The sequence below is a fragment of the Brachionichthys hirsutus genome, chromosome 2, assembly GCF_040956055.1.
Source record: "Brachionichthys hirsutus isolate HB-005 chromosome 2, CSIRO-AGI_Bhir_v1, whole genome shotgun sequence".
Taxonomy (NCBI): Eukaryota; Metazoa; Chordata; class Actinopteri; order Lophiiformes; family Brachionichthyidae; genus Brachionichthys; species Brachionichthys hirsutus.
The window spans coordinates 9,549,378-9,671,273 of record NC_090898.1 but is presented as its reverse complement, the minus strand read 5'-3'; the positions used below and the strand labels follow the sequence as shown (position 1 = coordinate 9,671,273).

General features: G+C 42.5%; 11 protein-coding genes across 13 annotated transcripts; 6 read left to right on the top strand and 5 right to left on the bottom strand.

The window, feature by feature from the left end:
• Positions 1-1,740: 1,740 nt before the first annotated feature.
• Positions 1,741-6,232, top strand: gnat2 (guanine nucleotide binding protein (G protein), alpha transducing activity polypeptide 2). Its single transcript, XM_068745059.1, has 8 exons — positions 1,741-1,846; positions 4,214-4,256; positions 4,693-4,834; positions 4,943-5,100; positions 5,199-5,327; positions 5,441-5,570; positions 5,652-5,805; positions 6,042-6,232. The coding sequence occupies exons 1-8, from the start codon at positions 1,741-1,743 to the stop codon at positions 6,230-6,232; spliced, it is 1,053 nt and encodes a 350-aa protein (XP_068601160.1).
• A 1,891-nt stretch (positions 6,233-8,123) lies between these two features.
• Positions 8,124-20,988, bottom strand: LOC137903540 (guanine nucleotide-binding protein G(i) subunit alpha-3-like). 2 transcript variants are annotated; one of them, XM_068747692.1, is made up of 9 exons: positions 20,362-20,988; positions 14,921-14,963; positions 13,914-14,055; positions 13,283-13,440; positions 11,869-11,997; positions 11,008-11,137; positions 10,566-10,719; positions 10,095-10,302; positions 8,124-9,059 (listed from the first exon to the last, which is right to left on the bottom strand). In XM_068747692.1, the coding sequence occupies exons 1-8, from the start codon at positions 20,477-20,479 to the stop codon at positions 10,112-10,114; spliced, it is 1,065 nt and encodes a 354-aa protein (XP_068603793.1). In that variant the 5' UTR covers positions 20,480-20,988; the 3' UTR covers positions 8,124-9,059; positions 10,095-10,111. The 2 variants fall into 2 exon arrangements, with proteins under 2 accessions (XP_068603793.1, XP_068603802.1); XM_068747701.1 differs by lacking the exon at positions 20,362-20,988 and adding an exon at positions 15,033-15,073 and having other exon boundaries at positions 8,125-9,059.
• Positions 20,989-25,692: 4,704 nt separating this feature from the next.
• On the bottom strand, positions 25,693-27,108 carry gpr61 (G protein-coupled receptor 61). The gene has a single exon (XM_068747683.1). The coding sequence runs from the start codon at positions 27,106-27,108 to the stop codon at positions 25,693-25,695; it is 1,416 nt and encodes a 471-aa protein (XP_068603784.1).
• Positions 27,109-38,576: 11,468 nt separating this feature from the next.
• On the top strand, positions 38,577-40,013 carry amigo1 (adhesion molecule with Ig-like domain 1). The gene has a single exon (XM_068751907.1). It carries the CDS (start codon positions 38,577-38,579, stop codon positions 40,011-40,013), a length of 1,437 nt encoding a protein of 478 aa, XP_068608008.1.
• A 4,055-nt stretch (positions 40,014-44,068) lies between these two features.
• sypl2b (synaptophysin-like 2b) lies at positions 44,069-51,377 on the bottom strand. 2 transcript variants are annotated; one of them, XM_068752750.1, is made up of 6 exons: positions 51,366-51,377; positions 47,579-47,656; positions 45,916-46,034; positions 45,573-45,777; positions 44,649-44,834; positions 44,069-44,552 (listed from the first exon to the last, which is right to left on the bottom strand). In XM_068752750.1, exons 1-6 carry the CDS (start codon positions 51,375-51,377, stop codon positions 44,430-44,432), a joined length of 723 nt encoding a protein of 240 aa, XP_068608851.1. In that variant the 3' UTR covers positions 44,069-44,429. The 2 variants fall into 2 exon arrangements, with proteins under 2 accessions (XP_068608851.1, XP_068608843.1); XM_068752742.1 differs by lacking the exon at positions 51,366-51,377 and adding an exon at positions 47,796-47,813.
• sort1b (sortilin 1b) lies at positions 50,711-60,840 on the top strand. Its single transcript, XM_068752720.1, has 20 exons — positions 50,711-50,986; positions 52,555-52,614; positions 52,836-52,909; positions 52,985-53,087; positions 53,204-53,365; positions 54,112-54,185; positions 55,960-56,009; positions 56,493-56,620; positions 56,781-56,925; positions 57,053-57,208; positions 57,610-57,716; positions 57,961-58,063; positions 58,161-58,332; positions 58,576-58,766; positions 58,873-59,062; positions 59,158-59,274; positions 59,621-59,729; positions 59,840-59,949; positions 60,112-60,241; positions 60,702-60,840. The coding sequence occupies exons 1-20, from the start codon at positions 50,711-50,713 to the stop codon at positions 60,714-60,716; spliced, it is 2,472 nt and encodes an 823-aa protein (XP_068608821.1). The 3' UTR covers positions 60,717-60,840.
• Positions 60,841-62,677: 1,837 nt separating this feature from the next.
• ngrn (neugrin, neurite outgrowth associated) lies at positions 62,678-63,995 on the bottom strand. Its single transcript, XM_068752731.1, has 3 exons — positions 63,636-63,995; positions 63,447-63,557; positions 62,678-63,330 (listed from the first exon to the last, which is right to left on the bottom strand). The coding sequence occupies exons 1-3, from the start codon at positions 63,872-63,874 to the stop codon at positions 62,766-62,768; spliced, it is 915 nt and encodes a 304-aa protein (XP_068608832.1). The 5' UTR covers positions 63,875-63,995; the 3' UTR covers positions 62,678-62,765.
• Positions 63,996-65,539: 1,544 nt separating this feature from the next.
• Positions 65,540-71,067, top strand: nfyal (nuclear transcription factor Y, alpha, like). The gene is made up of 10 exons (XM_068747549.1): positions 65,540-65,573; positions 66,352-66,454; positions 66,645-66,722; positions 67,450-67,596; positions 67,853-67,984; positions 68,070-68,172; positions 68,292-68,443; positions 69,580-69,753; positions 69,912-70,022; positions 70,210-71,067. Exons 2-10 carry the CDS (start codon positions 66,374-66,376, stop codon positions 70,270-70,272), a joined length of 1,041 nt encoding a protein of 346 aa, XP_068603650.1. The 5' UTR covers positions 65,540-65,573; positions 66,352-66,373; the 3' UTR covers positions 70,273-71,067.
• Positions 71,068-71,936: 869 nt separating this feature from the next.
• ahcyl1 (adenosylhomocysteinase-like 1) lies at positions 71,937-85,194 on the top strand. The gene is made up of 17 exons (XM_068743722.1): positions 71,937-72,128; positions 78,809-78,923; positions 79,190-79,333; positions 79,891-79,991; positions 80,079-80,181; positions 80,410-80,504; positions 80,595-80,701; positions 81,338-81,454; positions 81,580-81,643; positions 81,737-81,825; positions 81,957-82,027; positions 82,108-82,202; positions 82,644-82,742; positions 83,080-83,148; positions 83,232-83,310; positions 83,418-83,538; positions 84,128-85,194. The coding sequence occupies exons 1-17, from the start codon at positions 71,937-71,939 to the stop codon at positions 84,132-84,134; spliced, it is 1,668 nt and encodes a 555-aa protein (XP_068599823.1). The 3' UTR covers positions 84,135-85,194.
• Positions 85,195-87,121: 1,927 nt separating this feature from the next.
• kcnc4 (potassium voltage-gated channel, Shaw-related subfamily, member 4) lies at positions 87,122-100,449 on the top strand. Its single transcript, XM_068744566.1, has 4 exons — positions 87,122-87,736; positions 94,693-95,629; positions 96,781-96,957; positions 100,382-100,449. Exons 1-4 carry the CDS (start codon positions 87,122-87,124, stop codon positions 100,447-100,449), a joined length of 1,797 nt encoding a protein of 598 aa, XP_068600667.1.
• Positions 100,450-108,984: 8,535 nt separating this feature from the next.
• Positions 108,985-119,081, bottom strand: slc6a17 (solute carrier family 6 member 17). The gene is made up of 11 exons (XM_068743306.1): positions 118,781-119,081; positions 117,079-117,236; positions 115,711-115,837; positions 113,740-113,921; positions 112,944-113,054; positions 111,773-112,014; positions 111,480-111,672; positions 110,621-110,813; positions 109,961-110,120; positions 109,489-109,651; positions 108,985-109,347 (listed from the first exon to the last, which is right to left on the bottom strand). The coding sequence occupies exons 1-11, from the start codon at positions 119,079-119,081 to the stop codon at positions 108,985-108,987; spliced, it is 2,193 nt and encodes a 730-aa protein (XP_068599407.1).
• Positions 119,082-121,896: the final 2,815 nt, after the last annotated feature.

Here is a 121,896-nt window from a genome sequence, read left to right as displayed (position 1 = left end):
AAACCTATGCTACAATTAAAATGTTGTTTCATTCATTCATTCATTCATTCATTTTCTTAACCGCTGTATCCGTTACTGGGTCGGGGGTCGTGCTGGAGCCTATCCCAGCGGTCTATGGGTGAGAGGCGGGGTTACACCCTGGACAAGCCACCAGTTCATGGCAGGGCAAACAATCAGTCACACATATTCACACCTACGGGCAATTTAGGGTAACCAATTCACCTAAGTTGCATGTTTTTGGAGGTGGGATGAAACTGGAGAACCCGGAGAGAACCCAAGCAGACACGGGTAGAACATGCAGACTCCTCCCAGAAAGGCCACAAGCTTGATATTCTAGCTGTGAGGCAACAGCGCTGCTAATTATAATTGACAAAAGGAGGAGGGTTAGGTCTTTAAAGCTGCCATGACACCTCCTTAAATCAGTTTTTTTTCCACGCTTTCTCCGTCACTCATGCCACACCTTTCTTTTTGAGAGATCCCCACCTGTGAGCCCATTAGATGCAGAGCTGAGCCTCTTTCACCCTGACGTCACTGAACTGCAACGCGAACTGTTTGTCTGGCTGAAGGACAGACGCAAGTTCTGCTCCTCCACCAAGAGACATGCAGAGATGGTTTTGATCATGAGGAAACAATATGTGCAAAGCTTCCAGTGATCTATTAAATATCCAATAGTTGCAACCTGGTTTAGGGAGGAGCAATCACAGCCATCATTACATGTTATTTAGTGAATGAATGAATTGTTAATCAAACTATTTATCTCGCAACCTCGACTGGTGAGCTTTGATATAGCATGATTAGGACGGCAGCATAAGAGTGATGGCTAAGAAGGTCCGCTGACCTCCAACCACACAGGATTGACCTGCTCAGGGATCAGCTGCAGCCCTGCCAGAACACAGTATCTGCGCATGAGTGTCTGGCAGCATTTCCTCTGGCTCATTGAAAACATTCATAGTTCTGAGTACTGATAATGTCATTTGATGAAAACATTTGGGTCACAAAAATCACTTTGAGAACTTTACCAAATGGCAAAGTGCAGTGGCCGTTGCTTTATTTAGAAGGCGCCGCACCACCTGGGATTTAAACATCTTATCTGTAAGAAGTTTACGAGAGACTAATGCCTCCCGTCTCGCACATGTGACCAACGCAGAAGTCAAGAGTTGAGGCAGGAAATAAAGCGTGGATGGCAAGAGCATATGCACTGTAATTTAAATGGACATTCCAACCGCAGTCATTTAGTCGATGTGTTGCAACGGCTGATGTGATGGCAAGGAAGTGCAATATATATAGTTTTATCGAGCCATGGCTTCAGGAGTGACTTGTGTTTCCTCTCTGTGTACATCAGACATCAGACTCTGTGTTTCCAATCAAATCAATTCATCCCCACACTTCAAAACTGATTCTCACTGTTTCTACATCATTCACTATAGCCAGCATTATACTAATTGGATTGGTTGGCCAATCAGGAAGCAGCACCTCCTAAGTCGGGGGTTTAAGCAGAGGGAATTAGCAGGTGGATCTCTGCCTAACAGAGCTGCTGAATTGATTTGATCTTTGAGAGGGTCGCATCTCAACGTCTACTGAAAGAGTCGGCCAGGAAGGACCAAGCACCTCCCTCTCGAGCTCCTTCTGCCAGGAAATTACCTTTCAACACGATTAGTGTTGCACCCAGTTCTCTGTAGCGACTCACACTGAACCGTCAAAATTTCCTTCCTTGAGGATCTTGAGTTAGCAGAGGAAGAAATGGGTGCTGGAGCAAGTGCAGAGGACAAAAAGTCTAAGGAGTTGGAGAAACAGCTCCAAGAAGATGCTGATAAGGACGCTAAAACAGTCAAGCTATTACTGCTTGGTAAGTGGACTCACGAATAGTCGGTCACGCTAAACTGGCGACGAGCTGCCCCGGACTGCAGGTGATGCAAATGTCTCTGACTGACAGGTTTCAAAAGCCTTCAACGAGATTCACTCCAAAATGTTAACGTTCTATGTCTGTGAGAGGAAAAACCAGTAGAGGTGCAAGGATTAGGACTATTATAACACGTAGATGCAACATTCTCAACATTCACAGAGGAAAATTTGTATGCTTAGAGAAAAGGTTCACTCAGCTGGCTCCGTGTTATAGAATAAGAGTTGATTTCATTGTATTCATAGCCTGAGCGCACACGATTTAATGATACTTGTGTCTCTAAGGTTACTAACTCATCATTTGCAGCATATTCTTCTAATCTTGGACACCAGCCGTCTGGAATGTGGTAAACTGCTCAGACACATCCGCTCGCTGCTTCTTAATGTTGAAGCTCTTACAGGGCTGAAGAGGGAAGGAGACGACCCATTTCATGAGAATATCCTTCATCAGTTTATTTCAAAAAAGGCAAAGGGACTGCTTAAGCTTCCGCTAAGCTGAGAGGGCATGAGGGAGTAATGAGAGATAGATGTACAGGATTCCAACTTAACATGGGGCTGAGAAGCTAAAAATGCTTCTACTTCAAATTAAAAAATATATATTTGCACTTATTTTAAAGTACAATAATCCCAAATGGTAATAATATTATGTATGTTTCCAATTAATGACATGATGCTAACATTTTTTGGCAGCATCTTCGAACAAGGATGACTTCTCATATCTAAGGAAGGACTTTGGTGCTTAAAATAATCATAGCCTTTGGGCTAAATAAATCTATATGTCAATCCGCTTAGCTAACTGGTTTAGCGCAGATCCACTTGGTCTTTGCTGATCCCTCAACTCACATCTAAGCATCGAAGAAACGTTTGCAGTGTCAAAACGCTGTTGAAGATCTTGTGACGATCTGAACACCAAACCAAAAGCATTCAAATATTTATCATGACAGTTTTGCTAAATCCAGACATTTCTAAATGAAAGTCGGGTAAAGAACGATGAGTGAATTATTGTAGCTATTCAATCTTTGCAGAGCACAGACCTCTAGGGATGTAATATCTACTCCCTCCTGCAGAGGAGCTGCTTTTCCTGCAGCGCAGCATCAACGATCAGACAATGAGCTTTGAATTGGTGCTGATGAGAAGAGTGTTGTCTGGTAGGCTTCAGGGGACGTCACCTAAAACTCTGCAAGCTTTTATTTCGCTTGTTTGTGATCGAGGTCACTCGGTAGCCTCTTGTGTGCAAATCCCGCTAAAATAATGACAATCAACATTAGTGAAAGGTCCTTGAAGTTCTGTACTACATAAAAGTAACGGTCAGGATGATATATTGTTCCAGAGAACTACAAAATAAATAAGTTATGATTAACAGCCTGCCCAGTTTGCTTGTTTAAGGCTTGATCAAATCAGAGCAGTTACCTGTTCCGATTAACTGAGGAGGTTCAGAGGACAGTTTCTCTACAGTTTGTTCGTCATTAAAAAAAAAAAAAGAAATAGAAAAAGTTATCAAATTTGTCACTTTTACAATCTCAAATTACAAATCTCAAATTGTTCTGACCCACTAATGACCACTAGCAGGGGAAAACCTACATCCTCTTCCTGACGCTGACATGGTAAATTACTTGAGGGTCAAGATCTAACAGCAAATTTCCATTTAAATAGTGACACTTAAATTGGATATACTGTACGTATGTGCAACACTCATACATAAAGGTTAGGTTTCATTCGTAAATCTGCTCCTCAAACTCCTCTTACGTCCGACTGTCCATATTATGAGTTTTAGTTTGGCGACGTCTGCCGACACTCTAGAGCTCAGGAGAAAGTTTTAAAGCAGGAGGTGCTAAAAAAAAATCAAATGTGAATGTTTACGAATGCAAAAAACACATTTTATGAATTACAATGCAACAAAAATATCCCAGTTGTTTTCTGTGTTTAGGTTCTGTTCCATGAAGTTTATGAGGCTGCAGAATGTTTAGTCAGTTTAGTGTCGCCTGTGAAACCATTATAACTGTCTGACGCTGTCAGGAATAACTTCAGACAGCCTTGTCTTGCAGGTTGTTTTTTTATATATATATCTACCATGCATCGCTTCTGCAACATTTCTTCTTTCTGTGCTCAAGAAGTGAAACATATGAAACCGATAGGAAGAACTTGAGGTCGAAAAAGAGCCGTATTTGTTTCTGTTTTGGCCGAACTGTTCCTTTAAAGTGATCCCATCATTTTAGCACATTCTTTGGCTGGCCCCACTCTGTGGTATGTCAAAGAGAAACACAGCAGCTTTACAGTGTTTGAGTTCTGACCATCACTGTTTGTTCTCTTCTAGGTGCTGGTGAGTCAGGAAAAAGCACCATCGTAAAACAAATGAAGTAAGTATTGGAATAAATGATTATTTTGCTGTCACCCTCAGCAGATCACTGGAAAGATGGGTGCTTTTTTTGTTTGAACGGTAATGCATGCAGTCAGCAGGTCAACATTTCCTCATCTCTGTCTCCTCCACTTGCAGTAAAGCCTTTTACAAAAGGTCAACAGGGAAGTCATTGGTTTAAGCTCATTTGTCAGCACGAGCATTGAGCAGTCAGTCTCAGAAAGACACCACAGGGTGGCGCTGTGAGCACGACTACCAGTAAATAACGCCACAGTATCTGAACTTGACCTCAAGCATGCGCGGAAATCTGAATACAGCATTTACTAGCAAGATTATTATATTTTTAATGTCATTAAATTGAACAAAGGGTAAAATATTAATATATATTTTTGCAAGCATTTCTCTCAACTAAACATTTTTCTTTTACTTGTGCACAGGATTCTTCATCAAGGCGGTTACACAAAAGAGGAACAATTGGAGTTTCGAACGATCATCTTTGGCAATATCCTGCAGTCTGCTCTGGCTATCATCAGAGGCATGGAAATGCTCTCCGTTGATTTTGGCTCACCGTCTGCACAGGTCTCATATGTCACTTGAATGCACACACATCAGACATGCTAAACTTGAGCTGTACTTCACTGACATAAAAAGCTAATGGGTGTTTGGGTTTTCTGAATGAAACCACAGGAGGATGCACAGAAACTGCAGAACTTGTCAGACTCCATTGAAGAAGGCACGATGCCTAACGAGCTGGCTGACGTCATCAAGAAGCTGTGGAAAGACTCTGGTGTGCAGGCTGGCTTTGATAGAGCTGCCGAATACCAACTGAATGACTCTGCTGGCTAGTGAGTCCATTTCCACAACTGGATAGCATGTAAAATAGTTGATAGGTAGTCTCATATCTAAAGCCTGATTATTGTACTATTTGTTCTGTCACCATCAGCTACCTCAATGAAATGGACAGAATCTGCAAACCAGACTACCTCCCTACTGAGCAGGATGTGCTGCGATCTCGAGTCAAGACAACCGGTATCATCGAAGAGCAATTCTCCTGCAAAGAGCTGCACTTCAGGTTTGTCATACAGGAACCACTGTGTGACAACAGCCAGAAAGAAGTATTACAGTTCAGGGTTAGGGTTCGGAGAAGTGACTCATCGCTGCTGTGACCTTCTCTGTGGCGGACAGGATGTTCGATGTGGGTGGCCAGAGGTCAGAGAGAAAGAAGTGGATCCATTGTTTCGAAGGTGTGACCTGCATCATCTTCTGTGGAGCTCTCAGTGCCTACGACATGGTGCTGGTAGAGGATGATGAAGTGGTGAGTTGCAATGCTAAGCATGAGTCAGAAATGGAAAAACTCTGTCCATTAATTAACAAAGTTGATGCCTGGCCCTTTCAGAACCGAATGCACGAGTCCCTCCACCTATTCAACAGCATCTGCAACCACAGGTTCTTTGCACTGACGTCCATCGTGCTTTTCCTCAACAAGAAGGATCTATTTGAAGAGAAGATCAAGAAGGTCCATCTGAGTATCTGCTTCCCAGACTATGATGGTGAGGCTGTCCCTTCTTAACTCTTTCATGACCTGAACCTGCAGCGCTCTATGTGCTACGACAGGAAGCGCGTGAGCGTGTGGACGGTGTTGCTTTGGGTGAATAGAAGGCACTAGAATACCGGTACCAGAAAACAGAGAAACATTTTTTTTTGATGCACGTGTGAATAAAAATAATGAGTTGAAAACGTAAGTTCAAAATCAAATCTCGTTCTAGTGAGTGTTTTTTCTTAACAGGGCCCAATACGTATGATGACGCCGGGGCCTACATCAAGTCACAGTTCTTGGAATTGAACATGAAGAAGGGCGTCAAAGAAATCTACTGCCATATGACTTGTGCCACAGACACCAGGAACGTCGAGATTGTGTTCAATGCTGTGACAGACATCATCATCAAAGAAAACCTTAAGCAGTGTGGTCTTTTCTAAGCAGCTCCAGCATAAAAAGAGGTGGGCGTCGACCTCATCGCATCTCTCAAGGATTGTGTTGATGCAGAGTGATAGGGTCCAGATGATAATTTTACCTCTATAGCAACAATCACCAGTAATGTTTTTATCAAGCTCAGATATGCCAAAACGTCAAAGTGAGTCAACGCAGGTTCAGCGACCATTTGATCTTATGCAACTACTCTCGCAGATGTGAGCCCTATAAATTCATTCTGGATCACTACATCTGGAATATATGATTTGGATCCTGGTTAGACTCTGATGTTTTCCATCCAAGAGCTATGGCCATTGTCCGCATATCCAAGTTAGAAACTTACATATGAATATGAAGTCCTAAAGGAAGAAAAGTGTCAGAAGACAGCAGCAAAAATAAGATGTTAAAATGTTTTTGTCTCTCTATTTTGCAGAACTTCCTTTCCAACCTAAGCCCCTCATTTATTGGCATTACCTGAGCTCTGAGTACTGATGGAGCTCAGAGGATTGTCTGATTGTCATGATCATGCCATTCGAACCCAACCAAATCCTTGTCCTCGACTGTTCCTCGCGCAACATCTTCTCCACCTGTACACCTCCGCAACACAGTGCAGGTGCTGCATGGTTCGAGCAACTATCAAGCCATCATGCTATTAATGTGGAAATACAGCTTTCTTCAGTTTTTCCCTATTGACAGTATTTGTTTAACACCAGAAGCTGCTTGTTTGAAAGAATGAAGCTGAAGTAGTTGCTTATTTGATTCTCGTTTCTTTGTCCTGACTTCTACTGTAAATTATATGAATTTGCAAAACCAAGCTTTTGCAAATAAAAAAAACAATTAAATCCTGGGAAAATATTACTATTTTGAATAGCAACGTTACAAAATTGTTTTTGAGTACAGTAGTCTTGATATTTAGTGTAAAAAAAAATTGCTGAACAAACATCTCTGATATTACCAGTGTATCCAGACGACAAACCAAATTGTACTTGTAACTAATCTATATAGTGTTAATGTATTCAATTTACTTAACATTTGAATGTGATGAAAACATTTCAGGAGGTCAAACTAGAGGAACTTTGTACATAAAAGTAGAATCTATGAAATATAAATCTATGAACATATATAAGAAAGGGCAACATTAGAGGGATGACGCTTTATTGTGAAAAGGGAACGAAAGTCTCCTGAGTAAGTACTTTCTTATGAAACGTAGAGGCATGAAATAAAGATGCATTAACTTTACTTGTGTACTTGTTTCTGAAACACCTTCCAATAACGGCGTAAGATTTGTTGAATTTGATCAAACGGGCTGTCGTCACTGCTTCAGGCTGAAAGCGCTTGTAAGTTCCTTCATTTGGTCAAATGGGAAGTGGTGGAATGTGAAAGTTCAATAATAATAAACCTGTTGAAAGAGCAAAGTAATCGAATCAATAACGTCAGGGGCCACACACACACACACAGCAGAGATGTGGTGGACACCAGCTCCAAGCATGACAAATGTTTTTGATCAAAAACTGGACTTGGCGCCAGTGTTGACATCAACAGCTAAATTTGTCTTGCTCCCTTTGGTAATCGGGGAGCGTTTGTGAAGAGTGGTCACTTTTGATGTCTTCTCTGAAGCCGAGGGAAAGAAGGGGCCTGTAAAAAGCCGTTATTGCAGTACTTGCTGTAACGTTGCTCATCTGAGCCCAGTCCCTGAGGCATGGCTTGAATATTTCTGGTGAGCAAAATATTCTTGAATTGTGATTATCGTAAATGTTTTGGGTTGGGCAGAGACATGCTAATACGGACTAATATTGATTTTGGTATTTGTGACAAATAACGTAGAATGATTTGGGAATAACTCTGCTATTTATAACTTTTCAGAGTGGAGAAACTGATTAGTATTGCCTGGTAAGACTTTAATGCTGGTATTTAAAATTGAAGAAATGAAAGAAACTTTGTGTCATCATTTAATAAAAGGACCAATACAGTTTCAGACATGCAAAGAAAGCAAAATGAATATTTTCATGTTTTCTAACGGAAACAACAAATTAAACTCATCCGTACCACATTATAGTTACTGCAACACATTTCCTCAGTTTTACGTGAGTGAATATTGGGCATATTCAAGCTCAATAAAAACACAAACAAGGAAATGAACCTCTCTTTCAGACAAATTGATCTGCAGTGGTATGTCTTGCATAGAAAAGTTATTTTTAGTTTTTATAATGTTGTCTAGTTAATAGGAATTAAAATAACTATAAAGACAATTGTGCTGCTATTGAACCCATTACTGCAGATAACTAATCCCAGATCCCAAAAGGTAACATAAATCCAAACTGCTCATACAAAACCCTCCATACATAACTTATGGCATTATTACATTCAAATGTAGGAATACGTTATCATTCATATTTGAAATCAAAATAATAGACTTTATAAATCAAGAGCAATAATATATATAAATTTAATATAAGTAATGTGATCCAAACTCAAGCAAAAGGAAGATGCAGCAACGTGAACAATTCACATGTCAGACATAAAACTATGAAATGCAGTGATGGATTCTTCTGTCTCGGTTCTATCGTACGTGCGTCAAACGATCAGTTTGACATTTGGAGGGACTTTACCCACCCACTCCTCGGTGATATAATCTTAAATAGATGAATTTATTTCACAAGCTACATCAAAGCTCTCCCTCCTAGCCTGACCTGATCATGAAATCCAGTAAGAAAATAGTAAGTCGAGCATCAAGTCCTCAAATAGTGGAATTTAGGTGCAGCATCGAGCCTGGCAGTCAGCTCAGTCCTGAGCGTCGCCTTCCTCACACACTCCCCTCCAGTAATCCCAACTCTCCTACGAAGAGATAATAGTCGTTACTACATGTAGATACAGGAAAGAGAAGAAGGAGAGAACAATAATAACTCTACTTTATCAATCCCTTTGGGGGGGGCTGCTTCAGAGAAATTGGAAACCTTACACACTGTAACAAATTTAGATTCACATTCAAGAAGGCATTCAAAGTGCCTTCTTCAATTTAACCATCCATATTATACAGGAGTCTTTGGATGCCACCCTTTATTTGGACGTTCCTAAACATTACAGCTTAGTGATTTGCATCAACTCATCTGAAATTCTCAATGATCTCCTCAATAAAGCTCACAGCATTGTGCCTTTCTTATGACCAGATGCCCTGCATTACTATTTGCTTGGCTAGTATATACTTAAGTTGTTTAACTCCCAGTGAAGCCAGCACTGACACCAGTCTTAACCAGATCTCAGCATTTTCTCTGAGTCATCTGATCACTACCGCACATCTCTACATCCAGAACGCACTCAACAACAACAACAGTAACTAGAAACGCACTCCGAGAGCGCAGACCTCCACCGAGCAGCTAATTCCCCCCCTAATTAGATTTACACCGTCCACATGTTGATCTGAATCAACCATGAAAAGTAAAAGTGAATCGGAGTTGGTGTGTATTTGCAACTGATTTTTTAAAACCATAAATGGGGTTTTAAATATTAAAATGTAATATGTTTTTTACTAACGTCATTCTGGATCTGATCCGGATGAAATTCCTTGATGAGATAGACGCCCTCACCCTACATGACTGTGTCAAATTCTATAAACATCAGTCAATAATCAACCGAGAAATTGAGGAACAAATTTTGAAGCTCCATTCACTGCAATGTTACTGGAAGTTTCAAACTGATCCAAGTGGGCTCGGCACGGATGTGCATGAGACTTTAATAAATAAATCTAATCAAAACTAACATTGAACAGTGACCACATGGCAGAAATCATAGAAGGAGGCATGGCTGTTGTGTCCATAGTGATGCTATTTATATCTGCTGGTTCCAGAGCAGCACTAAAGTCAATGTGCTGACCTGCAGGCCCGGCAGCTTTAGTAGAGCCCGATCTCTATCAGGTTGGTTTTGATGATGACGTCCGTGACGGCGTCAAACACAAACTGCACATTCTTGGTGTCCGTAGCACAAGTGAAGTGGGTGTAGATTTCCTTGGTGTCCTTGCGTTTATTCAAGTCCTCAAACTGGCACTGGATGTGAGCTGCAGTCTCCTCGTACGAGTTACCGCCTACAGTGAGTGAGGACAATTATAAAATAAAAAAAAGAACTTCATTTAGATGAAACAATTCTGAATGATCTGTGGATAAAATACACTAATCTCATCTTTAAACTCACTAAATAGAAACAAACAAACCTACAAAATACTCAGTATTATAACCCTAACCCTTGTTTAATTAAAAAAAATCAAGACACAAAACAAAACAAGGGGCATGACATGATCAAACAACATTCCTCTAAATCGTGAGTAAATGGCTCAGGCACTCTTCCCACCAGTGTATTCGGGGTAGCAGATGGTGAGTGGGCTCCTGCCGATCTTCTCTTCAAACAAGTCCTTCTTATTGAGGAAGAGGATGATGGACGTGAGCGTGAACCACTTGTTGTTGCAGATGGAGTCGAACAGCTTCATGCTCTCGTGCATTCGGTTCTGACGAAAGAACAGAAGTCAATTTCGCCAGAGGCAAATGACAGTTTGACATGTCGCAACAGGCGAAGCGCAGCAGTGAACCAGAAGGCACCCGAAGGGCGCATACCTCCACCGAGAAAATGTAAGCATCCCACTACGGCAACTTCATTCTCACCCCACTCGTTTCAGTGAAGTTGTGGATAATCTTAAAAATTTAATCCCTTTTCCACAAAGTCTGTACAAAACCTTATAATGCCATTTTTTTTGCTTAGAAAACAGCCTATTCCTCTTCATCCTTCCAGTACATACCATCTCCTCATCTTCAGCCAAGACGAGGTCGTAGTCGCTGAGCGCCACACAGAAAATGATGCTTGTGACTCCCTCGAAACAATGGATCCACTTCTTCCTCTCTGAACGCTGACCCCCCACATCAAACATCCTGCAAACACACATTAGCAGAAGAAACAAATGTTGAGAGAATTGTACTCATTCCAAATGAAATGCTTTTGAATTTTGGTGTTTAATGAGGATAATGAAACGAGTGTTTTCTTAAATTCGACGCACACACACACACACACACACATGTTTATGTGCGCAGCTTTTGAAGAAGAACCCCAGAGCCAGATTTTACACAGAGGCCGATCAGGGAAGCCATTACAGTGATTGAACTGCCAATATTTGGAAGTACACAAATAAAAAAAAATACACTGTCTAATATAAATGGGCTGAATAAATGTAATTCCATTCAGCTTACTGATACAAAACTGGGTCATAGGTTGAACACACATCAGCAAAATGTGTGTTATAAAATAGGGATTGTAAAATCCCATGGCAAAGCGCCACGAGGCAACCGGCACGAGATACGAAAGATCGAAAGTGATGCGTCAGTCGCAAATAATGCAGAGATATTCAGATTGATCGGATTGATTGTTATGTCATGAACACAGAGCACAGCCTGCATGTCCGTACCCATCTTTGTAATCAACATTTCCTCACATTTACCTTCTTTTACACGTTTTTATTGTAATTATCACTATGAAGACAACTCCAATGATTTCAAAATAAAACGCTTATGACACATTTTGATCTCGCGACCACTTCGCCAGTGGTAAATGTCCGCCAGTTCAAAGCACAAAAAGGCACAAACAGCTCAAAAGCAGCTATACTGACTTAAAGTAGAGATCTTTGAAGGTGAAATGAGTTTCCACAATCCCAGTGGTCTTCACCCGCGTTCGCAGGACATCCTGCTGAGTCGGAATGTAGTTCGGCTGACAGATCCTCTCAATGTCATTTAGGTAGCTGCGAAAGGGAAAAAACGACGGTGTGAAAAAAGTACCAAAGCTGACGCAGATCTGCCAAATCCCATCCTTTGCTATTTCTAATCAGTTTTGGTAAAACTAACTTGGGTTCTAATTACAAAACAATAACATAAAGTCAAACAATTAAGTGTTTTTTTTTTCATATACACGTATGTCTGTTAGAGAGGAGGGCTCGCTCTGCAGACAGCTGGGGGCTCCCCAGAATGATACTAAATATGGGCTCATATTTGGTGCATGATAAACACTGGCAAGTGCAGAGCAACAACAGACAAACTCGGCCAGTTCCTTTGTCGTGCAGTGTGGATAAAGTTTACTGAGAGCCAAGACGGTGTGCTGTTTTCATAACAAAAGACCTTGTCCTTCACACTTAGCTACTTTCTTTCAGGGTGAGATTAACATAAATGCTGCGGAAATAGGAAACCTTCGATTGGTAATACAAAATCTAGCTATATTTAGTTCAAACTGTTTGAATTTTCACCAGGAAGTCACAATCGGTGGTTGACCATCAAAATAAAGCAAACGTGCATCATCAAATGAAGGAGATGAACAGCTGTGGTTTGCCAGAAACGTTTTTTCGGTTGTCAGTTTCACCTTCGTTTTTTCTTCTTCCTCAGGAATGCGTTCGACTGCGCAACAAGCTGACACAAGACGATGAACAAGCAAGACGCATCACGCCTCTCTGCCGCTACAAAGTTATCAGTCGGAGGAGCAACACTGACTGAGTCAAAACGCTTCTACCAAAGACAGCAAAATCACAAGGAAAGCCTTTCTGGGAGAGCGGATGAAATCAGGATGATGCAATTTCAAACTTTGAAATAAACTGACACCGCAGTTTCACTTCAGTTCTGCTGATTTGTAATATTTGTCACCAGTTTATCACAGAGCCATGTAGAAAGACAAACGCACATGCACGCTCACAGTCACACTTACGGTCAATTTTGAGTGACCAATTCACATGTTGCATGTTTTTGGTGGAGGGAAGAAGCCGGAGAACCCGGAGAGAACCCACGCAGACACAGAGAACATGCAGCACAGAAAGGCCCCAGGTGGCATCAAACCAAGGCCCTTCTTCCTGTGGGGGCAATAGCGCTCACCACTGGGCCACCATGCTGCACCCCCCCCCCCCCAGAGTTCATGGATTTGTTATTAAAAAAGTTTTTTCTGTGTGGGGGCCAAATCACCGAGTTTAAGTCTGTCATAAATTGTTAATAGACTTAATAATCTCGTTGGTGCTCGGGGGGCCTCAATATACTCCGGGTTCTCACTATGAAGCCGAGTCGTTGAGCTGATATTCCCGCGATCGATCGCAACATGTCTGGACTCCACCATCATTCCACAGCCTGTGGATTACAGCGGTCAGCTCTGCTGGCATCTCCCCTTCCTCTGCTGCGCTCGCCAGGGCAAACAGCTGGCGGGCATCATCCTGGTAGGAGAGACAGACGTTAGGTTAGAAAGGAAACACCTAAAAAAAACATCCAATCCAAAAGAAGAAGATTCGTATACAATTTATGGGCAATTCTATTTGGAAAAGCATTCAACTTCAAGCTTATGCAGTGCAGGGCTAATGTGGACGGACAATTTTGCTTTCGCACAATTCATTGGCATTATGGCTTCTGTCATAGTGAAGGTTCACTGAATTCAGAAATGGATTTTATTATTAGCCAGAGTGGTCCAATTATTGAAATGCACCTTCATTATTATTAACCATTACTTAATTTCTGGCTTATTGGTTAATGTTACATTTCTTGAAAACGAGTTTGAGCCACAGGAAATGTCAATTTTCAACAATTGTCATCTTAGCGCCGTATACTAGGTTAAGCAGTGCCGGAAAAAAAAGGTTTGAACCTGGACGTGGCTCTTTGAATTTCATTGACACAAACAGAATGCAGCTCTCACCTCCCGTGCATCGTCCTTAAAGGCTATCTTTAAGCGGCCCATTGCCCTGACGATGGCCATGATGGACTGGATGGTGTTGCTGTACACCACCACTTTGTACTGCTCGCACTCCTCCTCTGTGTAGCCGTCCTCATGAATGATTCTAGAGCAGAAACAAAAGGCTTTTAGAGTCCAAACTGAAAGTGTGAACAGCAGATTTCGGCTATCTGGGACAAATTACCGATTTGAAGTTCATGCAACGCTGTCACTACTGCTGGGATTTGAGTTTCAGCGAGCATGCGGCTTGCCTAATGTGGGAACTTGGGGCATCTATTCAGGTCCTGCCAGGCTTTGGCTGGCCTTTGAGGCCATTGATCTAAGCATTATGGAAAAAGGCTGCTACCTCCTTTGCTCACAAAGATGAAGCCTGTTTGTAGCAGCAGTTCCCCACACGCTATAAACCTGTGGCATCAAGCTGAGAGTGGCGGTACAGAATATGTATGAGTTTGAGGGAAGTGCCAGTTCAGTTACAGTTGTGTTACCACTCAGGACTCTTTGGTTTGCAGATTTGTAGAGGTAGTGGCTGTAGCGGCCTTTGACATCTGATCTAGAATGCAATAGAACTACAGCAGATGGTCCTTTGCACAAACTACCAAAATATATATTTGAAAAACTTAACTGAAAAGTCTCTTTCCAGACATTTTGACATTAATTTGGCAAAGATAAATGTATTTTTCACAAGTTTCACGGATACGGATGAAATGGAGCAATACCACCAGAGATTGTCAGGAAATAAATATTCAGATGAAAATAAGGAGAAAGTATTAAAATAAAATAAAAAACACACACATTATGTTAAATGTCCTCAGAGACTTGTGAGCGCCACTTATCCTCTTTTTATTATTCTTGAACTTCTCAAAAAAATAAGAATATATTTTTAATTATAATATCACAACAAAAATAGCCTCCTGTTTGGGTGAGAAAAGTCCATTTAATATGTCATGAGTGTGAGTGTTATAAGGACTTACTTCATCTGCTTTACTATTGTGCTTTTCCCAGATTCCCCAGCACCTGAAAAAAGAACAATGGTGATAAGAAAAGTTATCTTCCCACTATCTGAAGATGAAACATCTTCCAAACCTAAACAGAAGTCCAGTTGTATCCGATTCGACCTTCGGGGACTACCATGACCTGATGAATGAGAATCTACACAGTAGCCCTGTGACTCATTACGATGAAGTAGCCTGACGCTACTTGTGCGTCTTATCGGCCACCACGGCCATGAGCTGAAAGCTGAAGCATATAGCCTGGCATAAGTTATATCGAAGCCTCGCTGAGCCTACTTTAAAGCACAGGCCACTGTAATAATGGCAGATAAGGATTTCACTTGAGGAACACAGTGTTTCAACAAGAAACCAACCAAACAGGAAGCAGCTGCCACTCCGCTGGCCGAGCCAGTGTTTTTCCACTGAAGAGGCAATCCCAGTAAGACGCTGCGCCGGTGAATGTGAGCAGCTTATTCTCGATACCCAAATTCAGCTCTTCAACATGAGACGGATTAGTTTAGATATTTAACTCTGATAGACAAATGTCAGGTTGTTGCCTTGATTAATTAAAATGTTCTTCTTTTTGTAATCTCTTATTTTTCTTAATTGACCTGATGAATTCAGTTCCTCATCACGCAATTCTTCCTGAGTGTGACAGTAATCGATCAGATTAGAGCACTTGTGGGAACAAATCCCAAAGTTATTTTAATTAAGTTTTATTGGTGTAGAATAGTTTCTCTGTTATTATTGAGCTGATAAAATGTCAAAACTTTATAGAATCCATCCAACTAAGAAGCCAGAACTTATGAATGCCCAAAATGTAATTTAATATCAGGTTTGGTGCTACATGGATGTATTATTGAATTTTTTTTTTTTTTGTGGTCAGTCTGCATGAAGATCTGACTCAATGAGGCAGGCTGCAAACACATACTTTGTTATTTGAATTTACAATATTTTTTTTAAAAATATGCATTTTTATATTTAAAAAAATATGTGGTCAGTCTGCATGTATTGATGCCCCACCACAGTTGGTTTCTGGAACAAATGTGCAGTGCGATATATTTGTTGTGTCATAGTTGGTGTCACTAATAAAGAGATGACATGTACATGCTGGTGGTGAGCCGGCACACTGCCTCTTGTGTTTCGTTCACAGAGGCAGTGCACATGTTCATACATGGAGATTAAAAACACGTGAAATGCGTGCACATGAAACATTCGACATCGAACTCATATACAATCAGAGAGAAAAACAAAAACATACGAGGTGAGCTTGTCCTGGGAAACGGGCCTTTCTTCTGCTTAATGCATCTGTAATAATTATTAGTAAATTTAGTTTTTCCAACTGTCTTAATATTATATATTATTATTATTGGTTCCTTACACATGACTGCCCCACCAAATTAGCAGATAAAGTTGAGTCATGCTTTAAAAATGAATCACCGATAGGAGATAATTCCACAAGTCCTTTGGCCCTAGAACTCTCCTTTCACTGAGAGGGAGTGCGAGACACTCTCTGAGAACTGAGTGTTTACCTTCAATGAGATTCTAGTGCTGCGTTGATTATTACATGCCGCCTGAAACTGTTCCTCACGGAGCAGTTAGCTGCCGCTACGAAGCTCGACAGAACTAACCCACAACGTCCACATCAAATTGGCTTGGTGTAAAATCCGTGCAGAGCACACCCAGGGTGAGACTTCCTAACATGGATTGTCTTTAGCATCACAAAGCAAAGCAATCAGCCCATAAACCATTAACAAGACAGTGGAAACACCATCTCACAGTTTGACTCGGACTGCACGGCTGTGAAACAGCAGGACATTTTACTGGCCGTTTCGTTCTTGACAGGTAGTCTAAATACAAGTACAAGAAAAGAAAATCCCTGCAAACACGCAACGCACTTATGGGAAAGCTGTCTTTGGAGAGTGAGAGACAGAGAGAGAGAGAAACCCACTGTGAGAGAGATGTGATCTACCAAGGAAAAAACTGCAAAAAATAATGAACAAATTAAGCAGACATGGAAAGCTACTGCAACTCCTATTATGGTGAGAGGTCTTGAAGTCACCAGAATCCAGGGAACCATTCTAGCTGGACTCGTTTGAATCTCGTGATGGAGTTACTTTATATAAATATTAAATATTTATAACTTCTGGTGCACATTCACTGTGGAGATGCCGTCTCCCTCAACATTCTTTTCCCTTTCTTCCTCAGTCTCTCTCATTCTTGTCTCAGCAACTGTAGTTTCACTCTCCCTGGTTTCTTCTCTTTCCATATTTTCATACTTTCATATTTTCCTATCATTTTGAGCTTTCTCTGTAAAAGATAAGCCTTTTGCATTACAACAACAGCAATAACAGCATCAGTGCATGAATGCTGACTGGCAGACTCGTACCGATCTACGTGGGCACTGGGACACGCCTCCTCCCCTCGGACACGCCTCCTCCAGGGGGTGTGGCTTTTGGCTGACCCACGTCTGTGTTAATATTTTGTGCTGTTTACGTCATGGAATCGTACTTGGGCTTTTTACAATACAATGTGGGTTTTAAACTTTTTACAGTGCTCTGACAAATCGAACCCAAAACGTACAGCCGGACCGAGTCTGTTCAGTGTTCACCTTCGCGCTTGCTTTCCGCTGCCCGCTCCCTCTGGAGCGTACAGAGTGCTAGAAAGGGGTCAAACCATTTTCTTCTAAGACAGGGGTAGATGAGCAAAAAGGGAAAACATTTATATTTACAAAAATAATGAGTTACATATATTACTTATATTTTGAGCATGAACCTCCTTGAGCGTATCACTTTCATGGATGATAATGATCTAACAGAGATATAAATCACTCAATAGGGGAACAGGTCAGGCCTCAAGTCCGGCCTTCAGGGGAAGGCCTGACTTGAGGACAAAGCAGGAAATGTCTTTATTCCGCCATGGGACAGCCACGAGCGCTATGGTGGAATCCAACGCTGATATCTGAACTAACTTGTACTGATCTGTTAATTATATAAAGATCTTAATCTTAACCCACATTCTCCTCATTGACTTCACACCCACTACGGAGAAGAAGAACTGGAAGAGGGTTTGGTAAAACCCTACACCGTGTTCGGAGGTTCGAGTCCCAGTGTGGGAGTGGACTGGTCCGGTCCACTCCACTCCGCCCGGGTCTGCCCCAGGTCTGCCCTGCTCTTCCTGCTCTATCTCACTCCAGGAGTGGGATTTGATACCAGTGCCTGTTTTGAACAAGCCAACAATGGTACCAACTATGCCGTTGGTGAGGACCCCCCCCAACTGTAGCAATAACAAAAAGGTTTGATCCTCCTTCCAGGAAGCATGTGTTCAGAATTGTTGAGAATGAGCGGTTCAGGGAATGTTTGGGGAAGTTGATGGCCTCAAGGACAACGACACAAGCATCCTCACATTCACAACACTTTTTGATTTTCATATGTTATGACCTTATTGGTTATGACAAGTTCATATTTATTGACTTTGTATAAAGTTATCAAAGATATTTAAACTTTAATTAAGATATTAAATAACACAATATAAAACAAAAATCCTTAAATTATATTATTGTAGTCTATGCTAGGTCATTGATCTGTCATTGGGTTGCTTGTAATGATTTCTAAGATGCAGTTTGGTGATGTGCCTGAGGCTTCAAAGTGCGTATCAAGGCTCGCTTCGCTTAGGGGAGGAGCCAAAGATAATGACGTCCGAAGCCTCGATGCCCGGCTGTAGCACGTGATTGCTTCGGGAAGTGGTTTAGATTTTGCTTTTGATACGTGTGTGTGTTGAAAGCAAGAATATGAAATCCAGGAAAGAGTAACCTGGCCCTGGCCAAACTCTTTTAAATACCGGTAAGTTAACAATCGGTATGATTACAGGGTCTATCTTCTCCCCATTTTCCAGAAGGAAACCTTTCACAGGTCACATTTGGCTCACTGGCTTGCCATTTCAGTATTCCTTGGAAAACCGGACATGAAAGAAAATGAGATCACATTTAGACTCAGAGGGAATTTCCTGTTAGTGGGAACAGAGCATGAAAATGTCGAGTGCTGCTGGGTCTGGGGGGGCATTTAATTCCCCTGGCTCATCGTTGCAGGCCACACCCACAGCGTTGGTGCCACTGAGAGACTAAAATCTATACCAGCAGGAGAGGAGCAGCACACAGCCGGTGCTCTACATGGCCATGAGAGGGTGTATACATGTTTAATGCAGTGGTAATGACACCAAACTTTATTATGAAGATTGTTTTTTTGTCTATGTCAATCTGATTCTTAATGAAAATGGTGACTCAACTCTCACCTAATGCCAGCTGAGACAGGCTCGAGCCTCTCAGTGACACTGCACAGCGTAAACAGTTAAAGGAAATGAATATTCAATCAGCTCGCAGAGGAAGTAATCATATGCAATCATCAACTCTAACCCTAAATATCAGGACAGCGAATCTTTTCTATTTTATGTTACCGTGGGACACATCTGATGCAAAAACTGCTTTTGGCATTGAATATGGGAACTTTTTTTGTCTAACTCAGAAGCAAATGAACCAAATGCTGGAGTGGAGCTTTCGATAATGTTTTCAGTCCTTTTTTTTCCTTCATTTCCTTGGCAACAACTCAAGCCTATTCTTAATAAGAGTGAGGTTCATTTTTGAGAAAAAGCGTGTTCTTCCTTCGACAAAATGAAATACCAATGCCAGGTCCATCGTTTGCTAATAATTACATGTTTTTTTTCTGTTTCTATGGCAACAATTTGGTGATGGACTTGACCTCAAAAGAGGGTTTGAGTTTATTTCCAGTGTCATTGATCCGTTCAGAAGCTTGTGTGTGGATCGCTCCGAGACAGCAGCAGGCCATGAAAGCCATCTGTGTGCTCTCAGACCCAAAACTACAGCGTCTTACTCGATTTGCGTCTTAATGTGTGATTTTTCAAGATTTCACTGATACTTGGAGCAGAGCTGTGTCTAAACTGATTAAAGTTAAAAGCTTCTATTTGTGCAGTTTTATGCACCGAAACAAGGCTGTAAAATTGAGTAACAAAAATGCATTTACTCCAGATTTCTCATATTTTCCTGCAGCTGTTAAGCCTGTATGTACTTAAACAGGCCTGTATGAGTTACAATGTGTTTTGGGACAAGTGTCAACAGATGTCAACAAACAGTCACATACCTTTCAGCGATTTAGAATCGGTGCAGGAGAGGACATGCACTATCCCCGTCACGACTAACATCTGGTTTACTTTCTACACTGTAGAAATGATATATGACCTAAACTAAAAAAAAATTACAATTAAAAAATACATTTAAAAAAAGGGGGGGGGGGGAGTATTTGGAGTCAGACTGATGAAAGGCAGAAATTAAAATGGGGAAATTGAAAAGCAGAGAAAGAACGATTGCTGTTCGAACTTATTTCATACATTAAAAAAGAGTCAGTTCATACCGAGCAGAAGCAGCTTCACTTCTCTGGAGGATTTCTCTCGGTCGTCCCGCAGGTTTCTATCAATCATTTTGCTTCTCTCCACGGCGGCTTTGTCCTCGGCGCTGATCGTGCAGCCCATTTTCTTTTTTCTTTTCTTTTTTTTTTTTTTTAACTTTCGCACAACTTCTTTGCTGTCGGACAGTGATTTCAGCAGCTCATGAGTCGAGGTGTTCAAACGCCGTCCAACAGCCCTCAGGGCGGTGAGTTTCCCTGCCGAGGAGGAGCGGAGCGGAGCGGCGCGGAGCGGAGCGGGAAGGGTGGGGGGAGGCGTTGGCACCACAGGCTCGTCTGTCCAAAACGCGCAGGGCAGAGCGCGCACGGCGTCAGTCCGTTCACTCCTTGACTGTCCAGGTGACTCAAGAAAACTCCTGGATTTTAAGCGGAAAATTCCCAAAATAAAAGTCTAAAAATACTATTCTACCCAATTTATCCTAGACTTGAACAGCAAACAAAAAATTGTAATGCAGACGCTTGGACGGAATATGAGGCGCAAAATCCAGTGATTTTAAAGACAAAAGTGCCAACAGTAGCAATGAAGATCATGAAATTCGAGATTAAAACTGATCGGTCCGCGCAGACGAGACGTCTTCCAGCTGACCCAGCTGCAAAGAAAAAAAAAAAAAAGCTCTGGAAAAAGGGAACATCTACGAGCCCCACGGGGGTTGTGGGAAATGTAGGCTCGACGTTTCTAAACTCAGCGACCAGATGTCTAAAATCATGCGTTTGCAGCAGCAACAGTATTGGGCAAATTCAAATACAATGCTGTAAGTAATTCTCACAAGCCTTCCTAAACTGGCATCGCAGTTTTATTTACAGTATATATATCCTGCATTTCATGGTAGTTTAAGAACGTTAATAATAATGCAAACATTCTGATTATACCCAACCAGGCAGCAACACACTCAAAAATAAATAAAAACCTTATAGAACAATCAATCAACAAACAGCAGCAGAGTGTAACTGCTGTAAACCAAATCTACCTTTGGGTACAAATAAAGTCACCTTTTCAACCTGCAGCCTAAAAGTTGATACCGATCTGTAAAATAAGAAAAGCTTAGTCGGTGGTTACCAGCTCTGGGCATCTGTGTCAAAAGGCTGAGTGCCGTAAGCCGTAAGGCGTCTGTTTCACTTTCACTTTTAAATCCCACACTTTTCTTTCACCTTCACATGAAGCTGTTTTGTTATGAAATGTTTCCATAATCCCTTCAATAGAGCGCTTCTGAACATTGTTGTGTGTAAATAAAGCCACCAAAACAGCTGGATAACATAATCTATCTTTGAGACAAGGGCACTGATGGGATTTGAATATCAATGCATTATATATGATAATGTATTGGCACACTAAAAGTACAGCGGTGTACATAGTTTGTAAATCTGTATAATATATTGTAACTGGAAACTGCAGAAGATCCTTAAACTGATACAAAGAGTGAGTAATAATTATTATAATGGCCTCACCTATATTTTCAATGCCATAATTTTTAAGAAAGGATGATATTATCATCACTGTTTATCTTTAGTTCCATCAAGGACAAAACGGCCTGACGAGAGCGTTTTATGGCATTAGAGCGCCCCCAGTGAATATATGACTGAACTGCATGTAATGACATTATTATTCTGTGCTTTCACTGCTGAAAACACAGGACAGAATGTTAATTATTAATGATTTAATATCTATTTTGTGATTTAAATACACCTGTAGAACTGCCAGTTGTTATTGCCACTTTTGTATGTAATCAATTTATGTAAACACTCCTCAATCTGGTGTTGAGGAGGACGATGGAAAGGACACGGTGAAGTGGAGAAAGATGAATTGCTGTGGCGACTCCTCATGGGACAAGCCGAAAGTACAGTAGTAGATTAGAATTATTATTATTATCAGACAAGAGGAATTGTTCTGCAATGTGATCTTTGCACATTTGACACAGTTTTTATTAGATGCATGACATTTGCAAACATGCATACCATGTCTTAAAATCAAATTGGTTACTTTCCACTTGTATGTATTTTATAAAGAGCTTCATTGTTTATAATGAATGACTTGATGAATGACTGATTATCAATAGTAAACAAATTATTTAACAAAGTTTAGAAATATTTTAAGAACATCTAGGACTTTCGTTCTTAGAAACATTTTTAGATCAGTGACTCCTTCCAGCATTTAACAAGCATTGACTTTAACAAGGATTTTTATATGTCCAGTACCATAAATTGGAGGAGATCATGTAATTAAGATCTTTTGTCAATGGACTATAATGATATTTGGCTTCAGGTTGCCTCTTCAAGAAAATGATGAATAAAGTATCTTAAATACAATAATAAAATGAATTGGACAATTGCCCCAAAAAAATATCCATGGACAACTCATGATGTTCCACTGTAATAGATTATTACATCATAATCCAGACGTGAGAGATTAAAATATAGAGGGTGCAATAGAGTCACAGCACAATAATGGAGGAGGGTAGAAACGTCACACTGCCACCAATATGAAGCCGAGATAATGCAGACACTCAGGAATGTTTCATTTATCATTGAAAGAATAGAAAGTGAAATGGAAAATATATACGGTTCATTATAAAATCATAAACTGCTGTTGATTAATTTCAAACACGATTATCAGGTGCCCACAGTTAAGGAATAGAGGACTTGATCTGGCATCGGGCAGGTATAGTAGTAGTGCCGTGTTTGTGGCATCCCAGATGGCTGCACCTTTCTATCTGGATGCTTTGTTTATTATAAGCACACCAGCCCAGCCTCTGAATAACTGCACCCACTGGTCCCAAAGCGACATGATGGTGGCGTCTGTCCTCGAGCACCTTCACATGGTGTGTTGTAAGCCTGCTGGAAATGTCAGGCTGTTTGAACTGTTTCTCTGTGCTGCATGAACTGCTCGCCACGGTTCAACATGAAAGCTATGAGTCACTCGGTACGATTGGGAACAACGGAGGAGCCGGTACCGGTAAATTAGAATAATCAAAAAATAGAGGATGAGCCTCAGAGGCCACATGGTTGATGAAAGAGGTCTGTTTTATTTCTGGTGTGAAGCAGCTAACAAAGATTGACACTTTCTATGTTAATTATAATGTAGAAATATTCATCATGAAATGATTAAGGAGATTTATTTTGCTATGAATTTTCATATGTCTCACTCAGCTTCATTTATATTTATTTTTGGTCATTATTGCTTTCATTACTTTAAATGATAAATGGACGGTGGTTTTGATTCCCCTCATCACTGCACTTATTGAAAATTTCAAATGTCCCCACATTTTTGTGTACTGTAGTTGGTTTTACGGTTTCTTTTATGTTGTGTTGAACCTGTAGAGATCATTGAAGGTCAAATAGGGTCAGCGTTGGGTTTTCAACCTCTTCACTGTCAATCAAAACACCCCCAAATGGCTAAGTGCCAGACTCCTCTTTTTATTCTGATTGGTGCCTCTGCACCCCTTGTCTGCTACACACACACACACATCCGTATGACACAAGAGACAATTAAATAAATAACTAAACATATGATTGATCTGAAAATGTCGGGAAAACAACCACAACACTGAAGTTAAACTTTCTGCTCGGTCTTTAATAATTTCAATTGATGGGTAATGAATACACAGGGAAATATCAACAAGGGGGGAAATAAACCCTAAAAATGAAGAATCCATACAGCTCAGGTACAAAAATGATTTGCAGAGAGGAAAATGAACACATGGATACTGATGATTTACAATGAACAGAACTGTTTATCTGAACGTCTTAATTCTAGTAATCTGCAGATTACAGAAATAGAGTTTAAAGGATTTAATCAGATTGGTAGGGGCAATATTTCTGCTACGGTAATATAAATCCAGCAGATTTAATGGCGGATTTATGTACTAATTCTGGACTGTGAAACATCTCTATGTCCAATCCACAACTTAGTACCATAAAGAGGAGCTAGTTTTCAGGCGATCAAATCCTCTGTGTTCCTGTATGCTGGTGTCATCAGTCAAAGCAATTTCTTTCTTCTTCTTTTGTTGCCTAATAATAATAATAAAAAGAAGAAAAGCATCATTTTCTGTTTTTGTTTGAATAAAACAAGTCTTTCAAAAGCTCAAACATATTCCAAGACACTCAGTAAGTTGGCAGTGATATTGTCTTGTGCTTCGATTCAAACGATTAAATCAATGATCGATTTACAATTTCTATTTATTTTTCTTAGAAACCCCAATTAAGTCACATTGCAAGGAATTTGAGAACATTCCATCCCTTAGGACAAAGCTTCCTCTTGTTCTGACGCCAGCAGCGTATTGCCCTTCCTGAATGTCTTGTGTTGCGTCTTGTGACCATGCTAAGAGTCCAGTACTTGGGAGTACAGCATAGACGGAGGCAGCAGGAGGAAAGCGAGTGTCAAGAGGGCCCACAATAATCCTTTGATCAAAGATCGGTGTCTTGTAAACTGATTGTGTTCCACCTGAGAGGAGCGAAAGCATCACCTGTTTTGTTTCTGAATGAGGCCAAAGGCGAGACCTGCCATGTGTAAGCACCGTCTCACCTGTGTGCTGTGTAGCCACAACAAGCTTAGCTGTTGAATGCACAAACACAAGCGCACTTACACTGCTCCTGTATTTATCTGTAAATAACACAGCAGACATCTCGGTGGTAATGGGAACAGGCCTGATCCGAAACCACACAGAGCTTATTCTAGTTTGTTTTTTTTTGGATATGCTGAAATCCTGAACGCCATCATTGTCCGACCAAATTTAACGGTCACAATGTTTTTCTTTGAATGTTGGATCACGAGCCTGACAATGTGAGATGATTTTGCTGGGTGCAACACAGAGGTTATGATCATGAGACTGGGAGCATGAAAAACATGATAGTGTTCCTGTAAAATGGTTCAAAACAGAGCGTTGTCTCAGCTTGTTTGTTCTAAATACCAGCTGTGAAATGTCTGATCAGGTTTGATGCGTGAATCTTTAGCAACTCTTTCCCATCATTATTCAGACATACCTTTTGTTGAGCACAGCAAGACTGACAGAAAACGTCCTGTCCATGTGTGGCGCTCAGAAATGTGACGATTCATAGACGTTACCGTGGCAGATCATTATTAATATGCAGCTACGTGTATTTCGTTCTTCAAAGAAGATACCGTGTTAACCGAAAAGCACTGCTGTAGCATTGACCGAGAGATGGAGTAACTCAACTCTAATCTTAGAAAATAAAGTAAATAAATAAAATACAACACAATACAATAAAGTATTCTGAAAATGTAGTACATTTATGCTTTAATAGATGGAAGAGGCAGTACTTTAGCTACAGCTCCTTCACAGTTTTGCCATTCTCTGGAAAATGCACCTCATTGTTCATCTGTTGCCGCTGAATGAACTCCGAGGTTTGCTCGAGGATCTGTCCTGGGACGCTGAAGTCAGCTGCCATGTTCTGCTCAACAGCTGATTCCTGAAGCGCCTCAGCCTCTGGCTCTTCTTGGCTGGCTCTGCTATAAGAGTTGCAGGGCTCAAGATTGCAGCCTGTGCCCTGAAGGAACTGCAAAAAGTTCTCCTCGATGGAGGCCTCGCGGCTGGGCAGCTGCTCCCCTCCACTGGGCCCAGCCCACTTGAAGAGGCAAGCCACGAAGCGCCCCAGCTCCTCACGAATCTGCCGGTTCAGGTAGCCATAGAAGAAGGGGTTGGAAGTGAAGCAGAAATAGCCAATCCATGTGACCACATTCTCCAGCTGGGCCAATGAAGCCGGGGAGGTAGAAACCACAGCCGAGTAGAGATGGAAGGAGAAATACGGCAGCCAGCAGCAAAAGAACTGACCTCCCAGTGCCACCAGTATCACTGCGGCCTTACCACCACTGAAGGTCCTCTGGGGAGTGCTGCGGGCGCCGGTTCCACCGAGGCTGGCTGCCATGGTGGAGTGGCTGCTGGCAGACTCGGATCGTTGTCTCAGTGTGTCCATCCACGTTGGGAGGGGGCCATGCTGCATGGCTGCTACGCGTGCCACCCTGAACATGCTGCAGTAGACCACCAGAATGATTAGCATGGGGCACAGGAAATAAGTGCATGTAAAGAAGACTATGAAGAGCAGCCGCAAGGTCCTGCCTCCCGTCCAGTGGAGTGAGCAGTGTCTTTGACTGGGAATGAGGGCCGAAGGGGCGCCCAGGCGCTGCTTCGCCTGGAAAAGCCACCCCAGTAGAGGCAGGATTGACATGGCAACAGCTTTGATCCAGATACCCAGCAGTGCCATGGCCACAACCCCAATTGTCATCTTGGCCTCATGGCGCATGGGGTAGATGATATAGTAATAGCGCTCCACGTTGATGGCACATATGGTGAGGATAGCGGCGCTCACCAGACACACACTCAAACAGAGGTAGCTCCGACACAGCGCCTCATCCAACACAATTCGATCTGACAGCATCCCCAGAGGCATCAACACCAACGCTGCCAGCAAGTCCACCAGACAGAGGTGGAACACAAACGCAAACTTACGCAGCTGGGGCGTTTTAGTGATGACAATCACTACAGCCAAGTTCCCCGCCACCGCCAGCACATCCATAATGATCATAGCACACAGCGCAAAGGACTGGCTCAGATCTACCCCACCTCCGGTGCTGGCAAAGGGTAGGGTCTCATTGGAGATATTGGGGTGTAGTACTGCAGGATAGGTGTGGAGAGAAGAGAAAGAACTGTTCCAGGTGGGGGCCGGTGTGATGGGATGCTCCATGAGAGGATGGGATAAGGAGGAGAGAGTCCACTTAAGTTCACAGACCCATCACCCATCTTCCTCTGTAGTAAGCTGCATTTGAGAAACTCAGGCAGCAGAGTCTGTCCGGACAGCTGGGATCAACCTCGGTAGACTTTAACCTGGAGCTCAGCAGGCGATCCCAGTCACTTAATATGTAGGCCTCTCTCCCCCCCCACCCCAGTATGGGATTCACCTGCATATATCTGGAACAGAATAAAAAACATACGTTTTTTTAAAATGTTGACACAAGTACAAATTTGAGTTGCTCATTTAATAATAATGTAATAAAAAAACGTAGCGCATTGGAAGGGGTGTAATATATCCAGGTCACTAACATGAAAACTTCACTTAAGATGATATATTTCACCGGATATTACATAATACCTGGATGATGAATAGTATAGCATATTCAAGTAGATTTGCCACCTCAAAACTCACATAAATCATCTTATTACTCAGTTTGGACTCGACGTATAGTCTGGAGATCAGTCCAGACGCCTGTTCAAATACAAACAGCGATAGTATAACACTCTTTTCAGTCCTTTCCGACCTCACAAGGCAAATCATAGCGTCTCAGAGAGAGGTTTTTCATCAGGCCTGGCATCATTTCTGTTGCTGTAACAGTGGCGCAACTTTTTTGTGGTGAAAAATAATTCGACTTAAATCACTCTGCAGTTTACAGCTTGACATCTGCATCCTCAGATGTCTGTTTTCTGCCTGTGCTCCCCCCCGAGGAGAAGCTAAAAGCACACTGTGGACCACATGTCCTGATTAACGGTGTCAAGGAACAGGATGAACTTCATGAAACACACACAGAGCTCCCAACACGTTTCACATCAATGAGACCATTACATGATACGTGGAAAATCCATTTCTTTTTTAAAGGCACTTTGAAAAGAAAAGCATGAAGATTGAGATTCTTAGGAATCAAAGAAAGCTGTGTTACTGAAGATCGTGACATAACGTTCCTGTCAGTAGCATCAGAGCACCTTCAGCGGTGAGCGCTAGAATTCCTGTCGGAAGTAGTGTAGAGGCTCTGTTTACTGTCATAACCTCACCTGGACACAACCCCACACAGTGTAAACGCCACGGAGCGAGCACGGGGCCTTTGGTACGTTTCCATACTATGCACACCTGGATGAGCAAGATTTTCCAGTTCAAGTGTGACCGGCTTCATCCCCCACAAGGTGGCAATTTTTTTCTTTCTCTCTCTCTCTGCAGCCGCATGACACAAGAAGATGGCCTTTGGTGATTACCGGTAGGTCAAAGAGTTACAGTCGCCTTCAGTCCAATGGAACAACCAATAAGCAACATCTCAACTGCAATGCAGAAACAATTCCCTCTGGAGATTGCTAGTTCAATCAGAGCATTGATTTGCTTCTTTTGCTGTCGAGGGGGGGGGGGGGGGGGGGGGGTCAAGGGCCCCTTTGCTGCTTTCAGGTCAACCTACATTGAAATTGCTGCAAAGGAAATTCATTTAATGTGATTTTACCACACACACACACAAAAAGAAATTTATGAAAAACTATCCAAACTGGGAAAAAATGTTTAGTCCTGTTTTAAAAATGGGCAAGTTTTTCAACAACAACAACAACAACAAAAACACAAAAAGCTATTTATGAAACTCACGGGTTAATGCAGCACCGTTTCCAATATAATTTGATTCAGTCAAACTGTGCCCTCAGAAGCACCGAACAAAAAGAAGAATACAAAACGAGCCTGTTGTCCATGTGTCTCCTTTATAGACAAACACGTTTACTCCTCAGCAGCAGCACGTATGAGAAATATCTCTTTCCAAAAATAAACCAATGCCCGTTTCCGTGATTACACGAATTCAATGTGATGCATGATCAGCTGAGGAAAACTAAAGCATCTGATTTGACCCTTCGCTCCGCTCCAGCATCATAAATTCCGCCTAAAAAAACAAACATCTGCAGGCTTGTGTAGAGATGCGTGTGTGGTAAGTCAGCGACATACCTCAGCGTGGAGACGGATGCTTCCTCCTGTGCAGGTTCAGTCTACTGAAGAGCAGCTGACCTCTTTCACTGTCCCTCCCACACCCACGGTAAAACACACGCTGATGCCCCACACACACACACACCACATCATAGAGAGAGAGAGCGAGAGAGAGAGAGAGAGAGGAGAGGCGGAGAGGCGTTCCTGTGTGCCCTCCTCACCTGGCCTTTTTCATAACGTCATCACCTCCCACCCTGCCCTCCCGCTTTCACACCCTGCCCTCTCCATCCTTTCAAACATGCACAACCTCCTCCTCTTCTCAGCTCCCCCTCTGAAACAGTTTTTCGATTTGGGAGGAGCGGGAGGGAGGGATGGAGCAAAAAAATCTTCCAGATTGCGATGGCACAAACACACACTTCTACCGCACACACACTTTCAAACACGCATAGACTCTGCGCGCCCAAGGCAACTGCAGATCCTGTCAGACAGACAGTCAGGCGAACGGGCAGGGAGGCAGCACCCAGCCTCCGCTGCTGTCTGCTGGGTCTTAGTGCCTCGCTCTACCTGTGGCCTTCAGGATTGAGGCATTTCACCCCCTTCGACACTAATCTCACCTCAGGTCAATTCAGCTCACGCCAACAGGTGCAGAAGTACCCAAACAAATTATGTAAAGAAGATCACCTTGATCAGAACGCCCACAATTCTACGTGTCATCACGCTCAAGATCTGCCTTCTTGCACAATCTGACCAAAGTTGGATTATTGATTCACAGAGAGGGAGAGAGTCCCAGTGGTTAATGGTAATGAGCTGAGATTAACACTTAGAAAGCCACTCAACATACATGTCACACTTATTGAACTCCTTCTAGCCCACAGGGCAGGGCTTGTGCACCATCAGAGACTGTCAGGCAGGGGATCAATGCAGTGTGGACCAACAATATTGATCTCTATTCAGTTTTCAGTATGTTGTGTAAACATTACATTTCAGTCATTATTATTCACCGAGGCTCGTTGTTGCCAACAGACCTGAGAGTCGGGAAATATTTACTGTAAAAACAACCAGTGCACAACATGAATCAACACGGCGTGTAACAAACAACAGGAAGGAACATTAGTTTAAAAGATGCTTTACACGCCAGGATAACTATTAAACGAGTTTAGAGCTGAAATAAATGTTAGTAGCAATAAAAAAAAATGTAAATAACCAATGGGACTGGAATAATCAAGCATAAGTTTTTGCTTCCTTTTAAATGCAGTCATATAAACATACTAATAATTCTGAAATGTTTATCATTCTATAACTAAAGATTTTGGGGAAGAACCCCCCCCCCAACAAAGCTGTATATAGAAAATACAGCAGCGGAATATATTTGCATTGCCATGCAGATGACACTCGTCATTTAATCGTCATTGCAAATACCTGGGCAAATTGTTAAATAATACTGCAGGATTCTATATTTATTTATACATTTAATTTAGTGATAAAGGGTAGTTTGAAAACAGAAAATGAGCACAGAAGAATCATTGTTTGTGATTCATATGTCAATTTTCAAGTTCTAATTTCTGTGGTCCTGTGCGCGTCTAAGTGTGTGTGAGCGCGCGCGTGCGTGTGTGTCCTGTGACTGCGTTCTTGTCTGAGGTGTTGAATAATGACAAAAAATAGCTCATTCTTGCTCACGCCAACCGTTCCATTCAATAAAAGAAATACAATGGTTTCCATGGCAGCCATGGCTTCAGATGCCCCCCCCCCCCCCCCCTCACGGTGTGTAAGAAAGGTGCACAAACACACAATCATGTGTCTGCGGTTGTGCACAATGTGTAAACCATTAATCTCGATTTCCTCTTTTCCCTGTTATCCTGAACCACAGCCGCTGTTGCGATGCTGTTTTTCACTGTAATCTTATATGCAGCAAGTAGGGGGAGCGCTTACATCTCAGTGCACGTTATTCTGCACAGTTGCGCTCAGTCATAGTAATGAAGCTGAACCTTTCATGACGTACTTATTTGTGATGGTTGTAACACTGTATTGCAGGCTCGAATGTGTGGCTAAATTCAAAGCATGTGCAGGCATGAGGTTTGAAATTAGTCAATCAATAATCAATCCATATTTAATACACATATGGGAGAGCAGGTAGAAAAGCAAAATGCCTGCACGTGCTTTGAATTTAGCCACACATCCGAGCCTGCAATACAGTGTTACAACCATCATAAATTAGGACAAATACTGGCGTCTATTTATTAAAGTGGTTTGACAAAGGACACAGTCGAGCAGATTGCACAGACATCCAGAGGGACAAACTTAATTCTAAAATCCTATTTTCATTGTTTTACACAAAAGTTGAATATTCAGGGCTTTGTTTTGTCGTGACTAATACACGTGTTATGTATACACACACTATTTCAAATTAAAATGAAAACTTTACATTGTCACATATGCTATTTTATTTTGACATACCCTTATTTACACTTCTTCATCATCCTATTTGATGTCTAGCTTTAGAATATTTATAGTGTGTGTATAGCCAGAGTCTGACCAGAAATAAATTAGCTTTGCTTTGGTTTTATCCTCCCACCCCACCCCAGAGAATAACATCCACCTGGAAGGTCACATCAGGCAGATTCCGAACACCCCATCATGCATCTCAGTAGATGGGGGGGGGGGATGCACACGACACTCTGAGCATCTGCCTATCGAGTGACGCATAAAAAAAACACTGAACCTTGAAAAAGAATCAGAACTGCGATGCATTTATACTCGTTGTTTTTCAGCATGCTCACATTTGCTCCGATGCTAGTATAGGATGTAACTTTTACGTTCCTGAAACAGACTGGAAGAAAACAATGCACCACCTCTAGCACACAGATGCTCAATGACTCTTTTCAGTATGACACATTTGATTGTGAGGACATCGTGACTCCTCCTGTGAATAGCTCATGTCATGAGACTGACTCGTTTATAACTTTCTGATTATCACAGAAATTAAGTTCTGGACTTCAGTACTTTCTTTCTTTCATTCATCTTCCTGAGCGCCTTTGTCCGTTACCGGGTCGCGGGTCGTGCTGGAGCCTATCCCAGTAGTCAACAGGCGAGGCGGGGTACACCATGGACATGCCGCCAGTTTATCACAGGGTTACTTCAGTACAATATGACCTTACTTTATGTAGTTTTCCATTTCAAACTTCTTTATATTTCCACTGATTTGCATTTCAAGCATAAACCAGAAAAGCACTCAGAGAGCGCAGACCTCCGCCGAGAAGCTCATTCTCCTCCCAATTGGCTTTACACCGTCCACATGGTGATCTGGATCATGATCATGATCATCATCATCAAAAGCTTCTAAATTGTTCCTGGTATCTTTATACACCAACCATGAAAAGTAAAAGTGAATTTGAGTTGATTTGTAGTTTTAACTGATTTTTGAATCCGTAAATGATGTTTTCAATGTTAAAATATATTTTTTTTACTGACTCCATTTCGGATCCAGTCCAGATAAAATTTGGTGGTAAGTTAGAGATCCCCACCCTACATGACTGTGTCAAATTCCATAAACATTGGTCAATAATAAACCAAGATTTTGAGGAATAAATCTTAAAAGCTCCATTGACTGCAATGTTAATGAAAATGTCAAAGTGATCCAGAATCCAGGATCTCTTCTGGATCATCACTGAATTTATATCACTGTTTACTGGTAACATTTCCTGAAAATTGCATTCAGATTCGTCCAGATCCTTTTCAGTTATCTTTCTACCGACCGGACTGACAGACAGACAAACGCCGGTGAATATACACAACCTCCGCCTCGCCTCGGCAGAGGTAAATATTAGTTAATTTATTGCACTACATGCAATTTCTATTTAAAGGGACAAAATATGTGACCAAGTCATTGAAAATTGTTCCATATGACTCCAAAAAAGAAATCCTATTTGATCCAGTGATATCATGTAAGCATCATCCTGGTAACATTTAGTCTTTGTCAACGTGCATTAATATTATTGACTGTATTACTGAGCTGCTGTTTGCTGAAAATCCTTCTGCTTGTTGTTTTTTTGGATACAAGATACAGGAAATTTCATTTGCGTGTTCCTCTGAGCCTCATTAGCGCACTGAATTCCAGAAAGTGAATGCAATCATTTAACTGGAGAGCTGCAGAAGACCTCCTCTTTGAGGCCGCCGATGAAGGCATTGAGGACTGGAAAGTGAGAGAGGGAGAACAAGATAAGTGCTTTGCAGATCAATGATTTTTACCCTTTCCACTCTTGCCTGGTGGGCTTTTAGCAAAGATAATGAAAGTTCCGGAATGTGCGCGGTCTCAGTCATTTGCAAGAGATGATAAGTCCTCTCCAACAAGTAAAGGGCTCTCTGGTGACGGCCTGTTGCACTGCTCTGACACACTCCCAGAATGACTCCAATAAAAGCAGTTAAAAGAATCACTGAGTCAAAAAAAAAAAAAAAAAGCAGCATGACAAACACAGAAGCCCAGCGGTGCTGAATAGACTATTTACTGTGGGCTCTGAAACCACTGCTGCAATTTGCAAGGAGCACCAGAGACTCTACATTTTCATCACAAGCCATAATTGAAGCAGCCTCTGCCAAACATGTTTGAGGCAATGAGTCACTGACTGTTTCCCACCTTCTCCAGGTGGGGGGGCTCATGTTATTGGCTGGTGCAAAGGTGCAGCTCTTATTGCTAACACAGAGGATTATCGTTGTTTAACCAAATCCTCCGTTGCCTTTGGAAACAGTCAGCAAGCATAAACGTCTTCACATAACAGATAAATAAAGAATTTGACCCACAAATATGCTATAACTCGCCCTATTCCATAATATATATAAAAAATAAATATATAGATTATTACACAAATATTCTGTATCCAGATTACGATCATAATCAAATCCAACATCTAATGGGTTGTTCCTTGGGCCATTGATAGAGGTCTGCAAATCTTTTCAGCATAATGTGTTCATTGCTCTTTAAATGCTAATGTACAAGACACACAAGCAAAAGAAATAAATAAGACCAGCAAAAGAAAACATAACCTGCCCAGTGCAGATCCACAATGCAGACTAGTATTGTCCACATGGCTAAATCTTGGCCTGTTGCTAAGCAATGGGAGAGAAAGATGGACTAAAAATCACTAAGAGCTTTGTTGAAGCACGTGCCGTCCATGTGGGCTTTCCTCGCTGAGATGTGATTGTACAGTGACCTTGTTTTATCCCTGCACTTATGATCAAGCTCAAAAATTGATCGTGTTGCCATGGAAACCATGAGAAGTCCAGACCAAGATTACATTTATTTATTCATCTCCTGCTCATCTTCCCTCTGTAGTCTATCCCAAGTTGAATGTCTCAGACTTAAGCCAAGGGAAGTGACACTGCAGGAAGGGCAACTTGACCCGTGGTGAGCGATACTGCTCACTTAGCTTCAGTTGTTGGCATCAGACTCACTACATTTTCACTGGTTTATTTAGATAAATGCATTATTTACATTGGATTTGGCTCAAGCTGCCGCGCTTACCTGCATGAGCAACACTCGATCAGTTACACTTCAGTTACACCTACAAGTGAGAGAAAATAATAAATAAAGATAAATTCACCTGGAAGCACAGCTATAGCGGGTTCTTAAAAATAACTATGTTTTGTTTCATTACTATTAAATTAAATATCTATCAATTGTATTATTATTTTACAATAAACATGTAACAAAGGTTGTACGAGATGGTGAGACTTATAATCTAGCTCAAAGACAACCACACAAGGGTAACGTTACTGCATTTCTCTTGCGTATCATGTTGCAGCTGCAAATCTACTGTGTTCAGACAGCATGCAGTCTGGATGCACCGGGTGGTGCATGTTGTATACACCTGCTCAGACAAAAGAGTGAGGCTTGATCAGATGAACAAAAAGCTTCTTCTTTTGTGTTTTCTTCTTTTTTTATTGGAGGGGGAAGGGGGGGGGGTATTTCTTTATTTTGCTTAGACATCTATCTGTTCCAGAAAGCACAGCTCAACAGGTACATGGAGAGAAAAACAAGAAGAGGCAAGGCCACCTCACATTTGCCAAGGAGCCGAAACAGTCAAGGCCACAGACAGTTGCCAGGCAACGCTATCCCTATCACAGCAGGAAGTTGACTCAAACAGAACATTAATCACTTTCAGCTCCATCTCACATGCTACAATGCTCTGGTTGGACAGAGGCTTCACACCATGTTCAAACGTGTAATTAGATAGGTCTAACGCTGATGTTTACATAATGGAATACATTTATTAGAATTCGTGTCATAATATTCCATTTTCCTTCCAAAGTCAACATGAGAATTTTACTGTGCATGTTTACCATCTAGGCAGTATTTATTTTCCAAGGATTTATCCTGTGCCTGGATAATGTATTATTCAGCACTGAATTTCCATGCAGGATATCAGTTTTCCTGAAAGTAAAATATTCCATAAGTCATGGAAACACAATGAGGTGAATGAAAAGATTATTCAAAGGATTAGTTAGGATTCCAGAAGTTAACCTGTTCCGAAGCAATGTCTTCTGAACAGGTTAAAGGCAAAATGACATTCAAAGCATCACCCCTCCATCCATTCACTCCTCCATCCATTCATCCATCCTTTTGTAGATGAAACAACTTCAATCGTCTCGTCGGGAGTCGCTTTATCCGCTTCACGGGTCACGGGAGTTGCTGTACCAGCTGACTTTGGGCGAGAGGTCGGGTACACCCTGGATACGTCGCCAGTGCATTGTGGGGCACATTCAAAATGCATAAGACCCAAAAGGTCACAGTAAATTATTACAGATGTGTTATTATCATATGGGTAATTTTAATCTTGGAAAATGTGTTTGCTCTTGGGATCATATTGACAACATGATGGAGATGCAATTCCAAATGACCCCAGTTCAAGAGTCTGACCGCTGCTGAAATAATTCCAAATGATATGTCACAGTGCAACTCACCAGAAGAGGGTGACAGCCCTTCGGTTGCATTTTGTAATGCCTTTAGTTACCCTCTGTCCTCTGTTGCTATCGTGCTCATATATTCATTGGTTTGTAGTGGTGTGAGGAGGAGGCTGTGTTAGTGCAGTTTATTTACAATGCACATGAGCTCACAGCTTTGCCAAAGCCAGCCTCGCTGCAGAAGATCTGTGAATAAAAAAAATAATCTTAAAAAAAACAAAAAACAAAACAGCATGTGGGTGGATTCACTTGAGTAAATAAAAAAAAACACGGTTTCCCCCGTTCAGCCAGCACTCATAAACAGATCTAGAAAAAAAAAACATTAATGGAAACACTATGGAGTCTGGTAAATGAGCAAGACGTGATGCATGGCTTTATGCATGGTGACGCTGCAGCCACCTTCTTCCAATCCCACCTGAGATTTTTAGTAAGATTCAATCAGGCTGTGATGGCCATTCTAGAACGATCCAGGCCTTCTCCTAAAACCAAACCCTGCCATGGTGGATTTTGAGATCTGCTTGGACCCGTTATCCTCTTGGATATAATCCAAACTTAAGTTTCCTCATGATATTTTCCTTTAAGCTTTTCTGATACTTTGTGGAATCAATTTGACCCGCTGTGCCTTGTAGGTTTACAGCACCTTGGGATGCAAAGCAGCCCCAGAGCATCGGCAAGCTTCCGTTCCTCGCTGCAGACTGTGCTATTTTCACTTCATGCTTTATCACACAACATCTGTGTCTAATCTACATGATTGTAGGGTACTGGAGCCAGTGTCTTTTTTCTTTTGTTTTGCTTTGGGATGAACAGTGATGTTCCACTTCGTGTTCAGGTTGGATTTATTTTTATTATTACATTTTAAAAAAAAAGTTTTAATGAGCCATTAAAAATGGCATTTCTTGTTTTCTCTTGATCTAGTATTAAATGTGGTTTGAATTGCTCGACTTTCAACTGCGTGTCTTTTTTCCGGATTATGTCGGTAACGTTTTACGCATTCTGGGGTTTGTGCGCACTGCCTGCCTCGTCAACCCCTGCAACAGAAGCAGCAGCTTCCCTTCCACAGTTCCGCACTACAGACAGTGACAGGCCTATGAGGAGCCAGGGGGAAGCTTCCCGGACAGACTGCTCACTGTCAATAGTCTCCCAGACTGCTGATCAATGGCACCCAGCCGGAGCTGAACCTGCTCAATCTGCGGCGCCCGCGTGGACACGCAGCAAGAAAAACATCCGTCTGTTGCTGGCGGTCTTTACGTAATCGTTTGTGCGTAATTTTGCGCCGGGTGTTGGATGCTGCATGGAGCAGGATTTTTTGGTTTAGCATACCCCCCCCACACGCACGCACGCACACACACAGTCCGAGGTTGTCCTCTGCAGCAGACCCAGCCTCATTCAGACTGGGGCAGCAACGCTGTCAGCGGAAGAGCTGTTGTTGGGTTTTTTTTTATTTCCCGCATCGCCGCGATCCGGATGATGGTAGGTGGCTCTCCGGTTTCCTTCCTCTATCTCTCGGCTCACGTTTCCACGCTGTGTTGGTTTGTTGTCGAACGGATTGGTGCGTGACGCGTAAAGAACGTTTTTGGAAATAACACCGTCACGATTTTAGATTTCATTCCTTCTATTTTTTGTTTCTGTTTTGTTTTGTTTCCTTATGTCATGGTGACGTACACCAGCCGTTTTATTCTTTCTCAAAGGGAGGACAGTGACTCGGGGCGGCGAGAGGGAAATGGAAGAAGAGAATCAAATGCAGGTGTGGATGGGCGTGCGTTCCGCGTGCGGGACTGGGTGTGTGCGTGTTATTATTGGATGTACAAGAAATATCAATATTAAAAAAGAAGATTGAGGACGAGGAGGAGGAGAAGAAGGCCCACAATGTGCAAAGCAGTGGCATAGCGGCTACTCATCATATTATTCTGTTCACTGAGGAAGTCTCTGATGACATTTAGTGGCGATGCAGAGGATGTGGTATAATTTCATTTGCTCATGTTCGTATTGTGAGACAAGGCATGGAAAGCTGCTAAAATACAGATAATATTTGGACAGATAAAATAATTCAACTGTTGCTCCTAAGTGTTTGTTTTAAAGGCTCCGTAAATGTATATGCATGTTTTATAACGCGTTACTGATGCAAACATTCTGTAGTGCTGTCCTGCAGATTCTATGGTGGATGGAGAGAACCATTTCTTTACATCTATCTATCTATCTATCTATCTATCTATCATCTATCTGTCTGTCTGTCTGTCTGTCTCTATGTCTGTCTGTCCGCCCAATAATAAAACAAAAAACAGTAATTCATTCTAAAAATAGTGTTGATTTATCGCCTGTGTTTCTCCTTTTTTCTTCTTCTCAGCCTTCTATCACCGACGCCCGGGAATCCTCCATGCGCCTCTCCATGCTGTCCTCTGAGAATGGGCCCATAATAAACCTCTTTGGGATCTAGATCAATTGCTAGCATGTTGCAACCCTTAACCAGAACAGGCGGCGGCCTGTTGGACGCGTTACCGCAGTGGAGCAAACGTCCAGGATGGGCTCTCACCCTCTGCATGGCTCTCCTTTGGATTCGAGGGGCAACGGGATCTACTCTAAACTGCCACAAGGAATGCATCTGTGCCTCAAACATAGTGAGTTGCTCCAAGGTGAACCTGACCACCGTCCCAACAGGCTTACCACCCTACACCGCTGTGCTGGATCTCAGCTACAATGAGATAATGCATCTGAGATCTGAGTGGACGCCAGCAAAGCTTCCTAAACTCCATAACCTCCTTCTAAGTCATAATAATCTCCACTTTCTGTCCTCAGAAGCATTCATATATGTGAAGCATCTGCGCTACTTGGACTTGTCCTCCAACAGCCTAATACAGCTGGATGAGTTTGTCTTCGAGCCTTTGGTCAACCTGGAGGTCCTTTTGCTGTACAATAACAAAATTTCCCAGATTGACCGCTCAGCCTTTGTCAACATGATTAACCTTCAGAAGCTCTACCTAAGCCAGAACCACATCTCACGCTTTCCAGTGGAACTGGTGAAGGAAAAGTCCCGCCTTGAGAATCTTAGCCTTCTGGATGTGTCCTCTAACAAGATAAAGACGCTACCCATTGGTGAGCTCAAAGTACTGCCTGCCTGGATTAAAAATGGCCTCTACTTCCACGATAACCCTCTCCCGTGTCACTGTGACCTCTACACGCTCTTGGCCCACTGGTGTATTCGAAAGCTCAATTCTGTTGTGGACTTCAAAGACGACTACACATGCATCTTGCCTGGTCCATCAAAAACCCAAATAGGTGTTTTTGATCTAAGCGGTGACCCTATGAACTGCAGCACTTTTGAGGAGACAAAAGAAGAGGCTTTTCTGGAGGAAACACTGACTCTTGCCTGTGACACGAAACGCAAGGACGCGTTAAAGACCTGGATGCTGCCTGGTAATGTGGCGTTGACACCAGGAAGCAACCAGACAGCCAAAGTCTTGCCTGCTGGAAGTCTGCAGATTAGTCCCGTTAGGTCTGAGGATTCTGGGACCTACACTTGCTTTGCAATGAGTGATGTTTTCAATGAAACCATATATGTGGTACTGAAGGTTCACAATTTCACCATGCATGCGGATGGGGAGACCCTGAACACAGCGTACACCACCTTGGTGGGCTGTCTGGCAAGTGTTGTGCTGGTGCTCATGTACCTTTACCTGACGCCATGTCGCTGCTTCTGCTGCCCCAGTAAGGCTAAAAATCGGGGTGAAGACAGCATCCACTCATCCATGCTCAGTGTGACACCCACCCATGCAGACCCAACACTCAAGGCAGAGCTCAACAGGCATGTGGCATTCATAGACTCCAAGGACTTGCAGGGCCAGAATGGAAAATTGAACCCGAGTGAGGATGAGGATGGTCCAGATGCAGAGGCTAGTTCTCTTATGAAGAGTAAAAGGAAGAAGTCAGTAGCAGAGTCCATCAGTTCCGTTTTCTCCGACACTCCCATGGTGGTCTGAGACTGCTACAAACAATGGGCGCCACGTGGCTGGATGTATGTGGTGCAATATGAGCCATGGAAATGGAGAAAGGATGTTCATTTGTGGTTGCTGGCAAGTGGAAACAAGGATATCCAAGGGAGTAAAAAATGAACTTGTGAACAAGACTTTTCCAGCATTTAAATCTGTAGCACTAAATATTCATACTGTGAAGGAATGGCAGTGTCGACGGACAGTGGAAAGGACTTGTGTCTTATGGGAAAACAATTAAATAATTGATGGTACATTGTTGATATCAGCACTCAGGAAGTGATCAATTATATGTGTGTGACAGAACGCACATTTTCAGAATAGAAGAAACAAATATACCGAAACCATGGCTGGTTCTTAATTATATTTATTAGCAGAACTAGAATATAAGACATATTGTGTGTACAACACACCAAATCCATTTGCCCCACTCCCATCAACACAGGAACAGACTGAGATCACAAGCTATGAATATGTTTTCCATTAGCTTTGAGTCATCCCAGAGAAATAGCACGTTATAAGGTCCCCGCACTGATCTGTAGGATCGAGAGGAAATGTGGATTCATGAGACGTTCAGTCATTTGCATTAACAGATCATTCCCATCACACTTCACAGCCACTTCTTAGTTGAACTCAGGAGTTCATCGGCCCAGTTGTAATTTGTATTCCGTCATATAGTGAGTCATGCAGCGATTAAAGAGATAAGAACTCAGTGTACATAGAGGGGTATGCTGTAAAACAGTTCAAAGCAATACTGTTCATATTTGAATCAAAAATAATTCCAGCTGCACAACCCCAAAAGGGTTTAAAGCCTGACTCAAGTAAATAACGTACGATACCTCCAGCACATTATTTACAGAAAAGTATTTTGTCTTGACTGATTATCAACATCGTGTCTCAATTGTGTAAACAGACAGTAATCTTGGCCTTATTAAGACAAATAGGAATCTTTTTGTTGTCCACCAGGAAGTGGGACAGTAAGATAATGGTGAAAGCTGCTAACCTGAGTTAGCTGGCCTGACTGTATTCATATTGTAGGTTGTGATCTTGCATTTTAGACATTAAGCATTATCATGCTCATTTTAAAATGTAGCTGTTTTTGCCTTGTAGTAGGTTAAAAATGCTGTATGGTGCAGTTTTAGTGTTTTTTTTATTTATTTATTTTTTGATGGGATGCAGCTTCCCACTGCTTTCCCATGTCTTTTTCTCTCCAAGCAGGAGGGGATCGGTGTGTTATCAAGAGTCACAGAAAAACAAAGCCATTATCTGTGACTCTTTACATTGACATCCCAAATGTGTTCGTTTTGATGTGCGGCTCTGTCATTATGAGGCTGCCCCTCAATCACTCTTGAGCAATCATTCAGCCTATGAATGCCGAATGAATGTGATGCCCTTATGTATTTATGCATTTATGAGGGAAATCCCTGGAGCTTTAATTAGATATTTACTTTCCCATTACGACTTTGGAAAGTATACATATATGATATATAATATAATATAATGCTGAGTGCTTTGTAGTATTCAACTTCAACACATTTTGGAACAAACAGTGAAATAATTTGCATATAAATATCAGTAGTTGTGCCTCTCAAATGTTCAGACTTGCTGTATGTATTTAGGGGTGTAATCTTTTTTTTTTTTTCTTTAACACAAAATTTATGTTGCACCGCAGCATCTCTCATGTGGGTGAGAAGTCACACTTATCAGTGAGGTTTTATGTGAATCATTTCATTCCTTGCAATAACAGGTGAAGAAATAGAAAGCCGAAAAAATACCACAAGTAACACTTAAATGAAGGCGCATTTAGCACTTCTGCAGAATGACTGTCGACGGTAAAGAGTCTGGATTGATGCACCGGATCTTAAATACACATGCTGTTTACTGCCTTTCTTATAATTAGAACAGTGTAACCCCCCCCCTAGATTTTAGGACTTGGTCACTCAGGGCAGCATGATAATGCCAGAATCTGCATTGAATTAAAAGTCGAGTTGCATGCATTGAAACTACCGCGCTGCAGCCATGACCAAGGAATAGCATGTGTTTGCCCTGAAGTAGCAATGGCATTCCGGTAAAATCTGCCCAGGCCAATGGGTGGTCCTCTCCTCTGGGTTGTCACTCAAAATACAAATTGCAGTTCTGTACAGAAAAAAAAACACTAAGTGCTACTGCCAAGGTCCTAATATAGAGGAGAGGAGTAGCTCTGCTTTCCCTGAAGCAAATCTGTCTTTCTATATATCTATATATACAATATATGTGTATTAAGACTCACTTTTCTGTGCTCAGTATTGATTCGTTGTGTACTTCTATGTTCTACCAGTGTACTGTATTCTTGTGTAATCTGATGTTGATCATTTTTGCATTTCGTCTGTGCTACTGTCAACATACAGGTCTTGACATAATTGTTTAAGAGGGATATGCTGTTGTTTTTTTATATATGTTATACAATATTGAAATCAATAATAATATGGGTCGTGGGTATCACACACTGCAACGGAGGAGTACAACCATTGAACATTGCTGTATCTTAATTGGACAGTGAGTATGTAGCCACATGTTATTTTAGTTAGTATTTTACTGTTCTCATGAAGCCATAACAAACAGAATGAAAAAGAACTATGCTGCATCAGATTGGTGGACATCATGGATATGGAGTTGTAGCAACAAAGTCTCTCTCTCAATAAGAAATGTCTAATCATATTTTCATAAATACCAGCGATGTCTCCACAAGCAAAAGCTAATACCTGAAACACAGTGGATTTTGAATGGATTCCGAGAGAGCGATAATAATCGAATAATTATCTTGTCAGGGACTACGCTGGTTTTAAGATCTAATGTCATATGTGATGTAAAAACATCATAATTGCAATCTAAGATTCAATTTTGGGTTTGAATTCTGGCCAGTCCACAGACTCAATGCTATTTGCGGTAATAGCTCATTTAGCTGTTCCCTTAATGATTAGTTATTCTCACAGAATGGGAAAGGGAGTGTTCTCTTACTGCCCAGTGTGCATCCGTCTCCTTTCATCCGACCATGTAATGGCAATTATGGGAGCAAAAGCATTTGAGATGTAGGATTTAGTTTGCTGCTTCTGCCATTGGGCTTTTAACAGCATGAAAGACACTCTCGGTTTTGACCACCGCCTTACAGATGAGCTGTTGAGATAAGACAATCATCTCATAGATCTACAAGAGGATGGATGAATGGACAGTCATAAAATCTGAAAAGGTCCCCTGCTAAAGACGAATGGCTTTGCATGGTTAGCTTCAGAGCTTCTCTGACTGCAGGATAGGAACCGAGTCTGCATTAAAGACAACAACACTGATATATCTTTATTTGACTTAATAAACTATTAAGCTTTATGCAGTATGCCTTCATTTTTACTTGGAAAACCTTGGAAGGGAATGGGTTTACTGAAATGATTTTCATCATATCTCATGGAGTGAGTCTCGGAAAGAGAAAGCAAGTCGGGAGATTCAGATAGATAGAACCGAACATTTGTTTCCAGTGCTTATACACAATATTGGAAATGGTTCAATGTTCAGCAAGACTCTGAGGAGCAACGCTGATGTCTTAACCCCACCTAGTGGTAAAGACAGGCGACAAACTGAGACGCTCAATTGTATACATGTTTAAACAGATTATTTTACTGCCGCTTTAGAAAAATATATTACTACTTTATTAAATGTAAAAGTTGATAGTTTTGCCTGAAACTACTTAAAAATCTAATCTAAAGACCAGAATCCTAACATAATTTGTAAAACAGCAGAGATGCCAGCGAGGTTAAGAAATTATTTTAATAACTCCGGCCAAATATACTCTTTTACAACTACATAATTATTTTTAACTATTTATTTTGACCTTTCAGAAAATTCTAAATTGAAAGATCAGTGAAAATACCAGCCGTGTCTCAATTTTCAAGGTAACATTGTCTAATTTTTGGTCAAAGCCCAAATATATTTTAAATCAAGAGTCAGTCATGAGGGATGATTTATATTAATAAATTGCTTAAATATTTTCACTTTGAATAATTTTATTGCAACCATTGAAAGCAATTAGTAAGACATTAGAAATCAGTCAGTTGTTTATGACAAAACAAACTCAGTCAACAACTCGAAGCTAAAGCAACTGATAGCATATGATTTTTGAAATATGATAGAAACGTTCTAGGTTTTTTATGGCAAAAAGAAAAATATGCCATGTCAATGAAAATACAAATTCTACAAAATAAATGTGTAAATAATAATAAACAGTGGAGACACAGCCTCTACACATAGCCAAAACGCACAACAGTCGGTCTTGGAAATGTATAACTTGCAGTTGACAACATTTGTCTTTGAGCATTTTAGGGCCAAAATGAAAAACTAAGACTTCATATTGAACAATTATGAAAGGAGGAAGCTGCACAATTAAGAGGGCCCGAGCCCCCCCTCCACAAGTGCAGGCTGGGTGGCTGATTTGTGGAACGTTGTCTCCTTGTAGATGAACCAGCAGTTGCCACCCCAGAGGATAAGATTAAGAAAACCAAAAATCTGCCAAAGAATAAGATATAATAAGTCATAAGTCACAAGTCCCAGTATGCACAACTTGTAGCATGTTGGGGGGGGGCAATATTGCACTAAACTCACCACAGATGCATTCAATCGGCCCATGTGAGGCATCGCTCCAGGGGTGCAAGCGACTTCCTTACAAACGGTAAGAAAGGCTACAATGCTTGAAGGGCTGGTGGCCCATTTGACATCACTCAAGCCTTTAGCCCAAGCAGAGGACGAGGTCAACCACAAGATGGCGAAGGATGCAGTTACCAGGAGGTCCTTGGAAAAGAAGAACACGTCAGTATACAGCCAATAAAACTACTGCAGTCCAAAATGTCCCTCATCGATCGTTCCTCGTTCCTGGGGAGTGCGTTCGTTAGCTGCTTGGGAACCACAACGCCCTCCACACTGTTTCATTCTGTCAAATGCACTTTGTCTGACCTTCAGCTGCATTCCAAGAGTACGCGATGAAGGAAAATGAGGTCAAGATGCATCAAATATATATATATATATATTGCCAATAAATAGATAAAACTACAGTCGTCCATTTAGATCAGTTCAATCAATTTAAATTCATTAGTGAAGAAGCATCTCAGAAGAAGCTTAAGGTCACAGTTCAGTTCTGTCCATTTTCTCCCGCTTTGCGGGTCACGGGAGTTGCTGGAGCCTATCCCAGCTTGCTATGGGAGAGAGGCAGGGTGCACTTCAGAAGCGTTGCCAGCGGGGGGCCACACAGAGAACAACATCCATTCACGCACACCTAAATTGCAAGCTTTTTGTAGGTGGGAGGAAACCCGGAGAGAACCCACGCGGACACGCGGAGAACATATAAACGCTGCACAGATAGGATCCGAACCCTGTACCTTCTTGCTTGCGAGGCAACAGCGCTAACCACAACGCCACCATGTTGCCCACAGCTCAGTTCAAACTAAACCATAAACCAGTTCCAACTAAACCATAAAACATAAGAGTGTCAAGAGAGCAAATGGCAAAGAGGGAGAATCTAAACAAACACACCACAATAGGGCCCCGATTAGATTCCCGATATTTGTGCTTGAAACCCAAGTAGAGCACAAGTGTGGCAGTGCAGTAGAGAAAGGCCAGCACTCCAACGCAGACGTAAAACTGTGCCGAGGATGTGTGATCTCCGGACAAGTAATAGACAGTGGAGGTTGTTTGGTTGATTTTGCAGTCGGGGACATGAAACGGATTCTGCATCAACCTGTGGAAACACAAACAGAATGTTACGATTACAGCAACCCTTCAACTCAACATGCATCTTCCAGTAAGCTGTTCAATGTAAGGGTGTGTGAGGCCGAGTTTGCACCGCACACACACACACACACACACACACACACACCTGAATGGATAGCTAAAGGTTGCCTGTACATCCTGGATGGCGCTCTTATTACACTGGACGTCGACATTGGTGGTGCCGCTGTAGCCTCCGGTCGTAGCAAAGGCAAATATGGCGAAGACCTGCAGCCACAGACAGAAGATGCGCCTCAGGTCTGTGGTACCTCCAGGACAGAGTGCTAAACCTGCATGCTTCCCTTTATTTTAGGCAAAACAAGCCGTTAGAAAGGAAGTATCTGTAATAATGATGCTAAAAAATCGTGTGCACAGGTCACAGCTGAGCCAAGCGAAATGTTCAAAGGCCTCTTTCTTTTTAAAAGCGGCTGCAAGGCAGGTTTTGTGAAACAAAACAACGTAAAAAAAAAAGTTTGGCCTCACATGGCTTATACTTTTTTAGTAGTCTGGAGTTTGAAAACACATTTTTCAGAGTTTTAGATAAAACACCTTTATAAAATTGAAACACTAATTACCACTTCCTCATTGCATTAACCCACCTCTCTGAAAAGGCTCGTTAGAATAAAGAGAAAATTGGATCGGCAAGAGCTTTCCTGTTTGGAATACTTGCAGGAGACCAAAAGCTGGATCCAATTCTGGACTGATCAAATGATGATTGAACAGCATCAATCTAAATCTGATGGGTTGGTTGGTTGGTTGATTGATTGACTGTGATGGGCGTGAACATCCTCCACAGAACTCAGCAGCAACTCCAGCAGCTCTGATGTTGGGTAACACATGCAGGATCTTCATCTGGAGGATGCGCCACTATAATCAATGCTGGGGGAGGAACGGATCGACTGATGACAGTGAAAAATATATGAGAAATATATGATGCTTATACGTTTAGTGTACTTTTTCTTACATCTCTCTTTTTTGCTACTTTTTGTAGCAAGGGGAAAACAAATATACGGGTTGTTTATTCTCCTGTGATATAAACTATCTGATTTACAATTTTGAATGTACACACAGCGGCGTGTTTAAATCCTATTCTTGTATAAAGGTGATAATATTTTTATTCAAACGGTGCACATTCCATATTTGAAGCAGCGAAACTGCTGAAAGAAATGATCTGCAGAACTTCTCTAGGCGTGAAAAGGGTCACAAACAACGTTCCCTTAGGGTGCGATCGTGCGTAATTACGCACAGCTGATACGGTTTCGCGCAGCGAAAATCTACGTTGCGCACAAAAAAAAAATCCAACCTAAATTTAACATAACATAAACACGTAAACATTCATTCCGTGCTATTTCCCACTGAGTGACCGGTGACTGGCTGCTCCGGCTAATGATGAGATTCACATGTTTTTACGCAGCTAATAGACGCCATTGTGATCGGAGTTCCAGGACTCTCTCAGGACCACAGTACACACATCCTTTGCTTGTTGATTTTATCTGTTTTATTTGTTGCTTTTTATCGCTTGTTTTTATGTTATTTATTTTTATACTATTGTGTACTTTGAGATTTGCTTTCAAATGTAAAGTGCGTTTAAAATAAAATGTATTATTATGATGTTGCTCAAAGTTGTCCGAGGGACTGCTCGGGGAGTTTTTGAGTTTGCTCAGACGCATGAACAATTAGAGGGAACATTGGTCACAAGACAAGCGCCACAGAGGACGTGAGGGAGAGGCTGCCACAAACCTTATGGCTGACAAGAAGAAGAAGAAACATACCCATTCCAGCAAGCGGATGAAAGCCAGCGGTTCTCTCAAAGGACCCAAGTCGAGGCTGAACCCCGACGTCAGCACTTTCTGAACACAAAATGCGGATGAGAGAAAGGAGTCCGTTATTATGTTGCGAAACACAAATGGCGATAAAAATGTTTTTTATCATCATCATCATTATCATCAATCTGTCTCCGGGTTTCACACTTCCCGTCTGCGCCGTTACCTGGGCGACTGATTCCATCGTTTATCTGGACCAGAAAAAAAAGCCTTAATTTCGATTATGTTGATCGTTTTATTTCTCTGTTGCGGCTCCTCCTCGGGGCTTGTCAAACTTCTGAACTTGAGCGAATTGTTAATAAACACGTGATCGCTGACGTCAGGGCGTCAAGCGGGGGCGCTGCAGAGAAGCGGAAGCGGAGCGCAGTTATTATTACAGATCACTTTCCATGCGTGACTTGTAAATAGTCGTTTTAGGGGATACACAATATAAGTATAAAAGTGTTTTTCTGTAGTGCCTGTATAAAAACGTGGTAAACAATGATGAACGACATAAAACAATAGTGATGATGATGATGATGAATTTATTTATTAGATAGAATGTAAGATTAGTAAGATTAAAAATATAGGCATCCTAAACAGCCTATGCAGGATAAATCATATAAAATATCTTAATATTTACAATTTACAAAAAAACAAACACGGATAATCATTTCAACCCTATTCAAAATGCTGTGAGTGTGAAAGCATAAGCATGCTTATTTTCACTAGAGGTCACCATTTCCACAGATCCTACATGAGCCTTGTTAACAAACACTACTTGTACTTCAAACTAGTTCAAATCAAGTACTGTAATTCGCTTCCCATGACTCCCATCAGAGTAGGCTGAGCTCATTCAGAGACAAACGCTCCATTTCATTTTTGTTTTTAAATGTGGGTCACTGGAAATACTCAAACTGGAGCTTGGTAAAAATGAACATTTACTCAGTTGCATCCACTCTCCGACCTTATCTCAACACACCACGCAACCAAAACAGTAAATCTGGCTTCCTGTTGAAAGGCATGCTTTTCTTTGTAAGAGTGTACATCTCCAAGGAATAAGAGTGGCTTTGTATTCCATCTTCTAATATGAGTTGGCTGGGGCCACTGTGGGGGGAGGGGCTGCAACTCCATTGTACAGTCACTCTGTGAAGAAATCCTGCTCTACAGGTCAGGTTGTTTGGATTATGAATGAATCTAGTAATCAATAACTATGCAAGGAGTATTTTGTTTTTACTAACAAATTATATTCCTCACGTTACAAAGCACTTTTCATTGTAATAACATTTTGGATTCAGGCAAAATTCTTTAGCGGAACCTTGTTGAACAGGTTTTCAGTTTTAGCTGGAGAAAGATAATGCCTACTTTGTTTATGCAGGCTTGCAAAGTTGCTGAACAGGTTGTGTCACACCAAAGGCTTAAAAAAAATGGGTTCCTCCCAGTCTCTGGTTTCTGAGTAAGCAACAATGACCTGCTTAGACTCAAGTGTACGGAAGACATGATGTGGCACATCACAAGGTGAACGCAGAAACTCCATTCTGTTATGGCTGGTTTATCATTTGTGATCTGCATTTTAAATCAGGTTTGTCAGGCCTATTTTCTTCCTGCAACACATGATTTGCTGTCATGGGTTTGTCACGACCCAGTGTTCCATCACATGTATATAATCAAGATCACACTTTGAAGCATTACAGCCAAATATTAGCTATTTTACTACATACTATATAAATGTATTTTGAGAATGCAGCAAACTTGATCAACCAACAGATAATACAATTTCAGAAGTTAATCTCAATGAAGAGCTCACTTGATTTCCCCTGCCACAAAATTCTATATTTATTGAATCTTCTTCTTTTCTTCATGATTAAAGTATGGCAGAGAGACAAGACATATTCTTTGTGAACTGGAATTCATTCATTGATGGTGAAACTGGTGGAGAGATAAGTCAAATTTAGGGTGATCTAATTCTAATCCCTTGTTTGAGCCTCCAAACATCACAACAGAACCTGATGTTTAATCCCATACATACTACAAATGTGAAGAAATGGCATGTTCTTTAAAGTTACCATTGGAATATACTTTTAATGCATTCAAGGATTCAAACAATATATATATATATATATATATATATATATATTTAGTACACGTGTAAACAAGCAGTCATTGAAAAAGCAAATAAAAAACAAAAAACGTTTGTGTGGACGTCGTTTTTTCTTCTACTTTTATCTGCTAATAAAGGAGTGGGGACATTAAAATAACTTAATTGTCTTACAATCTGCTTTAAAAAAACTAAATCATATACAAAACACAAGACAAAATGATATTCATGCTGTTGAACCACCAACATTGTATACTGCTCATATTATTTGATTGACATTTTGACACATTGAGTTCCAGTTCCAAGGCTGATCCAGTTAACGCTATAGCAGGTGCACAAGTCTGTGCAATGTCATTTGCCCTCCGCATTGAATATAACTTATCTAATATTATTTGAGTTTACCTGTCTCATCTTTACCTGATTTAAATAACGCTATAAACGAGGTTACATGCTATTTCTTATTGTATCCAGAAAGGCGTTATGCCCCCACCCATCTAATTATTCCGCTTTCTCTTCCGCCTTTTCAGAATTAGACCAATCAAAACAGCAGACAGCTGGACCAGGATCTGACGCCAGCCAATCACAGTGCCTCTTCTGTTCACGCAGCATTAATGAGTCGCAGACAATTCTTCGTGAAACGCGACAGTGCGCTTTCGTTTGTCTCAGGAGTTGGTACGCGAATAAATGGTCAGAAGTATTTTGGTTAATTTAAGGAATAAATAAACACCGTTTCTGCTGCTTTGGCTGCTTCGCCCGCCGCCGCGGAGGCACCGAGTGGGAAGCTTTCGGGACGGTCTGTGCTTCCCGAGCCCGAAACAGTCGCTGTCAGGACGGCTGCTCTGTTGATGCCGTCCGCCGTGGAGCTGCTGGCGACCTTTAACTCCCACACAAGACTGGATTAAACAAAGACTCGTGCTCGGCTGCCTGTGTCGTTGTTTTTTCTTAATTTTTTATTTATTTAATATTTGCATTATTTTATTTTTCCAGTGACACAAGCAACCAGAATGGGACTTCTGCTGCCATGCGCTGTGCTGCTGTGCGTCTCCGCTTTAGCAGCCGGTTTGGATTTCCAGCTGGGACCCGAGCCGCTCGGACAGCCGGTGTTCGTGAAGCGGATTCACGCTGAAGAGAAAGCCTCGAAAATCGTCAGGAGCTCTCTGCCGGCATCGCTGCCGGCCGCCTCGCCGAAGCGCGCAAGGAACCGAAGAAGCGCCGTTCTGGACGACTCCTGCAAATCTCTCCGAGGATATGACGCCACGTTAGCGGGCAACACCCACCGCGTAAGTTCGTTCCGACCGAGGGTCCGGTTACGCGTTGTCTGATAACGAAACATTAAATGAGCCTCCAGAAGGAGATGACGCGCAGGTGCGCCGCAGGTGCGCTGACGGGCCTAACAAGCTGTTCAGCGTGCTGAGGCGCCGATGGGGGGGGGTAGGTTGTTTTGCACGCATGAAACCCAAGGTAAAATAAAAACCTCCACCAGGACTGGGGATTTATTTATTATTTTTTTAATTTGACGCAGTTGATTTTTATTAGGACTAGATTCTTAGTCCTAGTATAACAACAGCAGCATTTCCCCCCTCTCATTCTGTAGGCTACACTGAAGCGCCACCTCTCAGACGCTCCTCTAATGACTGACATGTATCTGTCTGGTCTTACAGATGCATCCATGCTGACAGTAAAAGACTGTGAATGTTCTCTGGGAACATTTCCCAGGGCAGCGACGGGGTAGTTATTTTAAAATCATGCATACAAGTAAAACTACTGAGAAAAATACTATTACTACTACTAATAATAATCTTGTGCAGTAGCTTTCATACACAAAAGGCAACTAAAAGTGCTTCACTTCAAAAGCACAACATTGTAATAGGAAATAATGGTGTACTTTATAATAGTAGTTGGAGATGCATAAATCCAGGGATGTTAATAAGAACCAAAACAAGGATGAGAATATAGTGCATTGCAATAATTTAAATTAAGTGATAAATAGCATCCATTAAACTAGTTCCTGAACAGTTAACCATTTATGATAGAGAGGCGTCATTATTTTTGAAGGAGAGAAGGCTAATTTGGTCTCACCACATATTGGCTTTAATGCCGTATTTACCCAGCATAAAAAGAGACAAAAAATAATTTTGCTTAAATTCAAAGAGTCTTCTAAATTTGCTGTGCAAAACAGGGCGATGACCACAGCTGAGTCCCGTGCAGCTAATTTCCCTATGTCCTTGTTGTCATGTGATTTGAATTTAAATTGCAGCCTTGTATACTTTTAGTTCAAGACAAAGTTCCTCATCTCACGTTCCATACTCCATTTTTCTTCTTTTTCAAGGATTCCGCTGAGATTCTCACCTGGAGGGAAATTACTGCAGCAGAAAGTTGCTGAAAGAGATCAACCCTAAAGAATTGGTCATTGTGCAAAAATCTGACCCAAATGAGTTTTGTTGGCGCAGAGCTGATACATCCTCTAAAATGATTTCCTGGATGAAAACCCAGCTGTGACCCGCAGTCTTAATGTTGAGATTCAGCGGTTGTATTTAGAAATGTGTGCTGAGAGCTGTGGGCGTGGCAACCTGAGCACGTTAAAATGTTTGTCCCTCTTGTTTTTACACTTCGTGATCAGTGCTTGTACGGTTGTGACGGGGGAAATTGCACCATTCTAGCGGCAAGAACATTGAATTTCTGTCCAGAAAGTTGTGGTCAAATGACAACGTTTGTCAGCCAAGCTCAAATGGATGTTTCTCTCACATGCGTGCAGAAATGTACAAATACCTCTCAGTTGGTTCCGTGAGTTTTAATGTTTCAATTTGTATTTTCTTTTCATTTTCTTTTATGTTTTTAACCTTCTCAGGTTACCCTCAATGATCTGAGTGGGTCCGTGTCACTGGCCTGGGTTGGAGATGGCACAGGGGTGAGTGATTTCCATTTGCACCTACCAAGGCTCTGGCACGGGGTTATTGGGTGACACGAGGAAGATAAGCTTTCAGCATTACTCAGTGAATAGTAAGGAAGAAACAGTGTTTTCTGATTCCAAACAGTCCTGCAGTTCCCACACGTCACTGCCTCTTATATGCATAACAGAAGATCTGTACACGGCGTTCCTCCGCATGAACTTTCTTTTTCATTCTTTAGGTCATCTTGGCTTTGACCACTTTTCAAGTTCCCTTCTTTTTGATGAAATTTGGCCAGTCCAAACTCTATCGAAGGTAAAAAGTCTTATCATCTCACCTGTCGTGTTTGATGGGCTTTAACATTTAAATGCAACCCTTTTTTTGTACCAGCGAGGACTACGGGAAGACTTTTGAAGATGTGACCAAGCTTATTAACAACACCTTCATCAGATCAGAGTTTGGCTTCGCTATTGGCCCAGAGAACTCTGGGAAGGTAAGGCAGCTTCTCGTTGCAGTTTACTTGTGTATGGTGCTACTATAGTGTGGGTCTAGTCTAACAATTTTTTCATTTGGTTTCATCTGATTTCCCTTTTTAATCCTGGCCTGTAGGTGATCCTGACAGGCGACGTGTCTGGAGGTAATGGCTCTAGGATCTTTGTCTCTCGTGACTTTGGAAGGACTTTTACCCCGAAGGACTTGGCCTTCGTTCCCATGTGGCAGATCACCTACGACCCTTATGATTCTAATGTGCTGCAGGTCATCGACAACGATGCAAGTAGTGATGTTTTGTTTGGAAAGAAACTATTTTAGATTCAGGATAAGCAGCATATGTAAATGTGAACGCTCCAGCTTTGTGTGTGTTTGTGAAGAATCCAGTTATTCAGGTCATGGTATTCCCACGAGGTGAAATAGAAGGTGGCCAGACTTCTTCTTCTTTAGTTTCATTTCATGTTGTCTCAGTTACTTTCAAATTTAGTCCATGAAGTTTACTCAGTTCCGAAGTCCAGTTGCTTCCTATTTGGTGTGCAGCAATATATCACATCAGCACTAAATCTATCATAAATCATTTTTACGCCCTCTTTCAAAGTTAAGCAAAGACTGTCGTTCACTTCTTCGTGGCTAAAGGTAGTTAACTCATTCAGTGCCAGCCATTTTCAACTCAGCTATGTGCTGAATGCCCCAGTTTTCGCTCATTTTGGCCGATTATCCAAACCCCACAGAATATTCTTTATTATGACTATGCAAACAGCGAACCTACTAAATGAAAGATTAAAGTCTCCTCTTTCACCAGGAAAAGAAAGTGTGTTCCTACCAGAGTTATTGACCGTTGAAGAGAAGCCGATTTCAAAGTCAGGGTTGGCAGTGAACGTTTGGGTTTCAAAATGGCACGATGAGTTAATAATTCTTTTTTATATGTGTAGAGTACGTTTCTTAACGGGATTTTGGTGCTAATGTATACCACTCTTTTGTGTGACTTGTGCGAAGTCATTTTATAAAGCCGTTTGTTTCCATTTTAGTATGTGCTGTGGCTGTCTGAAGATTTTGGCAGCACCTGGAAGAAGATCCAAGACAAGGTGTGCCTGGTGAAATGGTAAGAGATGAGACCAAGTGATGGCAATGCTGTTCCCAGCGAACAAATGATGGCGTTATTTACTAACCCCAACCGTCTTTGCTGCAGAGAGACATTCTTTTCAGTGACATTAGGGAGGAGAGGAAGGACCTTATTCTTATTGGCCCAGCTCGTAGCCGAGGTTTCTGTTAATCAATGGTGAAGTATTTTCTTTTGCTCCTCCGACAAGCTAATTATTACAAGTCATTGGAGACAATGGGGTTCCCCCCGCCCACTCAATAAAGTGAGGAGTTACTTTTGTTCTAACTTCTTTAAACTAACTAACCCTAACCTGTTAACACTTGTTTAGTGTCAGAGTTCTGATACGGTTGACTGACCAGAGACAAATATATTTGTAGTTTTTCTTCTGGCTTTAATTGTTGCTGCACCTTTGCAAAATAGGAAACAGCATGGCAGTCAGTGGTCGGTAATTTAACGCTGTTTTGGGGAAACGCTCATCACGGAGATGTCTCTGAAGCACTTCCTGGTTTGCATTACTGTTGTAGCTCTCGATACATTTTTAGTATTTGAGGCTGGGTTTTCAAGGTCACCGTGTTTGAGAGAACTCTGTGTACTACGCAGTCCTCATTAAAACGTCAATCCTCTATTACTATTCTAGATGCCTGATCTAAACCAGCTCCAGGGTTATGCAAATGAGGGGGGGAGGGGGGGCAGAAACTCAAAGCTCAGGCCTCCAAAAAAGTACATATTTCAGAAGGGCATGGCTGCGTGCAGGTTTTTATCGATAGGGCACGTCATGTGGTGCTTACTTTCACAACGTAAAAAAAAACATTGATTGGAAAATAAAGTAAGCGCTAGTTGAAAGAATGCTGCATGAAACTTCCTCTTGTGATCTGTAAATTATTTGTTCCCCTTTTTTTATGTTATCCTTGAGGCATTAAAACAAATAAATCTATATAATGCAGCAGGAATAGCTTATCGGAAATGTGGAATCTGTCCTGTTGGGATTGAAAAAAATCCCAACAGTTTGACAAAAATATAATTGGGCTCTAGTTTAGTTTCCATTCGCATGTGTTGCCTCGGCTGAACCCAACCTGTCAACGCATCACTGCAGTTGAATTCCTCTTCTATCAGGCCTCATTGTTTTAATGCTCCTCTAACTGGCCACTCCCTAAGAGCTGATATGCATGAATTTGTGTTGAGAGAATGGACAATGGTAAAAAAGAAAATGTATTATGGTGATATGCTTTTCACTAATCAATAAAGGAATAGCACCAACAGGCACTATTTGTTATAGCTGTGTTTTGATAAGAATCTTAACATGGTATTTACAGTTTCATATAATTTGTTTAAAGGTGAGTCAGTGTTTATAGGCCTCTGTTTTCTGTGTTTGCACTAATAATAGGTGCTCAATTCTTCCTGTCTAAGTTGATGTTTTTTTGGAGACGAGAAAAAGGCTGGCACACGACGAGTTAAACTCTGGTCTCCCCGTTGCTTGCGTGCATCATTAATTTGAGTCGCATTGCTGGGGCAAAGGTTTGATTGGCTAAGTAGCGTCACGTGAGATGATTCATTAGATAGTAAAAGGATTTCTGGTGCTGAACACAGTACAGCACAGGCTGTACACGTATCAAGAGTGAACACTCATCAAACTGTAATGATCCTCAGTAAATTATCAGTCATAGATGTAAGTAAACTGTAAGAACATCCTCCTCATCTATTCTGTTTACATATCTTGGATTCTTTGTTGTATCTGCTAACATTGAGTTCTTTGTACTTTCCAATCTTATTCTAGGGGAAGAGAAAGTACCATCTTCTTCACATCCACCACCAATGGCTCCTGCTGTAAGTCTCAAGAATTAAACAAATCATGGCTTTAAAACTTGGCATGCTCAGTTGAGACATGATGATGATGATGAATATATTAGATAGAATGTTAGAGCAGTACAAGTACAGTCAAACAGCGTGTATTACAGTACAAGTGCAGTCAAACTGTCTAAGAGGAGCATTTCTGAAAAGCCCTTGTGGTCTTGTTTCCGTTGAAAGTCCTTCGTACGTAATTCATCGACACAGATCTGCTTTGATTTTTCAGGTTTATGTCTTTACATGTAGATTACAGTTAAACAATAGGCATCGGAATGTGCTTGTTTTTTTTGTATTTATTTATTACAGAAACCAAGTGAAGCAACGTTCATGTCTTTTTTTGTTTTAATTTCATGATTTGGACTCATTGCTCTTGAATGCTAAACAAAACTTTCACTTACTCTTGAGAATTGTTTGAGTATTTTGTTATATTTGCATTCCTATGTTGTGTTTTTCCTCTTTCAGATGAGAGAGGAATGCTGGAACTAAGGAGGACAACAGATTATGGTAAAACCTTCAAGACTATCGCCACTAAGATCTACTCCTTTGGCACGGGTGGGCGCTTCCTTTTTGCCTCTGTAATGACTGGCAAGGTTAGTTCATATACACTTTGTCCCCCAAAAAATACAACCACTAGCAGATACAAACAAATTTTGTGCATCCAGAGCCAAGATGTTCTTCAATGTCAACATTTTATATTTGACTAAAATATCTAAAATATCTACCCCCCCCCCCCCCCCCCCATTGCTGCAGGGGACTCTGAGGATGATCCATGTATCAGTGGACCAAGGTGACACGTGGGACATGGCCCAGCTTCCCCCTGTTGGACGCGAGCAGTTCTACTCCATCCTTGCAGCAAATGACGACATGGTCTTCATGCATGTCGATGAGGTTGGAGGTCAGTCCACGCCGTAACCTCACGTGTTTGCTCTTTGTATTGTAGAGCAGAGCATCAAAGCAGTCTTGCATTTGAATTTTCTATGCATGTATTTTTGAAAACATGTTTTTTTTTTTTCCTTCTCCAGATTCAGGATTTGGTACAATTTACGCATCAGATGACCGGGGCACTGTCTACTCCAAGTCACTGGAGAAACACCTTTATACCGCCACAGGTGGCGAGACAGACTTTACTAATGTCACCTCCCTGCGAGGAGTTTTCACCACCAGTGTCCTGGCAGAAGGTATCTCAAACACACACACACACACACACACACACATGACTTCTCCATTACATAATAGATGGAGGGTGTGAGATAAGTAATTCAATTCGCTTCTCGGTGTTAGTTTTGCATTCTGTGAACCATCGAGCTGACAAGCGGCCAGAAATACTTCACCTCACCTCCCTGCCAAAAGGAGCATCAATCCTATCCACATCAGCTTGAATTGAGTGTTGCTGCTAGTGGGGGGGGTCCATCTGGGGTCAATCACACACACATGATTAATATTTTCGGGGCAGACTAAGTGGGGATACTTGTTATGCTTTGACCTGAATCAAAGCGTGATGTGCATGCATTGGTTTTGGATATTGGTCTCGGCAAGGTGGTAAATACCTCCTTAATTTTGTGTCCCTGTCATGTCCCAGATAACTCTGTGCAGTCTGTGGTGTCCTTTGATCAAGGAGGGGAATGGGTTCCCCTGAGGAAACCTGCCAACAGCAAGTGTGATGCTACAGCCAAAGACCCAGAGAAGGTATACCGATACTACTGTGGTGTCTTGAGGGAAAAAAATAAAATGAACCCAAAAGACTTGCTAAAAACTTTAAGGTTTTAGGGTCATATTGTATTCCGCTGCAAAATAGAGATTAAAGTTAACGTAGTGAAATTACTTTTGGTTTTCAATGTGAGGTAACGGTACATGTTTATCACGGCAGTTTTAGTTTTTCCATGTTATTTTGTTCTAAGATACGGCATCCTGCTTGTGTTTGTGTCTGCAGTGCAGCCTCCACCTCCACGCCTCCTACAGCACAGCCGTGAACCTGAACGTCCCCATGCTGCCGCTGTCTGAGCCCAACGCACTGGGCCTCATCCTAGCTCACGGTTAGCATCAAAACCCAACGTTCACACCAGTGTTTCGTTTTTAGATGAACTATTTCAGTTATTTAACGGTATATAACCAATCTGATTGTCCCTTCAGGGAGTGTCGGTGATGCCATCTCCGTGCTGAAGCCTGATGTGTACGTGTCTGATGATGGGGGGTACACATGGCTGAAGGCCCTCGATGGGCCCCATCACTATGCTATTCTGGATTCTGGAGGGCTGCTGGTTGCTGTGGAGCACAACCCCACTCAAACTATGAACCAAATCAAGTAAGAGTGAACAGCACCCGTTTGGTGATGCTGTAAGAGGGATGCTATTGTTTTATTTATAGTTTAGATTCAATTTAGGCTGATTTAATGGTGCATATAGTATTCATGCACTTGAAGTCACCCTTGTGCCTTTTTTCACACAGCCGGTGGATGTAATGGAGCTCGCCCTCTCAAGTTGTCCCTTTTTTAATTTGACGTTAATATTTAATGCTGACGCTTGCACATTCCTCAATGTCCTGACAGATTCTCGACCGATGAAGGACAGTGCTGGAGTGTGTACAACTTTACCAAAGAACCAATTTACTTTACTGGTTTGGCGATGGAGCCGGGAGCTCGCTCCATGAATGTCAGTATCTGGGGCTACAGAGAGTCCTTCATCAGCCAGTACTGGGTCTCCATCACCATTGACTTCAGAGATCTTCTCACTAGAGACTGTGAGTCGCCCCTGGTCGTATGTTTTTGTACAAGTAACCGATTTAATTTGTGAATATTTTGCTGCTTGCTGGGGAGTGAACATAAGCCAAACCCAATACTTTGTAGGTCAGGCTACAGACTATGTGCAATGGTTGGCACATTCCAATGACATCAGCAACCCCATCGATGGGTGCATGCTGGGATACAAAGAGAAGTTCCTGCGCCTCAGGAAAGACTCCGTTTGCTTGAAAGGACGGGAATACCAGATCGATACCCAACCAACCCCGTGTTTGTGCACCCTGGATGACTTCATGTGGTAAGACATTCTCTGTTCACCTGATGGTGAAGGCAGCAATGCAATCATCTCTGCTGCACTTGTTAACCCTTCCTGCATCTTGCGGCTGTTTGCAGTGACTTTGGATACTACCGTAAGGAGAACAGCTCCGAGTGCGAGGAGCAGCCTGACCTGAAGGGCACAGTGCTGGAGTTCTGTCTGCATGGCAGAGAGGAGCAACTGCAGACTCAAGGGTAAGGCCCAGATCTCTGTGTGTCACGTTACCGGTTTATTAGTGAACATTCATAAATTAAGATATTGTCATTCTGACAAAAGAGAGCGTTGATCATGCTGACCCACAATTTGCGTCAAGTTGAACTAACTCCAATCTGATTCATATTTGTTTTCATTCACTGAGTTGTTTTTTAGACACTTCCCTTAAGAGATGAAGAGATTTTGATCAATTTAAAAGTCAGCTCTAATACAAATATAAAATTAGTTATTTGTGGTGAATCAGTTTGTAATATTAAAGCAGGGTTCACACACAAGAAAAGCGAGTCATAAACCTCCTCCTCAGATGATTCTGCACATTCTTTACAGCTATAGGAAAATCCCTGGAGACAAATGTGAGGGCGGAACGCAACCCACGCGTGAAGAGATCGACCTCAGTGAGCGATGTGAGAGCGACCTGGTGAAACCTGAACTTTTGGTTAGTACTGATGCATGCTAAGGAATGCCGCTCGTGATTTCCGGTAGCCTGTAGTGCATCCGTGTTTGTGCTGGCTTTCTCACTCCTTCTGTCTGCTGGTCTGTTTACAGATAAAGGGCCACTCCAAGTCGGTGCCTATAGTGATAGCAGTCGTCATAGTCATGCTGCTGAGCATCGCAGCAGCAGTTATCTTGGTCAAGAAATACGTCTGCGGCGGCAGGTCAGTGCATGTCTCCACAGACGGGGGGGGGGGGAATGGAGACCACTACCCAAACCCAGCTACTGTCGGACATGATCTTACTGTGTCTGATGTGATAAATTGGGGTTTCCTGCATTATCTCAAGTGGCCTGATTTTTTTTTTTTTTTTTTTGCACTCGACAGGTTCTTGGTCCACAGGTACTCTGTGCTGCAACAGCATGCTGAAGACAACGCCATTGACGGGGTGGATGAAACGCTGGAGACCGACCACACCCAAAATGGCAAAATCGTGTTTCACGATGACTCAGATGAGGTATACTGGTTATTTACTCTCTCACGCTCGATAGTATGGAAGCAGGGGTACAAGACTGGGCCACTGTTTTGCAAGCGAGCCGACAGAATGTTTTTGTATCATTAAAGCTCAGGGGGGAAATTGATTGCATGTTAAAATTCAGAGAATGAAAATAATACACAAGAAAAAAATGAACTTTAATTTTTCAGGAGCTGGACACATAGAACAGAGTATATGCAATATTAAAGAAATATTTTCTGAAGGTTATAAGCACCTGCTAAAGACAAACCCTTGATAAGTGTGCTTTGTTATTCTATTGATCTTATCCTGTTACGATCCCGATAAGCGCAAACTGAGTTCATCCATTCATGGTGGCGTCTGTGTGCTAGTCCAGCATGACTTTGCAGTATTTCTAGTCGTGGGCGTTTCTTTGTTGGCTCACCTGTGCTGTGTTGACACTTGTTTTCTTCTTTTGACACAGGACATGCTTGAATAACAGGAACAACTTGTCATTCCTCCTGGGCAGCAGGTTTCCAGTCCACATTGTGGCCAAACGCTCCCTGCTACTCTTTTGTCTCCAGCTCTCTCTTCCTTTCATCTTCTGGTACAAACTCTGAGCTCAGCGACCAGACAGTTTGTGGCTTTATCTGCTGTCATCTGTAAACTGCAATGAATGTAAAGAAGCTTCCTGGGACTAATGTCACAGTGGAGGCCAACTATGAAGGAGGTCTGTCGGGCTTCAGTTACCACTTCTTTACTGAGGGAGTACTCGAGTTATTTATTTTGAAGAACGGAAGAGCTGGTGCATTAATTTTAATGGCCGACGGAGCCAGATGAATGGATGGATTGTGAAGGAAAGCTTTTTGTATAAATTCACCACCTTTATATCACGGGTCTTGCACTTTCCGTCACCTGGAAATACTTCTGACTCCTGTTGATGATCTGTAGTTTTTTTTTTTCTTTTTTCCTCATTTACTTGAGCATAATTCTGTTTTTATTTGACACTTTTTGACGTGGTGTCAGTTTCAAAGGTTGCAGTTGGTTGCTGGATGTGAATGAATCCCCACTTTTGATCATGTATTTGTTCATGGAACGGTTTTGCCGATGGAAGAAAGAGCGTAAATTTGAGCTGCTTTCATTTTAATATCTCTTGTTGTGGTCTCTATGTATTTGCACACTTTTGGTACTCTAGTCTCTGGCACTGTGATCGATGGTTAAAGGAAGAGGACGCATATCTTAGGCTGACAGCAATAACTTGTTCAGAGTAACTATTTTGGCCATGCATGCTAATAAATGCTATTGGCGTGATAGCTCTAATGTATCCGAGACGAAACTGTACGAAACACATTATGCATCAATATAGAGGACAGTCGCATATCTGTTTCCAGAGAGACTTGTTCAAATATTCTAGTCTGCAGTTGTGACTGCATAAAGCACACCCTTTGTATGCTTAGTTTTTAGTTTAACATTTTTCCCAAATGCGTCCTGATGATTCATGTGATAAGGCTCCAATAATTACTGTATTTATAGAATCGCATCTGTCATCCTTCGAGCAGTTTTTGTACTAACCAGCTTCTAATGTTGTTAAAAAAATGTTTGATGTTCAGGAATTGCAGATATTTTAATATCTTTTGTTGGTTTAAACATTTGTTGCAAAAAATTCTGTTTATTTATATGGCTTTCATAAAGGGTCATTTATGCTACCAACAGGTTCAAATTGCAGTAAACTGGATGCGGTTATACAAGTGCCTGTTTCCTGATGATGACTGTCAACTAATGTGCAACCAGTTTCAAACAGTAGGATCAGCGACGCCTCAAATTAAACTCGCTACCTAAGATAAATTGAGTGGTAAAATAATTGTTATGCTATCTTTCCACTGACTTGAATCTTAAGTTTCAATATTCCACATCGCTTTGTGAAAATAGTAAAGCGCGCGATCTGATCATGGGTGTCACGGCGACGCAGTGGGTGGTGCCGTTGCCTCAGCAATAAGGAACCAGGTTCGATTGTTTTTGTATGTTCTCCCCGTGCCTGCACGGATTCTCTGGCTTCCTCCCTCCTCCAAAAAACATGCAATCTAGGAGAATTGGTTATGATGGCTCAAATAATTACAAACTGATTGAATACTGTTAGATTTAATCATGATTTGTAACACTCATCTTATGGTATAAACTTCTGTATAAATGAGCCATTGCAAAAGTTCTGTAAATATACAATGATACATCTTTATCTAGCGCTTTCCTCCTGTATATTTGTGGCAATTTACTTTGGGCTTTTCAATAAAAAAAATTGTGTTCCTCTACCGCATGGTCCTTATTTCTGTCGATGTAAAATATATATATTTCAGCAGAGAATGGAAATAATTAAAATACCATAAACTGTAGTTTTACAAACACAACGACGAACCAAGTGCATGCCAAAAAAAAACATTTATTTTGTCTATTATTCTGCTCAATATTCCTGTGAATGCTTAATAAAGTGTTATATAATTAATCAGATTATCACTAACATTTGAACAGGGCTAAAACGGTTCACAGAAACTTCTCAGATTCTATACAAAAAATTACCCTCCCCGTCGAAGAAGTCTTTCCCAACTTGCACGACAGAATTTTCCAAATCTTCCATTTGCCTGAACTGCTCTCGCTCTTCGTCAATCGACACCCACCCACCCCTGGACTTTTCATCCTCCATGTCCCCCGTAGGGTTCCTGTCATTGGCTGCGTCTCCTCCTGTTACCGGGACAGTTTTAATAAAACCAGGTCTGAGCCGTGTGCGTTCAACAGCAACGGTCTCGGCCAGGGATCCTGACACTTCAGCCATCAGAATCCGCTCGGACACGGGCACCACTGCGCCTTCCCCACTTCCTGGTGGGAGTGCTGCTCGCGTGGGTTTCCCTGGAATCTTGGGTTGGCTCTGATGGGTCCCGGCACCGACGTGCAGCGCCGGTTGACCGAGTGCTTGCATTACTCTGACGTTCTGCTTGGCTTTTCTCTCGGGAGAGGGGACAAACTTGCTCCTGAGGATTCTCCGGATAACATCGGGGCTGACAGAAAAGCCCTCTGCCAGACGCTCGACTCTCCATTCATCTGCTTGCTCTTGGTTCAGATATCTAAAATGGAGTAACATTTGATTTCAAGACTTGTTTGTGTAATTCCTTGAACTGCAGGAAAGCCATTTCCTGGGAGAACCTTAAGATAATCTAGCTAGGTAGCTAGGCTCCCTCACCTGATTTGCTCAATAGCATCCCAGGTTAGCTTCCTCTGCGGGGCGCCTGGTGGAGTCATCTTCCTTCTTAATATATGATATTTCACCGTCTTCTGTCTCTTTCTCCCGTCACTGAAAACACAGAAGAGGCATCTTAATGTTCCCCCACCGCAAAGAGCAGTTCACATTAATTAACCTCACGACACTTACTCAACCAAGGCCTGCAGCTTCTCCTCCACGTCTTCCATTTCAAGTTCTTCGTCGGAGACCTCCTCGCCGTGCGTTGGAGCTCCGCTGGACATTCTGTCCCGATGCGCGTGGTTCTGTCCCATCCACGCCTTGTTGGCTCCTCTGCTTGCGAGTCGACAACTATTAGTGGAGGCTGGAGGAGACGGTGGCGCAGCAGCGAACCTGGAAAGGAGCGCGAGCAGCCGGAGAGGACGAGCCATGAGGACAATGTCGTTCAGTCATACACAACTTATATACTTTTAGGAGTCCGAATGTCCTCTGGTTCTCTCCAAAAGATCGCCAGTACTACCGAATGTCTCCAGTCGTGACACCCATTGAAGTACTTCCGCTAGTCAAAGGTGAGGCTCCGGCGCATGCGTCAAAAACAACAACAAAGCACTATGTCGAAGTTTGATTCGTTTTCAGAGTCATGTGATTGATGACGTCAGAAGCGTCATTTTTTTTAAATTAAAGTTTTATTTCAAAACGAATAACAGTATAAAGAGTGTATAACGATTACATAACAATTCCCCAGGGGATAATATGCAAAAACATTACATACATTCAAATAATTTATAGGTGATAAAGATATTTAAAGCCTTTTTGTTCAATGTACCACTAATTCATTTAATATACTGGTACGCCAAACTATCATTATACTTTTTATTTCTTATTATATTTATGTTTGTGGATATAGAACTTTGCTAATACAATTAAGAGGTTTATAATAAATAGACAGTATTTTCCTTTAATTTGCTTTTTGAAAAATATTTTCCTATTTTAAGGAGAATTTCTTGTAAAATTCACGAATGAAAGAACAATTCACATCAATGTCTCCTCTGAATTGTTTCATGTAGTGATTTTCAGGGTAATATTTATGAATAATTTTAAAATAAATGTTAAATGTCCAAAGATTTATTGGTGCACCAGTCGTTCGGTACCTGCTTTATAAGGAAGTGAATCATTGAAATGATTTGTGGTGAGTTAATAAAAAACAAAAACTATTATGTTTACAAACATCAAGAAGACGCATACTGTATAAAGACAATTCATATTATTTATTTATCAAATAAACATAATTATCTTTTCAGTTCACTGAATGCAGTTCACTTGAATGTGCCGATTTAAGATGATATTCATACATTTCACCACCTGGTGCCAGCAGAGAGTGTTGAAAGGCTTTGAACACGCAACGCTTCAGAAAGCTTCATTTGGCCATCACTACTTCTTCTCCAGCAATCTGTAGTCACGATTTGTGAATCTACGGACACGTATCTGTATCATTATCACCATTCACGCCTAATGAACATGGAAATTTGGGATATTTTAACAAAGAAAACGTAAAACGTTCTTCAGTCTGTACCTGATATTTCATTGTGTTCTTGTGTGTGTATGTGCGCTGCCGCTGCCGCTGCATCAGGCCGGGCGTACAGTAAACGGCGTAAACTGGCTGATAATCAGATGCAAATCTCCGCAATGCAAATTTCACGATGTAAATATTTTGCAATTCTGCCGCATACTGGAATCAAGGTGCAGTTCCTTTGTCACAATAAAAGCAGAAGTTGAAATTAATTAAGATATTTATTTTTATTATTTGTACTTATTTTTCCTCTGTTGGGCGCAAAAGAGCACCGGATGCCAAAACAAAGAGAAACAAGAACTATAATGACTTTTTTTTTTACATATCTTAAATTCAAATGTTGACGAGGATATAACACGTGGCTAAATGGTGACATCTACCGGGCGCTACGGACGGTGCACCTCCGCCACGTCTACGTCATCGTGTTTCACGCAGCCGCGCGCGCCTCCTCCCACCCGCCCTTGGTTTCAGTTGCGCCATTTTGTTCGCACACTTTGTTGATTGGGCTTTAGCGAGCTGTTCTAGAGCCAATCAGAGGGAAAACGGACAGAAGAGATACGGTAAGGGAGACCCGATTGAAGGCATTTGGTAGTTGTCAGCACGGATTGGTTTGCTATGGACCAACCAAATTACCAACACAGTTAAATGCAAAAAAAAAAAAAAAAAAACACGAACGGCATCTTGATTTGGGAGCCGTGCGACGCGGTCTATTGTGCTGCAAATAACTTCTCGTTAAAAAATCTTGACCGGCTTCATGTGAGGAAATGTGATCCAAGGTGGTCGACAAGCTAACATTAGCTAGTTAGCTAAAGAAAAAAAAATCGAACCTCGAACAAAGGAGTGGTTTAATATCAGCATGTCGGCCAGCGAACGTAACTCGGCACATTATTATCAAACGCTATGAACACCAAGCCGCACTGGCGACGTGTTTGCTAGCCAGCATCCCCGTGGGGCGGCCTTTGTGTGTTTAAAAGGGTTTTTCTATGGCGCAGGTTAGCTAGCTCTTTCGGGCGCTAGCTGTATTAGCGCAGCCCACAACAACAACTTGGTGGCAAAAAGACCGTTAAAGCAAAGTCGCCGCTGATTTACGTCACAGACTTTCGGGTTAAAACATTTTTGGGCGACGTTGAACGGGTCGCTACGGTGTCCCTTCAGCAGCAGAATGCGATGAGTTGAAATAAAATATGAAATAGCGACTGGAAAAGGTCAGCGACTTCGCTTTTTTGTGTGTGTGTGTGTGTTCACAAAGGTTTCCGGACTCATTTTCAATGACAAAAACAAAAACAACTATACACTTAAAGTTGTCTTATTATGTTTGCGCCTTTTCTGTATGAATAGAGGACCGCGAGGAGACGAAGCCATGGAGCAGTACGCCACTGCCACCACGACTACCGGGGAGCAGATAGTTGTCCAGGCTGCAAATGGACAGATTCAACCGCAGGTGAGCTCAGAATCTCCAATAAAAAAAAATAAAACAATCCGCTAAATCAAATGTTAGTGTGCGATCAATAATAAAAAACCCTCACCTCAATTAAAAGGGCTCCAGGGGATTCCAGATCCAGGCTTTACTCCTGCTAGTAACCTGTCTGAGACTGTACTGTCCTACTTACTGTATTGTCCTGCAGACACAGGGCACAGTGACGGCTGTGCAGCTGCAAACAGATGCGCCGGTGGTGACGGCCTCAGGCCAGCAGGTGCAGACGCTCCAGGTAGTGGTGTCACGGCCAGCCTGTCGGTGTCGTGGCGATGTTACAGCATTCCAGTTTGCATGCCTCGATCAGGGTTGTTCTTAGTGACCCATGTCTGTTCTGTTTGCTTCACCCCCCCCCCCCCCAAGCATGTCCGCCAGAACCGCATGTTCCTCAGCACAAGCGTGCTGTGTGTGTAGACCTTGGGGTTCTGCTTATGCTAAAAAAAAAAAGAGAGACCCTTAAAAAAGACTTCTATTTTCTCTCTTCCCTTGCTTTAAAAAGTACATTTCTCAATTGGAAGTCGTTCTTACGGATGCGAATGAACATTTTTGAAACGTGAGTCATACACGTGTGTGTCGCAGTTCACAGAAGAGCCAGCATCGAACAGCATGGATCCATCACTTGTGTCTGGCAACATTAGTCCCATCTCATTGCAAAATGTCACTGATTTCCTTCCATCTTGATTCATTTTTTTTCCTCTCCAGTGGCCACAAACGTTCTTCCATTGCAGTCACTCACTCATTAATGGATGCAGGTTGGACCATCAGTGCTTGTCAAGTTGCACATGTGAATGCAAATGCCTGTGATGGCAGCAGCACTTCTAGTATCGTGCCTTAAAGCGAGTCTCTCTTGTTCTTACCGCGTATAGAACAGAAGGGTTTGGATGTCTCTCTGAACCAGCCCTCAGCGAGGTGGACGGATCTCTGGCGGCGCTATTGTAACGGCTCTCTGTATCTCTCTGTAGGTCCAGGGACAGCCTCTGATGGTCCAGGTGAGCGGCGGGCAGCTCATCACTTCGTCGGGCCAACCCATCATGGTTCAGGCCATGCCGGGGGGTCAGAGTCAAACCATAATGCAAGTCCCTGTATCTGGAGCCCAGGGACTACAGCAGGTGAGGGATGAAGCTCACTAGCTTGATTAAGATATGTACTCAGTCTCTGCATAGTACACAGGTATGTACATAGTATTCTGTGGAATATTGGTAGTTGTTTGGTGTAATTTATGAGCAGCCCATGTTCACACTTCCTGTTGTTGCTGATAACTTATTCCTTTTTTCGTGTGTTAATGTTAATGCAGTCTTTCCTGAGCGTATATTTTGTACATTTAAATGAGCTGAGGACCAATCTGTGTGCGATGTCCATGCGCAGATCCAGCTGGTCCAACCAGGTCAGATCCAGCTGCAGGGGGGTCAGACGCTGCAGCTCCAGGGCCAGCAGGGTCAGCCCCAGCAGATCATTATCCAGCAGCCCCAGACGGCTATCACTGCTGGACAGAATCAGGTGTGCAATTCTGTTCGGCTGAGTGGGAAACCCCGTCTAATTCTATGATTATTCACGTGATTGCTGAGCGTTTCCTACACCGCAGGGGCAGCAGATCAGCGTTCAGGGCCAACAGGTGGCACAGACTGCCGACGGGCAGACCATTGTCTACCAGCCTGTGAATGCGGATGGAACCGTCCTGCAGCAGGGTAAACTCCATTTCCTCTGACCTCGGGCGTTTTGCAGTTTTGCTTTTTAGACTTCATAGAGGGGAGCGCCACCGAGTTTGTTTTTTTGGGTAAGAGCTGTGCTGATATTCTGCTTGCAGGAATGATCACGATTCCGGCGTCCAGCTTGGCAGGAGCCCAGATTGTACAGGCTGGGGGTACAAATACCAACACTACGAACAGCGGCCAAGGCACTGTGACCGTCACCCTGCCCGTCTCTGGTAACATGGTCAATGCAGGTGGAATGGTCATGGTAAGACCCTGTGCAGAGGTACACAATGGCTTAATACCTTATTTTCCATTAATTATTAGTTGTATTAGTCTCACACATGGGCCCGTGGTGTAATGGAGCTTTTAAGAGCTCCAAATATACTTAATCTCATTTTCAGTTGATGCGGATTCTCATTTATCAGGTCATGGTAATCCTTGAAGGTCGAATCTCAAGCAACTGGACTTCTGTTTGGGTTCAGAGGCAACCTTCAAGGATTCTTTATAACTTCAGCCATCGATGATCACGACTTGCATTGTAACATTATTTCAGTTTGTGATGCACGACCCATTTCTATGTATAATTCTATCGAAATCTTATTGTGATGAACGATTTAGCCACATTTAACTGCAAAAGTAATTTTTTATCATGCATCAATTTGAATGAATGATCTTAGCATGCACATTCCAAAGCAGTGCTATTGATTGATTGATCGGGTGCAGTCGGAAGCTAGATTAATCAATCCTCACTGAAGATCATCTTTATCGGCATTGAGGATGAAGAGAACCATCAGACTGTTGTGATCTGTGGTGGTGTGCAGGGCAGACTGAAGCCTCATCAACACCCTAAGAACCCAGAACCTTTAGTCTCAGGAACTGCTTCTCAGAGAATTAAAAATGTCCTCCAGCCCAGCGGTTCTATTCGGAGGTTCAATAAATGTGTCTTCTGCTGTATGAAAAAAAGCAACTTCCGATGTCATTTCTCTCTGAAGGTGGGCTGGACGTTGGTGCCGGTCCTTTGGTCATGCTTTTTTTTCTTCCTGCAACGCCACAATTTGTTGCTGCAGACTTTAAACCAATGGTCACAGAAGTAGAAGCCTTTGAAAGCCCGACCAATCAGAAATGTTCTGCAAACCCCACCTCCAAAGTTTCTTGGAAGTGTCCCTGAAGAGGATTTGGGATTTTTGGAAAAGGGATCAAATATTCTCGAGGGGGTAGAAAGACAAGTTTTAAATGTGAAATCTGCGGTGTGATCTAAAACTCAGTATTTTTTAATCGCATCGTAGGGATTGATGTGATCATGACTATTTGCTTGTTTCTCAGAGTATACTGATACATGTTTGAGTTTCCTGGTTTGAGGTTCGAACTACTGTGACCTTGTTATCTGCCCCCGTGTGTCAGATGGTGCCAGGAAGCGGTGCAGTTCCGACCATGCAGCGTATTCCCCTGCCCGGGGCGGAGATGCTGGAGGAGGAGCCGCTTTATGTTAACGCTAAACAGTACCACCGCATCCTGAAGCGACGACAGGCTCGGGCCAAGCTGGAGGCTGAGGGCAAGATCCCCAAAGAGAGGAGGGTAGGCCCAGCGGTCCGTTCATGGTCTGTCCGTAGAAAACATTTAAAAAAAGCATTCACGTTACAAAGAGTCATTTAATAGTGTTATTAAAATGGGTGAATTTATCTTTCGGCTACTACTGCTGCAATTTATTCACACATTTCCTGTCGCCTTGGCAGAAATACCTGCACGAGTCTCGTCACCGTCACGCTATGCAGCGTAAGCGAGGAGATGGAGGACGGTTCTTTTCACCTAAGGACAAGGAGGAAATGGCTTTAGCGCTGGCGCAGGTGAGAAATTGTGTAGCGAGAAACATCATTTCTCACTTCTGTCAATTACTGTCAGGTAAAACGGTCAACTCAGCATAACACCCTGCCTGAGCTCATTTAGCTGTGTTAGGAATGAGAATGAAACTCCTCATCATTCATTGAGATGATGATGATGATGATGATGAGCCCTTCTCCTCCACCATTGCAGCAACAGCAAGATGCAGCCCAGGCAGCAGATGAGACGGTGGCTAAGATGATTCGAGTCTCATAGCACCGCTGCCGACATCATCGCATCCCCCCCTGTGGACTCCATGTCCGAGACTCTTCATCCCAGCGAATCCATCTGCCACATGTTCTCCTCTCATTCTGTTCTTCCCCTTCGCCATCGCCCTGCTACCGGTTTCCTTCTGTTATCTCCGAGCTCCTACAATGATCTTCCAGAGAAACAAGCCGTGTGGACTGCTCTGCTCCGTGTCCCCCGAGGGACCAGCTTTTCTGTCATAAGGATTTGTGTGTTAAAGTGAAGCCATCCTGCGCCAGTTCTTGTCATTTGTAAATAATTGTTGCTTTGTTTGTTTTGTTTTTTTGTAAATGGTGCAGATTTTTTAAAGGCTAATTGAGCTTTGCATTCGTCTTGTGTCCAATATGTTTTATGAAATTCCCTGTATTGTTAGATTTTGTATTTCCAACCCATGTAGGGGTTTTGAAAAAATGTGGGGAAAAACTAGCATCACATGCTCGACCTTTTGTCTTCTGAGCAAAAACTGAAATGTGAAATGAGTATGAAGCTATTGTACAGACATTCTTTTTTTGCCCCCAGTGTGTATTGGATGTACTTATTAACGTGCCCAGTTCTATAGTTGCATTTTACGTTAACCACTTTGTGGTTAACGTAATATCATTTTCTATTCATGTAGTGACTTTGAATCTATCCAGGATAGAGGATTTCATTCTCTTTCAAGTTAGGAAATGACTTTCTACCCATCAGATGCAGTTTGGCAGTCTTTTTTTAATATATATATATATATATAAAGGTTGGATATTGAATTCATTAAATGTTTCTGGTCTACTATATTGATTCAATTTATTGAAACTTCAACATAGTGAGGACTATATGCTATTGTGTAGTAAAATCAATAAGCCGTATATGTTGTAGAAGCATTAAGTGGTGTAAATTAAAAGGACAAAAATATTGAAAGTACTGTACATCAAGAGTCTTGGAAGAGGTAAGTATAATCGTCAATATCATATTTACGGCCTTGTGTAACCAAATCAGTGAGGAAACTGGTAAATGCATTGAGATTAGATACATAACTCTCCTTTAAATTGTTTTTGAGGGATTTAAAACAATAGAGGCAAACAGTAACATGTTATCTGTCTGACTCTGCAGTCGCTGCTGAGTCCCAAGGAATCTACCAATAAGAACCTTAGTTTATAACCACGCTTAGCCAATCATGGCAAAGGAGGCGGGATCAGTATTTGTCGAAAGCGTGTTAAACTGAACGGCCCTCAGATGCGCAGAATTGTAAAACACAAACGACACGAATACACAATAAATAAAAATAGTGTCCCAAGTAAAGTCCTGTTATTATTCACTGGTAACATTTTATTTGCACCGGCGCAGTCTGGATTAGCCCCGCCCACTCTGCTCAGGTGTCTGTCAGCCTCAGCCTCACCGCCCCCCCCCCCCCCGCCCCCCCCTCCTCTCGGGAATGTTGCGGCTCTGTCGATGACAGCGGACCCAGAGAGGAAGCCGCTTCTTCACGAAGTGGAGGCGAGGACGCGACCCAATCCGCCTGGAAGCGGCGGAAACGCGAGGAAGTCCTGCAGCGACCTCCGGCTCATGAGAACCACGCAGAGGCGGCGACGCGTCGTTAGTCTGAACCGGAGTCTTTGTATTTATTGATTGATATCACTATCAATCACCTGGTCGATATGACCGACTCGGACGTGGACAGCAAGACGGAGGTCAAACAAGCCACGAAATACGTCAAAGAAACCGAGAACGTCGCGGAGAAATATTCCGCAATGACCGTCAGCAAAAACACCAGCGACGTGAACATGAATGTCGGGGAAATGCCCTCGGCGGCGTTCACCGCGGTGCCCACGCTGAAATCCGTCAAGAAGGTAAGACGCACTGTGTGTGTGTGTGTGTGTGTGTGTGTGTGTGTGTGTGTGTGTGTGTGTGCGCGCGCGCGCGCGCAGGGACGTGCGCGTCACACTGCAGCGATGCTGCTGCGCAGAGAGCACAGGCGAGGTGATGATGCGTCGTGGTGTGATCGATCCACATCTGCATCCCGACAGCCGCAGAGGTCAGGGGACGCGCTGAGGGAGGGGACGCGCTGAGGGAGGGGACGCGCTGATGGAAGGGACGCGCTGATGGAGGGGACGCGCTGATGGAGGGGACGCGCTGATGGAAGGGACGCTGCAGCTCCACTTGTTGTCCCACTCCCTCCGTGGACAGTCACGCGGTCACGCGCAAGGAAAGGACACGAAAGTTACGCAACAAACAAAACGCTTTATCTGATTGATCTGTGGCCTTTCCTGCTGTTCAGGTGGAAAGATTAATCATTATTAACTTCATTTGGAGCTTTTAAGAAGACATTTTAATAATAATAATAATAATAAATCTGGAGCCTTCCTGTTTATTTGTTTTTTTTTAATCACAACGTCTATACAACCTGCCAGCAGCAGCATCCTGGAGGCAGGAAACGACAACAAGCCACGTTGGAGCTCTTCAGGGCTCTGATTCATGAGTTCTGAAGAAGTGCATACTCTAAACTCTAAACATACCTGAGCTCTACAAAGAAGCTCTGTCCAGTAGCGCTGCAGTCACGGAGCTTTTCATTCTTTTAAAATTGAACATTTGATACACGGAAAAAGTAATCTGTATATAATGAACTTACTGTGATATGAGTCTTCAGAGCGTGAGTCTGTGGGTACATTGTGTGCCGCTGAGGAAAAAGTCTTGAATTTCGTGGCTGTTTTTCAGAACCATCGTGCATGGTTAGGTTCTGAAAAGAAGCCTCTTTATGTTTTACAGCTTTAGAGATCCTCACGGTGGAACGCTCCCTTTGACAGGGATGAGGGAATTCCGTTCATCAGAACACACTCCACGAAAGTGTGAATGAATTCTTTGCCAACTCCTTATAAACGTTCAGGAAACGGCGAGTCTGTCTGTCTAAAACATTCATTCATTCATTTTCCAACCGCTTCGTCCGTTATCGGGTCGCGGGCCAAGCTGGAGTCAATGGGCGAGAGGCGGGGTACACCCTGGACAAGCCGCCAGTTCATTGCAGGGCAACACAGAGACAGACAATCAGCCACACACACTCACACCTACGGGCAATTTAGCATCACCAATCCACCTAAGATGCATGTTTTTGGTGGGGGCAGGAAGCCGGAGAACCCGGAGAGAACCCACGCAGACACGGGGAGAACACGCAAACTCCACAAGTCAGATTTGAGCCTGCAACCATCTTGCTGTGAGGCAACAGCGCTTACCACTGCGCCACCGGGCCCCATCTGTCTAAAACAAAAGCTACAAAATAAAACATTGCCATCGCCAAAGGGACTTTTGCACCTGTCTAATATTTTGTAATGTAAAAAGAGCAGTTCTACTATGAACAGCTACAAGCCGTTAGCTTCCTCTGTAGAGTATAAGAACGTCTACAAGAGGTGGAAAAAACAAAACTTATCACAATACAAATAATCTTCCCAGCAGCGGGGCTCATGGGGTTCTTTCAGACCCCCTGTCTGTTGAGGCAATAATGTGTGGACAATGATCCCTCAGGGAGTTTGAATGAAAACATATTGGATGAAAGGAATGTTCTCTCTGCCCGTGAAAACAAAGCAGCATGTTATGAATAAATGTGAGAGCCCCCCCCCCCCCCCCCCCCCCCCAATGTCCAACCGGACCACCTGTTTTCATGTAAGACTGAACGAGTGCTGCAAACTATAGCAAGGTTAGACCTAATGAGGAGGGATGCCCATCCAACCCATTCATGATTAACGCCCACGCGTAGTCTGATTCAGCAAATACTGATTTAGTCTGGATCTGGACAGTCCACATGATAAAGAAGTTTTTTTTTTTTTAATATAGCAGGATAACTCAAAAAGTTCTGGACGGATCTTCAAGAAATATTCAGGAAATGTTGGGAACGTTACCAGAAACAGATGATCGAATAATTTATTGAAAATAATAATGCATAACTCGGAAAAATGTGATCAATGAACATCGTTGAGGAAAAATAGACAAATATTCTGGATCTGCTACCAGATCTTTTATGCCTCATTGTCTGACCCTCAACTGTCCACAAACAAACATAACTGAAGCTGTACCCTCTTTTGCGCAGGTTATTATAGAGGGTGTGAATGTGTTGATGTGTGCGAGTCCGTAGGTGGGTGAGTCAAAGCACGCCGCAGCTCTGACTCCTGTCTCAGCTGTTACACAACACGCCCGCTTAGGATTTGGACTCGATCTGTGAATTTGTTCATGTATCCCATCATTTATATCTCATCCCTGCGGACTCCTCTCAAAAGCTTCATTTTTATTAACTCATCTTATTGGTTTTCCAACATTGTATCAGAGTTTCATAATGTCATATCCCCCCCCCCCCCAGTGGCAAAATGGAGTGAACATGAAGCCCCCTTCTTCATGAGGATTTAATGCAAATAAGTTTGTCTTTGGTGGGTGAAAGAGAAAAAATGTAATTCATAAGAAGTTAATTTCTAAAGACTCTGTCGCTATCTAAATGCAGTTTAATACACAACACTGACACCAGTTTCTTGGTGTGATTATTGTAACACAATTTGCTGCATAGTTCACACTGATCCCAGCTGCGCCTTTTGACTTGAGGTTCACTCGACTATAACTACAGTATTATTAATCACCACATTTAATATTAGCTTTCTTGTGCTACCGTTTTAAGAACTACATGATTATGTATTTGGACATTTTAATTCAGGAAACAGGATTATCTTACAATACACACTCACAGCAGATTGATTTATGCTCTTATATGTGCAAATTACTGCTTCAGATGAAGACGGATCTTCTTCACCTTGAGCATGGATTTGCTGTTTATGCTTTACCCCAGGTACTTGAAGCCTCTGTCATACAAGTCAGATACAAGGACGCCTTTAGTTAAATGTGGCATCCGTTTTAAGTAGTTAATGTTGTCTAATGTTGTAGTGCCGGCTGACAGTCACACAGCCACACTGGAAGTCTGTGACTGGGCCTGCTATCGAGGAAACAACACGTATTTTTAGCTGTAGGATAGGATTGGATGAACTGTCTATTGATGCAGCAGAGGTCTAATGGAAACGGGTTAATTCCTCCCGTCGATCAGTCCAAAAAAAACAGCCTGAAAGTAAAAGCTGCAGTAAATATGTGTGTGTGTGTGTGTGTGTGTGTGTGCGCACAAATATCTGACTCTACTTGCTCCTACATTTGGCTCTCTTGACATTAAAACATAATGATAAAGTAAAACCTTCTGACTAGAGAGAGAGAGAGAGAGAGAGAGATGACCTCCCCCGTTCTCTCTCCGTCTCTCTCTCCCTCTCCAGGTTGGCTATTAGAAATCTGATAATAGGTGGGAACCTCCCCCCCATGCTCTGTCTGGGAGTGTTCTGGGATAATAGCATCAGGGACACATAGTACCATCACACAGAGGACACAGGGACAGGGATGTGGACTGGGAACCGGCAGAGACTAGGCAGCGACGGGCAGCCATGACACACAGGCACGGGCACGGGAGAGAGCGGGTGAGTTGTTACTAATTCATCACCTGGAACTCGTCCTGCTCTTTGATGATGCTGCAGATCCCATTCACAGATGTTGCTGGAGTTACTTTCTGCTCGTCACGATGCTGAACGATTATTTGTGTTATGCAACAACGCAGCCCACACAGATGTTTCCTGATGTTTCCGCTGAATCGCAGGCTTTAGTACAGCCCGTTCTTAAAAAGGTTAAGGGTACTCACCCCGAGGATAGTTCACTGCAGCAGAGGAGCAGAGATGGAGCGTAAGGGACCCTGATTAATTAGATTGACCTTTTGTTTCCCCCGAATGCTGAAGGCACGATAGACGCAATAATTGGTCAATTAAATACTAAAATGAAACTGAGGAAGAGACAGATTTCGCAACACACAATGCAGTACAAAACCTTTTCCGAATTCCCAGGAGTCCAAACTGATGCAAGGCAAACATTAAACGAGTATTTTTGCAAGTGTGCCAGACGGAGCACTGTCTTATTTGTGAAAAGAGAGAAATGCAGAGCTCTCCTTCTTTTTCAGTGTCTTGCAAGCTTCTTGAGTTTCTTTACCCTGACAGAGTGGCTTGTGGAAGCCAAGTTGTCGCGACGCAGGGAAAAGACGATTATAAGATATAAACGTGAATCTTTTTTGCTATTTATGTCACAGTTAGATTAGTTCTAGAGGTTAGGGTTATAAGGGTAAAAAGGGTTAGAAGAAATACATATTGCAGAGGTAAGTATTTTCCTGCAGGTGGATTATTCATGCTCTTGGTTTATCCGCAGGAAGCCACTTCAGTCATCTTTAGCTTGCACTATTATTATTTATTTTTTCTCGTGACGACCAGTTAATGTCAGTTTCATCCGTCTACAAGCTCACGCTCCAAAAATCTCATTTTAGCGTTGCGTTCAATGTTACATTTAGTATCGTCTTGATGTCGTGTAATTACTGTTCGTGTCGTAACAGCTTTACCTGTTCGGCCTGTTGCAGTTTGATGCCTGTTTTTGTTACGCATTACACTGTTGTCAGTCTGGGGCTTTTTGTGTTCCCAGATTTATCCTATTGGTGTTGTGTCAACTCTGCTGTCTTGCACATTTGTTTGTCGTCCAAACACATTCCACGGTCATCTAAAATAAGAATTCTGTGGGATGAAATAAGGACACTTGAGAGGATTTATCACTGACGCAATGCACGAGAACAAGAAAACCTACATTTGCAGCGATGCCTTCATTCCACTACCGGTAAATAAAACCATTGTCTCTTCAAATGATCTGGGGTTATTAATCTAAGCAAAAAAATGGCCGACTTGTTGGCTTCATTAACATTGAACGACGCAGCAACATTCATATGACAATTTGAAAATCAATGAAAAGGAAGCCGCGAGTCACACAAAGGAAACGACGCAGAAGAATTAATCCGAGATAAATGTGTGTGAGAGGGCATGTTGAAGAACGAGCCCTCGTGATAGCACGGCATTATACACACTGTTGTGATAGCGTCCACTTGTGAGACGGACAGGAGACACAACATCAGATCTACAGATTGGACTTGAACCAAGACATTTCCCAGTAATCCTAGACGGCAGGTGGAGGGTTTGCTGCAAATGCATTGGTTTAAATGTTTCTCTTATACAAGACAATATTATTATTATAATACCATTATTATCGGGCAGCACGGTGGCACAGCGGGTAGCGCTGTTGCCTCACAGGTTCGACTCCGACTTGCGGCCTTTCTGTGAGGAGTTTGCATGTTCTCCCCGAGTCTGCGTGGGTTCTCTCCGGGTTCTCCGGCTTCCCCCCCCCAGCACCAAAAAACATGCAAATTAGGTGAATTGCTTACAATAAATTGTCCGTGTGTGTGTGTGTGTCAATGATTGTCTGTCTGTGTGTGGTCAAAGTTTGTAACACACACACACACACATTTTTGTGGGGTTGGCTTCTGTGTTATGGGTTAAGGTTAGGTTTGGGTGAACCGGCACCTCTATCTACCAGTCCACACTACGACCTGCTGCTTCCCAAGCATTCAGTGTAGAATAGTTATTTTAGTTGACAATATTAATATTATTAAAATGTATAACATTCATGAAGGGCCGTGCATTTCTTTTTTGCAGTGATCATTCAAAGCTGAGTGAATCATCGACCCATTTACTGTTTTGGGTGACTCGGTTTACTCGCCCTGGGCTCCTGTGCTGTCTGCGTTTTCTGTTTCTAAAGTTGTGAGTGCTGACTTCTGCTGGTAGAGTCTAACTCTAACTTTCAGTTTCAGAGTGTTAACATGACACATTGAGGCTGTGTCAGATCCCAAGTCCCTAAATAGAGTAATATTCACACCAGGCACTGGTTTTTATTTAGTAGCTGAATGACGTGTTTACGAATGATTGAATCAGCGGTGACTGTAATAGCTGTGACTTTAATCTTCTATTAGGGGATAATCTAGCAAATATAGGAGTTACCTGCGTGCTGAGCCCCTTTTTTGTGTTTCCAGCTCTTTGATCGCGGGCCCTTTGAAGGGTTGGGTCGACTCGGTGAACCAAAGTAACAACAGGAGGCCTGTGTGTTTGAACAAAGCATAAATCACAGAGCAGGAGCGATCATCTAAATATAGACTTCAGCTCCTTTCTGCCAGATCCACCTGCTATTTACGGATTTATCTCTGAAAGGACCGTTTTATTATATTTATGAGATTTTATTTGTGCAACCAATGGAACAATAAGAGAATATACCTGAATCGACATCCACACACTCGTGTCAGATGCTCTGAGCTCCATCTGAAACAGACTTCCCCCTCCCACCGCCAAGATGACTGCTCGTCAAGAATATTCCTTTTAACGAAAACTAACCTCTTGACTCACATTCATTTAGTTTATTCTAATCGACTTACGCTTCTTGTCTTATGTATTGATATTCTAAACAAGCTTGCTGGCTAAAAAACGGACCCTGTTTGATCGTTGACTTCTAATCGTATTTGAAAACGACCCACAAGGACCGGGAACATCTGAATTTTCTTTGTCTCGTCTATTTACGTTGTGCGTGGCTTTGTTCTGGTTCCCTTTAGATCCAGTTTGCCAACACAGAGGACAAGCAAGAATTTAGCAAGTACCCGACCAAGGCAGGCCGCCGCTCCCTCTCTCGGTCCATCTCACAGTCCTCCACAGACAGCTACAGCTCAGGTACACTGCAACATGGATGTCCTCTGTTCTGTTTTAAAATTATTATTGCTTAGATCTCACACACACACACACACACACTTATATATATAATAACAAGAAATCACAAATTAAGTACAATAATTGTATTTTAACTTGTATGATCAATTATTAGGAGATTGTACCCTCCTGTTTGCAATAAGCACACATATTAGACGCACACACACACACACACACAGGAAAGTGCATGTCAGAACTGGCTCTTATACGAATGCATTTCCATTTGACAGCTGCGTCCTACACCGACAGCTCGGATGATGAGACGTCCCCGCGAGACAAAGCCCAGGTCAACACCCCGGGCAGCAGTGACTTCTGTGTGAAGAACATCAAGCAGGCCGAATTTGGTCGCCGTGAAATTGAAATTGCGGAACAAGGTATGCCAGACCGAACACCACTCGAGTCTTTCAGAAAGAAATTCTTGTTTTTTTATCTCTAATTACAAAAAAAGAATATACCGCTCAGTATATTTGGATCACCTTTTTGGAGAGAGTTAATGTGTAATGAGTTATTGAGCTGCTTGGCGGAGGTCTGCGCTCTCTGAGTGCCTTTCTCGTTATTTATGGTGTTCTTTTGTTTGTTTGTCCTTCTCCACCTATCTCAGGTGTTTTTATGGTTACATCAGTCACATCAGCAACATTTTTATTCCATTTCCTTGTTGCATTTCTGCCCTTAGACACATTTTGTTTTTTTTTAGCTCTGTATACAAATCACTTCCTCTTGCTCTTTTGCTGTTTATATTGTCCATATAAGCGAGCTGTAGATGTGACGACTCTTCCTCAGGCTCAAACGCCGGCCAGCAGCAGCAGCTGTTGCTGCTGGCCGGCGTTTAATCAGTCCAATTTTACAGCCTTCACTGAACGTCCACCTTCAGGATATGAGCAGTCTCTCTCCCAAAACACAATTCGCGTTAACTCTGTCTTCTGCTCCGCAGACATGTCTGCTCTGATCTCCCTGAGGAAGCGAGCCCAGGGGGAGAAGCCGCTGGCTGGGGCGAAGATAGTTGGCTGTACTCACATCACTGCTCAGACAGCAGTACGTCCTGTCATCCTGCAGATCATTCTGATTATTGTCCTCCTAACCGCTGCTCATTGCTCCGTCTCTTCCTTCGTTCCCATTCAGGTCCTGATTGAGACTCTGGTGGCCCTGGGGGCTCAGTGTCGCTGGACTGCCTGTAACATCTACTCCACTCAGAATGAGGTGGCCGCTGCTCTGGCTGAAACCGGTCAGACCCCCCTCCCCTCTCTAAAAGTTCAAGTGTGAAATCTTCACTTGCATTGTGGATATTTTCTGTCAAATCATTTCAGAAATCTAAATGAAAAGGGCTGTTGTATGTATTTTCTAGGAACAGATTGATTTCTCTTTGAAATGTTCCTCTTAATGGACCAGCTGCTTCCGTATTTGGCCGTTGGCCGTCTTCACCATTAAGTGTGTGTGTGTTTTGTTTTTGCAGGGGTGCCTGTATTTGCATGGAAGGGTGAGTCAGAGGATGACTTCTGGTGGTGCATCGATCGCTGTGTCAACACAGATGGTTGGCAGGCCAACATGGTATCAGCCTGTTATTCCCATGATGCATTTCACACCAGTGTGGTCTCTGATGTGTGTGTAGTCGTTAACGCTGTAGTGTGTGTTTCTTAGATCTTAGACGATGGCGGAGACTTAACCCACTGGGTGTACAAGAAGTATCCCAGCGTCTTTAAGAAGGTCCGGGGCATAGTGGAGGAAAGCGTCACTGGAGTCCACAGGTGACGAGGACTGGGGGTCGGGCGTGTTTTAAAAGAAGTGATATTTAAAGGAAACGTATTTATTTTGTTGTTTTAGCAACAATCTGGGACACATAAAACTAACCACAGCCAAAGTCAGAACTATCACCACGAATGGGCAAAAACATGGAATAAAATAATTTCTCTTTTAGCCAATAATGGAAAACATTACTGGCTAATAGTTTATTTTTAAATGATGCAGCTCACTAATGAGTTGGTCTCTAATAAACCCCACTGTAGGACTTGTTGTTTTTCTTCATTGAGATTCAGCCATTTCTAAAATAGAATTTCTATTTGATGTTTCTTCTATTTAGAGCTGATGTTTGAGCTTTAAGCCTCTTGATGTCGTTAGATATGTTAGTGATGCACTCCCTGACTGAATAGTAAACTGGGTCAGTATCAGCTAGAAAATGTCTAGAAAAAAATATTCTTGATACACACCGAAGATTGAAAAGGTCATGTGACTGATCCTATTTTAGAACGCATGACAGATCACACAGCTTTTAATATGATCAATAAGCCTGATGCTTCTGAACCAGCACTGCAGCTCAGTTCGTCTGTAGGAATGTGCATGTGTCAGCCTGAAAATGTCCCCCCCCCCCTCATGTGTCTGATTAGATTGTACCAGTTATCTAAAGCTGGCAAGCTGTGTGTACCCGCCATGAATGTAAACGATTCGGTCACCAAGCAGAAATTTGACAACCTGTACTGCTGCCGTGAATCTATCCTGGATGGGTGAGGAGAATGTCGAAACGACACACAGTATTTGCATGCATGCTAGTGTAGCTTTGCATTTCATGGTGTGAAGCGTTTCTTTATTAGTGCAGACAAACACTGTCGTTGTGCTTTTCCTCTGGCAGCTTGAAGAGGACAACCGACATAATGTTTGGAGGCAAACAAGTCATTGTGTGTGGCTATGGAGAGGTGACACATTCTCTGATTGATCACAAGTCAGGGATGCTACTGACCCGGCTACATGAGTTCTGTTTAAGACTATTGCATCGTCCCTCTTTGCAGGTCGGGAAAGGCTGCTGCACTGCTCTGAAGGCACTCGGAGCGATTGTGTGCATCACAGAGATTGATCCCATCTGTGCCCTGCAGGCATGGTGAGGTCACCAACCATGACGACTCATCACTGCCCCCTCATCAATAAATGCACTCCCAATGCTGTGCTTTTGTCTCGGTGTTTATTTATTTTAACAGCTTTACGTTTGTCCTGCTCTCTGTACCCTTTCAGCATGGATGGCTTCCGAGTGGTAAAACTGAGCGAGGTCATCCGCCAGATGGACGTGGTGATAACTTGTACCGGTACTGAGCCCCCATGCAGCCTTTATTGTAAAACTATTATTACAAAAGAGAGCATGTTACACTTTTGTCCTCTTCTTCAGGCAACAAAAATGTTGTTACCAGAGAGCAGCTTGACCGAATGAAGAATGGCTGCATTGTCTGCAATATGGGACACTCCAATACTGAAATTGATGTGGTAATGTGTGCATATTTCATTGTATGATCCTTGTATTGAATATGCTAACTTTGAGAACACAGAGGAAGGTGAACACCAAAATGAGCTTGCCTGCATGCCCGCTCACGATTTGGGTTTTCAGTTTAGTCAGTTCATTCACTTTTGTAATTCCTCTCCTTTTGAGCGTCGCTTTCTGTTTTTGTATTCTTCTTGCCATAGCTTCCTTGTGTGTTTAGTCTATTCTTTCTTCCTTATTAATTATTTTGTGTTCTTTTCACCCATTTTTCAAGCTAAAAAAAAAGGTAAATTTTCCATTCTGTTCCTGTTCTGTGAGACCATACTGCAAGGCCTAATTTATGAACGCTCTCTGCCTCCTGCTCAATGAGAGAGACGTCTTTCTCTGCCCCTGCCAGTTTTTATTGTCACGCAGTTCTAGGACTGACCCTCATTGCTGGTCCTCAGGCGAGTCTACGCAGCCCTGAGCTGACCTGGGAAAGGGTGCGCTCTCAGGTGGACCACATCATCTGGCCTGATGGAAAGAGGGTTGTGCTGCTTGCAGAGGTAACATCTGCCTGCACTCTTAATACTTAACTGCAAGTATTGGACAAGTTTTATCACACTGCACTTAAACCCACACAAATCTCAGTCTACATAGTGCATTTTGGTATAAAAATATATTAATATACAGTGAGGTAAAGTCTTTATCATTGAATCCCTTGTGGGCCCTTTTAATGCTGGTTAAGTGTGTATATTCTACAGGACTGGAGGCGGATCTGTGAGTAGTGTATTCTGGAGTTCACCACTGCTTCACCTTGACTTGGTGACCTCTGTTTAGAATCTAAACAGACACCAAAGCATTGTCTACAAAGCACTTCATCCGTGGATTCTTTCGTTTCAGGGTCGACTCCTAAATCTGAGCTGTTCGACAGTGCCTACATTTGTGTTGTCCATCACTGCTACAACTCAGGTTAGTGAGGAGCTCTCCACCCTCTGTTTTTCGGGGGGGGGGTACTTCTCACCCAGCACTAACACCCATTCTGTGGTGTGCAGGCCCTGGCCCTGATCGAGTTGTTCAATGCTCCAGAGGCTCGTTACAAACAGGATGTGTATCTCCTCCCCAAGAAGATGGGCAAGTACAAAGAAGCTCATTTTACAGCCGTTATGATTTCAGAATTAGAATACTGTCATCCATGAGCGTCCTTCTAATCGAGATCACTCTCTGTGGTTTTGCTCTAGATGAGTATGTGGCCAGTTTGCACCTCCCAAACTTTGATGCCCACTTGACAGAGCTTTCTGATGAGCAGGCAAAGTACATGGGTCTGAATAAGAATGGCCCCTTCAAGCCCAATTATTACAGGTGGGTTTCTCCTTCGCCTTATCCAGAACTTTGAATATCTTTTCCAACTACATGTTGCTGTAATTGCTAATTGCTAACTAATCTGAGCAACTCATGCATGCTCTCCCATTTCAAATAGGGAGAAAGTTTCAGTCTGATCATCAAATATCATAAATTGTAGCTATTTAGTACATTAAAATGTTTTTCAGAGAAATATGTTCTGCAAGAAAAGGTGTCGTAGTGACAGATTCTCTGAAAGGTCCTGCTCAATGAGTCAAATTAATGTGATTTCAATTGATTCACAGACCAGATGCGACAAATTACACCTACTATACTAAACAGAGCAGCAAGACACGTGGCTGTTAAAATCTGGACGGGTGACGCTGCGTCCAGTCACAGAATCAAGCCTGCAGTGTTTTAGATTAGCTCTTGTGATTGGCCGTCCAGAAACAAGGACAGTATCAGCTAGGTCATATGAAACATGAGCTTGTTACTCAGACTGGCCTCCAAACCATTAGTGCTGTGTAATGTACCAGATATATAAATATATATATATATATGTATGCTATATTGAAGTCATATGTCCAATAATGCTTTCTTTAATTCACAGGTATTAATGAGACTGTCTGACTGACGTGATCCTCAACACACAGCTACCCTGGGATAGAAAGAGATAGTTTATTTTCTAAATGCTATTAAATGGAGACATTTTGCATTTTACCGAATGTAATTTATTGATAAACACTCCATGTATTACATTGACTTGTAGGAAACATACAATAACCAACTAACATTTTACCTTGTCATGTGTTGAAGAGCGAAGCCTGCCTGCATGCTTTTATGTATATATATACTTATTTAGTTGCTTCTGTTTCTAGACCACAGTTGTTGATTTAAAAACCCGACACATAGTACCAGATAAAGGCTGTAAGAATGGATTAGATTTAAGGTTTTATTTTAGTGCGCATTCCACGACGACAAGTGTTTTGGCTTGCTGTGCATGTGTTTAATCATCTGAGTGCATGATTTAAAGGTAACATCCAGCTGTTCTGGTCATTACAAGCACACTAATTAGATATAGCGTAATTATATATAGCGCTTATTGTAGAAACAAAATGAGTGGTTTTTACATTTTTGACTCAAATGATTACTTGACGACACCCGTGATTTCTGCTCAATAAGTGCAAACCAAGCGGATGGGCTGTGCCAACAATTGAAGATTGGCCACATGCAACCATTGAAAATGTTGAGCAGAAGCCCATAAAATATTTTCCACATTACTATTACTTCTTTCGTCCAATAGCAAGTGTCCATCAGCTCATTCACATTCCAGCTTGGCTCTGTATGACTGATGAGCAGCGTGTTCGGTTATGAAGTGTTTTGGTTGGATAATATGTTTAAGGCCATTGGATGAATGTGCCTTTCAAATAATTTACAGCACATAAACATCAGCCATGACCGTAATTGCATTCCTATTTTGTGTAACCACATCCATTAGTCGTACATTTATTGTCTTCCTTCCACTGCTTCTGGTATTATTATCACTGAGATATTTGTGTGACTTTATGTTTCCATATGATTGTTGCGGTCTTATTTTGATCCCACAGGATTACCTTAAATTCATAAATCACGTGATGAAAATACATGTGTGTATATTGTCTGTAAAAAAAATGCATTAAATCAGCAATAAAGCAAATTCTTAAAATGGATACAAGTGACTGAAAATAATGTGTTCATATCAAAATGAAAACAAACCATAAAAGAACGAGGGCTGTTTAAGTCAGGGATATTTGGGGATAAAACTTGCCCAGTTTTCCCTACATTGTGTTCCCTCGGTCAGCCTGGCTGGCCAAAGTCCCTCTCCAGAATATTCATCGAGCTTGAAGGAGGGCTTGGGAGGGGATTGGGAATGTTCTGGTTACAACAGAATACCATCATTGTCATGATGAACATCTGGGAGTGATTCCTAGATTTATAGTGGTGGAGCTCCTGTCTCCGTGTTTGTTTTTTGTAAGGCACACTCGCAACCTCTCAAGGATGTTTTCCTGATTTTTATATTTTTTACTTTAAGTCATCCGAGGATAACCTACAAAGGCCTTAATAATAATGTATATAAATAAACAAGTACAGAGAGAATATATGTTGATGAATAACAGTGGTAAAACTGCAATTTTACTGTTCAGTTTTTAAGTGTAGTTTCTCTTGTGACTAAGTATTTCGCAAATGTGGTATCATTTTATTGAAGCCACCAAAATGCTAATTATCCACAAACTTGTTACAAATGTTCACTAAAGGTCCACTAGGTGGCAGTCTAAGGTTCTGTCAGCGACACATCAGCAACCACATCACTGACTCAACGCTACCTGTTGGTTCAGGCTGACTTCATCAATACAATTTTGATTTTATCTGATTTCTTTTTTTGTACAGTACTTATTATTGTTTGGTGCCCCTTTTATTATTGATTTTATCATGTTATTCTTATGATCTTGTTTTTTTGTGTGTGCACTTTGAGACTTGGCTACCGAGTATAAAGTGCATTATAAATAAAATCTATTATTATTATTATTATTACAATACTACAGTCTCTACTATACTGGGAATGACCAGCTCTAACCTAAAGCTTTTAAATGACCTTTTGAGCAGCATTTAAGGAGTTAAACTGTCCATTTAATAGGTTATTATTTGTGTTTGGATTATATCTGTGCACCTTTTCATATGACTTGTTATTCCCATGCAACGCTCATGGGAATAACAAAAGCACACGTCATAACAGAGGTCACGTGTGATCAGTGCTATTTGACTGTGACCATTTGTCTGATGTTCAGTTCAATTATATTGTATGTTTCAATGATACGCACACACACACACACGCACACATTGCATGTGAGCCCATTCTGATTAGAGGGAGTGGTTCGATTATGCGCCATCCTCCTCCAGCAGCGAATGCGTTAACCTGTCGAGCCTGTTGTTGAACGCGCCATCCAACCGGGATGTGTCTCTAAGGGAAGAGATCCCACTTGTGGAGAAGCAACAGATCAGACCCCCCGCAGGGAAAACAAGCCCGCATCTCGCACGCGAGCCGCTCGTCTCTCCCGCAGCGAGGCTTGGGAGGCGCGTCTCGGTGCGTGCGTGCGTGCGTGAGTAAAACGCGCTCCTGGGTCGGCGCGCGTTACAGGAGAAAGTTGTCCGCGATAGTTGTGGCGTTTTGACTTTTATGCAGAATTTGGATGAAAAAAATCCATGACAAACGGCGAGGCGTGGCGCGCACTGCCTGCGCGTAACTGGACGGGAAGTGAGTGGAATCCTCTCTGTGTGACGGAAGCAGCGGCGGAGCTGCTCGCCTGCGCGCTTTTACGCGCACCCGGACTGTAACAGGTGGTTTATTCTGCTGCGCGTCTCATCCCGGCGCGCTCTGGACCCCGGAGTCTGTTGTTTCTGGACGCATGAGCCGCAACAGGTTGGGGGGGGGGGGGGCGTCTGACATGAAGGCGCTCTTCACGTGAAGTGTCTGATATTTGTGGTCACTTTGACACCAGCTTGTAACGGAGGTGGGGGGCGCGGCACGGCGGGCGGGGGCAAGCAGCCGGAGGGTCCCTGCTTCCCGATGATCAGCTCGGTGTGTGTTTCATCCTACCGAGGGCGCAAGTCGGGCAACAAACCTCCATCCAAATCATGTCTGAAGGAGGCGATGTCCAGAGGGGAAGACGCGGACAAAATCACCATCAACGTGGGCGGGACGAGACATGAGACCTACAAGAGCACCCTCAGGACCCTGCCGGGGACCCGCCTGGCCTGGCTGGCGGAGCCGGACGCGCAGGTCAGCGCGCACTCGGACGCGTCTACCGCGAGCGCCGGCGAGTTCTTCTTCGACAGACACCCGGGAATCTTCGCCTACGTGCTCAATTATTACCGAACCGGCAAACTGCACTGCCCGGCCGACGTCTGCGGGCCGCTCTTCGAGGAGGAGCTGGCGTTTTGGGGGATCGATGAGACCGACGTGGAGCCGTGCTGCTGGATGACCTACCGGCAGCACCGCGACGCGGAGGAGGCCCTGGATACTTTTGAACCTCCGGAACCGGACGACACCGACGACGACAGGGAGATCCCGAGGAGGTTCGGCATCGAGGACTGTCCCGACAGGCCGAGGGGCTTCTGCGAAGCGTGGCAGCCGAAGATCTGGGCCCTGTTCGACGACCCGTACTCGTCCAGAGCAGCCAGGGTGAGTTCCCCGTGACGTCATCACGCGCCCTCTCATCGGCAAAGTTTAAACTGAATTATTATGTCTCCCCATTAAGGTCGTTCAAGTTTCAGTTTGTTTTTGTATTTATTGTCAAACCTGGAAAATAACTCCTCTCCATCATGATACCTTCTAGCCCGCATAGACTCAGCAGGGGGGCAGCATGTGGACAGTAAGATATACTGCATGTATATACCTTTGTAGTAGTACTACTGCAGGTGCTGGAGGAAGAGGAGTTCTCCTGCCTATACAGGTTTCAAGTGAAATCACCCCCATGAACATCACTGTTTTATTTGTGAGCAGAATTCAAATGAAGTGACCAGAACCCCAGTAAAAAAAAAAGATTTCTGCAGTAAAGTTCACATTCAATCTAGTCCAGCAATGCAAAATGCCCTTCAAGCCCATCTTTGATGTTTTTTTGAGAAACCGTGTTCAGTTCGTATCTGACGAGCAAAGGAACAAATGTGATTGCTCGGCTTTTTATTTTAAAGTTATTTTAAAGTATTTTAAAATTTGAACTTTTTAAAATAAAGCCTGAGTCACCTTCACAAGGTTGGATACACAGTTTGCACCCCCCCCCCCCCCCCTTATTTAAATCCCAATGAAAAATTGCGTTATTTATCTAACCCAGCCAACCTGATGAAATTCCTGATGGAGGAGAAATGAGATTATAAATGAAAATGGGAAATGGCTTTTTTCCAGCCTTTTTTCTTTTTTCTTTTTTTTATATCAATTATGCATAAACTACTTGATGGATTATCATGAAATTTGGCCTACAGAAAGAGTGGGAGATGTGGCCAAAAAAAGAACTATTTAATTATGGAGTTGATCTGGATGAAGGGGATGAAATCCAATTGTTTTGAAGATCTGTCGTATTGCAAAAACCCAGAGGGCATCCATTTTGACACGCACGTCTTTGGACATTGTAAAAGCAGATATGCTACCGGTTGTGTGATCCTTCTAAATAGCAAGCAAACCAGACACCGGTGAAATCCGGACCACATTGGAGCTGCTAATAACGGATTCACCCCAGTCCAACATCGCTGCGACTGGCTGCTATATAACATGCTGTAAGACGCTGAATTTGTTGGAGTGTCAAACAATTCTGGGAAGTTTTTGCCAATTTGAGTTGAGACTTCATCCCATCTGTTTCAATAACCGTGTTTCCAGGAATAGACAGAGACTCACCCAAACATCAACCAGGATAGGAGCATCCTGAACAGGGAGCATCCTCTCGTTGTTTCTCCTCTCTCAATAGATGGCTATAATTGAAAATATTTCCACTTGTGAACGCAACACAGAAGCAGGTGAAAACACAGACAACCTATAGGAGTATTACTGTTGTGTGGGTAGCGATTAAACAACTGTAGAAAATCAAATTAAAAATGAAATGATCCCATGAATAAACAGCTCATCTCCCACCCAGGAAATGAGTCAGCGGGAAATGTTCTTTTTCAAATTCTCCAGCCCAGTTGAGACCAATATCACTGGGTTTCAACAACAACATGACTGAATGATCTTGACAGCTCCTGCTATCTTAAATATCTGGGACTCCCCACCAGCCCTTCAGAACTGAAGAAGCCTCTTGGATGGGGGGCAAAGCGTCTTCAAGCTTTTTGCTACAAGTCCAGTTGAATTTATTCAATGCAAAAAAAACAACACATTTGCACAAACGTTACAGCCGTCCTACAAATGCAGGGAGATGTAGGCAGGGCGTGGCTCCAAAAACAAAAGTTCATTTAACACGCAGCTAAAGCAACACGGCGACGCAGCATGAAAGTAGGTGTCAGTGGTGTGTGAGGATGCATGAATGTGTTGCACAATGTGGGGTGCAGGTTGTCAATGAAAAGCCGCCACACAAGAAGCAGCACTTCTGTGATAACTGCCACTGATTGCAGACACCTGGTGACGGGGTAGGCGGGGCAACCATGAACACCGATGACAGATCAAAAGCGCACAATATGTTCAATAGATTTTAAATTCAATTCTGTTTCATGGCAAAAGTACAGTGTTCCTACACAGCCTGCTCAAGGTTTGCACCCACAGGTCCTCAGAACACGAGTGCCTGAAAGGCTCCAAAAGTGAGCATGCGGAAAGAGTAACTTATACAAGGTAAAATATATATTCAAATAAAACCCATCAATTAAAATCAGCAGCACGAATCCGGATCTGCGACATTAACCGAAGCAGCATCGCCCTCTGCTGAAGTTGATTTCATAATTTATTTGGCAATAATTTATTATCACACTACGGATTAAGTGTTTGAGCATTTTGGATTTTAATAATAATAATAATACAAAAAGAACAATATCCGGTTTCTCCTAATGAACACGATACACCGCTGTGCGGTAGATCCACAAGATAAATGTGGCTTTGTTGTAAATTAAAATCAATTTGCTCTCATTTCTACCACAGGGGACGGGAGCCAGCTCATAGGCTTTTGAGAGTATATGCTGTGGCCTAATGGCCGAGCAGCAAAAGCAACAGAGTGCTTAGTGGAGTAAATGTGAAAGCATTTGTCTTTGTAGAGGGAGTTGTCAGGCAAAGGCCAGAAGCTTTCATCTCAGAGAAAAATACACTGAGCGGCCGCTGTTCACTCTGATTTCAGTTTGCTTGTTTGTTGAGTTAAAACATCTATTCAGAGACTCTCGCAGCGGTTGTTGAAGAGCAGCGTTCATGCCGCACGGAAATCAGACGACACAATAGTGTGTTGCTTTAGCTTCCCGTCCAGTTGGCGTTTTGCAGGCTGTCGCTGTCGAGCACCAGCATCTCTGAGTCACAGTTGCCAGAAGAGGACCACGCATTGCCTGCCAGTTTCTCTCGTCTCTCACCCCCTGAAAGGATCTCTCAGGAAGCGTGTGATGTGAACGCGAGCGCGAGGGCGGGATGAGTATTGAGCTGGTCGTAATGTTCCCCATCCATTTCCTCTCCAGCCCTTGTACACATGATTGCTCTATGTGCGCTCTGAACGGATGCAGAATGCATTTTTCTGGGACTCGCATTGCCTTTTTACGGCCTTTAGACATCAGCAGGTCAGGTAATGTGATTCTTGGAAGCAGGGGCAGCAGTTAATCTGCTCATCATCGCTCAAGCCACATCCGTCTCACCATCAACCCAGATGGGAGCTGCATCTCTGTGGACGTATGGCCCCACTCACACACACCCAGAGAAGGGTGGACTGCAGTGATCTAAAGTGGGAACGCTTAACAGGGACACATGATTAAAATCTGGGAAGAATCCATCCAGCAGAACCGGAAATGCTGACAGAGGTTCGGCACAAGTCCACGTTCTAAAGATGAACATTTTAAACGTGGCAGAATTTAGTTATTGGTCTAATTATGTTACCTTTCTATAAAAAGAAAAATCCTTTCTGTTTGAACAGAAGCCTCTGCTCTGTCGCTTTCACCAAATCCTTCAAGCTCCATTTACAGGAAAGTTATTCTTGTCTAACACACTTAATAATTCAAACTTGACGGAAACCAATTCCAAAACCTTTTTTTTTTTAGCCGAGGCATTAGTGGTCAGCCATTATACATCAAAGCTTTTAAACCCAAGGCCCAGGTTTTAATGGAACTACCTGTAATTCTAAACATGCATTAAATTAAGAAGAATATCGGACTTCTATTTTTATTTTTAACACCTGAAGAGCGTCGTGAAATGTTTGCGTTGGGCTTTTTACTCTCGGATTCACTATATGTGACAATTAGGCGTGACATTAAAGTTAAGGTCAGAGCAGATTACTTTTTCAGTCTTCTCCATGCAATGCTATTTATTTCACAGCGTTGCTGCTTGTAATTAATCGGTGTTGTGGAAATGGACTTCAGCCAGTGGCGAGCAATGAAAACGGCTTTTCACACAGAAAACAAGCATCAGTTTACGTCTTTACTGAGAGATATGGGACTCTCGAGATCTAAATTCTCAAGCACCGATCTATTTATCATTGTAAAAATTGAATGTAGATACAAAGGCTTAACCTGGATTGAACCTCGTAGCATAAATTTAATGTCATTTAATGACCTTTCCGTGTCACGCCCCCTCCCAATTGCCATATATTACTGTATCTAAAAATACACAGATTGAAAGGTTAAATGTTGACGTCACCTTTGTTTTACATTGATTTCGCTCTGTATTCTTCTTTGCTGCTGGCCGTTGATGAAACGTATTCTCACGCGTCATATTTTCTCATTGTGACATCGATAATAAAAGAGTGTTTTGAACGTCTCCTTCCTCTCCTGGATGTTCTGACACCTTCCTCTGCTTCTCTTGCGAACGCAACACAGGATTTGATCTTTCACACATCGTCACAGCTGCTCAGCCTCGCTAAAGAAGGCCTCTGCAACATGAGACTCTCAGCGAGAGGCAAATCTAATCCCATGTTGATTCAGTTCGTTGTTGATTCTGTTCTAAGCTGTTTGCTGAAAATAGACACGCCATGGTGCGATCAGTGATTGTTTCCCTCAAATCTGCACAGACTTTCAGACTTCTTTTGTAGCCCCAAACCCCATAAATGCACATTATTGACTGTCTTCTTACTTCAAAGACAATATTCTGGGGGCAATGGAATTGTTCCGTTTATGGAAGACATTTGAGACATACTGACAGCACTAAGATACTGACTCTGAAGTTGTAGGTTATTCATTAGTGAAGATTGCACTGTAGAAAGTACATTTATATTCAAGAGGTAAAGGAAAACAAGGGGCTCTGAGTGCCCCTTATTTCTAAAATACGCCAATATATGAGGGTTTTTGATGTTTATCAAATATATACAGTCATTATTTCTACTGGCCGGCTGTTTGAAAGGCTTTGACTGCTGATCAGCTCGAAATATTCACTCGTTATTTTTCTACTTGCTGATATTTCTGTCTGAACTTTCCATTCTCTTTTTTGCTTTGGAGCAAAAAAAACCCAAACACTTTCTGCTTGTTGGTATTTCAGACATTTTTGTGTCAATCAAAAGTGCGTTGCATCATCATGCAACACACCTTTAACCAAAGTACAACTCATAGTCTTCATCGGGATAGATTATGCCCAGCGTTCACGTGAATGCCTCAATTCTTACTATCAGGTTGTGTTTACTGAAGATGTGTCCTTGCTAAGTAGATCATCTATACTACCTTTGATGCCTCCCAAAAGGGGGAGCATATAGAGTTACCCTTTCATTTATCCTTTGGTACGTGTGCATGAAACAGGGTTCAGACAGGATTCAGTGAAATGTCAAACATGAGGCCCTTAAAGTGTGAATTTCATAATTGAATTGTTTTCTTCATTTTTTCTTGATCTCACCTCATTCTTCCATGAGAGATTTGAAGGTCTGTCCATTTCTGCACAATTTCAGCTTTTCTAGTTATGAATCCATGTGTTTGAGGTACTTACTTATGTTCTGCTACTCTCTAAATCTACTCCAGAAGGAAAATACATTTATTACTAATTTCTTTGCAGACTAAATATTAAATACAAAATGTGTGATTAAGTTACAATGTGCTGATTGTTACAGAATAAACCAGAATAAAAAAGCTCAACAATTCTGTCACATGTTAATAAATTATCCAAGTTATCCCATGATTTATATAATTAGAATATAATATATAATATAAGCACAGTGTTAGAACAGTAATGTATTACAATGCGCTCCATTAATAACTGCTTTAGGTCCTGCTTCTATGCTGCTTAGCTTGTTGTGATTTATGCCATGGCTCTCACTGTCCTCTCAGGGATGTTCAGGGAAACCGTGTCCTTCGGGGGGGGGGGGTTCAAGCTCCTCTGGGGGGCCCAGTTCAGGCTTCTCACGCTGTGGTTCAGTTTTCACCATCTCAGGAGAGTCGAGCCGTGAGTGCCTGCGAGGAGAAACCGAAGAAGCTTGTCACGAATGAATTATTTAGGTGCATTATATGTACTAAACTACATATTTACAGACAGACAATTCCTCACCTTTGACCCATTTTAATACGGGCTGCTATTTGTCCCGCTCCCTAACTCAACAAACTATCCAGGTCTTTTTTATTGTGTTTTGTCCTTACTGAATCCGTGCCTTCGCTGAAGAGTACATGCTGTATTATTATTATTTTTTTAACACTGTAAAGCTGAATGAGGTGTGGCAGGTCCCCGAGGGAGAATATTGCAAAGTGCGTACGAGACTCATGTACATATTTATCCAGCTGGGAGAATAGAAAGAGAGGCATTGCAATCTATCCTGACTTTAGCAAACAATGGAGACACATGAGAGTTTAGTTAGCACACACCGTTAACACAGTCAGGCATGGCTATTGTGCTCAGTCAGGTGAATATTAGATAGATAGATAGACAGACAGACAGACAGACAGATCAGAACCATATCAAGATGTGCATATCTTACAAATACCCGAGTATCTCCCTCGTCTAAATGAAATTCCTCGGCTCTTTCTCCCAACCCTGCACAGGGTAAACGGAAAATAGATGGATGGTCTTTTGCTCTCCTGACTCTCCTGCAGACAAACTGCGCTTTCATTAATCTAGTAAAAAGAAATGATATTTTCAGCCATTTATTTTTAACCGGCTCGGGCAGTGGACAGTCATGACCATCGGTCTTTTCCTGGCAGGGAAAAGATGTCATGAGGAGACAGCAGCAGTGGATCTAGAATAAAGCACATTACATTGGCTATTTCTCTTGGGTTTCCTTTGCGCTGCATGATTGTTCTAATATTTTCCATATTTTTTTCAAGGACAAACATTTTGCACTTAAATTACATTCAGTGTCAATTTATTATCTCACTGAGCCAATCAGTTCCTCATGTTCTTTCTTTCAGCTATTTGCAAGCCAATATTTGTAAGATGTACTATGTGGAAACCTCTAATAAAATATATATGGCCGGAAAAAAAACCCATGATATTCTAAACACAGTATTGATTTGTTTTCAATTTGATATTGCCTTGGTGTTGATTAATTGTTCTCTCTCGTGCAGGGAGTGGCATTGGTCTCTCTGTTTTTCATCCTGGTGTCCATCACCACCTTCTGCCTGGAGACCCATGAAGCCTTCATAGAACTGCAGAACTGGACGGAGCTGGTCGTGATGGGCAATGTCACAGTGGAAGTGGAGCGGTCAGCGATGGTGACCAAGCCCATCCTCACCCTGGTGGAGGGTATCTGTGTGGTCTGGTTTACCATTGAATTCCTGGTGCGTATCATCTGCTGCCCAAACAAGAAGGCCTTTATCAAAAGCACGCTCAACATCATCGACTTTGTGGCCATTCTGCCGTTCTACCTGGAGATGGGCCTGAGCAGTCTGTCATCCAAAGCTGCCAGCGACGTGTTGGGCTTCCTCCGTGTGGTGCGCTTTGTTCGGATCCTCCGGATCTTCAAGCTGACACGGCACTTTGTCGGCCTGCGTGTACTGGGACACACGCTGAGGGCCAGTGTCAATGAATTCCTGCTCCTCATCATCTTCTTGGCGCTGGGCGTGCTCATCTTCGCCACCATGATATACTATGCTGAGCGTATTGGAGTCCGACCTGATGACCCTACGGGCTCCAACCACACACACTTCAAGAACATCCCCATCAGCTTCTGGTGGGCGGTGGTCACCATGACAACTCTGGGTTACGGAGACATGTATCCCCAGACGTGGCTGGGTATGATGGTTGGGGCGCTGTGTGCTCTCGCCGGGGTGTTGACCATCGCCATGCCGGTCCCTGTTATTGTCAACAACTTTGGGATGTACTACTCGCTGGCTATGGCCAAACAGAAACTCCCAAAAAAGAAGAAGAGGCACAACCCAAACCCGGATAACCCGACTGACTCTATCTCCTTTGGGAAGTCGGAAACAAACTCACACAGAGACAGCACTCAGAGTGACACGTGCCCACTGGCTGCTGAGGAGCTCGTCAGCAGGAACCGCTCAGGTCAGAGGGCAACACATCATTGGGCCTCTTTTAGACCAAATCAGACATTGCAATGAACACACCATTCATTCACTGGTGCAGATGGTAGCTACCCTGTAGGGAAAAGATCAAACCAAAATAGTGACGTTGCACTGTAGTGGCCGAGCACATAACCAGAATCACATGGGTTCATGAACAGCAATGTTGTTGAAGCCCTTCGATACTTATTCTGAGTTTCTCTTCAAGCGATGAAGAGTTGTTGGTTCCATTCTAGGAGTCTGAGGCAATCATCACTGTCCAGTCAGGGTTTACCAACCAACTGGTGATACGCTCTAATTTATGGAGAAATGCTTTCTCTCATAGCTTTTGTTGTGGCTAACCATACATATCTAAGTCTTTATATCGCTGGATCACTTTTAAGAGATCAGTGTTATGTGATGCCAATCCAATATAACAGTGCTCATAGTATTGAAGAAAAATAATCTTTTATATTTTTGTTCCTACTTGAGTTCACTCAGAATAATCGAAAGCACTAGCGATCTCAATATTTGTCTCTATATAGCAATTCCCATTCATTTTCTAAGTGTGTGTTGTCTGCGCAGTTTCTAAGGTGGAAATGGTTGCCGGAAAGATAAATATTTCCATTTGTATATCTTGTTTGTGTAGAAACATAATTCCATTCACTTCCTGTTGTATTTAGACATGAGTGCTGCAAAGTGGCATCTGCTATAAGTACAGCAATTCTTGCATTGGACAGCTCTATCTATGTGGTATACTGTATATGTGCCTATAAATAAAAAAAAATACAAGGATAAAAAAGTTAAAAAGTAAGTACATCCTAGTATGAAATTCTACACGACTAAATCTACCTGCATGGCTGTTCCTGCTTCTGGATAATTTGATGGAACGTACCCTTGATGCTATTTTTATAGTCTTATTTTTTTCCTTAGGCTTTGTTTGCTGGTTTGTCTGAAAGATAAGCCCGCATAGCCATAAAGGCAGAAACACACCGGGATCGAATTACTTCTCATAATAACTCAATCAAATTAAATTACATTGCAGAAAAAACATAGACTTTATGCAATATACCTCGTTCTTTGTCTGGGCCCTCAGGCTTGTCCGAGTAAAAGCTTTGACATTTACGTCACCATTTATTTCTGTCTTCCTGTCAGACTCCAAACAGAATGGCGATGCAAATGTGGCCCTTTCAGAGGAGGAAGTTTGCAGCCTGACCCAGCCACTGTCTCCCAGTGAAAAATGGTCCCTGCGGTGTTCTCGAGGGCGAGACAAGACCAAGAAAGAGACCACCTGCTTCCTCCTGACCTCTGATGACCCCAGTGTCCACACTGGTGAGTTACGTATTACGGATGTTGCAGACTTGCTGTATTTTTGTCCTTCTATGGTTTCACTTAATGGATCGGTCTGTAAATGTCTAAAGGTAAAATAAAATAAAATATGCCAGAAGTTTACTCTGAATCCAGAATTATCAATGAAATCATAAATGTAGTTTTTACACCCTGGTTTAAAATCTGATGCATCACATGGTGCATAAAGTCTCAATTGTGAGGTTTAGAAGATTGAGGATAGCGTTGGGTTAGATTTTTCTCCCATTTTCAGTATTTTGTGCTAAAACAATCTAATTATCTCCTAACTGCTGCTTCACATGTACCATAAGGACATGCATGATGCTAAGCCCATTAAACTCTCTGCAGGAATATTTATTTAGGGAAGTCCCAATCCGTTCCTGAACTATTCTTTGAACTTGGACACTTTTCAAACAAGACAAAGTTTATTTACAGATAAGGCTGTTCTATGTTTGAAATGTCTACGTAGTTGGGGAAAATATAAAATGATGAAGAAAAGACGAGTTGGATCAGCCGGATGTCGTACCAATCTGTTATTGTTGAAATGACCATGTTAGTTTAGAATGTCAGACTTTAAACTATTGGAGGTGGAGGGCATGCATGAATTACATTTAAAAAGGCAGGCAACAAAGATAATTGGCTGACAATGAAGGTGTATCAATGTACTATTGGACAGATGTAGCTGGCTAATGAGAATGAGAACAGACGACGACTCAATTGATTGCCCAGTCACAGGTTTGAATAACAGATTAACATGAGGAACAAATGATTGCCTTAGTGTGCAAAGCTTTGATCTGTTGGAATTTCATATCCGTCCAAAACGATGTGGCGCATGCAGTAAATCTCTGAAGGCGTCGCCTTGGCTCCCAAAAAGGTGAGAATAATATTCTGTTTGCACTCGCTCCCCTTCAGAAGCTTGAAACTCCCAGCTAAAAGCAGCTTGTAGTCATGATTCACAGGCAGGATCAAACGGAAATCAATGGAAGAGCTTTTTAGTCCTAATTGCATCATTTATCTGTCTGTGTGCGCTCAGTAAAGGAGCTCTTCTTGAATAGTCGTCTTCACTCAGCATTGCTAGATCAGGCGAAGTAGTAACACGACATAAGCTGTCGTGTGCAGGTATGTACACTCCATATTAGATCTTGTAGGCGTCTTGATGGCCTTGAGTGATGATTGAACTGTAACTTCTTTTTACATGCATCACCATTGTTTTGAAATTTGGGCTTCAGAGCTCTTTGAAATGGATAATTTCAGAACAAAGAAGATGAAAGTTCCTTCGTTGACATCTACTGTCATTCTGCTATCTGTCCACTGGAACTCACTTTTGAACTTCCCAGTGTACCCGGCATTCAATATCCCTTGTGAGAAACGGCTATATTTGGCAGTCATGGATTCATTCCTGACATCCTGAGCTCACATCCCACCCGGTCAACATCCTGACTCCCATCTGCAAACAGCCAAAACAACACTGAAGGTGTTTTCCTGCAAAACTGCACTTAACAGAGATGCATTTATTTTTCCTACCAAAGCTCATTATCACGCCACTGTTGAGGAAAAAACAACACATAAATGGGGCACTTACTGTAGCTGGGCTCCGACAAGGATGTATAACGCCCCACATTTTTCAACAGCCCATTACAAGAAAGCATGTTTTGATATTTACTGAAAACCAATTCCTAAATAAGATCCAAAAACAACAACTTGGGTGATACCCGTCAAATAGAAGGGATGTTCATGGACACATGGTGATGCTCGGGGGGGGGGGGGGGATGTGTATCATAGAATATTCAGATTTTACAGTTAACGCACAAAGGACAAGACAAGAAATGCAAATTGTTCTCAGCCTGTTTCACACTGATTTCTCTAATAACACGTTAGGTATAACCTCACATGCTCATCTTGTGAGATTATACCTAGCCAGCTGTCTTCTGATTGCACAGACTAAAACAGCCCAAAGCTGAGGAAAGCCAGAACATGTCAAAGCTAATATTTACGACAGAGAGAAGATGGGGGTAATTGAATTCAGAGTCCTGTGTCTGGTGAGTTTGTGCTTAATGACACCCCAGTCAGTATGTTGTTAGTGAACATCACACATACATGATGCATTTCAGTCCACATTACCTACTGGAAGGCTTCGAGTGGGCTGGACAATGAAACAAAAAACTAAAAAAATTCAATGTGATGAAGGCTGCCTGTGTGAGTGCAGCCATTATGTACAGGTTGGACAGACAGCTCAGCTCTTCAGAGCTTGATTCAGAGGCGATGGTGTCTGGTTAATTCCAGGGTTACAGGTACGAAGAGTGTTACTGTAGAGCAGCGTTCAGGAAACGGAGAAAAGACAGGTGGGCGCAGCAGGTCTGAAGATGATTACCACTGACAGCAAACGCAATAGAAACAAAAATGATGTGAAGTCCTTTAAGGTTGTCCCAGGGAGCCTGAGACAAGGTTTCTATGTCCAGCATGGTGGACTGCCTGAAGGTGCATTCTCTCACTGGTGGGGGCCCGGCGGCTCACTTCACAGTGCACAGTGATTGCTGCAAAACCTTCAAGTGGTGCTAAGAGGCAGCAGCAGGCGGATACGCAGACGCACACACATTATCTGCGTGATCGCCACCAGAACATTTCATTTAGCAGCGTAGGTGGTCTAAAGCTTGTGTTCTCAAAGTGGCCTCTTGACATCTGGGCCCTTTTAAAAACGAGACAAACCCAAAGAGTGCATTTCCAATGTAAGTCCTTCGGTAGGTTTCATACACTTTCCACAATAGAATATTGAAAGGCAAACGCCTCATCGGACGCGGGACTCTGGGACAGAATCATATCCATTGTTCATTTTGTTTTCTTGACCTGAAAATGTGAACAGCTAGTCCGGAGTTCAGAACTGTATGATCTCTGTGAAGTCAAGACCTCGTTGGTTGAAGATCTCGCTATTTCTCAGTTATCGCCGGTGGGAGATCATAACAGTTGGCATTTCCGGTTTCAAGAAATATGTACATTTCTTTCAGATGTTTTATTTATTTTTTTATATTCAATTTCAGTAATAATTGTTAGGTATATACGAGGGGGGGAAAAAAGTGTTCGTAGGGACACACATTGATGGGACAAGGCGCGTACCCGGGGAAAATGGTGCATCAGGGACGCAAGGACGCAGGCAAATGACAACACCGCTTTAAAATACCACCTGGGGCTTTAAAGACACATTGGCATGCCTTTTATGCATTAAACATTGCAGGAAATAATTTAAGATAAAAGGATAATGAAAATATTGCTCAAATGCAGCTTCCTCTAAAAGGCTCACTCCCAGTGAGAATCAGCTTTGATATACAGCCAAGACATTTCAAGTTTCAAGTTTGAGATTTTCATGCTCACCGAGGGTTTTTAATCTTGTGCGTTTTTTTTTTTTTTTTGTCAGAGAGCTGTATAGACATCCTGGGAGCCACTGGGAACTACGCTCAGCCAGAGGTCACCACTCTGACCTGACAGGCTACGAAGAGGAGAAAGAGCATGAACTCGCTGTGTAGAGCTTTAAGCTCCGCTCTCTGCTTTCTTCTTGAAGGACCTTTAAATCAGATTTTCTTTTTTAAGCTAAAGACAGGATTTGTTTTTGTCTCTGTCATACATCCAAAACATACATACATTGTGGTACAAAATCAATTGGACACTCATTTACATGTCACAGAAGTTTGCATGTATTGCATGACAAAGCATTATGTGATGCATTTTTAAAACTTGTTACCATTTATATGCTTATCATCAGTGGAAATGTCCTAGCTGGGGTCCTGCAGTAATAATGGTCTGCCAGTACTGAAAAACTTTATTCCACATCACCGATTTCTTCTTTTCTCACCAGTTTGAAGTGTGCAAAAGTGTGCGTTTTTGATTACTGCCGTTTCTGTCAATCAAATAATCAAACCACACTAAACCATAGCTATACAGTCCAGATGAAGGTGTCGCTGTTGTTCTTTAAGCATGAACATGATGACCAAAACCAAGCTCATGCGCCATTTGGATGTAAAAAAACAAAGAAAGGAAAGCAATCATGACAAATATTAGCACGTCACCTTCATAAATGTTGTAAACGGTCAAGTGATAACACCAAAACACGTGCGAATATGGGTTTGTACAGTAAGACGGTTGCTGTGAACGAGGATGATCCTTGTCAGCGTTCTTCATTGATCATACGGCCTCTGCCTTCTGTCCTCACAGCGCTTTTTTAAAGCTGACCAAATGGACAACATGCAGATTTTTATTTTGAGACACAATGTGATATATGAATGCTGCTCAGGCAACACGTGGCTTGTAAAATGCTTGTACAATAAGAAATTGTGTTAGCTGTAAGACAATTGATGCTGGTTGAGTTGGACCAAACAGAAACTCCTTAATTAAATGGTAGATTCTCATCGAGAACATACAACAGTGCAATGCCATCATTTCCACTTGTTACTTGATCTACCATTGTGGCCTTATGTTTAATTAAAAAGGGAACGTTCATTTTCTCTTCATTAGTCTTCAGATTTGTTTCTGTGACCTACAGGTGTGTCGTTTTGTACAGTCGTACCTAGTCTCTGTAGCTCAGTGCAATATTGTGGATTCCTCAAACTGTTTTTTTCCACCTGTTTATGACATGAACATGCATCGGGAAATAGTTATTATCCAATAATGAAAGAATATTATTATTTTGATAAGCCGCCTTGATATCCATCCTGCTTTCCCTGTTGTACAAAGTCAAATGTGATGGACAAGCCCACATCGGTTTCGTACGTCATCATTATAGATTGTATAGGTGAATGTGATGGATTTAAAACTGTTAGAGGTGTGTGTGTATGAGTGTGTGTTTATGTGATGTATCATGATCGCATGTGTTTTATGCAGAAATAAAAATATAATAAATCTGGTGTTGAAGATAAAATCTTGTCATTAATGTCACTTTGGTTATTTTCATTCACAGCTTGGTTTATGGAATCTGCATTTTGTTCCATTAACAGCACGGTTTGCAGCTGTGCGTCGGTGTGGCGGTGTTATCTGGTGTCGCAGCTTGAGGCGGGTCGGTGCTTTTCCATGCACTAACCTCTCCTGTCTTCCAGATCCTCCTCCTGCAATCAGCTCATTCCAGTCACCTGTGGTCCTATAGGCTCACCTGCAGCTAATCTTTCATCAGCCCAGACTCTACATATACTCAGTTCAGACGCCTTCTGTAACTTGGACAGTGTTGTACAGTACAGGGGACATCCTAGCACCTATCCTGCGCTCCTAAATATAAACTAAACTCTAACCCTACATCCTTCAACAACCCACATTTTGAATGGACCCGAGCTGTCAAACCGCACCGTGTTTTCTTACTCCTTCCTTTATCTTTATCCTCAATTGGAGGTTTTCATGACGATATTGAACCCAGTTCCCACGGAGAAAGGCTGAGCTGGAGCAATTAAACCATTTCATTTATTGGTGTGATGCTGTGGAAAATACACCACGTTGACCTCTATTTTCCCCTGGTGGAATAACAAACATTTACGGCTCCATGAGGATTCTATTTAGAGCACGGCCAATAACAAGCAATGTGGACTTTCCAATATATGCCCAACGTAAAAGAACCTCATCATAAATCATGTATTATGGTTCCTGTGTTTCCTGAAAGCAACCAGATGAAGAAGAGGAAAAATGTTTGAAAGGATTAACTGACTTTATTTTCGTTTAAGTCAAGACATATAAGAAAATCTATTATTTTATCTATTTGTTTTCCCTTATTTAAATAAGAAGATGGTTTCAGTTTTATGTTATTCAAATCTTTATATTTCCCAAACAACAATGATGTTTGTGTTTCCCAGCTTGCTGTAAAAACTGTTCATGCCTTACAAAATCAGTAAGACTAATATTACCATAAAACGACTTAAAATGGGAGTTGAAATAATAGAAATGAGAGCAACGCTTTGATAAATCAGAATTATACTTTAAACTGGAACCAAAATGTCCATTTGCAGCTGTATGAGTGTTAGAGTACAAGACAGTTTTCACTACCGTTCCAGAGTGTTTCATGCTTATGATTAAAGTGGAAAGCGTTGCTGAAGGTGGGAACAAAAGCCACTAGAAAAGCACTCAGAGCGCAGACCTCCGCCGAGCAGCTCATTCCCCTCCTAATTGGATCTACACTATCCACATGGTAATCTGGCTCATCACCTAAAGGTTAGAAATTGTTCTTGGTGTCTTTATACACCACCCATGAAAAGTAAAAAGTTTTTTTTTCCGTACTACTGTGCAGCATGACCTGAGTTCAAACAAAAGACTCCATGTGAACGTTGCCCTTATTTCTGAACATGAAGTAGAGGGACATGTGACTCATTTTTGGGTCACACTTCCACTGTGGCGCCACATCTCTCCTGTAAATCTACTGTCAGCTACGCAGCACTTATGTTATCTCGACTTGCCTCTCTTAAAGCTCTCTACTACCATTTAGTAGGTTCATGTTAGAGAGAATGACGGGAGGAGTGTCTCGTGTACAGTAAGAGTCTCGCTATTACGCCTAAAGACAGGCAGGAAATAACACAGCCATTAGTATGAGCATTTCGCTCTTCACTGTATCCTCTCATGTCTATGAAATGCCTGGCCCACTTAGATAGGAGCCATCTCCTTAAACACTTCGAAATGGAAGAAGATAATAATAGATAATAATATTATATATAATAATAAATAATAAAATAATAATAAAAGTGAAACCCAGGAGGTTTTGAATTAATTTTTTTTAGCACTTATTGCTTTCCTTAAAAACACATACATTTATTTCTATCTACACTGTAGCCCGTCTAATTCACAGCAGCGTAATTACTTGTATATACAATGAAGTCTTAGTATGATTCTGAAATCAATAAGAACACGTGTTTTCTCTTTGCAGCAGTCTAATCAGCGGCCACTGCTCTTTAGCCGTCATTATGTAGGGGGGGGGGGGGGGGGGGGATCAGGGCTGCACTCCAGCAGAAAGGTTGAATGGGCCCAATCATCCCTTATGACTGGGCCAGCAAACACTAAATGGCTAATGCATTAGTGATGAGGCCATCCCTCGGCAGGTTGGGAATCATTAAGGCGCCACTGTTGTTCATCAGACATATTGTACTAGCTTCAAGTCCTCTGTCATACTCAGTGTACTTGATAAACGTTTGATGTTTCTTCTGTTTACCGATTGCAAGCCTTCAGAGTAACTTCTTATTGCATGAGGGCGGATTATCTGACTTTGAAGAAGTAATCATATTTAGACTTGGAACTGGAAAAAAACCTGACTCTTCAGCACAAATGCAACAAAGGGCCAACAGGCTGGATTTGGGACCCCCTTTTACGCAGCAGGCCTGAGCACAGGTCCAAAAAGAATCCACATTTCCTTATTCAGCAGGATCTATACACATTTCATTTCTTGTTCATCATCTCGTTATTTCTTGCTTCCATTCACTGTCAGATACCTGACGCCTCCTCGAGCTCATATTGAAGCCTCGCACACAATTTGCTGCTTATCCAACAGGAAAAAACAAAGGGAACGGAAACAGCCGCATCTCAGTGACCTCCTGTACCTGTTTCTACCAGATGATTATGACTGCTCTCCACATGAAAATCGATATCGACATATGTAAAGTAAAATAAATCAACAACAACAAGCATCTCCTGAGCTAAAATCCCAGTGTTTCTTCCTGCTGAGTGCCAGGTAGCCTCCTTCATTGGACATGCTGATAAAGTTCATTGTTGTTTGCAGTGAGAATAGCTGGTCAAACAGGAATGAGCTGTCGTGGCTGACGGGATAGTCGCCTGTGCTAGCCTCACACAGGACCATCTGGCCACTGCTGTGGAAGCTGTCGGCAGCTGAATGAGCCATGTGAAAATGTGACCGATGAATCTCAGCCCACGCAATCCCGAGCTGCCAAGAAAATGCCGCTCAGAGTGAAAAATGTCCTCAGACAGTCTTTTCCTGGATCAGGTGGTGTAGCAGTGGGAAAATCGGAAAGCACCCTGGCTGCCAGAGCTGTTTCTAGATAATCATCAGGGAACACGCAGGTGGAATACCTATTAAAGTGAGCATGCAAAGAGACTCTGCGATAGGATAATCAAGCCACCTCAGCCCCTTTCGTGTACGTCGTCTGGTGGGAAATCTTTTGTTTACAGGATATAAAATGGTTTGAAGTTCTTCAGAGGAAGTGTGAAACTGCCTGGAGGACAAAGACAAAAAAACAAAACAACCCATAGAATCTGTGTCGCCAAAACTTACTTGTCATTGTTAGCAGCGGCGGCAGATCCAGCTTCAGAATTCATTAGTTTAGTTTGAGAGAAAAAAAATCTCAACCTTTTTGGATTTTCACATGAAGCAGAATAAATGACACAAAAGCAAAGTGATCTGTTTCATAAAACTGATGGTTTTAATTTTTTAATGTTTTTACAATCTATAATTTACTTAAAGCAAAGAAAAATCCTACTTTTTCATTTGATTGTGTTACTTATTTTGTGCTGGAAGTCACTGGCAGTTCCAGTGGAGAAAAACAGAGAGAAACAGAGATGAGATAGTTTATAACACAGGTCCAAGTTCGATGTAGGATCAAGATTAACCTGCTGGATTAGATTAGAAGCACACAATACTGAGGGAGGAAAATACACACATTTATACAACAAAACCGACATATACGTTTACTTTTACACAAACACACTCAAACAGTTACGACTATTTTGATTGAGAACACCAGAAACCAACAAACACCAAAGTAACATTTCCCACAGTACAAAAATCAAAAAATAGCTAAAAAATATACAATTATTATTTACAGATCAAGTATATATATTCTTACTGTAGATAGTGGGATTTTATAATTTACATCAATATGTACAGAATAAATTGTCTTAAATAATATAAATATTTTTGTTTGGTCACAAAAAGACTATTTTCACAGAATTAACTCCACTATTACTCTATAGCTGTCAAGTTAATGTCAGTAATTGAACAGTTAAGTTCTACAATTGGTAGAATATAATACAACCCAGCCAACAAATAGAAAGAGACCCTGGAGTTGACATCTTTGTATACAATAAACATAAATATCAGTTCCTTTGACTTTTGAGAAAATTTGACCCAATATGATGAGAAATGTTCCTGTGTGCAGAATAAGTGCTTTTAAATGTCGGCAGTGAGACCTGCCGTGCAGCAGGTGTTGCGTTTAAAGGTGAGGATGAAGCTACGTGAACTCAGGAGTTCTGCTTGTGCTCTGTGTGTGCAGAATCCTCCACACCAGTATCAGCTCACGTTGACATACTTTGATACTACAGATCAATCTGTAGCTTCAATACAGGAGAGAAAAACACAAAGGGTTTATTTTTTTTAAGATGTCAGTGCATTTCATTGTGTAAGGTTTATTCAGCGTTTCTATCCAGTTCGCCCATAACCCATCGACTGGTGGGACTGGTTGCTCTTCTGAGCTCACTGCCTTGTGCTTTCCCCAAATGTGCTTTACTGTAAGTCTGACTCGTACCCCTGTAGTACATTCAGCGGACATTTCTGTGTCACAAGCCATCTGGCTAAAAATGTGTGGTTTACGTACGTGTAGATGCATGTACCGCACATGTGTGTTTACTGTATATTTTAACAAATCTAAGATGGGGACGAGCCTCTTTCCTGTGGTTCGGGGGAGACCAGTGTGAAATGATCCTTGTATTTCTATTGCTGTGTTCTTACAGTGTCATTTCAATACCCTTTACTCCATTTAATGTCAATTGTGTCTATTTAAACACTTTGACATTTTAATAATGTACAAGACCACACAAAAAAAATAGTAATAGACAATAATTTGACCCTTCACGATAGAATTACACAAACCATGTGATGTATAATGTCACATTTAATGCATCAGCATTTTCTTCTTTTAGGATAAATAATAATAAATCTTATCCAATCTAGCCCTCTCGTCTCTTTCTACACATATAAATATTGCTCAGCAGAGTCCAGCTGACTCTTCTTTTTTGCTCATCGTGATTGCTCAGTACTTACAGTACTCAGTACAACATTCTTGTCAAAGTGTGTAAACTCTGCCAAGCATCTGTTGAATCTGTGCAGAACAAACCAACTCCAGGGTCTCCAGCCTGCCTAATTAAAGTGCTCCAAGTGAATGAGCCAATATATTCGTCCAGTCTTTTACACAAAAGCACAACGTTGTCAAGAAATCAAAAGGACAAACGTAAAAAGGCAAATAGACGACACGCAGATGCTGTTTAGGCACCGAACAATGTGACTGACTGTGCTTCATATAATACATCTGTTCAGTCTCAAGTATTTGTGTTGTCTCAGGGAGGGGCAGGTGAATTATTTACTGCTCCACTGACGCCTAGTGGTCAAATATGTGTATTACAACAGATTACAAACAGAATCACATAATACCCACATGACACACAAAGCTGGACATGAAAATTAAAATCAAGGCTTCAGTTTCCACACACTACACACTAAGACATCAAATTGTAGACTGCAGTGCTTCTGAAACAATGTTGAAGAATGTACAGCAATTAAACCCAAAAAGCCTCCTCTCGGAATACGCTGTAGATGAAGAGAAGCCGTTGCTCAGTGCAACCATAACATCATGTATTCTTGAAGAAGAATAAAAAGCCTCATCGCAATATTGCTGAACAAACAGCAAAAATGCATATGGGCCAGACAAAGATGCGTCCTCTCTCCTCTCCCTCCTCCACAGCAGGAGAGGATGCGCATCTGCGTTGCCTTGCCACAGCTTCCCCTGGGGAACGCAGTTATTTTAAAAGAGGCCGGGTCACCAGGAGCTCTTACTCAACAGTGAAGCGCACACTGACACACACTTGCACATGACACGTGTGTCGGGGTGCACACGTGTCCTCTCAGGTCTGCCTCTTTTACATGTGGACAGACAAACACAGAGCTCACCAAACGCTCCTCGTCTGTCAGTGCGCAGCCACCTCAGTCCTTCTAAGGCGTTTAGTAAAACTGAAACGACCGATTAAAATGGAAACGCTTTGTCCAGGCCCAGCTGCAGCTGCAACTGCACAGGGATGGCATTTGGTGGACTCCTGGGGAACAACTTGTTTGTCTGAGAGAAAGGTTGTTTAAAAGAGAAGCGCGGCTCTGTGCACTGGGATTCTTTAGCTTTAGTCACAGCGGCCGCGTGTGCTTCTGTGTTCGGGGAGAAAATGAAGAAATGAAAAGTGTTCACTCATTCTGCACTGCTCCTGTATGTATACACACACACACACCACACACACGATTCACTGTGACATCTGAGACTAAAGCACGACACATATTTACATTATTCTACATCAGTGGGGAGCGTAGGAGACGGAAGGGGATCCAGCTTTCGGAGGACCCTACCTTGACTGGTTGTTATTGCTGATGCATGATAGCCTCAATAAACAGATGAGATGTGCTTATAACACTGTTTGCATTATTAGAATGACTAATTACATTCTTTTACGGACGTGCTTGTAATAATTTTGATTTTAAGATATGAAACGCTGCCATATGAGCCAAGTCTCCCTCCATCCTAACCCCACACATATCCATGTTTCTCCAGAATAACCTTTTCCAAAATGGAGAACATGTGGTTCAGTAAAGCAATTTAATGCTGTTGCACGTCTCAGCAAGACCTTACTACATCTGTAACAGCACTCGGCATCTCCAACGTCCATCTGCGTCCCTCTTTCTCTGCCCTTGTGATCTGTTGACAGACGGGAAAAGGCAGTCGTATCTGGCGAGACCTGAGCTCAGGCGATCCCATCATAACAGCTGGGATTAAAAAGAAGTGAATAACTTGGATCCTATGGTGGGAAAGTAGAGAAGAAACACACACCTGAAGCGATGGAAAAAGAAAACGTAGGATAAACGGACTCGGCATGGGGTTAAGGTGTGTGTGTGTGTGATGAAGCTGCAATAATAGGCAGCAGATTTTTCTCCTGTCATCCCTTCTCTCTTCCTGTGTCACCCCCACCAGGCAGGGCCAGGGTTTAACAGACAGGAGGATCTGTGACCTCGGTGGATCATAGCTCAGACTCGGGCGAGCCGATGTTCTGGTAGCCTGTCTTGGTGCTCGTGCCATAGTTGGTGTTGGTCATCTCGTGGGCGCCGCCAGGACCCAAATAAGCACGGTGGGCGGGCATCGGGGAAGGAGCCTCGCTGGGGTTCTTGCTGAGGATGAAGCGCTGCTCGTCCTGCTCTTCCAGGTTGGAGATGTCCTTCATCATGCCTTTACGGTAGGAGATGGACAGCTTGTTGGAGCCGTCTGAGATCAGGTTGAAGCGTCGGGCAATGTAGACCACGGGTAAAGGCAGCATGGCTGACACAATGAGGGCGTAGGCCATGGCTAAAGCCCAAGGAGGGTAGCTATGGAAACGCTCTGCACCCTGGAACAGAAGAGGTTGAAATAAGTGGTGGAGAAGAAGAATGAGAAAGAAAAGAAGGGCAGTTTTGAAGTCTGGTGCTTCTTTTCTTTCTTGCTGTAAACACACACACACAGATATTCATGAGAGGAGCATCAAACTGACCTCATTCTCCACCCATGCGTTGTATCCTGCAGGGCTGACGGCCATCTCAATGACAGTAGCAATAATGAGAATGACCAGGACAGCTGGCGACACGTACTGCCACATGTAGAAATAGAAGGAATACGGCCTGAAGCCAAGCATGTCCTCCAGGTCCTGCATGAACCTGCAAACGAAAAAGAAATTAAGTGGCAAGAAATTCAAGTTGCTAGAAATGTTTCCATTCATCGGCTTTGGGTGTTTCTTTAATACAGACTCGTTTGTAGCTGTTAATTTGTGTGTTTCCCGAGATATATTTCACTCTGAAGCTAAGTGCTGATTCATGATGGCAGTGTGGCTGCAACTACCGGTACTTAGATTAATTGAGAGCTTTCGTAACAGATCACATGTTACAGGACATTTCAAAATGGCCACAGCTGGCAACTATTTATTATGCCCAAACTCCCTGAAAATGACTTCAGTCAACTTGTGTTACCTCTTAGTGCCATAAATCCAGGCGACAGAGATGTTCTCCAGGATTACGACCACAGTAAGAGGCAAACCGGCAGAGTAGTCATCAAACATGGTGACAAAGTAGTTCCCTGAACGCTGCACAAACAGCAGACCCAGCAGGAAGGCTATGATGCAGCAAACCACTGAGGAAGAGGTGAAAATCCTTTCATCATCATGCATGAGTCTCAAACAATTTAAAAGAACTTGCGTTTGATTAAGATGAGTAATCAAACCTGCAGTTCATACTTTATTCCACTAGGAGTCTCTTAATCAAACCATGACAAGCCCACCCCCAAAAAAACCCACAAGTTTGATGATGGAGTGATATACTGTTGGATCATGGGAGTTGTTGTTTTTATTATTAAACAACTACCACTGGTGATGAGAAGCTATCTGATGTAACAAATAGAGAGATGTTGACAGATGATCGTGGTGATTGTTCGTTCGCATCACTTTTAGTCCTGTTTGCTGACTTCCTCCCGACGCTTTTGGCAATGCTATGTTGTAGAAATTAGATATGTGTCTTTGATTGAAAGATTTGTGATGCGACACACAAACTAAACAAAAATGCGTTTTAAAAGGTGTAGTTGTTTATAAACCATAAACCTTGTTACACATCATATATTTAAGACAGTCAGCTCACCACACAGGATCTCTTTGCGGATCTTGAAAGCATCCAGTATGGGTGTGGTAATGCCAGTCATGGTGCCGATCATGCTTCCAAGACCCAAGTTGATCAGCATGAAGAAGAACATGACAGACCAGAATGGACTGGCAGGGAAATGTGTCATGGCCTCTGTGAAGGCGATGAATGCAAGGCCAGTGCCCTGAACTGCCTGGAGGATGGAGAGAATGAGATGGAGGGTTACAAGGGTCAAAAGAAATGGAGTGATCCTGTTTGGAAAATCACAATCCTTCAATTCGTTATCTAAAGAGAAGACATTTAAGGGAAGTGAGCTGGTTCTGTAGAATGTACAGAACTGAAATCAGTCAAATCTAGAGGCACAATCTGTTTAAATATGCTGCTGACATCATCAACCTAAACCAGCCTAAACCAGTAGATTTCTGCTCCCTCATGAAGCGTGTGTTCATCATCATGGGCGCAATAATCTCCTGCACCTGCTCCAGAACATAATGATTAGTTTTTCTTATTCCCTGCTGCCATCTTGCCTTGTGAATGTTTTCATTGTCTGTTTGATATGTGTCAAATTGTTGGTCCATTGTGTTTTACTTAGCTTAGTGTTTTTTTTATTTTTATTTTTATGTATTGTTATTGTTCTGTAAATATGTAATTTTTACGTCTATTCTTTTAGGGTGACTTTTACCGTCTGTCTCGGGACTGCAGATGAAAAATAGCCTTTTAGCTAACTCTGGCATATTGACTGAAATGTTTTTTTTAACATGTACTGTCACTGATATAAATAAATAAATAACTTATCATTAACAAATGTTCAGACAATCGTATTTTCCATTCATCTGGGGAACTCTCTCCCCTATCTGACCTTGTTGAGCTCGTCCTCCAGCAGACAGGCATCCAGGCCCAGCTGACCGAAGCCATCCTCCTTCACCGTCTTAATCACGGCGTACATCTCTGCGTAGTCCTCGCTGGACAGATGAGAGAAGTTGATATGGGGAGGGATGAGCTCTCTGCTGAGTTCACCTGTGTTTAAGAAGCCCAGGATCTTCTCTGCGTTTCTGCACATGGACAGAAATGATGGGGGGACAACAAGTCTAAATGAAGGAGGGCTACAAACGCCACCGGAGAGAGAGAATCAGGCAGCTCCTGCACACTCACTCGACAACACACTTCTCGTTCATGACGTTCGCCTTGAAGCCCAGGACCGCAAACACAACTAAAGTGGCAAGGATGGAGGTAACAAAGTTGATGATGGAGACCAGAGCGGCATCAAAGTGGCAGTTGTTGTCGCGCTTGTTGTAGCTGGAGAAAGCGATGACGCCGCCAAAGCCCAGGCCGAGAGCAAAGAAGACCTGAGTGGCCGCTTCCCTCCACACCTGTGGCTCTAACATCTTCTCAAGCTGGCGACAAGATGGGGGGGGGGGGTCAAAGATTAAATAACATCAAATTAGCATCTTCATTCTTCACCCTTAAGAACTACGTCGACATTGGCGCTCTTGTGGCTTCACAACAATATTCAAATGATTATCTACTACTGACTGCATCATGTGTTTTCTGCATTTGATTTCATGTCATCCCCCTTACTACGGTACTTTAGAAAAATGTGGAATTGAAAACAGGGTGAAAAAGACATTTCTGCAGAATCGCACATTTCCAGGCCATGTAACATGTGTTTATAATAATGTCCACATGTGAATCTGTGGGAACTGAAACTAGGAAAAATATTCAGTAAAATGTGGAAAAATGTTCAGTAAAAACCACAAAGAATGTATTTCCTAGCTTCATCTCAACTCAAGTGCTGCGTGCTGCTTTTTAATAATCCATGATGGATTTTTGCAAGTCAAAGATAAATTATTTTTAAAATACAATAATGTCACAGTTTATTAAGGCACCACTAAAACAATGAAGCATCTTTCTGCCCTTTTCCCTCTTTAAATTTTGATGTTGGCAGACAAAAATAATTCATTCTATAATGATATCCTCTAAACTAAAGCAATCATTTCTTTTTCTTTTTTTTTACAGTATGTAAAGACATCATCTTTGTGTAATTACATATATTTGCCAACAGAGGGCAACATTACCATGAGACTTGACATAGATCTGATGGTGATAATAATAATAATAATAATCACTCCTGGATGAACAGTTTGAAGGGGCAAAGTACTACGTATGATGCATCTGTCAGGTTCAGTCCTTCAGTGATCAAGCCTGCATGAAGCTTAACACGATAGTACACTACTTCAGCGTGGTATGTTTTTCATTTGGGGAAAAAGTCTACTGAAGCGTCTCTTTATTTTTGGGTTTATGACACCGCCACGTTGTCTCTCACCTTCGGGGTGAACATGTGAGCAATGCCATCCACCGCTCCTTTCAGCATCAACCCTCTCACCAGGAAACAGAAAAGCACCACATACGGGAAGAGAGAGCTAAAGTACATGACCTAAGAGAGAAAAGAAAGTTACTGAGCGCTGCTGCGGATTCTTCTGATGCCACACACACGCACACACAAAAAGACACACACTTAAATGCAAAATGAATCAAACACCAAAACTGCTTTGTGTTTCTTTGTCACTGAAACAGTGAAATCTCACCAAATGTGGAGAAGACGACTTGGGATTCTGAACAATGAGTCAGGAATCCTTCCTGCAGCATTTCATTTAATTTCCGGACTGACTTTTCTGTAATAATTTGATCCGTAGTTTTAGTGTTTAAAACTCTGACAATCCTTGGCGATCTGTGCAGTTTGTTGTTACACTGAGGTTTATGAATCACTCTGTGGACCCAGATTACAGGATGTTCTTCATGTTGTTGCCAAACGGGGCATTTTCCATCTCTATCCTCGATTGGTCTTTGCTGCATTCGTTTTTAAGCTCATTAATGTTGCATGCGTCTCTCTGCCATATTGTAGATGAAATCCAAAAATAGACTAGGGCTGACGACAGGCTTTAGCGCTGTGCCTCTGACCAAAAAAAGCATTAACACTCAGATTTGGATGAATCATCCATAAAACAAAAATCATAAATAGAAGCTTTGGTCCAAATAATCTTTACACAAGAGCGGCGTGCAGTTCTTTCCGGTGTGGTCATGTAACACTGGCCCGGTGTGAAGCCATGGAAGCTCCGTACCTTCCCGGAGGACTGGATGCCCTTGATGACGGCCAGGCAGACCAAGATCCAAGCCACCAGCAGGGACAGGGTCATCTTCCAATTCAGGCCGCCTGTGTCATCGATGGAGCTGGTGATGTTGAGAGTCTGACGGTACCAGAAGTAAGTGGTGGCCGAGCTCTTCTCACACTCAGGAACAACCACTACAGCGGCAACGAGGAAAGAAGGGACATGGATCTTATTTTAAAATGAGTGCAACAATCTGTCAGTGTGAGCCCAAAGCTTTACTTCCCTTCACAAAACATTTCAAGAGTCAATTATTTTAAATTGTGTTTCCAGTCACAGCTGAACGCCTGCAGCATTTTCCCCTGCATTCACTTCTAAATGATTATGTGATGCATTGCGGCAACCTTTCATTCAGGGGAATAATGCAAAGCCATTGGGGGGGGGGGGTCTTTGGTGTAATTCACAAGACAAAATGTGAATTACATAATAATAATAATTCAGATCTGAAATTCAAATGGTGATTTAGCATTGGAATAATGCGTGGCTGTTAATTCATTCTAAACATAAAGTTTTTAATTGAATTTATAGAGTCCGAATCCAGTGGGCATTGTGGTTTTCAACACAAGCAATCCAAGCACACGTCTTAATAACTCCAGAATGTTAAAAAGTCAAAAATACAAACATGTTTTATCTATATATATATAATTAAATAAAAAATGCTTTCACTGAAATCTACAACGGCTGGCGTGAGCTGGAAGGGAAGGTTTGGCAGCAGCCTAACAGCAAAACGCATTTCATCCATAGAACCAACGTAAGAAAAGAGCTACTTCAGCCTTTCCTGCTCAGCTTCCACGGAGCACAGATGTTCCTGTTCCTCATGGCTGAGGTTCAGTCTTGCCTCCGGTCTTGTCTTTCAAACAACACACAGGAATTTCACCTCGACTAATAACAGTATTTATTTGATGCTATGCTCACTGTTTTGAAGCCTTTATCTCCTCACTGGTGGAAAATAACTCTTGGCCCCGTAGCAAAACCTCACGAATACCCACAGTTAATAACTGTTTATAGCCTGTGAAGCATTTATGCAATGCCAGGAACAAATCATCTACACTTATGCTAAAACGTTTCAAAACACAACAGACAACACTCGCTGTAAAGTTTCTCAGGTCAACATGATAAAACAATAGGTAACAATCATTAATACAACCGCATGCCAAAACTTAGGTATGATAACAATGAACCATGAATTGTATATTAAAAAAAATATGCAACCTATTTTAATCATATTTTGTTTATTTTTGTTTATTTTAGCTAAATGATGCAATAAAATACAAACGCATGTGATGCGACGGTGTAAACATGTTAAACATCTTATGTTGTCTTTGTGTTTTGTTGCTACTTTCTTCTGAATTTGACAAAGTGGCATTTTGTGTTAAATTTGCTACTTTTCCAAGTCTTTGAAGTTTTTTCCTCAGCCGAATGGTTTGTTATTGATTTCCTTTAACCGTGTGATTTTTCGTTGCACTTTGTTAATAAAGATTGAGTATTTATACTTTGCCTCAAGAGTCGTGGAATTGGGTTCAGTCCCAGTTCGCAGTTTGTACAGATGTTAATGTGAGCTAACGCTACCTAGAAGCAGGTCATAGTGAGCAAACAGAACTCTCCTACTCTGACGGGCCCAACGGCAGCCATTTTTCTGCTTGCTTGCAGAAGCACAGCGAGACAAGCTGGTTCAATGTCAAGATGTCCTGCAGCTTTAAGCGCCGCCGTGCGTAGCCTTCTTTTGGTAGAATGGCTCTGCTGAACACTCAATTGCGTAGCAGGACTCTGCATCATCATTGCTTTTTTTCTTTCTTATAATATGTATGTAAAAACACATTTCCCCATGTGGGAATAATGAAGCATTGTTCTTTTCTTCTTCTACAGAGGAATGTTTCCTCTCTACCTGTCTATTGAACTGTGCCGTGCATTGTGTGGTGCACTCACTGGCTTGGCTTCCATTCCTCTGGATGGGGCACTCAGCCCAAGGCAGTGGATACTGGAACGATTGGAAGAAATAGAAGATGCTCCAGCCGATAATCACATTATAGTACAGGCCCACGAAACCGCAAACCTGAAGGAAAGTAAGAGGAAGCAGCTCAGCTTATCACTCCTAAAAAAGAATAAAGTCATTGTGTTACCACGCAAGGTTAAAAACACAAACAGCACAGAGACAGTTTTGTTTGGATGAATATCTCTCCTTAACACACGCACAGACACCGAGCATATATCGTAAGTCAGCGTGTGTATGAATTATTGAGCTGTTTGCTCTCAGCACTCGAGGCTGGGGTCCTTCATGAAAAGCTGAATCTCCTGATGTCACATCCAGGCAGCCACATCCCTCACTAACCCTGGATCGGTCGGTCTCTCTCTCTCTCTCTCTCTCTCTCTCTCTCACCTCTCTGATGAATCAGATGAACTGACAAAGAGAAGGATGGAGGCTGCAGATCACTGAACGACTAACTCAGGCACTGACTGATTGTGTCTTCGGCTGATGACTCTGATGGGACAGGGGACATGAGGGGGTTCATGATGGGTTACTGATGATGACCTGTCTTTGTGTGCTGCTTTGCTGTAAAACAGCGTTAGAAATGTCCAGCAGAGACGCCGGAGTCAAGCAGTCTGAGCTTTACAGCACTTTGTTGTCTCGGGAACACGACATGTCCAACATGTGTTAACTGTTAGAAGGGAAAGTGGGGAAATTGGCATCGTAGATACAAAAGCAGTCCCATAAAAGTGATTTAGTGTTTCAGGACCCTGGCTCGGTATTGAAGGCCGGGGTACAATAATTACCTCTGGCATGGAGACTATGCTTTCAGCACCATTTCATTTACTTTGTTATATTCATATATAACCCCCCCAATATTATTATTATTGGCGGGGGTCGTATTCACATATCATTACTATCAATGTGTAATGTCGTTGCATACAAAACCCTATCCAGTATTTGTGTTTTTCAGTGTTCTGTCTTTCTTGTACGGTGACACGGAGCATTTCAGACAGGTGGACTTGAGAAAGGTGCTCGACACCGTTCCTCAGGTGATGAATCACGCCTGTCCTGCTGGCAAACGAGACAACAGAGAAGCGTCTTTGGCCTTGAACGTCATCAGACGGGCAGAATGATCGGAGACAGAAAGGTCTATTTGACACTGACGTTACTCTGGAGCAATGTTTTCATATTTTGCATTTCATTGAAACAATCCTCTGTGAATCCTCCTTTCAAGTCGTCTATCTTGCTAATCAAAACTGACATGCAGCCCACCTAGCGCTCCAGCCTGGGGCCTTACTGGTTAATGAGGCCATGGCGGTACTCACCATGAGACTGGACATGCCGATGCCACCCAGTTGTGGGTAGACATAGTTCCACACCCCAATGCTGCCACGCCGAATCCTCTGACCCACTGCCAGCTCCAGGAAGAATAACGGGATGCCGATGAGGAGGAGGAGAATAAAGTAGGGGACCAGGTATGCTCCTGCGACGGAGGAGGGGCACAGGAATGAGGCATCACTGCAGTACATGCAGCTAATCTGACTAATCCCCTCCCTTCACTTCCTCGTTCACACTTTTTCTTTTTCTCTCTGCCTCAACATTTAATAGCCTCTGCTCAACACTTTTGTCAGAGAGGTCCATCTCTGAAGGAGGGACAAAGGAGAGCGAGAGAGAAGCAGGATTCGCATCCAGCTGTGATGATGTCAGGAATGATGGGGAACCATAGTAACAGAACCAATCCACAGCCGGCGAGGACGGCCTTACGCTGACGGACAGCCGGCAGGGCGCAGCTTCAGCAACGTCATGAATGGTGATTAAAACAAAACAGAGCCGTGGAGAGCAGAGACAAGGACACAGAGTCAGGTTAGATGTTAGCGCTATTTACCGTGCTGCTGCCCACGTTCCCTGATTTTATAACGCTGAAGAACACAAAATCTAGATTATCATCTTTCCTGATATTAAGTTCAGACCCACTTGAATGCAGAAATTATATATAAATACATAGATTAGAGGATGGTGAAGTCGCTGGTCGGCTTGAACAGAATTCTGCGTTGTAACGAATAACACAGACATGAAAATATAAAACTGTAATTAAAAATATGGCCATGCAGTTACGTAATGGGCTCCTCTCAGGTCAGTGCACTCAAGCTTAGTTAAATAATTTACTCACTAAAGGTCACTTCATCATGGAGAAACTATCACGTTGGTCGTTTCGGCCTGATCTCTCTGCATCATTATTATTTCTCTGCATCTGCTTCATTATTATTTAGTGTTACCTATGAAAAACAGAAATTCATAAATGTAAATACATGTTGAACTAGGGCTGCACGATATGGCCTAAAAACCAATTTTGCAGATACCCGTTCTTTGTTCCACGTCTTCCTGGCGAAACGCAAACCACTGCCAGATGATAGAGCCAGCCCTGTGGGGTTTTTTATAAACAAAGTCCTCCGTCTCCATCTTCAATGAACTAGTAACTCGTAAACTCGCCTGGGGGTCTTAACTTTTTTTTTCGCTCTCTCTTAACACAAAAGCATGAAGGAAAGATTTCCAGCTGGACGGGGGAGTGTGCTGGTTATCCTGGGAGGTGCACCAGGAGGAGAGGAGTGAGGGAGCGACACTCCAAAGAGAATTGCGTACCGATGCGGTAAAACATTTACGTTCACAATTTGTTCTCGATACCCGCGATATGATCATTTCATACATCTCACGCGGTATATCGAGTATATTCGATATATCCACCCCAGCTCTATGTTGAAGACATCAACCAGTGGACAGTCTCTATTAAAGCACTCAGAAACATATTGTGGAATATACTGCAAACAAAATATTATATATATATATATATGTACTGCAGACAGGAAAACACAACTAAAGAGCCCAAACAAAAGCATAACATCAAACTTTTTACATGTTGTGAAGTTAAATGCTCCCATTTGCCAGCTCAGTTCACTGAAGATTAGCAGAGACTCAGCACATTAACATTCTGTTAACTGTCAGAATGCACCAAGGTACGTGCAGACGTACCTCCGCCGTTCTTCTGGCACAAGTAGGGGAACCTCCAGACGTTACCAAGGCCCACAGAAAAGCCCACCTGGGCGAGGATGTACTCCAGCTTGTTGTTCCAGGCCGGCCGACCATCCTCAGCGTCTGGGTCAGGCGAGGGTAGCAGCGCCTTCACTGGAGCAGTGGAGCCGGGACTCAGACCCATGCTCATCTGACTGCTCTTATAGTCCATTGGGTGCTCCAGGGACAGCAGGTCGGCCACGGACTCAGTGACGGGCTCAGTGCTGTGCTCCCGCTGGGTCACCTTGGTGTTCTTTGGCATGGCTACGACACCGGAGCTCCTTCAGGTGGAGGGTGGTGGAGGGGCGGAGGAAGGCCCAAGGAAGGATGACTGCAGTGATGTCAGGAGGGAGCACACAAAGAAAGATGTGCTTCTTTTTATTATTATTATTAAATCTGTGAAGAACAGAGACAGAAAGGAAATTAAGCTTTTAGGCATAATTAAAACCCGAAGGCTCTAAAACATAAATATTTGCCCAAAATATTATTATATTCATCTTAGTTCAGAGTTATATTTGTTTTTTGTGTTTGTCAGTTAGACGTATACAGTACACAGTATACTCTATCACGTTTTCAAAATGCCACACCTAAAAGCCACAAGTGAGGTATTTCAGTGATCCACTTTACTCTAGTGAACGAAACCCAAAGATTGAATTACAATTCATTTCACAGCAGAGTCCGTTTATACTGAAGTTTTTTTTTTTTTTTTTTTTTTTTCATTTCATTTTCTAACCGCTTATTCCGCTATCGGGTCGCGGGCCAAGCTGGAGCCAATCCCAGCAGTCAATGGGCGAGAGGCAGGGGACACCCTGGACGAGCCGCCAGTTCATCGCAGGGCAACACAGAGACAGACAACCAGCCACACACACACTCACACCTACGGGCAATTTAGTGTCACCAATCAGCCTAGGCTGCATGTCCCTGGAGGTGGGAGGAAGCCGGAGAACCCGGAGAGAACCCACGCAGACACGGGGAGAACATGCAAACTCCTCACAGAATGGCCACAAGCCGGAGACGAACCTGCGACCATCTCGCTGTGAGGCAACAGTGCTTACCACTGCGCCACCGAGCCACCCTATACTGAAGTTAAACTGTGTAAACAGCATCAACGGCAGCGTGTCTGTCTGCCGGCCTCCATGCAATAAAACTACAGTTATTACAAAGGAATGTCATCAGTTATTGTAGTCTGCATTATTACTTTCTCATCAAGTAGTTCAAATATTTTGCTTCTAGATTGCAGAGGAGATGATGAAAGAGTGTGACAGTTTGGAGCTCGTATACTTTAATGCTCTTTTTTCCATAAAGGAAAATAATCCCCTAATCTCACATCTGGGGCCTTCCTAAATGGAAAGTGCTGTTAGGTAACAACACAGGGCTGCTGAGTCATGACATTAAAAATGCCTGATTGTCTTTCACAAATAAGGATTATGGTTTTGCAGCACAGGCAGGGAGTGACCAAAGATCCCAACACGTCTTGTCTTGTGATTGGTTCAGTAGATTCCTGGCTAACAATAGACATAAACAGAACTGCACTCTTGTAACAATGCGACACGACCAAATGGTCATCAGACTCAGCACACAGTAACATAAATAAAGAGTCAGAATCGAGGCAGCAGATATCATGTCTTTGATTTGGGGCCTCCTTCCTCCCTGTTCAAAATGTGGCCTGCATCACACACAAAGCAAACCAAGTGCGGGCAGTTTGGTCTGATCGGCACGTGTTTCAATAGAACCAGCTGAACCACAATAAAGCGGAGCTCTCTGCTCAGCCTCCACTTCAATGGTTCACTCTTCGCAGACTTTGACACATTTATTTCATTTAAAACAGGCGGTCTGCAAGCACTAACCAGTGTTGACTAAAATGGCGTCCCTAAATGCACAAACACTCCTAATGCTTCTTACACATATGCAGCAGTGCTCATGAAACCCAGGAGTCAAGCTTCGGTGTGTAAAATCAGCTCCCTGTATTACGTAAAGTAATAAATAACGGCTCTGCTCGTGGAGCTGTTCTCTGCTTGGGCAGAGGCGTTCCACCTCCGCTTTACAACAGTGGGAAATACGGTGAATGCCGAGAATGCATTAAGATTCAAATGGGAATTTATAGCTACAAGGAGGAAACACTCAAAATGGCAAAAGCCATGAAGCTGGAGGAATGTTTGAAATGACATGAAAACATTGTGAGACAGTTAACATTTACTGTATGAACTAATAGCCGAACAATGAATGATGCAACCTTGGTAGAATGTAAAAAAAGAAAAAAAATCAGCTGTGGAAAATTAAAGAAAGTTTGAGCACATGCTTTTTGGGGGGTTAGTCGTGTAGCAGTGACTTCTGACTGCAACAGTTCAAGAGCAGAGAGTAGAAGCCGGAAGGTGTTTGATCTGGAGACGAGGTCTCTGATCTGAGGCCTCTGATTGGAGGCACTCAACTTAAATCAGAGCTGAGCTCTTATTCACGGTGACTTCTCAGGAACGGTCGCCAGTCAGCTGGACTTTAAGCCCAACCAGAGCACATCACATTCCACAACAGTGGCGGTAAGGCCCCCTCAGTCACGACACGCAGCAGCTCCCAGGCTGAGAGCGCTAAACACACATCCCAGAACAGGACCAACCTTTTACAAAAGCAGTCTACACAACTCACACTGAGTCACCAGTGAACACTCAGAACAAGGTGTGAAACATGTTTGAGAAAAAACAAAAAAGAATTTCTGGTCAAGCTGCAGAGCTGCAGGGCTGTGTGCATCACATGGGGCTTGAGATATGTGGAGCAGTGCTCTACTTTTCTCATAAATAGAAATGTCAAAGTAAGTAAGAAACTGCTGATTACAGTTTGGGGCTAGGTCGCCAGGATGATGACGGCTGGTTTAAATAAAATGGCAGATGGGATTCTCATGAATTTCTAATTGAGTGCAGCAAAAGTTTGGAGGCTGATGATGCAGATTTCTTTTGACACATGGCACGTTACAGAGTCAGCAGGGCGGGACGTGTTCTTGCTCAGGACACTATGAGAAGGTATGCAAAAGAGAATATAATGGTTGAGTGTTGACAAGCCAAGAGATGAAGAAGACAGGTTTAACT

What these genes read in the sequence shown, in the direction of transcription:
- nfyal (XM_068747549.1), top strand. Translation starts at nt 66,374, where the DNA reads ATGGAGCAGTACGCCACTGCCACCACGACTACCGGGGAGCAGATAGTT. An exon ending in AGCAGGTGCAGACGCTCCAG is followed by an intron (nt 66,723 to 67,449) that starts GTAGTGGTGTCA and finishes ATCTCTCTGTAG; the next exon opens with GTCCAGGGACAGCCTCTGAT. An exon ending in TGGCTTTAGCGCTGGCGCAG is followed by an intron (nt 70,023 to 70,209) that starts GTGAGAAATTGT and finishes CCACCATTGCAG; the next exon opens with CAACAGCAAGATGCAGCCCA.
- LOC137903540 (XM_068747692.1), bottom strand. Translation starts at nt 20,479, where the DNA reads ATGGGCTGCACGATCAGCGCCGAGGACAAAGCCGCCGTGGAGAGAAGC. An exon ending in ACAATAGTAAAGCAGATGAA is followed by an intron (nt 14,056 to 14,920) that starts GTAAGTCCTTAT and finishes TTTCTGCTCTAG; the next exon opens with AATCATTCATGAGGACGGCT. An exon ending in CTCAACGACTCGGCTTCATA is followed by an intron (nt 11,998 to 13,282) that starts GTGAGAACCCGG and finishes TCCCTTTCGCAG; the next exon opens with CTACCTAAATGACATTGAGA.
- gnat2 (XM_068745059.1), top strand. Translation starts at nt 1,741, where the DNA reads ATGGGTGCTGGAGCAAGTGCAGAGGACAAAAAGTCTAAGGAGTTGGAG. An exon ending in TGGTAGAGGATGATGAAGTG is followed by an intron (nt 5,571 to 5,651) that starts GTGAGTTGCAAT and finishes TGGCCCTTTCAG; the next exon opens with AACCGAATGCACGAGTCCCT. An exon ending in CTGCTTCCCAGACTATGATG is followed by an intron (nt 5,806 to 6,041) that starts GTGAGGCTGTCC and finishes TTTTCTTAACAG; the next exon opens with GGCCCAATACGTATGATGAC.
- kcnc4 (XM_068744566.1), top strand. Translation starts at nt 87,122, where the DNA reads ATGATCAGCTCGGTGTGTGTTTCATCCTACCGAGGGCGCAAGTCGGGC. An exon ending in CGTCAGCAGGAACCGCTCAG is followed by an intron (nt 95,630 to 96,780) that starts GTCAGAGGGCAA and finishes TCTTCCTGTCAG; the next exon opens with ACTCCAAACAGAATGGCGAT. An exon ending in TGACCCCAGTGTCCACACTG is followed by an intron (nt 96,958 to 100,381) that starts GTGAGTTACGTA and finishes TTTTTTTGTCAG; the next exon opens with AGAGCTGTATAGACATCCTG.
- sort1b (XM_068752720.1), top strand. Translation starts at nt 50,711, where the DNA reads ATGGGACTTCTGCTGCCATGCGCTGTGCTGCTGTGCGTCTCCGCTTTA. An exon ending in TGGTGAAACCTGAACTTTTG is followed by an intron (nt 59,730 to 59,839) that starts GTTAGTACTGAT and finishes GTCTGTTTACAG; the next exon opens with ATAAAGGGCCACTCCAAGTC. An exon ending in AAATACGTCTGCGGCGGCAG is followed by an intron (nt 59,950 to 60,111) that starts GTCAGTGCATGT and finishes TGCACTCGACAG; the next exon opens with GTTCTTGGTCCACAGGTACT.
- gpr61 (XM_068747683.1), bottom strand. Translation starts at nt 27,108, where the DNA reads ATGGAGCATCCCATCACACCGGCCCCCACCTGGAACAGTTCTTTCTCT.
- sypl2b (XM_068752742.1), bottom strand. An exon ending in ACCTTTAGCTATCCATTCAG is followed by an intron (nt 45,778 to 45,915) that starts GTGTGTGTGTGT and finishes GTGTTTCCACAG; the next exon opens with GTTGATGCAGAATCCGTTTC. An exon ending in CTAATCGGGGCCCTATTGTG is followed by an intron (nt 44,835 to 45,572) that starts GTGTGTTTGTTT and finishes TTCTTTTCCAAG; the next exon opens with GACCTCCTGGTAACTGCATC.
- slc6a17 (XM_068743306.1), bottom strand. Translation starts at nt 119,081, where the DNA reads ATGCCAAAGAACACCAAGGTGACCCAGCGGGAGCACAGCACTGAGCCC. An exon ending in TCGGCATGTCCAGTCTCATG is followed by an intron (nt 115,838 to 117,078) that starts GTGAGTACCGCC and finishes ACTTTCCTTCAG; the next exon opens with GTTTGCGGTTTCGTGGGCCT. An exon ending in GCATCCAGTCCTCCGGGAAG is followed by an intron (nt 113,055 to 113,739) that starts GTACGGAGCTTC and finishes TTTCTCTCTTAG; the next exon opens with GTCATGTACTTTAGCTCTCT.
- ahcyl1 (XM_068743722.1), top strand. Translation starts at nt 71,937, where the DNA reads ATGACCGACTCGGACGTGGACAGCAAGACGGAGGTCAAACAAGCCACG. An exon ending in ACATCACTGCTCAGACAGCA is followed by an intron (nt 79,992 to 80,078) that starts GTACGTCCTGTC and finishes GTTCCCATTCAG; the next exon opens with GTCCTGATTGAGACTCTGGT. An exon ending in TCTCCTCCCCAAGAAGATGG is followed by an intron (nt 83,311 to 83,417) that starts GCAAGTACAAAG and finishes GTTTTGCTCTAG; the next exon opens with ATGAGTATGTGGCCAGTTTG.
- amigo1 (XM_068751907.1), top strand. Translation starts at nt 38,577, where the DNA reads ATGGCTCTCCTTTGGATTCGAGGGGCAACGGGATCTACTCTAAACTGC.
- ngrn (XM_068752731.1), bottom strand. Translation starts at nt 63,874, where the DNA reads ATGGCTCGTCCTCTCCGGCTGCTCGCGCTCCTTTCCAGGTTCGCTGCT. An exon ending in AAGCTGCAGGCCTTGGTTGA is followed by an intron (nt 63,558 to 63,635) that starts GTAAGTGTCGTG and finishes CTGTGTTTTCAG; the next exon opens with TGACGGGAGAAAGAGACAGA. An exon ending in GATGCTATTGAGCAAATCAG is followed by an intron (nt 63,331 to 63,446) that starts GTGAGGGAGCCT and finishes ACTCCATTTTAG; the next exon opens with ATATCTGAACCAAGAGCAAG.